Below are 110,000 nucleotides of genomic sequence, written 5' to 3'. Positions count from 1 at the left end.
CCTCCACCGCCGCCGCCACCGCGCCACCGCGCCACCGCGCCACACCGCTGATCTCGACTTATTGTTAGCATCTGAGTCGTCTGCAGATCCACTCTGACGGCCCCAGAATGCAAAGCGCCGACGCCACCGAGTGGTAGCTACGGAAAAATGAGCGTGCCCCCCCATGCCACCTGCTGTGCCCTCCCCATGCCCATCCCCGTGCCCCCCCCCCCATGCCCCCCGCTGTGCCCGCTGACATTGTGCAGGAAGCCCCGGCTGCTCCATCCAGCAGGATAACTGAAAGAGAAGCACAGACATCAGGCCCCGTCCTCCATGATCGGAGTGTGTTATCAGACCCGCCAGCGCACGGGAGCGTGCACGTGTCGTTACGTGCACCTTATCGACGGCGGGCCGACACGTGCGTGGCCGGGAGGCCCGCTGTTAGAGCGGGATGCGGTGACTCTCCCGGCCTGCAGGGACTCACTCCGCCTCCATCTTCACGCCTCTGGAATCTCCACCGGGGACGATCCGGGACGCCGCCGGCCACCGAACGGGCCTCGCCACCAAAACCCGTGTTTTGTAGGCAATTAGAGTGAGATTGGCTGAAGCGGGAGGAAGGCACATCCCCGGTCAGGTTTACAGCGGTTCACCTCCCTTATCTGTTCCTGCTGCTGATCAGAGGAGCAGAGCGCTTTTTATGCTTTTCCTCCAGATGTGTTCCTCTCTGGATCAATCAAATCAAAGCCAGGACATGAGGGCTGCTGGGAAAAACAACAAAAACAACAAAAAATCCGTTTTATAGCAGTAAAGCATGTGGCTGGTCTGAACTGAGGAATCTCTCCCACACCTTGCTGGAAAACGTCGTCTGCGATGGGAGCGGCGGGAGCAGCTGGTCGCCATGAAGCCCTCCAGATGTTGAGCCTGGCGGATCGGGTGACATGCGGCGTGAGGGAGGGACTGGTACCGCGCAGTGTGTTATGGGTCTCTTTATGGGTGCATTAGGCGGCGTGGAGGGGAACGCCGCGGCCGCCGCCGGTCCCGTCGCCGAGCCGCCGCCGGGCTTCACGCTTCGATGAGCCTACCCTTGAGAAGGCGGCGCAGCCTGGAAGACGCCGCCTCACTGCAGCCTCCTGCAGGACATAAATCAGTTCCTCATATCATCATCTCGTCATATTCGATGCATATGCAGCTCTAATCAGTAAATCTGTCAGCTTTCCTCTCTCCGGGTGATATATCAGATTCGGAATACTCTCCCGCAGACGCAGTAAATCTCTGACAGAGCCTGTTTCCTAAAATCCAGCGAGCAGACCAGGATGGAGTTTCTCTGCAGGTTGGGAAGTCTCCGCCTCTCCCTCCACTCCACGGCGGCTTCGCCGGGACGCCGGAGTGACTGTCCCCGGTTCTCCGTCCCCGCTGAGGACTGAGAACACCTCCGTCTGATTAATGGCTGAACACTGTCTAATGAACAGTAATTGAATGGTATAATGCAGCAGGTCCTCTAAAGCCCGGAGGAGCCGTCCTCCTCGGCCCGGCGCTCCGGAGACGCACGGCGGTGACATTGTCTGGAGTTGATTAGAGCTGACCTTGTGTGAGGAGACCGCGGCCTTTCAAACGGCTACCCTTGACTTCAGGGAATAGCAGCACGGAAAAACACACCAGAGACAAATGAAATGGACCGGCACTGCGAGAGAGGAGGACTGGGTCAATGCTCCGCTCAATACCCGATCGATTCTTTATCACAAAATTCTTAGGAAGAGGAAGACGATTGATCAAACATCCCTAGTCCTATTGGCATTTCTAACAATATTAATTAAGAAAAAATGCTTAGCTGACTGGTTGATAAATCAGCCGATATTGTTAAATCAAAACAAATGATAGTTGTAAACACAATGCTGCAGCCGAGAGGACAAACACACCCTTGTCCACATTTCCTGGGAGTGTGTGTCACCTCCGACACAGACGGAGAGCGCCGTCACCAAATCAATCAGCTCCTCAGCAGAGTGCGCTCTGCAGGACGAGCCGGCTCCAGCGGCCAGCCGCCCGGCCGTGATGGATGTGGGGGCTGCAGCCGGCGCTCCCTCGCTCGCCGCCGCTCGCACCGCCTCTTCTCACTCTCGGCGGACGTCTCCACTTGGCGCAGACGCCCAATCTCGTTATTCTTTATTTGGCCCGGACCGCACAGGTCAATACGGCGCACACGCCGCCGCGCTGTCTGTGAACGTATTCACTATTTAAATTCACCGCAATAAATCATGTAAAGCTGCAGCTGAAAATGTAATCATGTAATTGAATTCGGTCATCAATATCTACTGTACACATGCACACATCCAGAGTGCACGGGGCATTCCGGCGGCGGTGAGTCACGGCCGTGCCGTTACTCCTCATTATTATTCACGGCGCTCTGGGTGATGAGGCTGCCGGCGGGCGGACGCAGGCGGTGTGTTCGCTGCGTGGGAGAGGATTCCTCTCCCGGTCCGGGGTGAATCCGTCTCCCCTGGAATGCCTGATGAGGGTTTAGCTTCGTTAGCATGCTAACCGCAGCCTGGCTGAGCGTCTGGCGGGACGGGCTCAGTCTGGACAGGATCATTATTATTATTATTATCATTTCCATTATCTAATGGTCATTTCCTGCGATCCATAGCCCATCTGAATCAGCAGCATCCACGTAGGACTGAACGCGATAAGATATGAATTAGGCTATTGATGAGGTCTTTAGCCGCGGTCGTAACCGGCCCCCACAAGTCAATGATTATCCCAATAAGAATATCTTTATTGCAAAAGTGCAGACGGCAGCAGAAGCATCGCCACACCAAAACATTCCCCCGTGGTGTAATTGCCACTGCTTGAAATTATAGTTTTCATTAAAACAAAATGTTCAAGGTTATTGATTGCTTAAATAAGACTCAATATCTTCTCATTTCAAAGCCCAGTGAAATTGCTTTGAATAGTAATATCAGCCAACTATTGTGTGCATTCATCACCGTTCCACAGCTCCATATCGCTGTCCCTGGAGGATTATTACAGCAAAATAAGTGTATTTAAATGACTGTAATTTCCAGGAAGCAGGGATCCATGCCAAACATCTGTAAACACGGCCGGGCCCTCCTCCATCAGCCGGGACGCTCGCAGTGATCCACAGACCGGCGAGGCGCTAACACACTCCTGTCCCTGCACCGGCACCGGGTCCTGCTCCGGGACACACCGAGCGCACAGGGAAACCATGGAGACAGGAACACACACACACACACACACACACACACACACACACACGAGAGGGAAGTATGCTTCTGGAAACAGGTCTGTGAGACCCTCTCACCCTCTCACAATTATGGAAATGATGATTACCATAATTGCTGCTTGAACCATTTCTGTGTGACCTAATCTAAAAGCAAATGGGAAAATTGGACATAATAATAAAGTTAAAATGAAGTGAAAGGGAAATACCAACAGTATGAAGTTCTAATGGAGCCCTGACTCCTCAGCCTCAACCTGCAAACCTGAACAAACAGCAGAGAATCCCTCCTGGCTCGCGCTGCGCTGTACTGTATTGACTGGGAGAGATGGACACGTTTATGCAGCATTTCTACTGAATAAAAAGAGATGTGGTGACAAGAGTCCATCTGAAGCGGAAGCAGCAGGAGCCTCTGGCGTTCTGCTGTCATGGTTTCCATCCAGACCGAGCCACCCTGATGAACTCCAGGACTCCAGCCTGTTGCTGATGACAGGCTGCAAAATCCTGTAGCGTCGACACGATCCAGCCGTGACCGGAGGAGCTCGGCGCTGATCTACTGTTCTGGGATCGATTCCTGCTTCCTGTCTGATAAGCAGTGAGCTGCAGAGCTGATCAGCCGTCTGCGGCTCCGCTGCCGGATCAATGTGCAGGTCCACCTCCAGCTCCGCGCCCGGCCGCCGTCTACCTGCTTCTGTTTGGCGGATTGAACACGTTGCCTTGGGAGAAAAGTGATTAATCACAATTACCTGATGTGCTGGCAGTCTGCCTCCTTCTCCTGCTCCCTCCATCCCTCGCCGCCGCCGTCCTCTGCTCTCCCTCTCTTCTCCAGCTGCACCACAGATCAATGATGCTGTCAAGACATTTAGATATTTACAAATGTCCCATAGCCCAGCGGGTCACAGAGCCACGGAAAACCACAGAGAGCCACTGAAAACAGCACCGGGACACAGAAAACCATCCATTATGAAAACGTCTTGGAGGGATCCATGTCACTCAGTCAGCATCGACGTTTCGCCGGCAGAATTCCCATCGGCCATGTTGGAGACCTGAGCTCCATTTCCGTTCAAGACGACAGATCTTTCCCTGAGTGGAAGCCTTGGTATGTGGGCATTTACCCATCAGTGCTCTGTGTTTTATTAAACTTCTTCATTCAGTAGAGCTGGAGGCTCTGCTGGTGTCCCGCTGCCGCCATTCTGTTGTTTTCGATGTAACTCGTGTTCGGTCCGAGAGGCTCCTCCAGTCTTTCATCTCAGCCTCAGTCCACCGCTGCTCTGTTCTGCCATCCATCCTCAAAAATCTACCATGCTGGGCTGTTCTTTGAAAATGGCGGCTGTGCATTTCCACAGGTCTCGATAGCCCCGCCCCCAGCCTCTGACATACTTGATGCTTCGCCCCAGCCCAGGAGAGAGTTGATGCTCGCTAAGCAGCAGTTTAGAGGCTGGAGCCAGAAACAGAAAGAAGTGGCGCCGAGTCGGGATCTGGCTCCGAACTAGACCTGGACCCAGCCTGGTGGGAAAGAGGTGACAGTCACACCCCTTTTCCCCCAAACCGGTTCCAGGGCCAAATCAGGGCCAAATCAGGGCCAGCCCCAACTTTGAACCGGTTTTTTGTGTTCGCACCGACTGCAGGCCCAAAACCCTGGCTCCCAAAACCCGGGGCCTTGGAGGCACCACTTCTCTGCTGGGCCAGATCAGCCCCAGACCAGCCCCAGACCAGCCCCAGATCAGCCCCAGACCAGTCCCAGACCAGCCCCAGATCATCCCCAGACCAGCCCCAGATCAGGCCCAGATCAGCCCCAGACCATCCCCAGACCAGCCCCAGACCATCCCCAGACCAGCCCCAGACCATCCCCAGACCAGCCCCAGACCAGCCCCAGACCAGCCCCAGATCAGCCCCAGACCAGCCCCAGACCAGCCCCAGACCAGCCCCAGACCAGCCCCAGATCAGCCCCAGACCAGCCCCAGATCAGGCCTCGGCCACGGATTGGCTACGTCAGGCCCTGGGGGGCGGGGTTACGTCTCCTCCAGCAAAGCACGCAGTCGCCATTTTTTTTATCAGAAAGCTACGGCGGAGCAGCATTTAATTTAGTTTAATTTAGCCAAGAAATGGATTTTGAGAATCAGCGTGGTCTGTGGAGGAGACCCGGGGCTTCCTGGTGCTGTGGTCTGCAGCAGAGTTCAGGAGAACCTTGGCGGAGCGGCGCAGACCCGGTTTGGGTCCAACGGGAGGGAAGCAGCTCCTGATGACTCCGTATCCTGGTGAGTTTCATTCATAAAGCACCGAGCTGTGAGCCTGCTGAGAATATGAAGCTAGAAGTGATTCAAACTCTGAAACACAATGATTTGTGTTGATTCTGTTTTATAGAGTTGTTGGGTCAAAGTTCACCGGAGCGCCGCCGCAGCTCGTCAGCCTCGTTAAGCTCACCGGTACCGGTCAGCAGTTCGCCGGTCTGTCCTGCGGCTGACCGGTACCGTGCTGCAGGACGTCTGGATCGGCATCCTCCCAGACCAGACCAGACCAGACCAGACCAGACCAGACCAGACCAGACCAGACCAGACCAGACCAGACCCGGTGAGATTTGTTTACAGTCCCAACTCTTGACCGCACAGTACAGCAGTTATTGGTTTTCTTATGAATATAGAGAATATTTGTTAACAGCTGTTCTTGTTTCTGTGCTTTGACGGAGCGCGGTTCTGACGGCGGTCCGGTGGAGCATCTGGACCTGCAGCAGCTGGAGCAGCCAGCAGGGGGAGCTAAACATCATGAACAGACTGGACTGCTTCCCTTTGTATTAATATTATTTATCTTTGGTGTTTTTCCGGTGTGGCCTGAATAAAAGCATCTGGAATAACAGATGCATGTTTTGTGTCATATTAGTGTTACCATCGCACCATGCAGGTAAAAATCAGCTACACCTGCACAGTAATGTGATTACATGATCTGACTACATGCGCTACTTAGAGAAAATTAATTCAGTTTTCGAGAGAAGTTTGAGAAATGTGGAAATTTAACCACGTGACAGCAGAGCGTTCAAGAACAAACAGTAGCTCAGTTGGTAGAGCAGGTCGTCTTATAACCGGAAGGCTGGCGGTTTGATCCCCGCTCCTGCAGGCGTAAAACTGTCGTTGTGTCCTTGGGCAAGACACTTCACCCACCTTGCCTAGTATGAAAGTTGTGAGAGTGAATGGTTGGTGGTGGTCGGAGGGGCTGATGGCGCAGATTGGCAGCCTCGCTTCCGTCAGTCTGCCCCCCCCAGGGCAGCTGTGGCTACAGCAGCAGCTTACCACCACCCAGTATGGAGAGAATGAAGAATGCAATGTAAAGCGTCTTTGAGTGTCCTGAAAAGCGCTGTATAAAACCAATGCATTATTATTATTAAACACACCGCGGTGATTTCCTCACTTCAATGTATTTAATGAAACGATGGGAACAGCAGAACAACATTATCCCTCTGTTCTGTAATTAGAACATAGAACCTTCGGTCACACTCTAAACATCAGTCCAGAAAGATTAAAATCCTCCATCAGATCACAGAAGTATTGAAATAAGTCCGTCACACAGAAGTTTAGCACAAACTGCTGCTGCTGCTGCTGGAATGTGTCCAGCGGCAGCGTGACGGTGGAACCAGGAGGACCCAGGAGGACCCAGGAGGACCCAGGAGGACCCAGGAGGAACCAGGAGGATCCAGGAGGAACCAGGAGGAACCAGGAGGACCCAGGAGGAACCAGGAGGACCCAGGAGGACCCAGGAGGACCCAGGAGGAACCAGGAGGACCCAGGAGGACCCAGGAGGACCCAGGAGGAACCAGGAGGACCCAGGAGGACCCAGGAGGAACCAGGAGGACCCAGGAGGACCCAGGAGGAACCAGGAGGACCCAGGAGGACCCAGGAGGAACCAGGAGGATCCAGGAGGACCCAGGAGGAACCAGGAGGAACCAGGAGGACCCAGGAGGACCCAGGAGGAACCAGGAGGACCCAGGAGGACCCAGGAGGACCCAGGAGGAACCAGGAGGACCCAGGAGGACCCAGGAGGAACCAGGAGGACCCAGGAGGACCCAGGAGGAACCAGGAGGACCCAGGAGGACCCAGGAGGAACCAGGAGGATCCAGGAGGACCCAGGAGGAACCAGGAGGAACCAGGAGGACCCAGGAGGACCCAGGAGGAACCAGGTGGAACCAGGAGGACCCAGGAGGAACCAGGAGGAACCAGGAGGACCCAGGAGGACCCAGGAGGACCCAGGCAGCAGGAAATCTGCAGCTCACAGTCCTGAAGATCATCTAGAAAGAGAAACACAGACATCATCATATATTTACTGAATCTGTTTAACCGCCACATGATTGACACTAGCGTACTTGTTAGCAGCTAAGCGAACGGTAACACGTTCACTATAGAGCAATAAAACGTCTGATATTTACCTTCTTTGTCAAATGCCGTCGCTGGTGAGACGAGGGTGGGCGTGGCTAACAGCTGGATGATGCTTTGATAGCTCGCCATAAAAAATTGAGAGCCAGAAACATTTCTGGGAGTCCTCCATCGTTGCTATGGTTAGCATGTGAGCAGCTGTGTCCTCAGTGAAGTACTGACGTTCTGCAATGACGCAGTGACGTAGCTCCACCTCCGCCTCCATGGCTCCCGGGGGGTGGAAAAGCAAAGCCGGTTTTCAGGAGGCCCGGGACTGGAACCCTTGTGGCCCAGGCCCCAGTTTGGCCCGGGAGCCAGTGTGGTTGAAAAGGAGAGCCACAGCTGAAGACCACCAATCAATCAGTCAATCAACCAATCCGTCAGTCACTCAGTGAGTCAGTCAGTCTATCTATCAATCAATGAATCAATGAATCACTCAATGAATCAATCACTCAATCAATAAATCAATCAATACATCAAAACATCAATCCACTAATCCATCAGTCTATCAATCAACACATCATTAAATCAATCAGTCAGTCATTAAGTCAATCAGTAAATCAGTGAGTCAATGAATCTGCCAGTCAGTCAGTCAATCAATCAATTGATCAATTGATCAATCAGTCAATCAGTAAATCCGTCAGTCGATCAACAGTCGGTCAGTGAAGCTCCAGCTCTGGGTGCCGGCTGGCTCAGTTTCTCCTGTTTCAGTATTTTTCTCTAAACTCACTGGTGTGAGATCCAGAGTACTGGGCCACGACGATCAATACTTATTTCATGAAGCTTCATTTCATGTTTTCCATGTTTTTACTGTAATTTAATTTGATTCATTCATTCACTCATTCATTTATTCACATCATCACTGTATTTGTCTTTCCTCTCCTTCTCTCCTCACTCATAAAGTCTCTTCTCGTTTGCTTGTTGATTTATCTTCATTTCCTCCACTGTTCTAAACCCAAAGGCTTCACATTGTGTCCTGGATGGACAAACAACCACACTGAGTGACTGACTGATTGATTGGTTGGTTGATTGATTGATTGATTGATTGATTGATTGATTGATTGATTGATTGATTTTGTATAGGTTTACTGTTCAGGGTTACTGTATTGATAACTGTGTTGGATTACTTTGTTGATTGGGTTACTGTATTGATGCTGCATTGGATTAGCGTATTGACTACTACATAAGATTACTGTTTTGGATTACTTTATTGGTTACTGCATTGGATTGCTGGATTGGATTACTGTATTAGGTTACTGCATTGTTTACTGTATTGAGTTCATGTATTGATTATTGTAATGGATTACTTGATAGGCTGCAGTACAGTATTGATTACTGTAAAGATTACTGTGCTGGATTACTGTATTGATTGTCGTATTGTATTACTGTATTGATTACTGTGTTGGATTACTCTATTGTGCTGCAGAGTAAATCAGAGCCAATCAGAGTTTTCTCACACAGGAATGAAGCAGCGGTGTAACTTGCGGTCAGGTTTCCACAGTGCTTATCAGTACTGTCATTCCACACATTGTATTGGATGTTTTCATTTTCAATACTTCATGCAGTCACAAACAACCACAGGGGCACAGAAAAATCCAAAACAGCTAACAAGGCTGTGTTCACCGTCCATTATTGATAGACTGAGTGTCATCGTTAAACAAGTAGCATTTTTGAGTTTCAGATCTTTTGTCAGTGTTACTAATGATTCATACCATAACTTATCAATAACTTATGAACACATCAAGAGAAACTGGGAGCATTTTGTTTCCTCTATACAGACAACACGGCTTTCTGGATACATATTCAACAAAATGTCCTCATTGAATTCATCTATGATTTAAGGCCCTTTGGCTGGGTGTGAAGTCTTGTTCCGTTTAATATTCACAGAAAACAGTCGTGTTACTTTCAGAGAGCATGTGTTGTTTGGCCTTCAAGTCCAGACTGAGAATCCACAGAAAGCTGCCAAATGCTACCCTTTCTATATTCCCATCACAGACACAACTCACCAGCTCAGTGGAATGTAGAGCGAGGCACTGCTGGACTGAAGTGTGTGTGAAGGCAGCTGCTGTACACACACACGGTCAGTGTTACCACATTCATGCTTACAGACAGAAACAGACCTTCAGGCATCAACAGGCTTCTTGTTATCATGTGATGGGAGAGCTGCTTTTGAAAGAAACCATGACTGCCTCAAGACTCCTGTAGACTCTCACCTCTGCTGGTTTCTAGACTCTCGCCTCTGTCGGTCTCCAGAGTCCTGCGTCTGCTGGTTTCTAGAGTCCTGTTTCTGCTGGTTTCTAGAGTCCTGTTTCTGCTGGTTTCTAGACTCTTACCTTTTCCTCTGTCTCTGGGTGATTGTCATTCATTATAAAGACAGAGTGTAAAATATTGGTGTAATCTGTCCAAGCTCTTTCATTTGAGTTACATGTTTAAAGCTAGGGTTGGCGATCTTGGAAAACTAGCGTTAGCATGTAGCATCTCCCCAAGGCTCCGCCTAGCTAGCTCCGCCCAGCTCTCACCCCATTGGAGGAGCTCCCGTTGGGAGCGGAGACGCGGAGACGTTCGCGGCGCGTGCGGTGCTCGCAGCACTTCCGCGTGCAGTGTGTTCCTGGCGTAACCTGTCCTCAGCGCTTCGTTTCTTCGTTTTTCTTTATTTGCACTACGCCAAGGCACTGAACGGGGAGTGAACCCCCAAACATTCGTCTTCGCCGTTCTGCAACGACGCTCCGTCCTACGTGCACTGAACCAGGGTCAGTGCACGCGTACATGTACGCGCACGGGGCAGGTCGAACGGCGAAGGGATTTGATTGGTTTAAAAAAAGGTGTCCCCTGAAGACTATTGGTTGCTGTTTGTCCCGTTTTACTCCTGCTGTAGATAGCGGATATTTTCCAAACTACTTTAAAAACACGCTATGAATTGCTTCCCATCAGGTCATAAAGATCATTTTAACCAGTATTTAAAAAAATGTATCTCATTCAAATCGCCAACCCTAGCTTTAACAGATGACCTTCACGATGCTGAGGTCCTAATTCATGCCTTTGTTTTATCACCGATAGATTATTGAAATGTCCTCTTATCAAAGGAAAGTCTTCGTGGTCTGCAGATGGTCCAGGATGCAGCGGCTGGTGTTCGGACCAGAGCCAGTCGATACGAGCTCCTCCCTCCAGCGCTGGCCTCTCTGCCCAGACTACCAGACTTTAAGGTGCTGCTGTTCACATACTGAACAGTAAAAGGAAATGCCTCATCGTATCTGACAGATGTGGTGAACCAGGATGTTCCCACTCGGGTTCTGGGTTCTCAGGGTTCTGGTCTTCTGAGGGTCCGAACAGTCAGAAGAAAGACAGTTTCTCTTTCTGTGCACCAACACTGCACTCTAAAAACAAATGTCTAGACTCAACAAAAAAAATCAACGCGACAGTTTGCATTAGTCTTTTTAAGTTATGGCAACCTCATTAGAAATTACATTGAATCAACAAACTATATTACTTTGAGTGAATTCATTTTTTGTCATCAGTCAAAGATCATTTTAAGTACCGCTTACTGAATAAATGCAAGATTTTAAGTTGGTAACTCAAATAAATTGGCTGCCCACTTTTAAGTAGTTAAAATGGACAGTTTCTGTTGAACCTTAATGTTGTGAGTATTTGGGAATAAGATGCTGTCATGGGCACTGTGGATTCTGCACAGGCAGCATCAGGCTATTAATCACCCCAGAGGCATATGGGAACTGTTCTATTGAACTCCATGAGTTTTGGAGTAGTAGCAGGAGCAGATTAAATGCTCAATACTTCTCATTCCAGGTTTGACACGAAAAGTAACTAAACTATTTAGATTAACTGAACAACAAGAACACAACCAAACACAGCTACCAATAACACTATCAACATCAGAACATCGAAATAAATCATGAAATCAATGTTTAAATCTTGAATATCTCATCCCAAACTCCCATGATGCATTGTGGCACTACCATCATCTTTGTTAAATTCTTCAAAGAGCCTGTTTCCTTTATGCTGTGACCAACACTAACCATGCCGATGTGGTGTCTTTACCCTACTAAAAATAAACTTTACTCGCCATGAAATGTTGCTTGTATCGAGGTGTTTCATCCTGCTAACCCGCTGTCCAACTGGTCCAGGCATGGTGTGTGGCGAGAGGGAACTTAAAATTGTGACGTCAACGTTGACAAAATCAAATTATGAAGCCAAGTTTGTGAAGTTATAACAAGTTGAATTTTGTTTTAAACCCATCAACAATGAATTTTCAGTTCAAACTGCAAGCAAAATGAAGTTGATGTAATTAAGAACATAATTTTTTCATAACTTGAAAAAAATAGGTTTGGAACTTAGAAAGTTTATCAAAATCAACTAATTACAATTTTTTACTTGGATCCATGTATTAAATCAAGTGGTGTTAGAAGCTCCTCTGAGTTACTTTTTAGAGTGTGTGGAACAAGATGTCGATTGAAACCAGCTTCTGCTGATGTGTTTGATTTAGAGCTGAAGACCCACGGCTCTGTACACGGCTTCAATTATTTGTCTCATTGATTCTTTTTTCTCCCTTTTTGTTTAAATGCTAAATGTTTAATTATTAATACCTGTGCAGCATCTTGATGGAAAGTGGTCTGGTTCCTTTGGTTCTTCTTCTTTATATGCTCTGCTTCTGGTTTCTGAATCTGTGTCTCTGTTGGTTCCCAAACTTCTGCGTCTGTTGGTTCTGGAGTCGGTACTCTGTTGGTTCTGGAGTCCGGCCCGCTGTGGTGTCTGGACTGCAGATCCTGCAGATCAAGCTCTGACAGAAGCAGAAGAGGACCGTCACAGTTTAAGGTTTCTTTTCTGTGATTCATCATTGACTTTTTGCTTGTATTTAAAAGCTTCAGAAACAAGAGAAACCACGACAGGGAAACTTGTTTCTGTGCTCTTTCCTCTTTTTCTACATTTTCCATTGACCTCAATTTTTCATGAGCTGATATGTTTTGTGGCTCCCCCGTGACTCCTACTGTATTGAATTCATCTGGTTCCAATACATCCCGTGCACAACCTATCAATCACTAAGGGAGCGTGGTAAACTAATCATTTATTGATGAAATGGGGCAGCCATGAATTTCTAACTGCATTTGTCTTATTTATCAAGCCAGATCAAACAATGAAAATCCAAACAAGCTGAAAGGGAAAGGGAGGGAGTCGAACGGAATAACTTATTCTGCAGCAGCAGACAGCAGAAGGTTATTGATGGAGAGCGCAGGAAAAAAGAGGTTTGGGACTGCGGTGGGCGAGCGAGGGAGGGAGGAGGAGAGAGAGCTCAGACTGGTGTTCAGACAGCAGGGTACACATCTGAATTAATGCCAACACAAAAGGCGGTTTTCTCCTCCCAGGCTGGTCTCGCTCTGCAGGAAGCTGCTGAGCTCTGTCTCCGTTACAGACCCAGTGTTTCTCTCAGCTCCTGACTGCAGGATCCCGGGCCGGCTCCGGGGATCCGGCACTGATCTCAGCCTTCCACCGACACACTGCTGCCACTGGGGCTGGAGCTCAGTAACGCGGAGTCTGGGGAATAGCATCGCTGCTTCTTCACTTGTTTGCTTTCTTTAATGCAGTCTGTTGATATCCTTTTGAATTTCTACAGCCGCTCGTGGGCCGAGGGAGAACAATAAAACAACAAAAGAAAAGAGTGAAGTTTGCCTGGAAGACTCAGCCGAGGAGAGTTGAAATAAAGTTCAGGTTCGTTCACCACAGCGTCCACAACCACGAGAATCCAAGACAAGAGAGCAGTGCTGGGCTGCTAATGCAGCTTCAGCTATCTCCTCACCTCACCAGACCTGAACCAGACCTGAACCAGACCTGAACCAGACCTGAACCAGACCTGAACCAGACCTGCACCAGACCTGCACCAGACCTGAACCAGACCTGAACCAGACCTGCACCAGTCCTGAACCAGACCTGCACCAGACCTGAACCAGACCTGCACCAGACCTGAACCAGACCTGAACCAGACCTGCACCAGTCCTGAACCAGACCTGCACCAGTCCTGCACCAGACCTGAACCAGACCTGCACCAGATCTGCACCAGTCCTGCACCAGTCCTGAACCAGACCTGCACCAGACCTGAACCAGTCCTGCACCAGACCTGCACCAGATCTGCACCAGTCCTGCACCAGACCTGCACCAGACCTGAACCAGTCCTGCACCAGACCTGAACCAGACCTGCACCAGTCCTGAACCAGACCTGCACCAGACCTGAACCAGTCCTGCACCAGACCTGCACCAGATCTGCACCAGTCCTGCACCAGACCTGCACCAGACCTGCACCAGACCTGCACCAGTCCTGCACCAGACCTGCACCAGTCCTGCACCAGTCCTGCACCAGTCCTGCACCAGACCTGCACCAGACCTGCACCAGTCCTGCACCAGACCTGCACCAGTCCTGCACCAGTCCTGCACCAGACCTGCACCAGACCTGCACCAGACCTGCACCAGACCTGCACCAGACCTGAACCAGACCTGCACCAGACCTGCACCAGACCTGCACCAGTCCTGCACCAGACCTGCACCAGACCTGCACCAGACCTGCACCAGTCCTGCACCAGACCTGCACCAGACCTGCACCAGACCGCTCAGAGACGACGCCGCTGGTTCCATGCTGGCCCGCCGGTGATGAGATGTAAATAGATGGTATTTAGATGAACGGCTGATTGCGGGCCGTCCCGCTCTGGGAGGCTGGTGAGGAGGGGAGGAGCCGGGGGAGCAGGGTACGACCGGGAGACATGCAGTGGGAACGCCGAGGCCGTCCAGCCTCCCGCTCTGTTTCTGCAGCACCAGGCCCGGTGGGGCCGACCGGAGCGTCCATCAGGAGGACCAGAGGCCCGGAGGGAGTCCTGAGGAGGGGAGGGGCAGCGGCTCGTCTGAGGAGCCGGAGTCAGCAGGAGGACAAGGAGGCGAGACAGCCTGTCCCAAACTGAGAGGGACCAGCCAGCCAGCGAATCAGGAGCCGCCTCCAGCGGTGCCGTTGCATCTCCTCCGGTCCAGTGAGCTGAGCAGCTCTGAGAGCTCCGGCCAGCTGGTCTGGGAGGCTCCATGTGAGGAAAAGCTCTGTATGATTACAAAGTTATCAGAACATGTGTCCTGATGCACACCCTCATTCTTCTCACGCTGCGTTCTCCTCTTCCCTCTTAATCATGTCTCTCTGCTGCGTCTCCCTCCAAAGTTTCTACCTCATCATGTCTGGAAACACCTGACTCAGCAATATGTTCCCTTCCAGAGGGAGCACGGCGCTCTGCGGCGCTCTGCGGCGCTCTGCGGCGCTCTGCAGGTCCAGACCACATGTCCCAGGACGGGACAGACCTCGCTCTGGACAGCCAGCCCTGTTTCAGCAGGACAGAAGCAGGAACAAGGCCACTCATGTTTAAAGGGTCTTTTAAGAGGCATTTCCAGCCAGACTGCTGTTGTTTTGTGAGGTCAAATGGAAATTAATGACGGACATGACCCTATAAACATGTGTGCAGCCGGTAAGCTAGCCAGCTGACAGAGCGGGAGGTGTCTTCCCGCTGAGTGTTCCTTATTAGCTGGTCAGACTGTGTCTACGGATTCATGAGGATCCAGACAGGGGAGGCCAGGGCGGTCTCCGGTGGGCAGCCATAGCTCCGTCTCTGTCTCCACCTCATGGAGCGGAGAGAAAAGACAAAGGCTCTGCGCTCACTGATCCTCTGCATCGCTTTCATCATCTGGTCTCTCCTGCCTGTTAATCTGATAAATCCACCGGCGTTTCAGCCATTTCTGAGGTTTTCCTGATTAATATTCATGTTTTTTGTGAATGAGGAGGCGGTCCACAGCAGCTCCACAGCAGCTCCACTGCAGGCAGAGGGCATTTTTCTCTATCTGTAAAAATTGGCATGTGCCACAGCGTCGTCATCTTTCATGGTTAGGAGAATCAGACGTCAGACACGTTGCTCCTGGGGGGGTCCATCTCAACCTGCTGAGTGGGCTGTTCTCGTCTTCTGCCTGTGATTTGGTGCTGGTCTGCGGCCCACAGCGGCGCCGTCCTCATACGGATTCAAAGCATTTCACTGTCGACTTAATCACAATACAAACAGTCCCGGTTCTGGTTTGATGGGAGATTTTTTTGGGGGGGGGGGGGGGGGGGGGTGCATATGATCTGTCTCTGAGGCTCTCTGCGCCTGATCAGGTGGGCCAGCCGGCCTCTGTGGGGATTACCCATCAAAGTGGAAGGCTGCGGTAACTCCATGCCTCCTGCAGACAGTGATGGATGATGGTGCTGTTTCATAACGAACGGCGCCCCCACAACAAGGCTCACACGTGGGAAATGTTAATTGAAATGCTGCGTGTGCAAAGACAGGCTTTTCAGCTGTGCTGTAGCAGGGTGTTACAGGGAATTTAAGAGGGCAGGAATGTGAGAATTTAGCATATATGGAGCATGTGCATAGCCAAACAGCACTCAGCTCCTCTCCTGTCTTCTGGTTTCAATCGCTGAAATAAGTCATACTGTAAAGTCACTTCAGTGAGTTTTGTAAAGTCAGCAGGAAAAAAATTCAATTTGTCATTTGTGGGATATAAAAAAGACCAAAATCAAGCATGTGCCACATCTTCAAATGTTTTCTAAATGAAAAAAGGAAATCCCTACAGGTTTCTGCAGCGTTCTGGGCTGGTCTCCGTCTGCATGCTTTGCAGACCATCGAGTCAGAATCACACCGCGAGGGACGTCGACAACAAACAGCCGATTCAAACGAGGCCTTTGTGTGCTTCACACCGGGTTCACATGCAGCTCTGAGACCAAACAGGCTCAGACTGAGACCTGGAATTGGACGTGGTGTCAAACTGATTTGAGCGCGAAGCAGCAAATAAATGTGAGTGTGGAGAACAGCAGATGAAAGAGGTCACATGGTCACAAACCGCCAGAGAGGAAGAAGACGAGCAGTTGAGTGTGAAACAGGCACGTCCACCTGTTTCCATCATTAACAACACATTCAGCTGAACTGAACTGTCTCTGCCACCGTCTGTATTTACAGCAGTAAGCGATAAAGTGTGAGAAGCAGGAGCCCAGCTGGATTACTCTACGCCTTGACCGTGATTCCAACCCCGCTCGCCTGCTCTGGAGTCAGCGTCCTCTACCACGGAGCTACCCAGCCACACAGAGCGCTATGGAGAGAGAGAGAGAGAGAGAGAGAGAGAGAGAGAGAGAGAGAGAGAGAGAGAGAGAGAGAGAGAGCGAGAGAGAGAGAGAGAGAGAGAGAGAGAGAGGAGAGAGAGAGAGAGAGAGAGCGAGAGAGAGAGAGAGAGAGAGAGCGCGAGAGAGAGAGAGAGAGAGCGAGAGAGAGAGAGCGAGAGCGAGAGCGAGAGAGAGAGAGAGAGAGAGAGAGAGCAAGAGAGAGAGAGAGAGAGAGCGAGAGCACTTTCAGTGAAGTGCAGCACAAAGTGTTTTACAGGTTAAAAACTAAACCAGCGGTACCCCCCACCCACCCACATCCGCCTACATCCACCCTCTGCCATTGTTTATACGTATCAAAGACAAATGAATGAGGACATAAACATCGTTTTATCCACCAACAGCTGAAAAGGGAGCATTAGCTCGACCAGGTGTCACCAGCGTGGCGCCCAGCTGCCCTGTGGGGCTTGCCCAGTAGCTCTTGAGGGTTTTTTCTAGCAAAAGAAATAGTTTCTCTTTAATATGAAGATTTAAACTCAGTTATTTCTCTTCTTGTGATATAATATTGGCCTAAAAACATGAAATTATGAAATTATGTTATCAAGATTATACAATCAAACAGTTAAACATGAAGTCTGGAATATTTCATTTTAGCTGGTCGCCCCTCAACAACTGAATACTCCCAAAAGGCAGGTGACCCCCGAGCTAGAAGCTTTTTAAGACACGATTCTTCTCTGCAGCCCTCAGGTTCTCCTTCAGGCTCTTCTATCAGCGAGGTTCATCATGCTGGAAAGCACCAGAGGTTCCCCATGGTTCAGAGGATGAAAACAAATTCTGTCAGATAAGAAGACATAAAACCATGAAGACTTTTAAAAGCCATTAAAAGAAGCTTAAAATCGGCCTGAAAAGACTCTGGGAGATGCCATGCCTTCAGGACTGGTGGAATGTGATCCCGCTTCCTGGTCCTCATCGACACCTGAGCAGCCGGAGGATCTGGAGCAGCTGGAGGTTCTGGAGCAGCTGGAGGTTCTGGAGCAGCTGGAGGATCTGGAGCAGCTGGAGGTTCTGGAGCAGCTGGAGGATCTGGAGCAGCTGGAGGTTCTGGAGCAGCTGGAGGTTCTGTGTTTCCCAGTGCTGGTCCCCAGACCTCCCCATCCAGCATGTTTCTAGAGGAGCTGAAAATGTGAGACTGTGTGTGTGTGTGTGTGTGTGTGTGTGTGTGTGTGTGTGTGTGTGTGTGTGTGTGTGTGTGTGTGTGTGTGTGTATGTGTATGTGTGTGTGTGTGTGTGTGTGTGTGTGTGTGTAAAGGTAAGCACACACTCAGGGAGGAAAACTCCACACACTCAGGCAGAACATGCAAACTCCACCGAAGCACCCGGCTGGTATTTGAACCCCTGGTCGTCCCACTGTGAGCTGAGAGAGCAAACCACATCCCCCAGTAGGGGGTGCAGCTCTCTGGCATTCAGTTCTGTCAGAGACACACACCGAAGCACGTGAAGGTCTGCTGCTGCGTACCAGCAGCTCCCTCAGTGGAGAATGACTCTGGACGGAGGACGTCTTCCTCTCAGGCCTGGCTCCGTCTGGTCTGCTGGGCCCCTGCTGGGCCCTGCTGGGCCCCTGCTGGGCCCTGCTGGGCCCCTGCTGGGCCCTGCTGGGCCCCTGCTGGGCCCTGCTGGGCCCTGCTGGGCCCCTGCTGGGCCCTGCTGGGCCCCTGCTGGGCCCTGCTGGGCCCTGCTGGGCCCCTGCTGGGCCCTGCTGGGCCCTGCTGGGCCCTGCTGGGCCCTGCTGGGCCCTGCTGGGCCCCTGCTGGGCCCTGCTGGGCCCTGCTGGGCCCTGCTGGGCCCTGCTGGGCCCCTGCTGGGCCCTGCTGGGCCCCTGCTGGGCCCCTGCTGGGCCCGTCCACACAGCGTCCCACCACGGTAACCAGAGACTGCAGCAACAAAGGCACCTAATTGGTCTCTGCCAGACAACTCCTGGTCAATTAAATGCATAATTCATCCCCGCATTAATTATTCACCCCTTCAGGGAGCGCCGCTGCGCTTTATTAGGGGAAACGCATCATGCATATTCAAATCTCTCTTCTTAGAGGGACGCACCAGGATGCCGGCCTAAAAACAATGGCTGCCAGAACGGAGGGACGGCGCCGATTAATCACACAGATGAAAATGTCAAACTAGTCCAAGGTGTGTAGCATCTTGTTTTTGTCACCCGGTGAACATGAGGCCGTCGCACCGCTGCCACTCTGCCCCGCTTTCTTCACTCTGCTGTGTCGAGACAACACCTCATCTTCACAGAAGGGCCGTGTGACAGCAAACCTGCTGCTGTTCTTTTATCGTCCAATAAAAGTCCACGTCCTGTCATGAACTGTAGGGATGGGTGCCGTTCAGTACCGGTGCTGAACGGAACCAGCTTCTGATGCTTCTGTCTGAGTCTATGTGCTGGCTGCAGAAGAGTCGCTAACGCATGCTAGCATGCTAATGGATGCTAGCATGCTAATGGATGCTAGCGGTATGGAATGCAGGGGTTGTAGCTGTAGATCTGAAGCTGTGGAATCTGAGAATCGTACTTCCACCCACCCTCTGCCATTGTTTATACGCATAAGATTCATGTTGCATTGTGCTTTACCTGTGGGTCATCCCCAGAAAAGTGCATCCAAATACTGTGCTGTGTGTGTGTGTGTGTGTGTGTGTGTGTGTGTGTGTGTGTGTGTGTGTGTGTGTGTGTGTGTGTAATCATGAGTCATCAGTTATCCCTCGAGAGGCCACCCTGAGGACTTTGTGAGTTCTCGTGTGTTTCGACCCTTGTGAGGATGAGCGGTGTTGCTTCCTGTGGTCTGGACTCCTCTGGAGACGTGCAGCTGTAACAAACATAAACCACTAGAGGGCAGGATGGAGGCGGCTGTTTCTGGTCCAACCCGTCAACATGTGGAGCTTCAGACCTCTGACTGTCTGACTGTGGCAGTGAAGAAGACGTCCACACCACATCTGTCTTTGCAGTTTATTGAACAGAAGACATCCCAGAGCAGGCGATGTGGATCTAACAGCTGTCACGCTGTGCTCATCTGTGAATAAAAGCATCCAGCAGGAAGCAGAATCGGTCGCTTGGGGTTTATTTTTCTTTCCAGTCCGCAGAACTTTCTGTCTTGGCTGCTAGCTACAGATAGAGCTCAGAGGACAGTTAGCATCAGCTAGCATAGCATAACAGCTCCTGCTCAGGCAGGTAGAACAAGTCCAGAGTCTGGAGGTCCTGTCGTCATCTGAACCGTGTGAATAAGACGTCTTCCTGCCCCCCCCTCCCCCCCCCGTCAGACGCTGTCCTTGTCGAATTCACAGACGAAGAACATGGTGGGGTGGCACGCCACGTCCGTCCACTCCCCGGAGGACAGCATCTCGGCGCAGTCCTCCTCGTCGTAGGCGTTGTTGGGCTCCCCCCGCCTCCACTTGCTGAAGGTGCTCATGGGGGAGCGGTCCACGTACGTGAAGACGCCCTCGCGGTCCAGGTCGTGGATGCCGATGTAGACCCTGCTGAGGCCGGCCCGGCTGATGTAGGCCGCCACGGCGGCGTTGGCCCCCTCGTCCTTGGGCATGGCCAGGTGCCCCCCCCTGGCCTGGCAGTGGGCCTGGGCGTCGGAGTAGCGCTTCTCTTCCTTCACCAACAGATAGATTCTACTGTCTGTCTCTGTTATGCCAGCAACAGCTGCAGGGGAGGGCAGGGCTGAAAAATGAGCACTTGGATTTCTATAAATCTCACAGCGACATCGACACATTCACAGGGACCGAGTCCAGGACCAGCATTCTACAGGGGCTTTCTGGACGCTGACGTCTTACCGTTCTTGATGAATTTCAGTTCGGAGGACAGCTGAGACACCACGTTGTCCATCTCTCCAATCAGCTTCCTCATCGGGGTGCACTCACAGGGGACTCCTGGGAGGAAGACCTGGACCATCAGCACCCCTCCCCACGAGGTCCGCCACCCCTCTCTGGACCCGCCTCCGCCTGGGGTCAACCTGGTTCAGGTGAGCAGGTCACATGTGGCGAGTCCCAATACTGTTATCCTGAATCCCAGTCCTGTAGACCTCCAGACCTCTATAAAGAACCAGGTCTCTAGACCTCCAGACCTCTATAAAGAACCAGGTCTCTAGACCTCCAGACCTCTATAAGGAACCAGGTCTCTAGACCTCCAGACCTCTATAAGGAACCAGGTCTCTAGACCTCCAGACCTCTATAAGGAACCGGGTCTCTGCAGCACTGGTTCTTTGGTCCCTGGTCTCTCCGGTCTTTCGGACTCACCACAGGTGGTCTGATCAGCTGATCTCAGGTCTTTGCGCCCTACAGCAGGTTCACCAGCCAGACAGTCACTCACCTGGCTCTCCGTTGGGGCCCTGTGGTCCCGGGTCACCCACGTCTCCTTTGACCCCTGACACAGAACCATGAGGACGGATCAGTTAAAGGTCAAAGGTTACAATCAGGGCGGTTCGGTCTGCTGGTGTTCGGACCTTTGATCCCGGCGGGGCCGACCTTCCCGTGCCGTCCCATGATGCCTTTCTGTCCTTTGGGTCCAGCCGGTCCTGAGGACACAGAACTGAGGGTCTCAGAGCCGTCCCCGAGGACGTCTCAGAGCCGTCCCCCGAGGATGTCTCAGAGCCGTCCCCCGAGGACGTCTCAGAGCCGTCCCCCGAGGACGTCTCAGAGCCGTCCCCGAGGACGTCTCAGAGCCGTCCCCGAGGACGTCTCAGAGCCGTGATACACACAGATCTGCGCATGGCAGTGCTCCGAGGAAGGATATACCGGAGCTCAGCGGCTGAGTCTATGGCTGCTACCGCTGTCCTCCTTCCACGGAGCACTGCGCATGCGCAGGCCGTCCCCTGGACCACTGGAAGGAGGATTTTGTCCACTTTCGTCAGTCCGGCTCTGTCTCCTCTTCACCTCCAGCAGTTGAGCTAAGCTAACGATGATGCTAACAGCTGGGATCCAGCCACTGGACGCGCAGACACAAAAAAAGGTATTTATGAGCTTGTCTCACTGTGTAAATGATGGGGACAGGGCGTGGGTCCAAAATCTATGGAGTATTCCTTTAAGCTGCTCATTAACAGACCGGAGTCTTCCTCAGCTGAATGTAAACACTGACGGCTCTGGACGCCGCTAATGATGGAAAAGCTGGTTATCAGCTGAGCTATGTGCTCCCTGCCCCCCAAAGGGGTCAGCCTGGGGGGGGGGGGGGGGGGGGGGGGGGGGGTCTACTCCTCACACTACACTCATTTCAGGTTTTCTACAGGAGAAATCAAAGGCAGATGAAAGGCAGTGAAGGCTTCACCGGTCTGTCCTGCGGGTCCCACTCGTCCCGGCCTGCCCGGCGCTCCCTTCTCTCCCTTCTCTCCGGGTTCTCCTGTGGACACAGCAGGGGACTCGTCTCACTCGGCTCACAGCAGCTGGTTGTCTCACCCGTCCCCTCCCTCCCCGGCGCCGGTACCTTTGAGCCCGGGGACCAGGATCTGAACCGTGCACGTCTCCTCGGTGAGCTGCTGTCCCGACGCCGTCTGTCCCGGCAGGAGACTCACCAGGGCGGACATGAGGACGACGGGGACGATCACTCTCTGTCCTCTCATCCTTCAGCTGCACAGGAGACACAGCCTGAGCGAACCGCTGTCCCCCCCCCGGCCCGGAGAGACGGACGTCCTACCTGCAGTCTGTCCAGACAGAAGCTCGGCGGCGGAGCGGCGAGGGAAGCTCGGCGGCGGCGGAACTCTGGCAGGACAGAGCACGTCCCCCGCAGGACGCCTCTCTTATAAACAGTCCTCAGATAAAGTCCGGACGGGGCCTCACACATCATTAGCTGGGAAGGACATCCGGGGGGGGGGGGAACGGGGGACGAACAGAAAGACTGCAGCAGCTTCAAGACAGGATCTGATCATCACAGCAGAGCTGGAGCCATGGACACGAGTCCACATGGACACGAGTCCACATGTCCACATGTCCACATGTCCACATGTCCACATGTCTCATCACCACCGAGCAGCAGGAGTCTGCCTTCATCTGGGCTGTTCGGTCTGAAAACGTCAGACGTCCTCAGACCGTCTCCGACATCTGGACGATTGACGTCCACAGATCAGAGCATGAAGATCCACTGTGGGAACATCAGAATGCTGTCCTGCTGTCCCCGCTGGACACCAGGACAACTGGAGCCTGGAACCGGTCCACGAAAGAAGAAATGATTTATTTACTCATCATTAAAAGTACAAACATTTCCTAGACCTTCCTAAACGCTCACCGAGCCTCGGAGTCGTCCAGGTTGTTCAGTTTTTACTAGAATATCTGAAGTTAAGAGTTTAGAAATGAACTTTGTCACATTATTTTGGCATATTTCTTTTTATTTTTCTTGTGTTCTCGTTCTGCAGCATCCAGGGAAGTGTTTTACTCCACGACCCTCAGGATCTGCTCTGCTCCCCTTCACATGTAATACTGTATTCCAGCCACATGAGGGCGCCACTGTCCACATAACCATCCAGGAGACGCTCCTCACGTGTCCAGCTCTCTTCAGTTGAATGGAGTTAGAGCGGGAGCTAAAAACACCTGCACATCCGGAATGTTCCCAATAAAACACTTTTCCTCGACCTGTCAGGACCCGCCGGAGTCCAGGGCCGGTCCTGAGAGCAGAGCGGGGCCCGGGCCGTGGAGCCAGAGGTTGAGCCTCCATGGGACATGTCCATACACTGACACAGCCTGCTCTCTAGCCTGCAGACAACATGGCACCAAATTTACATGCTTAACAAATTAGAAGCAAATACAAGAGAAAGCGGGACAAACGGCCAGTTCATGAAGAATAAATAACATTCATGAATTGTAGATACAACAATCATCACCAAACATGTTAAATCAGCACAGTTTGCTCACATTTACATAATTCAATAACAACAAAGTTATATATACTTATTCTACATATATACTTATTTGGTATTATCTTGTGTAGTAATGTTACCTGGAGAATTCTTGGCATTTAAATCGATGTAAGCATTTATATTAGTTATTAGTGACTAATAGTTGACAGTAATAACTGATTTTAATGTAATCATAAAGAGGGTGATTTTGTTTGTGTCGCCCCCTGCAGGTGGACCTGGCCTGGCCCCTACAGGACCGGCTGGGGCTGAAACCCTATGTGCGGCTGTGGCCCACGGACCACATGTTTGACACCCTGTCATATATTGTGAATGTTTATGTTAAATGTTTAGAAATAATAGTCACTTCAATTCTGCTTTATTTATGTAGCACCAAGTATAACGCTGTCATTTCTTTCCACTTTTACAGAATTATAATCAATAACGTTTATGAACATATAAATAAATAATTGTAACTTGTATAATACATGCATAAGTATACCTGCAGATATGACCAAGGCCTTGATGTTTTGTCTCAGATTGTCACCTGTGTGTTTACATGCAGTCAGCATCAGTGATGAGCTCCATGCAGCAGCATCAGATGTCCTCGCTGGATTCACACACCCGGAGGCGGCCTGTGTTTCAGCGGGGGATTGGATGTCTCCTTCAAAAATCCCCCTAAAAGTTTTGGATTACCAGCCTGTCTATTATTCATGGCCCAGAAGGCAGCGCGTGCAGCCTTTTCTCGGCGGCCACTGAAGCAGCAGGTGTCCTCCGCGCGCCTCCAGGTCCAGCTAACTGACGAACACGACTCAGCAGAGACCCGGTGTTCCTACAGAGCCCCGCCGTGCGTAATGCGCAGGACGCACTAAGCTCCTCATTCACCTGACGCTGGCTCTCACGAGCAACACCTCAGCGCACGTCCAGCTGACGTCAGCCGTGCTCACCGGTGCGCGCGCTGAGCGTCGCGGAGGCGTGTTGTGCGTCCTGTCCTGGAAAAGACCGGAGCTGTGCGTCCTGAGGCTGGCACTGTGCGTCCCGGCCTGGGAAGGAAGTTGGAGCTGTGCGTCCTGGAAGAGGCTGTAGCGGTGCGTCCTGTCCCGGAGGAGCTGGGTCGGTGCGTCCCGGGGTTCGGTCTGTGCGTCCCGGCCTGGAGGAGCTGGATCTGTGCGTCCTGAGCCCACCTTTCACCGTCTGAAGGAAACACACCGTGAGTCAGCCAACCTTGACACTTGTACAGCCTCGTTTGGACTCTGCTGGAGATCCCTGCTGGAGGAAGCTGCGGTCTGACTGCGGGGCAGCTGCAGCTGCTTCTTTTTTGTTTTATTTGAGTCTTTTCTTTCTCCTACATTCATTTTATTTTTTATTAAGGATCTCAGAACAAACTTCTTAAAGTTCATCAGAATTCTCGTGGTCCTCTTGTTCGGAGTCTTTTCTGCCAGACAGCCTTGCTTCAGCCTCCCTCCTCCCTCCTCCCTCTCTTCTCTCTTCTCTCTTCTCTCTTCTCCTGCTTCAGCCTCTCCTGAATCCTGCTCCAGCCTTTTTCCATGTTTGTTTGACAGGAAACAAGAAGCAGGAAACAAGCGGCCATGTCCTGTGTGTGTGTGTGTGTGTGTGTGTGTGTGTGTGTGTGTGTGTGTGTGTGATGTTATTGGCCAGGCTCAGATCTGGATTAGGGTCAAACACTAAGAGGATTTCAGGCTGCAGAGTCAAAGTTGCTCCTGAGGGCTGGCTGGCAGCGCGGCAGGGGGGTGTAGTGGTTCGCACTCCGGCCTCACTGTGACGGGGCTGTGGGTTTGAGCCCGGGTGTCTCTGTGTGGAGTTTGCATGTTCCCCCGGGGTGCTGTGGTTTCCTCCAGTGTTTAGGCGGTGGTAAACACAGACTGTGTAATAAAACGGTCGGTTCACCCGCTGGTTCAAGTTGGAGGCCGCCATCTTGGATTTTTTGGAGCCAGAGATGAAAAACGACAGCAAGAGGGCGGGGCTGGACGGTAACGAGGGGCGGGGCTGACTGAGAGTGAGGACTCACTGGTATTGGGTCTCAGATGGAGTTTAAAACAAGTCAACCACCTGAGTAACTGTAGAAAATAACAGTTAGAGGAGAACTTAATCTAAACGTGGACGAGAACAAAGTTCCACTCAATAAGTGTCCTGAAAGGACCAGTCAGTCCCTCTACAGCAGGCCTGCCACGCCCCCTGACCACGGGAACTCTTACGCTCTATTTAAAATTAAATATCGACTGATTTCAGACCGTCTAATCATCCGATCTCTCTTCTGGACAGTGACATATAGAAAACCAGCCCAGAATTGTCTTCCTGGATCTCAAGTTTTTCTGGATCTGAATTCTTTCTGGATCCGAAGCCTTCCTGGGTCTTCCTGGGTCTTCCTGGGTCTTCCTGGGTCTTCCTGGGTCTTCCTGGGTCTTCCTGGATCTGTTTCTCAGGTATGGGTCTATCTGTGGTCCGAGGCGGGACGCCTCCAGTAGGACCAGAGTGGGAACTTTTAAAAAGCGGCGCCGGTGGCTCCCTCTGGCAGACGTCCCCCGATCAGCAGGGATCAGCGGCGGTTTGCGTGCGGCGGCGAGGAGAGCGGCGGTCAGTGCTGAGTCAGCGCACCTGCTGAACTTTAATCCTGCTTCAACCGGTCCATCAGCAGCTTCCATCACATCCGCTCTGACCTTCGACCTCAATCCCCAAAGCCTGTTGGATCCTCCTCGGTAGCCTCAGCACTTTTCCCGTCCGGAGCTGTGTGGCTGTGGGGTCAACCCCGGGCGGCACCACGGTGATCGTTACGGACAGAGGACGGGTTCAAACCGCTGCTCCAGAGACGTGTCCGCCTCTGCTCGGCAGGAAGACACAGGAACAGAGCCGGTTCTCAGGAGAACCCGCGTCAGGAAGACTGTTCTGGTGTTCTGGACTCGGTGACGGGCCTCTGGGGGTCTGGCTGTCACGGCGTGTTCAGTGTGACGCCCTGCTGGAGCTCGGCGTCGGGTCACTTCAGGTGCTGTCGTCCTGGAAGGAGGAGGAAATCCTCTAAAGCAGATCAGCTGACGACTCGGAGCGGGAACCGTCACCCGACCAACCACCGATACTCAATCACTGATACGGCGTCCTCATTCTGCATGCACACACACACACACACACACACACACACACACACACACACACACACACACACACACACACACACGGAGAACAGGTGCCGTCTGTCTGAAGTCACACAAAACATGCAAAATTGTCAGTGCTGCTTTGCATCTCTCTGGTTCTCACGGTGTGTGTGTGTTCCTGTCATCCATGCTCTCCTCTCAGGTGTGTGTGTTCCTGTCATCCATGCTCTCCTCTCAGGTGTGTGTGCCGACTGGAACTGAACATGGACGACGGGAAGCCGGTGTGGGCGCCGCACCCCACGGAGGGCTTCCAGCTGGGAACCATCGCCGACATCGGAGCTGAAACACTCAGCATCGAACCTCTGAACCAGAGGGGCAAGGTGGGACGCACACACACACACAAACACACGCACACACACACACACACACACACACACACACACACACACACACACACACACACACACACACACAGAGAGCCAGAGTGACAGAGTGGTTTGGAGCGTTTCCCTGGCGACGGCGTGAGGGCGAGGCGTGAGGAGGAAACCTGATCAGCCATGAATAAATGAGCAGCAGCAGGTGTGCTGACGGCGCTGCCCGGAGGACGGCGTCTCATTAGAGCCCACGGCTCCACCTGTTCACCTGAGCCCTGTTTACAGCCGGGCCCGGCCCGCCGGGAGGACCCGGCAGGACCCGGCAGGACCCGGCAGGACCCGGCAGGACCCGGAACACCAGGAACACACAGCAGGAACATTTTCCCTCTGTTGGTTCAGAGAACACCACCAGAGGGGTCAGAGGGAGGCTTTTATTGGGGGTTCTGAGGGGTGGTTTTCACAGGGTTCTTTGGGGGCTTTTGGGGGGGTTCTGGTGGGACTCTGAACAGGGCTCTTGGAGGCGGGGGGTTTCTCAGGTTCTGGTGGGGTTACTCTGAGAGGGTGGGGCTCTGAGGGGGTTCTGGTGGGGCTTCACGGGGCTCTGACGGGGTTCTGGTGGGGTTTCATGGGGTGCTCTGAGGGGGTTCCGGTGGGGTTTCATAGGGCTCTCTGAGGGGGTTCCGGTGGGGTTTCATAGGGCTCTCTGAGGGGGTTCTGGTGGGGCTTCATGGGGTGCTCTGAGGGGGTTCTGGTGGGGTTTCATGGGGTGCTCTGAGGGGGTTCTGGTGGGGTTTCATGGGGTGCTCTGAGGGGGTTCTGGTGGGGTTTCATGGGGTGCTCTGAGGGGGTTCTGGTGGGGTTTCATAGGGCTCTCTGAGGGGGTTCTGGTGGGGCTTCATGGGGCTCTCTGAGGGGGTTCTGGTGAGGCTTCATGGGGTGCTCTGAGGGGGTTGCGGTAGGGCTTCATGGGGTGCTCTGAGGGGGTTCCGGTAGGGCTTCATGGGGTGCTCTGAGGGGGTTCCGGTAGGGCTTCATGGGGTGCTCTGAGGGGGTTCTGGTGGGGTTTCATGGGGTGCTCTGAGGGGGTTCTGGTGGGGTTTCATAGGGCTCTCTGAGGGGGTTCTGGTGGGGCTTCATGGGGCTCTCTGAGGGGGTTCTGGTGGGGTTTCATGGGGTGCTCTGAGGGGGTTCCGGTAGGGCTTCATGGGGTGCTCTGAGGGGGTTCCGGTAGGGCTTCATGGGGTGCTCTGAGGGGGTTCTGGTGGGGTTTCATGGGGTGCTCTGCAGCTCACACTCGCAGTTTCAATAGAGCCGATCAAACAATGTGAAACTTGATTAATCCAGACACAAGAAGCCTAAAAACAGAGCCTGGTCTGGATTTGGGTTCAGAGACTGGACAGGGGGGTGTTTGGACCCTGGTTGAGCCCTGAGTGATGATCATCAGAGGCCTTTCAGCAGGACACAAACTGTCCGGTGAAGAAACAAAAGGCTCACGGAGGCGTTCAGTGTTTCCTGCTGCGGAGCTCATTAGTGCCTCGGTCCTGTGAAGTGCCGGTCCAGACCCCCAACCCCCCCACCCCACTACCACCCCCACCCCACCCCCACCCCCCTCCTGTCTCCACCACTTTCATCAGGGAACATTTCTCACACGGCTGTCATTGTGGACGATCAGCAGGTCTTTGTGCCAACATGCTGCTTCAGTCACAGACCGGTTCTGTGCTCCCAGGCGCTCTGGCCTCATAAAGCAGGCTTCAGGGCACGGCGGCAGTTCACACGGTCTGGAATGAAACCTTCTCTATCAGGATTAAAGCTGCTCAGATCTTCTGTTAGATCGTCCTCACTCAGGTGTTCAGATCCTGTTGCTCTCCCACCAAATTATTCATGGTCCTGCCAGGTCTCCCCTTGTTCCCCTCGCCGCCGCCGCCACAGTCCTTTCAGACTTTATTTCCATGAACTCAGACTCAGTGAGGACATCAGGAACTGATTCCTCCTGAAATCTGCAGGCATGATGAATATGTGGTGTCTGTTCGCTCTTCTTCTCTGGTTTATACTGAGAAACTCTGAGTTCTTCTCTTGGCTGAGTGAAAATGAAAATGTTTGGTGGATGTTTAGACCTTCCTCGCCCCGATGAGCCAGGTCTTCCCTGCAGAGGACGACGTCAACAAGCATGTGGATGACAACTGTGAGTTTTCACTGCAATACGTCTACATCCGTTCATTCTGAACACTTTTAATTAAGTAAATTAAAAAAAAGTTGACAATTGGAACAAAACAAGAAGCTTCAGCTGTTTTCTTGATTGAAAACTTGAAAAGTCAGACTTGGTGTCTCCGTGTTCTTCAGGTTCCCTCATGTACTTGAACGAAGCCACTCTTCTCAACAACGTCCGAGTGCGGTACAACAAAGACCACATCTACGTAGGTTCCCTTCGCTCCCTCTGGACACACTCCTGCTGCCGGTTCTGCTTCAGCCCAGCCTCCTGGAGCCTGGACCCCGGTCCGGACCCCTCAGAGACGGCTGGAGGACCTCTGTGTGTGGACTCTCTCCTCCTGTCTCATTTAACATTCGTCCTCTCTGTCGCAGACGTACGTGGCGAACATCCTGATCGCCGTCAACCCTTACTTCGACATCCCCAAGCTGTACGGGCCCGACGCCATCCGCTCGTACCAGGGCCGGTCTCTGGGCACGCTGCCGCCGCACGTCTACGCCATCGGTGAGGACCGCCGGCGCCAGAGGACGCTGGTCCAGCCTCACACAGCTGAGGGACCACAGCGCCTCCGGGACGTCACTGGATTTCTTATGACCGCCGTTCCTGATTCCTGATTTTGTGGAAGACTTAGAAAAATCAGAAAGTTTCAGTGAAAAGCTGTGATCCGGTCGGTGTAGCGTCCCAACATTCCACTTCTGACTGGGAAATCCCAAAACGGGAAAAACAAACAAACTTCCATTATCCCTCTCTCTCCATCTCTCACCTGTATCACTCCATCCTTCATCTGTCTCACTCCATTTTTCACCAATCTCACTCTATCTTTCACCTGTCACTCTCCATCATTCACCCATCTCACTTCATCTTCCACTCATCTTACTCCATCTTTCACCTGTCACACTCCATCTTCCACTCATCTCACTCCATCTTCCACTCATCTCACTCCATCTTTCACCCGTCTCACTTCATCTTCTGCCTGTCTCACTCCATCTCTCACCTATCTCACTCCATCTTTCACCCGTCTCACTTCATATTCTGCCCGTCTCACTCCATTTTTACTTGTCACACTCCATCTTCCACCCGTCTCACTCCATCTTTTACCCGTCTCACTCCATCTTTCACCCATATCACTCCATCTCTCTCCTGGCTCACTCAATCTTTCACCCGTCTCACTCTGTCATTCGCCCGTCTCACCCCATCTTTCACCAGTATCACTCCATTTTTCACCGTCTAACTCCTTTTATCACCGGTCTCACTCCACTTTTCACCGTCTCACTCCCTCTATCACATGTCTCACTCCACCTTTCACCATCTCACTCTGTCATTCACTGGTCTCACTCCATCTTTTACCTGCCGCACTCCATCTTTCACGTGTTTCACTCTGTCATTCACCGGTCTCACTCCATCTTTCACTGTATCACTCCATCTTTCAGCGGACAAAGCCTACAGAGACATGAAGGTGTTGAAGATGAGTCAGTCCATCATCGTTTCTGGTGAATCTGGAGCTGGAAAGACTGAAAACACCAAGTTTGTTCTCAGGTACGAGGTTTCTGCTAAACCAGTCCAGAGGTGTTCAACCTGAGGCTCTAGACCCACATGTGGCTCGTGGCCCTTCAGCTCCGTTAAGCTTTCACTAAATGCTGTGTAAAGAAATATTTCATCTTATATTCATTTAATTTACTTATACAAAGTCATTTTCAGAAGGTAGTTAAGATAGATAGATAAATAGATAGATAAAAACTTTATTAATCTCCCAAGGGAGAAATTCAGGTGTCCAGCTGCACACAAATCATTCACACGCAAGTAATAAATAACAATAGTACAATAAAAATGCTCGTACTGTACTTAGTTTGGCTCAGGCACATCTGTTGAACAGCCTGATTGCTGAGGGGATGAACGACCTCTTGAAGCCTCAGTTCTGCAGCGCAATGACAGCAGCCTGTTACTCCGCTCACTTTTTTGAGCTGCGACTGTGGTGCAGTGGATGTTTGGGGTTCCTCAAGATACTCTGCATTAGAGCCTCATCCTCCTCTCCAAGACTGCCCCAACAGAGTCCACCTTCCTCCCCATCACAGACACACACCTCCTGATCAGTCTGTCCAGCCGACTGCTGTCTCTTTTTGTCATACTGCCACCCCAACAGACAACCCCAAAGAAAACAGCACCTGCAACAACAGACTGGTAGAAAATGTACAGCATGTCACCACACAGGTCAGAGGATTTAAGTCTCCTCAGGAAAAACAGCCTGCTCTGTCCTTTCTTATACAGAACCCGGGCCTGCTCCGACCAGTCCAGTTTGTGGTCAAGGTGCACACCCAAGTATTTATAGGTGTGAACAACCTCAATACTCTCTCCGTCGATGATGACAGGTTGATGAGAGGGCTTCCTGCCAAAGTCAATGATCAACTCCTTCATCTTAGAGGTGTTCAGAATAAGACCGGCTGAATATTAATTTCAAAGAAGGCACAACTCAAATGATTAGACTTAGAAGAAATATCTCACACTGTAATACATCGGGAAAAACCGCTGAAAGAGGTTTTAAAAATCCGATTCACAACGATTTCTACTGAAACAAAGACTAAAAATGGGGTAAAAAAACCACAAAACTGCTTAAAGAAGAGCTGAAATTGTCTGGAAATGCTGAAAAAGAAGGTAGAAACTGATAACTCAGTGACAGAAACAGCTGAAACCTAATGAATGCAGCACAAGAAGAGTTTCGGTACGTTTGTATTTGTACTGTGTGTGTTTGTCATTTGGAGGGTTAGTTGTGTTTTACTTCAGATGAATTTAGATTGGTGGAAAGTCACTAATAAGTTTCCTGAACAGACATCTGTTTCGGATGAAGTTCGTCTCCTTTATGGTGATTTGAGGTTATTCCTGCAGATATCTGACGACGACCTACGGGAGTGGTCAAGACATTGACGAGAGAATCGTAGAAGGTAAGAGGTGGAGTTAAAACCAGGGTGTGCTGTTACTGGACTGATCAACCCTTCATGCTTCTGTTTGCTCTCTTCTTCAAGCAAACCCACTTCTCGAGGCGTTTGGAAATGCGAAAACAGTCCGGAATAACAACAGCAGTCGCTTTGGGAAGTTTGTTGAAATCCACTTCAATGAGAAGGTGAGACCCCGGTGCAGGGCTGGCTGTCTGAGGACCGGAACTGATCTCTGGGTTCTCTGCTGGACTCTCCAGAACGCCGTGGTGGGAGGATTCGTCTCCCACTACCTGCTGGAGAAGTCCAGGATCTGCATGCAGAGCAACGAGGAGAGGAACTACCACATCTTCTACCGGCTCTGCGCCGGAGCGTCCGAGGACCTGAAGAAGACCCTGCACCTGGACTCCCCAGACAGCTTCAGGGTCAGTCCAGGGGGGTCCTCACCTTTCCCCTCAGCCAGGAGCTCCGCTCAGATCTGTCTGCTTCACTTCTCTGTTCCCGAGCTCAGAAGCTTCAAGTCGCTCCACAAAGTAAAGCTGTTAGAGGCACTGTATGTGGCACTTTGAGATTTCTGTTTGAAATGGAAAGTGCATTATACATAAAATGTATTATTATTATTATTATTATTATTATTATTATTATTATTATTATTATTATTATTAGACAAACAGCAGCTGGAGCCGCTGCTCCAGATGTTTACGTCACACTGTTCACCCCGAGTCACCCCAAGTCAGCCAAAGTCACCCCGAGTCACTCCAAGTCACCCCGAGTCACGCCGAGTCACTCCGAGTCACTCCGACTCACTCCGTGTCACTCCGACTCACTCCGATTCAGCTGGAGTCACTCCGAGTCACTCCGAGTCACTCCGAGTCAGCCGGAGTCACTCCGAGTCAGCCGGAGTCACTCCAAGTCAGCCGGAGTCAGCCGGAGTCACTCCAAGTAACTCTGAGTCAGCCGGAGTCACTCGGAGTCACTCTGAGTCACTCCGAGTCACTCCGAGTCACTCCGAGTCACTCCGAGTCAGCCGGAGTCAGCAGACAGCGGGAGCATCCTGAGGAGCGATGGCAGTGTTCCTTCATGACGGAGCTGCTCTCTCTGTTTCAGTACCTGAACCGGGGGTGCACCAGATACTTCGCCAGCAAAGACTCAGACAAACAGATCATGCTGAACCGCAAGAGTCCCGAGGTAACCTTCACCTTCATCATCCTCATCATCCTCAGCTCCACTTGGCTCCCAGTTCAGAGCAGGAAGCAGAAGCGCTCCATCCAGACCACATCCAGTAAAACCAGCAGCGGCAGCTCAGCGCTGCCGCTTTAATCATGGCTGAAACAATTAAAGCAGAGGAGTGGCGCGTCTCTCAGGGACTAATTAATCGTCTTCATTTCGCTTGTTGATTTGTAAGATGGGGGAGAAAAGGGAACATTTGTGGGAAATCAGGTGAAACGGTCGTAAACAAAGAGTGAGACAGGAGCTGGATGTCCTGGACTGAAAAATAATTACAGGCAGATTTCAAGTTGTTCTTCTGACCTGCTTCCTCTTGTCTTGATTATTTTTTAATATGAAAATTTGAATAATGCTGAGGCTGATGTCCTGACCCGTCTGTGACTAACACCGGCTGTCTGTGCTGTTTACAGGACAACAAGGTGACCTTTCATTATTTTCTACTCAGGCCTGTGTGTGTGTGTGTGTGTGTGTGTGTGTGTGTGTGGGGTGTGTGAACAGGAAACATGCATGCTTCCTCTTCCTGTTCTGTTGGCTGCATGCTGCGTGGCTCTGCAGCAGATAGCTTAGTGACCCTGCCTCCTCTCACACATCCTCATCAGGATATTTTGGATGTAAACACTCCTAAAAACAGAACCTGACGGCTGGACAGTGAAAATCTGATCCGTTATCAGGAGAATATTTGGGACAGTGATGAATTAAGTTATTACATGATTGAAGGAGCATTAATAGAAGTAATCTCACTGCAGTAACAGTTTTACTTTCATACATTATTGAAGAATTTTCAGTTTCAGTTGAGAAAAAATTATTTGAAAAGGGAAAGTCGTTCCTTTATTCTTAATCGTTGTAAAGAGGAGATGATGATGAGACGCGGGAGAGTTTGAGGAATGTTTCATTCCGTATCCTTCTTATTTTTACTCTCATAATTCACTCAAATCAGACTTTCATTTTTCATCATCTTTTCGAAAGCTCAGTTCTCTTACTGTTGAGGAGCTTCGAAGTGTGACACACACACACACACACACACACACACACACACACACTGCACGGCGCTGTGTGCTGACACTTCCGCATGACTCTCTGTTCTCCTCTGGCTCTCTGTCAAGTTTCTGCTTTTGCTTTCGTTCTTTATGTTCCTGTGGGACAATGCTGGCTGTCAGACACCATGAGTCTCTGGTCTCTGCTCTCTGATCTGGTCTCTGATCTGGTCTCTGGTCTGGTCTCTGGTCTCTGCTATTTGATCTGGTCTCTGGTTTGGTCTCCGGTCTGGTCTCTGGTCTCTGGTCTGTGGTCTTTGATTTGGTTTCTGGTCTGGTCTCTGGTCTGGTCTCCAGGCTGGTCTTTGGTCTCTGGTCTCTGGTCTCTGATCTGGTTTCTGGTCTGGTCTCTGGTCTGGTCTCTAGCCTGGTCTCTGGTCTCTGGTCTCTGGTCTCTGCTCTGGTTTCTGGTCTGGTCTCTGGTCTCTGGTCCCTGGTCTCTAGTCTGGTCTCTGTTTCTGGCCTTTGGTCTATGGTATGGTCTCCGGTCTGGTCTCTGGTCTGGTCTCTGGTCTGGTCTCTGGTCTGGTCTCTGGTCTCTGGTCTCTGGTCTGGTCTCTGGTCTGGTCTCTGGTCTGGTCTCTGGTCTCTGGTCTGGTCTCTGGTCTGGTCTCTGGTCTGGTCTCTGGTCTCTGGTCTCCAGTCTGGTCTCTGGTCTCGTCTCTGGTCTCTGGTCTCTGGTCTGGTCTCTGGTCTCTGGTCTGGTCTCTATTCTCTAGTCTCTGGTCTGGTCTGATCGGGTCTCCTCTGGTCTCTGGTCTGGTCTCTGGTCCCTGGTCTCCGGTCTGGTCTCTGATCTGATGTCTGGTCTGATCTCTGGTTTCTGGTCTGGTCTCTGGTCTCATCTCTCGGCTGGTCTTTGGTCTCTGGTCTCTGGTCTCTCATCTCTGGTCTGGTCTCTGATCTGATCTCTGGTCTGATCTCTGGTCTCTGGTCTGGTCTCTGGTCTCTGGTATCTGGTCTGGTCTCTGGTCTGTTCTCTGGTCTGGTCTCTGGTCTCTGGTCTGGTCTCTGGTCTGGTCTCTGGTCTCTGGTCTGGTCTCTGGTCTGTTCTCTGGTCTGGTCTCTGGTCTCTGGTCTGTTCTCTGGTCTGGTCTCTGATCTGATCTCTGGTCTGATCTCTGGTCTCTGGTCTGGTCTCTGGTCTCTGGTATCTGGTCTGGTCTCTGGTCTGTTCTCTGGTCTGGTCTCTGGTCTCTGGTCTGGTCTCTGGTCTCTGGTCTGGTCTCTGGTCTGTTCTCTGGTCTGGTCTCTGGTCTCTGGTCTGTTCTCTGGTCTGTTCTCTGGTCTGGTCTCTGGTCTCTGGTCTGTTCTCTGGTCTGTTCTCTGGTCTGGTCTCTGGTCTGGTCTCTGGTCTGATCTCTGGTCTCTGGTCTGGTCTCTGGTCTGGTCTCTGGTCTCTGGTCTGGTCTGATCTGGTCTCCTCTGGTCTCTGATCTGGTCTCTGGTCCCTGGTCTGGTGTGGTCTCTGGTCTCTGGTCTCTGTTCTGGTCTCTGGTCTGGTCTCTGTCCTGGTCTCTGGTCTCTGGTCTGGTGTGGTCTCTGGTCTCTGTTCTGGTCTCTGTCCTGGTCTCTGGTCTCTGGTCTGAGCTGTGATTCGTCCTCTCAGCACGTGAAGACGGGCGCTCTGAAGGACCCCCTGCTGGACGACCAGGGGGACTTCACCAGGATGTGCGGAGCCATGAGGAAGATCGGTCTGGACGACACCGAGAAGCTGGACCTGTTCCGGGTGGTGGCGGGGGTCTTACACCTGGGAAACCTGGACTTTGAGGAGACGGGGAGCTCCTCAGGTGACGGCCGGCCGTGGTTCCTCCACATGGTCTCCAGAAGGGGGCGCTCTGCTGCAGTCCAGCACGGTTCTCCTTCTCCCTGTCCCCCTTCCAGGAGGCTGCATCCTGAAGAACCAGTCGGACCAGACCCTGGCCCACTGCGCCCACCTGCTGGGCCTGGACCAGGACGACCTGCGGGTCAGCCTCACCACCAGAGTCATGCTCACCACAGCAGGGGGCGCCAAAGGCACAGTCATCAAGTAAGAGCCCAGACCTGCAGGTCCCCGTCCCCCCAGCTGCTGCTCTCTGTGAGGGACCAGGTCCTCCGCCGGCCCGGCCAGCCTTCCTCCTCCTCATCCTCACACAGCGAAGCTGAGCGGCGAGCGTAGAGCTGATCACGGCTGTGTTCAGGTTCTGTGTGGAGGGGGGAGCTGGCCCCGCTCCGGCGGTCCTCGGCGCTGGAGGACTGGGCCGGGTTCAGGAGATGAATATTTCAGCAGGGCCAGATGCCGGCCTGGCCTGGAAGAGTTCTCTCCACATCAATAATGCAGGCCGCATGCGAGAGGCAGGGAGCATGGCCGCCGCCGGGGGGGCGGGTGGAGCCGGGGGGGTGGAGCCAGGGGGGGCGGGGGTGGCGCCCGGCTCCTCACCAGGGAGAGCTGACTGTTGGGCGGTCCAGGCGGTTCTGGAAACGCCGCCTCTGTGGGAAACATGGCGAAGATCTCTAACTTCTCATAAGAGGGAGCGTCCGCCGACCGAATTCTCCGCTGGGCTGAACCGGCGGCGGCGGCGGAGCTGCTCCGTGACCCATCGGTCCACTTCTCTCAATATTTAATCACAAGTGGCGTCGGGCGCCATCGGGGCGCCGAGGAGGGCTCAAGGTTCACGCCGTAGGTTTTAATGTTTTCCCTTCAGCTCAGAAACCTCCTGATCAAACCCCAGAGCAGCAGACAGACGGGGGACGGCCTCACTAAAGACCGAGGAGGACTGGGGTTCCTCTCACTGTCCCCCTTCCTGTCCCACAGGGTCCCTCTGAAGGTGGAGCAGGCCAACAACGCCCGCGACGCCCTGGCCAAGGCGGTGTACAGCCGCCTCTTCGACCACGTGGTCAAGCGTGTGAACCAGTGCTTCCCGTTCCAGACGTCCTCCAACTTCATCGGCGTGCTGGACATCGCCGGGTTCGGTAATCCAGATCTGTAGTCCAGTCCGCTTCAGCTCCAGGCTCAGTCCCAGTCCGCTTCAGGACCGTTAGGGTCTCAGTCCGCTTCAGGACCGTTAGGGTCTCAGTCCGCTTCAGGACCGTTAGGGTCTCAGTCCGCTTCAGGACCGTTAGGGTCTCAGTCCGCTTCAGGACCGTTAAGGTCTCAGTCCGCTTCAGGACCGTTAGGGTCTCAGTCCGCTTCAGGACCGTTAGGGTCTCAGTCCGCTTCAGGACCGTTAGGGTCTCAGTCCGCTTCAGGACCGTTAAGGTCTCAGTCCGCTTCAGGACCGTTAGGGTCTCAGTCCGCTTCAGGACCGTTAGGGTCTCAGTCCGCTTCAGGACCGTTAAGGTCTCAGTCCCGCTTCAGGACCGTTAAGGTCTCATTTCCCCGCCACCTTAATCGACCCAGACTCTGCAAGATGCTGTATTTTGGTGCTGGACTGCAGTGTGAGTTGTTTCCTGTGTTCTCTCTCCTTCAGAGTATTTCGAACATAACAGCTTTGAGCAGTTCTGCATCAACTACTGCAACGAGAAGCTGCAGCAGTTCTTCAACGAGCGCATCCTGAAGGAGGTGGGTGACGGAGCCTCGCCTCGCCGTGCCGCCGCCGTGCCACCGCCTCGCCTCGCCGTGCCACCGCCTCGCCTCGCCGTGCCGCCGCCGTGCCACCGCCTCGCCTCGCCGTGCCGCCGCCGTGCCACCGCCTCGCCTCGCCGTGCCGCCGCCGTGCCGCCGCCGGCCCCTCTCTGCTTCTCCTCACCTCTCTCATTAGAATGCTAATTTCTCCAGGGACGTTTTGGGGAGCTTGTTTCCCTCCTGTGATCTCTTAGCGTTATTCTTTTCCAAGGCCTCCAATTAGCGCTTGGCGGCGGCGTTCCCAGCCCGCACCTCATTATCTGAAGTGCATCTTGTCAGTTTGATGTTTTTTGTTTGATTATTGAAGAAATAGATTGTGCCGAGGCCGCTGAGAAAGCTCTAAAAACCCATTTTTTATGTAGTTTATGTATCTCAGAGGGGTTGTTTTGTTTTACCGCCGGTGTGTGTTTTGCAGGAGCAGGAGCTGTATCAGAGGGAGGGGCTGGGCGTGAGCGAGGTGCACTATGTGGACAACCAGGACTGCATCGGTGAGTCGGCCACAGCTTCCCGGCTGCTTCTCAGACGTTCGTAGTTTTCATTAACACGCCACCGATCGACCTTTGTGTAAGCCCCGCCCCCCCGCAGTTACTGCTGCTAGCTGGAGAGTGTGTGAGCAGCAGTCGGACCGTGGAGGCGGAGCGGCGTCCATTATTCAGGTGTGAGGTTAACCGACAGCCGCCAACAACACTTATGACTTGCAGATGAGCGTCCGGGCCGTCCATTAATCCTCCCATCAGCCTCGGCTGCTCCGCCCTGCAGTCTTTCTCTGGTCCGGCGCAATTAGATTATTTTCCAGACACGGCACGGCGCATGAATAATTCAGACTCCCAGCTAAATGAGCATCGCGGTCGACATGTGTGAGGTGAATATTCACATCCGCAAATAATCAGCAGTGAGAATTCCTGACAAACAGCTTAATGGATGCTGTAGCGCTGAGCGGCCTCCTGGCCTCCTGCTTCAGAATGAGGCCCGGGGTCTCAGCGGGGCCCGCCTGCACAGATAAAGGTTCAGTAGAATAAAAGATAAATGGTCTTTGATTAAATGACTTCAAGCTCTCGTTCACGTTCACATATTTCTGTGAATGACAGTTTGAATCCAACTCGAAGCGTCTCTCCTTACAGGAAGAGGCTTTTTATTTGAAATGATAAGAATTTGGATTTGTTTTTTAAACTGTCATGAATGTCACACCTTTGAAATGTGTGTCATGTGTTTAAATCACTAAGAATTTTACTTTCTACATAAGAGTGCTGAAGAAAGGTTTTGACTTTAGGTCAAAGGTCATCAGTGAGTCATAATGCAGTCCTCTTCATTCAGTTTCATTTATCTCAGCAGGTTTTCTGTCATGTTTCTTCATATGTGGCCACCAAATGTAAAATATTGAAGTAACTTTAATGACACGACCTCATGGAGCTCAGGTTCCACTGATGGTCCACATCCCTCAGTTTGAGAAACCAGAATCAATGCCAAACGACAGCATCACCATGCTCTGTGGAGCGAATCCAGCAAGAGCATGGACTCGGCTGAGATGGGTCACATGGTGCACGTAAGGTTACATGGTGCACATGGGGTCACATACATGGGCGCACATTGTGCTGCTGCTGCCGGTTCTCCTGCTGGTGGTTCTCCTGCTGGTGGTTCTCCTGCTGGTGGTTCTCCTGCTGGTGGTTCTCCTGCTGGTGGTTCTCCTGCTGGTGGTTCTCCTGCTGGTGGTTCTCACCACACTGCTCTGTCTCGTCTCCAGACCTGGTGGAGGCCCGGCTGGTGGGCGTTCTGGACATCTTGGATGAGGAGAACCGTCTCCCTCAGCCCAGCGACCAGCACTTCGCTCTGGCGGTTCACAGCAAACACAAGGAGCACTTCAGGCTGACGGTCAGTCGGTTCTCCGCTCGGTTCTCCTCTTTCAGCTCCACCTCGTTCTGTTGGTGGTGGTACCAGCCGGTTCTGATCAGTTTCCCCAAGACATTCTTGATAGAATGTATTTGTTCATGTTTGGATCATTTCAAACCTGCGTGGCTCTGGAGGGACTTTAACCCAGGTTTGACTTCAGTCATGTGACTTCCGGGCCTCGTTTGATTGGTGGAAACACGTCAGTGGACGCAGCTTCTGGCAGAAGATTAAAATAATGTAGTTATTTTGATACAGTCCAGTCAAAAGTCGCTGTAACAAAGTGACATGAAGTCCAGTGAAGCCGAATAAAAGTAGAGAGTTACTCCCAGAGCATGAGGGGGCGTGGCCTAACGCGCCGGGCCGGTCGTTGGTATAAAACCAACTCGGTGTTGTAACCGGTGACGGAAACATTCCACCGGTGTCTGTCCTGCAGCGGCTCTGGAGAGACGATGAATGAACTGTAATCAGCGTCCGGCGGTGAGAGCCGGCGTTCTGCAGCAGACCGGCTTCTTCTCTCTTCCTCCCAGGTTCCCAGGAAGTCCAAGCTGGCGGTTCACCGGAACCTCCGGGACGACGAGGGCTTCATCGTCCGACACTTCGCCGGAGCGGTCTGCTACGAGACGGTCTGTTCCTACATGTCTCTGTCTCACACACACCTGCATCGATCTCCATGGCAACACACACGCCTGGCAACACACACACCTGGAGTCATCTCATGGCAACACACACGTCTGGCAACACACACACACCTGGAGTCATCTCCATGGCAACACACACAGCTGGAGTGTACCTGCTGTATTGATCCTCTTCGTCTGGCCTGGTCCAGTGAGCCACAGGCAGACACAGACTCTGATCTGAAAAGTTGTAGTTCCTTCTGTCATTAAATGATTGATGTCAGTCAACTTTAACTTCCGCTGCTGGCCGGGCTGCTCCAGCCGTCCCAGCATGCTTCAGTACAGCAGCGGCGTCAGCTGGCGCTTCGCTCCAGCAGAACCTCTCCAGACGTGTGCAGCTCCGCTTCCAGCTGCAGCTCAGCCATCACCAGCAGGAAAACACACATCGCTTCACCATGCAGCATGATGTGTGTGTGTGTGTGTGTGTGTGTGTGTGTGTGTGTGTGTGTGTGTGTGTGTGTGCGCGCTCACAGACTCGCTTCGTGGAGAAGAATAACGACGCCCTCCACATGTCCCTGGAGAGCCTGGTGTGTGAGTCTAAAGACAGGTTTGTCCGCGAGCTGTTCGAGACCTCCAGCACGTCCCGGGACTCCAAGCAGAAGGCGGGGAAGCTGAGCTTCATCAGCGTGGGCAACAAGTTCAAGGTCCAAGCCCGCCGCACTGCTCACACACACACACACACACACACACACACACACACACACACACACACACACACACACACACTTCAAACAGGGCTGGAGCTGTGTGGAAGTGTGTGAAGGCTTTCTGTCACGTCCAGTTCCTCTCTTCTGTTATGTTCTGTGGCTTCCTGCTCTTCTTGTGGCGTTTTCCTGCTGATCAGGACGTCGTGTGTGTGTGTGTGTGTGTGTGTGTGTGTGTGTGTGTCATGTCTCCTCACTGTGGTCAGTAATCAGCTGATTTCCTCTTCCTGTTCACAGACGCAGCTGAACCTGCTGCTGGAGAAGCTGCGCAGCACGGTGAGTCCAGCTCCGAGTCCTGCCTCCTCCTGTTCACCGTGCTGAGGTTCCCCCGCCGCTCTGAGCCGTGCTGAGGTTCCCCCACCGCTCTGAGCCGTGCTGAGGTTCCCCCGGCGCCACTCTGAGCCGTGCTGAGGTTCCCCCGGCGCCGCTCTGAGCCGTGCTGAGGTTCCCCCGGCGCCGCTCTGAGCCGTGCTGAGGTTCCCCCGGCGCCGCTCTGAGCCGTGCTGAGGTTCCCCCGGCGCCGCTCTGAGCCGTGCTGAGGTTCCCCCGCCGCTCTGAGCCGTGCTGAGGTTTCCCCGGCGCAGCTCTGAGCCATGCTGAGGTTCCCCCGGCGCCGCTCTGAGCCGTGCTGAGGTTCCCCCGGCGCCGCTCTGAGCCGTGCTGAGGTTCCCCCGCCGCTCTGAGCCGTGCTGAGGTTTCCCCGGCGCCGCTCTGAGCCATGCTGAGGTTCCCCCGCCGCTCTGAGCAGTGCTGAGGTTCCCCCGGCGCCGCTCTGAGCCGAGTGTGAATGTGTGCAGGGCTCCAGCTTCATCCGCTGCGTGAAGCCCAACCTGAAGATGGTCAGCCACCAGTTCGAAGGCGCTCTGATTCTGTCGCAGCTGCAGTGCTCAGGTAGGGGCGGAGCAGCTGACGGAGGTGGGCGGAGCTGAGCTCAGCCACCATGTAGTCAAACAGGACCATCTAACACCTCAGTGTGGAAAGAAAAACCGCTCAACTCACTTTTTATCATGTGGAGTTTGGAATAAAGCGTCCTGTGCTAAAAGCAGGAGGATGAATCCAGTAAAGACAGTTCTTGGTAAATCTGTCCTGGCTGAACCGCTACTCCAGCAGTCTGCTGCCAGCATGTGTGACTGTATGAGATAAAGTAACATAGATGTGATTTTACCGTTGTTTTCACACTCCAGCGTCGTGTTGACTGATTCTGTTCTGACTGATGATGTGCTGCTGTGTTTCGTGTGTGTGTGTGTGTGTGTGTGTGTGTGTGTGGCTCAGGCATGGTGTCGGTGCTGGACCTGATGCAGGGGGGGTTTCCCTCCAGGGCTCCGTTCCATGAGCTCTACAACATGTACCAGCAGTACATGCCTGACAAGCTGACGCGCCTCAGTCCGCGGCTCTTCTGCAAGGTGGGCTGTTTGTGGTTTTTAAATGTCAAGCTGATCTCGTCTCAGACAGAAAACGTTCCCCTGCTCAGTGATTAACAGGCCTGGGGCCTGGCGCTGAGACGGGTTCAAGGCTCTGCTCTCTGCAGGCTCTGTTCAAGGCTCTGGGACTGAACGACATGGACTTCAAGTTTGGACTGACCAGAGTGTTCTTCCGGCCCGGGAAGGTAGAACTTCAGCATCACCAGTCTGCAGCGCTCCGGAGAACACACAGCTCACTTCTTTCCTGTCTGTCCGTCAGTTTGCAGAATTTGACCAGATCATGAAGTCGGACCCGGACCACCTGGCCGAGCTGCTGCAGAAGGTCAACAAGTGGCTGGTGTGCAGCCGCTGGAAGAAGGTCCAGTGGTGCAGCCTGTCGGTCATCAAACGTACGCTAACGTCGCCATATTTCACACACAGGGTCAGGGTTCATCAGTCAGTCAGTGATAACTCAACAGTAGACCTGGCTCAATGACCTCTGCTGTAATCGAAGGCTTTGACAGAATAGGGCGTCAGGCTTTCAGCATCGAGCTGGACGAGTTGTCTTCCAGGAACAGCAGAACTCTCAGTGGCCGGTTATTTAATGTGGAGCTGCACTCTGAAATTACTGCTGAATTTATGGCCGTGATGAAGACGGAGCCCTCTTCTTCTCTTGTCAGGATACTTCTGTAAATAATAGATGATATTGTCTGACACCAGCACTCAATGTGGAAAAATAACTTTCACACAACTTCAAGAAGAACATTTTTCCCCATCTAGAGTCATTTTCAGGATAAAAGACTTCCATCAGGTATGATTGGTATGGTCTTCTTTATATTTATTTGACTTAAAAAAAACACTCAAGTAAAAAAGAGGTCAAGCATCCGAACATCACATTGAAGATATTTGAAAGAGTGAATTTCTTTTAAAGGTCTTACCTGTCCTGTAGACGTTAGCAGGGTTTGGGTTGTAGACGTTAGCAGGGTTTGGGTTGTAGACGTTAGCAGGGTTTGGGTTGTAGACAGTAGCAGGGTTTGGGTTGTAGACGTTAGCAGGGTTTGGGTTGTAGACAGTAGCAGGGTTTGGGTTGTAGACGGTAGCAGGGTTTGGGTTGTAGACAGTAGCAGGGTTTGGGTTGTAGACGTTAGCAGGGTTTGGGTTGTAGACAGTAGCAGGGTTTGGGTTGTAGACGTTAGCAGGGTTTGGGTTGTAGACATTAGCAGGGTTTGGGTTGTAGACATTAGCAGGGTTTGGGTTGTAGACAGTAGCAGGGTTTGGGTTGTAGACAGTAGCAGGGTTTGGGTTGTAGACAGTAGCAGGGTTTGGGTTGTAGACGTTAGCAGGGTTTGTGTTGTAGACAGTAGCAGGGTTTGGGTTGTAGACAGTAGCAGGGTTTGGGTTGTAGACGTTAGCAGGGTTTGTACGGTTGAAGTCTCAGACTCTTCATCAGGTTTTAGTGAATCAGGAAGTGAGAGAACCCAGATGTGGCTCATCCTGTCAGTCTGATCTTCATCCAGCTGCTCCTCTGTCAGGATTAAACCTGGAGACAGACAGTTGTAGAACGGTTGTTGGACTGATAGACTGTTGTAGGACTGTTGTGGCCTGAAACAGACCTGTTGTATTTATCAACACTTGAACTTTCCGGTGAAAGTCGTTACTGATGAGCAGATTTCCTCCCAGGCGCTGTCAGTGGCCTCGGCTCAGTGAGAAGGCTGTTCAGCTCAGTCTGTGCAGGATTTTATGTTTGTGCCGTCGTGTTTCGCCTGGACTGAGTCGAGCACTTCAACATTCATATTCTGTTCCCTGTGAATATCAATAAGAGCCGCCTCGAGCAAAATAGAAAGGTCCTCTAAAAGCAGTTTCTTGAACCATTACAGTTATTGATTTAGTCTACTTCAGAGTGCAGACCAGCTGCAGCCTGTTTGTGTAAAAGCATCAAGCCAAATTACATCAGATCTCTAAAGAGCTCTGCTCTGCCTGACCACACATTCTCTGCATTAGTGGCCTGAGGAGGTTTATGTCTGCATCATTCATTATTTTCTTCCTCTCATTTCCACACTTCACCTTATTATTGCTGTTCTGTGTGTGTGTGTGTGTGTGTATGTGTGTATGTGTGTGAGAGAGAGAGAGAGCGAGAGAGAGAGAGAGAGAGTGTGTGTGTGTGTGTGTGTGTGTGTGTGTGTGTGTGTGTGTGTGTGTGTGTGTGTGTGTGTGTGTGTGTGTGTGTACTGTACTTGTTTGTTTGTTCGTTTTTTTTGCACCACAATCAATAGTTCCTATTATTGCAGTTTATGCATATATTTATTAGCAGTATTAATTCGAACGGCAACTTTTTGGTTAATTATTTGTCTGGCTGAATGCTATTGACACAAGAGCATTTTATATTTAATTGAAATGTTTACCGGGAATAGCTGAGCCCCTTTGTGTAAAAAGCGAGAAGAGGCTTTTCACGCTGCTGGGTGGCTGCTGCAGGGTTTCATCTGCTGACATGTTCTGCTGTTTCTCTCTGGAAGTGAGGAACAAGATGAGCTACAGAGCCTTGGCCTGCGTCAAGATTCAGAAGACCGTGCGCATGTGGCTGTGCAAGAAGAAGCATAAGCCCCGGTGGGTTCAGCCTGCAGCCGCCCGCTCCTTCAGGAATTATCTGTATTGAAGTTCTGAGCAAATCTACGACCACACATCCAAAAACGGTTAAATGAAAACCTGCATAAAGCCTTGTGTGTCCCTAAAGGAGCCAAGCAGACAGAGGTTTGACCACTCATTCTGCTGTGTTCAGTTTCTCTGTGTTTGGAACTGAGCTGGTATATTTATAGCATCATTTGTTTTTCCCTTGTTGTGAAGAATAGTGGGAGATGATTTAGAAACTGGACTAACACTCAGCATAAAAGACATATTTGGACAACAGCAAGAAGGAAATGGGATCAATATGGGAGATGTACTTTGTAAATCAATGTAGTCAGCAAATGCCTTCACATATTTTCTCAGTTAGTGCCTTTTAAAAGCAACTTTCCATACAGCCGGATTGTTTATGAAATATTCATGTGCACTCTTGCATTTTTCCTTCCCGTCACAGAATTGATGGTTTGGTGAAGGTCCGAAACCTGAAGAAGCACATGGAGCGGTTCAACGAGGTGGTGAACGGGCTGAAGGAGGGCAAACAGGAGATGGCCAAGCAAGTCCAGGAGCTGGCGTCCGCCATCGACGCTCTGCTGCTGAGGATCAAGGTGAGGGCCCGGTGGAGGCGGCGTGACGGGGCGAGCACCCCCACACCCTGAGGGGAAGGGTGACCAGGAGCGCTGTGTGAGCATCACTAGTGTGTGAGCCCTGAAGCTCTGTAGCATGTAGCCTGTAGCTCAGCTCAGAGCTATGTAGCGGCTCCTGATTGGACAGATTCGTCTCAGGGTCTGTCTCCTCCTGGAGTTCAAACTGGACCAAGATGGCAGCTGAATGGGAAGCGAGCCGTTGATGGATCCTGTGGACTCGTACCCTCAGCAGGCTGCGTCTTGCTGCCACAGCATCGTTAAATCCATTGTGTTAAAACCGATGCGACCATCGACTCCGCAGTATATCAGCCTCTACGATGTTTTGTTTTAAAAATATCAGTGTACATCCAATAGTGTGCATCAGGAGTCAGAACACTTTGTTTTCAGTCAGACTGCTTTCACACTCCCTTCCTGCGGCTCTAGAGACGCCGCCGCCTTGGTGGAAGCCGACCTTCTCCTCGTGGCTCACGCTGGCCTTTCCTAAGTGCCCTTTTCTCATTCGTTCTCTGGGGATCAATATTTTCAACCACCTCAGGAAAAAAGGGAAGAGCTGGCTGAAGAATCCTCTCATCTTCAATAATTCAATTTGGGCCGGCTGTTTTGCTAAACGATGAAACCTGGTTAGCGAGCTGGCTCCCAGGCCTCCCGTCTTATTGGCCCCTGCAGGCTCAGCCAGTCACCTCTGATGTGCTCCAGCAGCACCCAGATGAATTCCTTTACTTTGAGCCTTTAAACTCACGGTTTTCCAGCAGTAAACTGCTGTGATTGACACTGGAGGACCACGGCCCCCCGTCCCTCCCCTCTTGTTTAATCTGTCGCTCCTCCTCCCCATGGCTCATCTGTTAGCCCCTTAGCACCCCTGCTGGTGACACTTGTGGCGCTCTGAGCGCTCATTAATTGTTGCTGGCGTGACGTCTCTGAATGAATAATGCATGAGCCGCCAGCGCCTGTCGTTCAGGCCGCTGCTGGTCTGCAGCCATTTCTAGATACTTTTACTTGTACAGCAGAACGACATCCTGTGGATGCCACGTCTGCTGCTGAACTGTGATTCTCAGACATTGAGTGGAAAACATAAAAAAATCACAAATGTAGCTCAGTCTACTCACCCTCCACAGGTGGCGATAGTGCCTCAGAGTGTGATGAGCATCATTCCTCAGTGTAGGAGAAGTTTGATTCAACAAGCAAAGTGGGCAGGTTTAAACTCAGATTGATCCAGGTTTAAACTCGGATTGATCCAGGTTTATGGTAAAGGGACACTTGTATAGCGCTTTTTACCCTGCTTGACAGAGCCCAAAGTGCTTCACACTGCAATATCACATCAACCCTTTCACACCATACTGGGTGGTGGTAAGCTACTGCTGTAGCCACAGCTGTCCTGGGGTAGACTGACGGAAGCAAGGCGCCATCGGCCCCTCCGACCACCACCAACCATTCACTCTCACAACTTTCATACGAGGCAAGGTGGGTGAAGTGTCTTGCCCAAGGACACAACGCCAGTTTTACGCCTGCGGGAGCGGGGATCGAACCGCCAACCTTCTGGTCATAAGACGACCCGCTCTACCAACTGAGCTACTGTCGCCCCTTAAACTCACATTGATCCAGGTTTAATCTCAGATTGGAGCAGGTTTAATCTGATCCAGGTATCAGTGCTATCCTGATGTTGAACCTCGACTGTGTCCTGCTGACTGTCGCTGCCCTGCAGGCCTCCGTCATGACCTGGAAGCAGATCGACTCGGAGTACCAGGGGCTGGTGAGACGCTCCGAGCAGCTGCTGTCCAACATGCAGAAGAAGAAGCAGGAGGAGGAAGAGAGCGAGAGGCTCAAACACATCGAGGAGGAGATGGAGAAGGAGAGGAGGAGGAGGGAGAAAGAGGAGCAACGACGCAAGCAGGACGAGGAGGAGAGGAAGCTGTACGTCACCGTGAGGAGAAGACAGAGAAACACCGGCAGATGGTCATCACCCAGAACGTTCTCTTTAACCTCTTAGGAAAGCAGAGATGGAGCTGAAAAGAAAGCAGGAGGAAGAGGACAGAAAAAAGAGGATGGAGGAGGAGAAAGTCATGCAGGTGTGTAACTGAAAATGAGGAAGTTTTGACTCAAGTTTCACTCCACAGAGAGATGCTTTTTAACTAATAACTGCATATCGCTTACATTCTGATCACATGGGTCAACTGGTAGATGGTTTATGGGTTAGTTCTTAGTGGTTTGGTTGGTTGGTTGGTTCTTGTTGGTTGGTTGGTTGGTTGGTTGGTTGGTTCTTGTTGGTTGGTTGGTTGGCTGGTTAGTTGGTTGGTTGGTTGGTTCTTGTTGGTTGGTTGGTTAGTTAGTTGGTTGTTTGTTTGTTTGGTTGGTTGGTTGGTTCTTGTTGATTGGTTGGTTGGTTGGTTGGTTGGTTCTTGTTGATTGGTTGGTTGGTTGGTTGGTTAGTTAGTTGGTTGGTTGTTTGTTTGTTTGGTTGGTTGGTTCTTGTTGATTGGTTGGTTGGTTGCTTGGTTGGTTGGTTCTTGTTGGTTGGTTGGTTATTTAGTTGGTTGGTTGGTTGGTTGGTTGGTTGGTTGGTTGGTTGGTTGGTTGAATGAGGAGCGTCTCCAGCAGCCGGCTGGTGTCTTTCGGTGGATCTCAGTGGAAACCCTGGGAGAGGCTGGCAGCTCAGGGCAGAGTGTGTTCAGGTCTCAGATCCACTCAGCAGCTCTCCTACAGTATGAATAATGCAGTGTTTTCTCACCTGCAGATGGATTCATATTCAAAACGTGTTGTGGACTTATAATTGGTTTTTGGTAGCTGGGTGGAGGGTATACATTATACAGGATGAATGAAAGGCTGATCTTTGTTAATTCTGTCTCTGGGCTCGTTAAGAAAAAGAAACTTCTCTACTTCAGAGGTTTTACATCAAATCCACTGGATAAACAACCTGAGTGTTTTCCTGTCCCTTGTTTTGTCCAGTAAAGCTTTATTAAGTGGATAACAGAGCTAATTGGGCCTGGACACACGGCGGGCTTGAATAAACGGTCTGCCATGTGAGGCAGCAGGATTTTGTCAGTTTATGTAGATTTCACAAACAGCATTTGCATTTCAGTCTGGAGGTGAATTAAAACTGAGACGATGCAAAACTCAAATATGAATCCATTGTTAAAGAAAGACGAATGAAATGGGATTTGTTGTCATGAAATGGGTGAAAGTCGTTCGATCATCTGAACTCGTGTCATTTCTGTACAACATGGAAGTGAAGCAGTGAAGAGGGGGGGGAATTCAGCCTTTTCTGATGTTTGAGGAGATTTCATCTGTTTTAGTTTATATCTGCAGTGAAAAGAGTTCATTCACTCTGTCCCTGTCCCCCCGTCCCACTGTCCCTGTCCCTGTCCCCCGTCCCCCTGTCCCTTTCCCATGTGTCCCTGTCCCACTGTCCCTGTCCCCCTGTCCCTGTCCCTCCCTGTCCCTGTCCCTCCCTGTCCCCGTCCCCTGTCCCGTCCCCTGTCCCGTCCCCTGTCCTGTCCCCCTGTCCCTGTCCCTCCCTGTCCCTCCCTGTCCCCCGTCCCCTGTCCCGTCCCCAGGCGGAGCTGGAGCTGCAGCTGGCGGTGGAGCGGGAGGAGCAGGCCCAGCGAGCGGCCGTCCAGGAGCAGGAGAGGAGAGACCGGGAGTTGGCCATGAGGATCGCTCAGAGTGAAGCCGAGCTCATCACGGAGGACGGACAGATGGACGCCGGCCTGCGCAGGTACGTCCCCGGGACGCCCCCGGCTCCCCCCCACGGTGCCGCCGTGCAGCGCTGACCTCCGCCTCTCTCCCGTTGCTGTCTTCCCATGCAGCCTTGAGGGCTTTTCAGCTCTTCCTGTCTCTGCGTCCTCAGCCGGACTCATGTAAGACCTCAGCCGGTGTCCCAGTGGACACACTAACTCTAGAGCTCACTGACTCATTGACCCTATCGCCGTCTCACCGTCTCGCCGTCAGAACGCCTTCTGTGATCATTCTGGAGATCATTCTGTGTGATCATAAGAGGCGGCACAGCTGCCATTTTCCACCGATCCGCCAATTTCAGCTGATTTGAAGTTTCTAGTTTTCCTGAAACGTCCTCAGAAAAAGCTTCAGACCTGGTCACCTGCACTTTACAGCTGTGATGAAGCATAAATGTTCCTCTTCTGTCTGTCTAACAGGAAATAGATCACGTCTTTTACAGATGGTCAGTAAACAGATCACTGGCTGAGAGTGAACGACTGCGACCAATGAGAATCCTGCTTTCATTTCAGTCTGAGACACTTTGAGCCTCTTTCAGGAGGACTGACGGAACTTCCAGCTGAAATCTTCTCTTCCTGTTGCCATCCCTGATGAAGCCTCAGCTCCGCCCACAGCTGGCCTCCGTCCGCCCGTCCACCCTTCAGCTCCGCCCAGCCTCTTCTCTCTTCCGTCACCAGTACATCCACCAGCCTCGGCCAGAGTGACTGGTGATCTCAATATTGGTAGAGAGCGATGTTAGCGGCGAGGGGAGACGAATGGCCGGCGTGATTGAATCAGCGGCGTGGAATCAGCCCGGAGCTCTGCAGCAGCTCCATCACTTCAAATCACACTCATTTATCTCAGAAATGGCTTTTAAATCACCAGCTACTAACTGAATTAACATGCTGGAATACTGCAGCAGTAACATAGAACCTGCTCCCTATCGCCCCCTGCTGACGAACTCAGGCTCTGAATCGTCCTGTCGGCGTGGATCACACTCCACCAGGAGGGTTCAGCTCAGATAAATGAACTTCCTGAGCTGCTTGCGACTGGGTGGTCCTGCTCAGATGAATGATCAGATCCTCGTCCTCTCGTCTCTGTGGAACCGCAGGGGTCCTCAGGTCCAGGCGACCAAGGCTGCCGCCGGCGTGAAAAAGTACGACCTGAGCAAGTGGAAGTACGCCGAGCTGCGGGACGTCATCAACACCTCCTGCGGTGAGGAGGCCAGTGTGTGTGTGTGTGTGTGTGTGTGTGTGTGTGTGTGTGTGTGTGTGTGTGTGTGTGTGTGTGTGTGTGTGTGTGCCACAGCTGCCTGTGTGTCAGTGCTGCAGAGGAAGCGCTCCTCATTATGGAGGAAGGCTGACTCCTGCTCCTCCTCCTCTCCGGGCCAGCAGATGCCTCTCTGGCTCGCTCACACACTCCGGATAATTGCTGCTGTGCAGGACGGCGCTGCTGTTTGGCCCTCACACACTCCGTGGTGTTCCAGGGACATCTGGCTAATTGGTGAAACACTCTGCCTCCCACGGTGTGGGTGTGTGAGGAGAGGTGTGCTCTGAGACTCCGCGCCGTCCTCCAGAGCGTCTTCAACATGGAGGCTGTCTCCAGCTGTCTGGCCTTCGCTCGTACAGAGACAGTTTGAGTGTGAATCACAACACAGTCTGGACCACAGGGGGGGTCCTCTCAGACCGGTTCCTCCTGGAGGGGTCCTCTCAGGGACTGGTTCCTCCTGGAGGAGTCCTCTCAGGGACCGGTTCCTCCTGGAGGGGTCCTCTCAGACCGGGTCCTCCCGGAGGGGTCCTCTCAGACCGGTTCCTCCTGGAGGAGTCCTCTTAGAGACCGGTTCCTCCCGGAGGGGTCCTCTCAGACAGGTTCCTCCTGGAGGGGTCCTCTCAGAGACCGGTTCCTCCTGGAGGGGTCCTCTCAGAGACCGGTTCCTCCTGGAGGAGTCCTCTTAGAGACCGGTTCCTCCTGGAGGAGTCCTCTTAGAGACCGGCTCCTCCTGGAGGGGTCCTCTCAGACCGGCTCCTCCTGGAGGGGTCCTCTCAGGGACTGGTTCCTCCTGGAGGAGTCCTCTCAGACGGGTTCCTCCTGGAGGGGTCCTCTCAGAGACCGGTTCCTCCTGGAGGAGTCCTCTTAGAGACCGGTTCCTCCTGGAGGGGTCCTCTCAGGGACTGGTTCCTCCTGGAGGAGTCCTCTCAGACCGGCTCCTCCTGGAGGGGTCCTCTCAGGGACCGGGTCCTCCCGGAGGGGTCCTCTCAGACCGGGTCCTCCCGGAGGGGTCCTCTCAGACCGGCTCCTCCTGGAGGGGTCCTCTCAGGGACCGGCTCCTCCTGGAGGGGTCCTCTCAGGGACTGGGTCCTCCCGGAGGGGTCCTCTCAGACCGGTCCCAGTCTGCAGACCTTCACTGGTCTCTGCTGTGTCCAGACATCGAGCTGCTGGCCGCCTGCAGAGAGGAGTTCCACCGCCGTCTGAAGGTCTACCACGCCTGGAAGTCCAAGAACAAGAAGCGCACCGACGACGGCAGCGATCTGAGAGCTCCCAAGTCCATCACCGACTACGGTGAGTGAGGAGGGCCACACTCCTGCTTCACCTCCACACTCACCTGTGAGAGACGGCTCGCTGGCTTCCAAGGTGTTTATCTGTGGCGCTGGCGGGGATTAGCGGGCCGTTCGCTAAGCCCACGCCGCCTTGCCGCTCTCGACCGAGCCTCTCAGTGACGGTGGCCTGTGGCTCCTCTACAGCCGAGCAGAACCCGGCTCCGCCCCCCACCGCCCAGCCGCAGGAAGTCACCATGAACCGCCAGCAGCGCTACTTCCGCATCCCCTTCATCCGGCCCGCCGACCAGTACAAGGACCCCCAGAACAAGAAGAAGGGCTGGTGGTACGCCCACTTCGACGGGCCGTGGATCGCCCGGCAGATGGAGCTGCACCCGGACAAGCGGCCCATCGTGCTGGTGGCAGGTGAGGCCGCCGCCGTCCCGCAGGGCTGCGGCCGTGCTTCCCGTCGGGAGGGCTGACGGGCGGCGGCGTGTCTTCCAGGGAAAGACGACATGGAGATGTGCGAGCTGAGCCTGGAGGAGACGGGTCTGACCAGGAAGCGGGGCGCCGAGATCCTGCCGCGGCAGTTCGAGGAGATCTGGGAGCGCTGCGACGGGATCCAGTACCTGAAGAAGGCCATCGAGAGCAAGCAGGCCCGGCCCACGTACGCCACGGCCATGCTGCAGAGCCTGCTCAAGTGACCCGGGACGCACACACACACACACACACACACACACACACACACACACACACACACACACACACCTACGTCTCCATAACGTCTAGTTTCTTAGCTTCTTTTTTTAACGGTTCCTTGACATCGTGCTGTTTGTTCGTGTTTTAATGTGTGTGTGACTAAAAACATCCGCCATGATGCCTTAAACCAAGACAGAAGCCTTTTCACACCTGAGCCTCCAGCCTTAAAGGTGTGTGAAAGACAGAAAGACCACAGTGAAGTCTTTTAATGGAGCAAAGTCTCACACTTCATCTCAGCTTCTGTTTAACGACGATTATTGTGAATTAGAATGAGACCAATATGGATGTTTTGGGCCAATGCCTCAAAAACTCCAATAACAGACCAGGTTTTAGTGATGGGATAACAGAACGACATGATCAGGTCAGTCAACATGTCAGTCAGTAATGGCGGTGTGCGTCGACGCGTCACATCCAAGATGGCGGTGTCCGGTCAGCGTGGCAGCAGTGATCTGTTCTCCTGGGGTGGGGTGGGTTCTGGTGGTAGTGGGGTGGGTTCTCCTGGGGTGGGGTGGGTTCTGGTGGTGGTGGGGTGGGTTCTCCTGGGGTGGGGTGAGTTCTGGTGGTGGTGGGGTGGGTTCTCCTGGGGTGGGGTGGGTTCTGGTGGTAGTGGGGTGGGTTCTCCTGGGGTGGGGTGGGTTCTGGTGGTGGTGGGGTGGGTTCTCCTGGGGTGGGGTGAGTTCTGGTGGTGGTGGGGTGGGTTCTCCTGGGGTGGGGTGGGTTCTGGTGGTGGTGGGGTGGGTTCTGGTGGTAGTGGGGTGGGTTCTCCTGGGGTGGGGTGGGTTCTGGTGGTGGTGGGGTGGGTTCTGGTGGTAGTGGGGTGGGTTCTCCTAGGTGGGGTGGGTTCTCCTGGGGTGGGGTGGGTTCTGGTGGTAGTGGGGTGGGTTCTCCTGGGGTGGGGTGGGTTCTGGTGGTGGTGGGGTGGGTTCTGGTGGTAGTGGGGTGGGTTCTGGTGGTAGTGGGGTGGGTTCTCCTGGGGTGGGGTGGGTTCTGGTGGTGGTGGGGTGGGTTCTGGTGGTAGTGGGGTGGGTTCTCCTAGGTGGGGTGGGTTCTCCTGGGGTGGGGTGGGTTCTGGTGGTAGTGGGGTGGGTTCTCCTGGGGTGGGGTGGGTTCTCCTGGGGTGGGGTGGGTTCTGGTGGTAGTGGGGTGGGTTCTCCTAGGTGGGGTGGGTTCTCATGGGGTGGGGTGGGTTCTGGTGGTAGTGGGGTGGGTTCTCCTAGGTGGGGTGGGTTCTCCTGGGGTGGGGTGGGTTCTCTGTTTCGGGGAACTCTCTGTATCGTGGAGTGTGTTGGTGTGTGCCGTGTTCCCTGTGTGTTCCTGTCCGTTGGCCTGGTCTGTAGGCCGCCTGCCAGTCGCTTCATCACTGTAGAAAATAAAGGTCTTCCCATCATCCTCTCTGCTCGTTTGTTGCCGCCAGAGTGGAACGGCAGGAGTGAGAATGAGTTAATTCTCCGGCCTGTAAATGGCTCCGGCGCCATGGGGGTAATCGGATTACTTTGTAGATTATTTAAACGGAGGCAGCGAGATGTCGTCACCCAGATGATGGCTGTCAGGTTAATCAGGTTAATGGAGCAGATTAGAGGGGAGGGGAGGGTCCCTCGCCCCGGGGTTCCTTCATTTCAGGGACAAACAATACAAACTACTACCACACACACACACACACACACACACACTCAGGCTAATGAACCTAACCAGATCCCAGTTGGTGGTTTCAGTCGTCTCGTGGCGGCCGACCGCTGAACGCTGTGCTGCAGTGGTCACTGCTCTCCCTCCTCACGCCGGGGTCACCTGTTCGAGTCCAGGTCTGGGAGCCTTTCTTTGCAGAGTTTGCATGTTCTCCCTGGGACTGAGCAGGAGGAGTTCTTCAGCCTTCAGGCTCCCAGAGCACCAAATGGAAATGACAAACTTTTCTCTTTCTGATTTCATCTGTTTTTCACACTGAATTTCAAATGTCGCCTCATCGGCAGGATGAAAACTGATAAATGAGTCAAAGCAGCAGCCAGCCACAGCTTTCAGGAAAAGATGGAGACAAATGTCAAAAAGGAAAAGAAAAAAGAGAAATAAAAGCGCTCTCAGCTTTGGGAACCATACAGCAGGTATAAACATTGAAAGAGACTGAAATAGAAAACATGAATAAAGTGATGGAAGAAAAAGAAAAGCTTCAGGATATATATTGTGTCTGTGACTACATCCTGACTCACAGCATCTTTTTCTGTATTTGTTTCATATCTGAGCTGAAACCGTCTGTTTTGGTTCTAAAAGCGGCAGAACTCTGATTCGAGGACAGACAGAAGGATAAACTCACAAAGGAAACACTTCTCACTCTTGATGAAAAACGTTTTATTGATGTAAACTGTGTAAAAAAGGAGCGGGCCGGCTGAGCTGGTGCGGGTCGGCGTGAAGCGGACGTCCTGAACGGCTCCACCGCTGGAGTGGAGGTCCACAGCTTATACATTCATTCTCTTTTTGGGACACGACAGAGTGGAAGAATGGCATTCGAAGAAAAAACCAGTCTAAAGAAACGGCGGTGGATCAGCTGGGACGGAATAAATGCCTCATTGTGAGGAAAGAACAACCTTTGCCAAGGCTACACAGGAAATGTTCCTACTGTTCAATAAATATCAGCCGGAGCGTCTAAACCCGCCTCAGCACTGACCGCCTAACCGGACTCTTCCTCCACTACCGGGACTCGAACCGCGTCACGCGGCTCCTCAGGGTCATCAGAGAACCGTCACTTCCAAACAGTCGCTGTCCGCCGCCCTCAAGAGACAGCGCGTCCGGTATTCACTGGGCCTCCACGTCTGCGAACACAGAGGACAGGACAGTCCGTCACGTGGGACAGCGTGTCCAGGAATCAGCCAGCACCGTCCGGCCGGTCGGCTGCTGATCAGCTCGGGTTAGAGCGCTGCCTTGCTCACTAACTGATTGGGTCTGTCAGTGGAGAAATCAGCCTCATGCAGGAACAGTTCAATGATTTTTACCTTTGCAGGCGTCAAAGAGCTGAAAAACATCCAGTTTTCATATTATTACACAGAAACATGTTTCTTTTTGTCAGAAACGTGTTATTTTATCACAGGACTTCAGATTCAAACCAGAGAACCAGAGGAAGCGTCTCAGTTCTGCTCACCTGGCTGTGAGGAGCGCCGCGGCGGAAACCTGAGGTCCCTGACTCTAACGGCTCTGATCTGCTGCTGTAGAGCTGTCTGGGGATCTGCAGAAACACAACACACACACACACATCGATCAGCCACACCGATCCACCAGGCCCATCCACACACACACACACACACACACATCGATCAGCCACACCGATCCACCAGGCCCATCCACACACACACACACACACACACACACACACACACACACATCGATCAGCCACACCGATCCACCAGACCCATCCACACACACACACACACACACACATCGATCAGCCACACCGATCCACCAGGCCCATCCACACACACACACACACACACACACACACACACACACACACACACACACACATCGATCAGCCACACCGATCCACCAGACCCATCCACACACACACACACACACACACACACACACACACACACACACACACACACACACACACACACACACACACACACACACACACATCGATCAGCCACACCGATCCACCAGGCCCATCCACACACACACACACACACACACACACACACACACACACACACATCGATCAGCCACACCGATCCACCAGACCCATCCACACACACACACACACACACACACACACACACACACACACACACACACATCGATCAGCCACACCGATCCACCAGACCCATCCACACACACACACACACACACACACACACACACACACACACACACACACACACACACACACACACACATCGATCAGCCACACCGATCCACCAGACCCATCCACACACACACACACACACACACACACACACACACACATCGATCAGCCACACCGATCCACCAGACCCATCCACACACACACACACACACACACACACACACACACACACACACACACACACACACACACACACATCGATCAGCCACACCGATCCACCAGACCCATCCACACACACACACACACACACACACACACACACACACACACACACATCGATCAGCCACACCGATCCACCAGACCCATCCACACACACACACACACACACACACACACACACACACACACACATCGATCAATCACACCGATCCACCAGACCCATCCACACTGAGGCACACACACACACACACACACACACACACACGCACACACACACACACACTACATTCAGTGGGTAACATCTGAGGAAAACGTCTGGAGAACAAGAACATCACAGCCTTCATCCAGAACATGTCAGAACCCACCCAGTCAGAACTCCTCCATTCAGAGCCCACCCAGTCAGAACAGATTAGTGCATCTCAGCAGAGCGCTGGGTAGTTAGTAGGTTACTGAGGTGTTCAGTTAGTTGTTTAATTAGTTGTTCAGTTAGGTGGTTAGTAAGTTGGTTTGTTGTTCAGTTTGTTTCCATTTGTTGTTTAGTTAGTGCATTAGTGAGTGGTTCAGTTAGTGGGATGGTTAGATGTTCAGTTAGCTGTTTTCTTAGTGAAGTTATTCATTCAGTTTGCTGTTTAGTTAGTTGGTTAGTGAGTTGTTTAGTTAGCTGTTTACTTAGTTGTATACGTGCTTACTTAGCTTAGTTGTTCAGTTTGTTGTTTGGTTAGTTGGGTAGTGAATTTGTTGTTTAGTTTGTTGTGTTCGTTCAGTTAGTTGTTCAGTTTATAGTTAGTTGAGGTAAGCTGTTTAGTTATGTATCTTGTTTAGTTAGTTGTTCATTTTATTTTGTAGTTGGTTGATTAATTTATCCCTTCCGTTAGTTGTTTGCTTAATTTAGTTAATTGTTGTTTATTTTTCAGTTAGTTGATTAGTTAGTTGTTCAGTTTGTGGTTTAGTTCATTGGTTGGTTGGTTGGTTAGTTATTGGTCAAGTTGGCTTATTTAGTTGTTTCGTTAGTTTGTTTTTTAGTTTAGTTGTTCAGTTTGTTTAGTTATTTCTTCAGTTTATGGTTTACTTTGTTTATTAACTGTTCAGTTATTGCTTCAGTTTGTTGTTTGGTTAGTTAGTTAGTTAGTTAGTTGTCTGGCTAGTGCCACACAGCACAGAGTACCTCGATACTGAGATGTATGTTTTCAATGGAGGCAAAGTGCTGCTGCTGGGAGCGAGGGGACGGGGACGAGGCGGAGCTGGAGGGACACGGTAAGGTGGACACCTGAGTTAAGGCATCCTCCTCACTCTCAAACACGGGGTTGACCCTCACAGTGTTCTCAAAGGCATAAGGAGCAAGGGTGTGCCTGGGATGAGGAGGAGAGAGCAGAACACGTGAACCCAGCAGGGGGCGGCCTGTGGAGAACCGACGGAGAACCAAGACTTACACCAGAGTCACTGCCTTCTTCGCGGCGACGCATTTCTTGTTGATGAATATCAAAATGCCGAGGACGGCGCAGACCAGGCAGAGACTCCCCACCAGGCAGGTGATGATCAGCGGGGGGTCGACCGGCAGGGACACCAGCTCGTTGCAGCGCTCTCCGTGGTAGTGCCAGTATTTCCCCACCGGACACCTGGGAGAGACCAGAGGACATCAGGACAGACCAGCCGCTGTAATTGGAAGTAAATGACCCGTTGACATGTGAGGGTGACTGCTTTTAACATTTAATGTGTCATTTTCAGACTTTATCTCAGAGTCCCAAAGATCACCTCCCCTGGATGATGTTTTTATTTAAAACATCATCCAGGAGAGGCGATCTTTGTTGGTATTTCCAGCAGAAAGTATTTGGTTCGGACTCAGCAGCTGAGATTCAGAACAGGAAGCATGAGGATGTGATCCAGCTGGAAAAGTATGAGAGCATCTCCGACCAACACACAACAAGTCTCTGCTTGCAACAGTCGTTCCCTCATGTTTGTGGAGAACACTGGATACAGTTCCCTATCAGTGTTGTGTGGTTCCCTGGCTGGTGTTGTGCAGTTCCCTGGCTGGTGCGGTTCCCTGGCTGGTGCGGTTCCCTGGCTGGGGTTGTGCGGTTCCCTGACTGGTGCGGTTCCCTGGCTGGGGTTGTGCAGTTCCCTGGCTGGTGCGGTTCCCTGGCTGGTGCGGTTCCCTTGCTGGTGCGGTTCCCTGGCTGGGGTTGTGCGGTTCCCTGACTGGTGCGGTTCCCTGGCTGGGGTTGTGCGGTTCCCTGACTGGTGCGGTTCCCTGGCTGGGGTTGTGCGGTTCCCTGACTGGTGCGGTTCCCTGGCTGGTGTTGTGCAGTTCCCTGGCTGGTGCGGTTCCCTGGCTGGTGCGGTTCCCTTGCTGGTGCGGTTCCCTGGCTGGGGTTGTGCGGTTCCCTGACTGGTGCGGTTCCCTGGCCGGTGTTGTGCGGTTCCCTACCTGCAGGTGGCTCCATGGCCGGGGATGATCTCGCACAGGCCGCCGTTGAGGCAGTAGTGGGGCTGCAGGCTGCAGGTGCTCTGGCAGGGCGCTCCGTCCACCGTGCTGTATCCCGGGTCGCACAGACACTCGGCCTCCCCGGTCCAGCTGTTCGCCACGCAGCGGGAAAACTCGTTGCAGGCCAGGAACTTACAGGGATCTGCTTGGTCGGCTGGATTCCAGAAGAGGAGGCGAGCAGAAGACAGAGCCGAGCGGCTGATGAGCAGCTCCGTCACTCTGCAGCCCGAGCGGCCGGACTGAAGCGGAGGAATCTCACCTGGCTCCACCTCCAGCGAGCGGCTGTCGATCTCGATGTCCAGCCGTTTGGACGCGGCGTCGCAGAAGTCCTCCAGCACGCAGTGCACCGCCTCCGTCACGTTGTAGGGGACGGGCCTGTCCAGCTTCATCCTGCTGTTCACCACCACGCTCCCGTTCCGGAAGTTGAGGATCTCCAGCTGCCGGAATCCGGTCAGGTTGGTCTCCAGATACGGCAGGAGCTGCGGAGAAGAAGAGGCCGAGCGTTTTCAGTCAGCCGTCTCTTCTTCAGGTGTTTCTCAGAGGTTAGTCATTAGTGGGGGAAAGCACAGACTGCAGCGTTTCTGAAAGTCACTTCCTGTAAGACGACAGCTGAATCCGGGTCACATGAAGGCCTGTCAGATTCCCCTCAGTCCGTCCTGTGGGTTTACTGTCAAACAGCCGCGGACGTGGCTTCATGGCTCATTTTTCTTTATTCAGGTCACATTTCAGTGTGAAAGCTCGGAATAGTTCACAATTAAATTTTGATGCGAGCATGAAATCCTGCCATTACTGCAGCAGACGGGCGGATCGGATCCAGAACCAATCGGGGAGGGTTTATCAGCGGAGGACCAGCTCGCTGCCGTCACGGAGCAGATGAAGAGATCAGGAGCCTCGATCTGCTTTTCAAAATAAATGTGTGGAGTCTGCAGTTTGGGCTCAGCGATCATATGGAGGCGGGTTTTAAATCCGCCGCTTTAACCTGCTTGATGTGAATGTGACTGAGCAGAGAGGAGCAGGGAGGAAGCTCCGTCAGGGTTCACAGCCAGAGGTTTAGACATCAGGCTGATCCGCCGCCAGGCTGACAAAACGTCCTGTATATCAGGCTCTTCCTGTAACGTGCACATGGTTTCACATTAAATCACAGTGCTTCATCACAGCTCCGTGCTGCAGTTCATCCACATGCTGACATTACGATGAGATGAACTTCCCAGCATCCCTCAGTGAGGCAGAGCCCTCCTTCGCTCCAGCTGAAGGTTCTCTTTGTTTCAGAGGTTTTCCCCGAGGCGTCCGGCCTGCGGCTCGGATAACAGGAGCGTTTAGTGGACCTGCAGGAGTAATGGGGCTGCGTCGGTGTTCATCGATCCGAGCCACTCGGCTCGCTCGCCGCCGCCTCGTGTTTGCTGCAAACATGAAGCCACCGCGGCGCGAGGAGGGAGAGATTAGGCTGCCGAGCTGGCCTGGCTGTGGCGCGGGAGATAAGGGGGCTTACGGAGCTCCGCTCTGATCGGGGGCTTCACTTATCGCCGGCAGACAGTGGACCCAGAGCTCCTGGAGCTCCTGGAGCTCCTGGAGACCCGGCTCGGCGTCCGGCCGGCCACCAGTCGTACCGTCACCTCAATCCGCTGCAGATTAACCAATCCGGCCGGATTGCCCGTCACACAACACCAAGTCACTGTGTTCAGATCCTGGAAACACTCCACACAAACACGAAGACCAGAACTGCACCACTGACACACGGCTCACACATGTATCTACTGGTTCTCTCAGAGCAAAAGAAAAGATAAAAGCAGCGTTCGGGTTCCTTTTTCTGAAGAGTAGTGAAGACAGGAGCACGATGCAGCCCTGGAAACTGTTTCTCTGAGTCACTGAGTCCTGCCCACCTCCATGTCCAATTTTATTGGTTGCTTCACAAACCAGTAGGTACAGGAGTAGAAGGAACCGGGGGACTGCAGGCTGCTGCAGGCTGCTGCAGGGGGCTGCAGGCTGCTGCAGGCTGCTGCAGGCTGCTGCAGGCTGCTGCAGGCGGCTGCAGGGGGCTGCAGGGGGCTGCAGGCTACGGCTTCATATATATGGATGTATATATATGAGGAAGAGGGGGAGCACAGGGACACAGACGTGCAACACTACGTCCATTTAAATGGGCTGCATGGCCTGCCGCCGCTGCACGACTGCTCACAGCTCCAGTGGATTCACCGCCGTCTTAGACAAGTCAGAAAAAGGCACTTTAGCGTGTCCCTGCTTTTCTTCCAGAGCCCATTTAAAGGGGGGCCACTCCTAATGGGTTACTGACAACAGATGGCGAACAGTACGGTAAACACTTACCAGTTCAAACGCCTGATCACTTTAGTTTGGCCGGGAAGCTAAATGCATCAATTAGCAAGCACAACTGCAGAAACCACGGTTTGGGCAACCATTAAAGATTGGAGATGGAGTTGTCATTCCTTGATATCACGGCTCTGGGCCTGTCCTCCCTGTGTGTCACACATGATCAATAATCCACGGACAGCGCCGCCCGTCACACCCGCAGCGGGACGTAATGCCGCTCTGTCCTCTGTCCTCACGCTCGCTCGCCTTCCAGCCTTTGCAGCAAACAAACAATCCGGTTTGTGTTGGAAGCGGCTCCAGCGTGAGGCCTTTACCCAACACCGAACACAGAGAGCCTGGAAACAGCACCAGCCACTCAGGTCACGGCCACGGCGCCAAATTCACCCGCAAAACGGGGAATATGTCTCGAAATGTGCCGGCTTGAAGACGTCAAGTCCTCTATTAATTTAAAAAGACTGAAAAAGATCAATGTGTCTCTAAAAATGACAGAAAATCCCCTTAGCAAGGTTCTAAATATGAGCATTTAAACGCACAGCTGTTCCCAGATGGCGGGTTCTTCCTCCTGAGGCAGAAAGAGCCCGTCAGTCACCCAAACACCGGGCCGACACCGCGCTAAGCAGATCCCGACCATTAATAGCACCGTGTGTGTGTGAGTGTGTGAGTGTGTGTGTGTGTGTGTGTGTGTGTGTGTGTGCAGAATTACTTAAAGCTCCTTACAGTCAGTCACAAACCAATGAGCAAGGCAGACCCCGGTCCCATGACCCAGGCCGCATTCCTCAAGGAGTCACTGACCCTTCACCCCCGCATCCAGCCCCGCTTCAGGCGTCCAGCGCCACGGGGGTCGGGGTCAGCACGGCTCAAACAGACTGCTCTGTCTCCCTGGAGAGCAGGGATGAGGGGCAGCTGCTCAGGGAAAACATGAAGACTCTCCCTCTTTTCTCAGCTGTTTCTCGGTATTACCAGAAGATCTAGACAACGAGCTTCTAGAGCCGTTTCCTGACCGACGCTCCTGAAACCATGAAGCTTCGAGGACCAGTAAGAAGTTCTTCTAGCCTAAACCGATTCCGATGGTCCGTCTGAGCAGCGCCGCTCCGCTCGGCACCTCTCCGACCCATTCGCTCGTCCAGAAACGGCACGGAATTCCAACAATCCTTATGTTCTCCCAACACCCGCATTTACGAGTTAAAACCCAGAACTTCAGTTTCAATCAGCGTGCATGTGGAGGCTTCACCGTGAAATGAACTCCGTCAGCTGAAGTAGTTTGATCTCTGTATATCCAGACTGTAGATGTACGGCTGTGTATGTTATTTCAGCAGCTGACCTATGACCTCCAGCCATTTCAAATGTTAACATGACCTTTAATTCCATAAAAGTAGCCCACACATCCCCTGCAGACTAATGTTGCACTAAAAAAATATGAGTTTTTCATGTATTATTGTGTATCATGTCAAAGTTTAGTCTCTGCTGTGGCTGACGACCCAATGAAACATCTGGAAATCACATTTCAACATCTGTTTGAGAGAAAAACTGCTTGTCAGGACACGAGCAGTGGATCAGCAGAGAACGCTGAGGCAGAAGACAGAGACAGACTGGAATCATGAAACCAAACCACAAGTTGGAAGCAGCTGTAGAATAATCTACCTTTAATCCAAGCGTGAAAGCAGGAGTCAAACTACAGCAAGAAGTTTTTCTTTTTTTCTTTTTTCTTTTTTGTTAGAAAGGTTAGATGCATCGGGTGCTTTAGGAATTTGAAAATACTGCATTTGGAAAAGGTTAGTGAGGAAATAGAAAGGTCACGCTCTCTCTGAGGCATTAGAGATGCAAGTTCCAATATGGAAAAGAGAAGAAGTACCGGGATGGAGGCTAACGTAGTCTGTGTCTGCGGCCCAGATTTACTGGAAGCTCCAGGGTTTGGTGGCTTTCTGGACCCAGAGTGCTGTGTCTGAGTGAAACACAATCATTTGACCAGCTGGGACTTTCCACTGTCAGTCCTCTGAAACAGAACATGAGCATCCTGCAGGAGGAGGCAGCCTGACACATCGCACAGAACTTTAAAAAAATACATGACTTATTGAAAAAAATAGATTTCTTTTTAAAGAATGACTGCCACGTTGAGGGTTAAAAAGCAGAGGACATAAGGCTAACTGCATGGAGCAGGACGGAGCTCCAACATGGGCTCTTCAGTCCGACCCTCCATCTGGACTCCACTTTAAAGGTCCCACATTATACAGTTCTATCAAACAGCTTATCCAGAAACATCACAGTATTTCTACAAATCAGCCTCGGCCAGGAATTTCAGCCAGTCAAAAAATCTCTCTAGTGACAAACCTCCACTGTGACATGAGCTGACGGCACCGGAGAGCCGGTGGATTTATCACTGTGACTCCAAGAAGCACTGCCGTTCAGCCAGTCTGAACCAGAACGTGACCCAGAAGATGAAGAGTGCAAACACTGTACCTCAGTATCTTACATCTAATATTTTTCTTTGTTTGGTTCATTGTTCCAGTTCCTCCCCAGCAGCTAACGCTAGCTCCTGCTAACTGTCAGCAGAACTGAGAGGGTTTATATTCTACTGGATTATTAAAGCAGAGCTCCACCTCCAGAGGGAGGGGCTATCTCCAGGGGGAGGGGTTATCTCCAGGGGGAGGGGCTATCTCCAGAGGGAGGGGCTATCTCCAGGGGGAGGGGTTATCTCCAGGGGGAGGGGCTATCTCCAGAGGGAGGGGCTATCTCCAGGGGGAGGGGTTATCTCCAGGGGGAGGGGCTATCTCCAGAGGGAGGGGCTATCTCCAGGGGGAGGGGTTATCTCCAGAGGGAGGGGCTATCTCCAGGGGGAGGGGCTATCTCCAGGGGGAGGGGCTATCTCCAGGGGGAGGGGCTATCTCCAGGGGGAGGAGCTATCTCCCCTCATGATGTCATGAAGGGAGTTTCTCTGAATCTCCTGTTTGAGCTCAGATTCAGTAAACAGAGGATCCAGTGAGGGAGAAGAAGGAGTTTCTTCACTTCTGAAGATTCACAGGTTACTCTTAGATTTTTGCATAATATGGGACCTTTAAGGTATTTTCTCATTTTGCACCCATGTTTCACCTCCAGTCTATGAGAGGAAGTAAGAGAAAGATGCATGGATCAGGATAATATCAAGAGCAAAAGCGTGTGTACCTACCAGCTCCAGGAAGGTATTCTCCAGGGATTTATACTCTGGAGAGCTCTTGTTGAACAGGTCATCAGAAAACATCATGTTAGTGACCCTCAAGCTAAAGAAAACCACCAGCTCTTTGCTGCGCTCCACTGCTGCCATGGCAGGAGTGCTGGCCGGCCTGACGGTCGGCGCAGCCGTGGATTCGTACGGCCGCTCATCCGACTCCGACGCTAATCCACTGCCGCTGTCCTCTCCTGGGGAGTTGGCCTCCTCTGCGTCCGTGCTGTTTTCACATCCTCCTGCCGCCTCCTCAGTGCTGGAATTCTGAGCATGTCGGTCGACGGGGACTGCAGTTCCTCCGCCGTGCCCCTCTCTGGAATCCTCCTGTGGCTCCAGGCCCTGGATGCTGTCCTCCGGCGGGGGCGGGGCTTGGGCAGACCCTGGCGGGACGCCAGCCGGAGCGGCGGTCGGCTCGTCCTCAGGCTGGGAGTCAGAGCGGTCCTCGTCCTGCGGCTCCAGGTCCAGCTCACTGTGGCCATCAGCAGGCTCGGCTTCTGGAAGGGTCAAACAGGACAGACGGAGATGTGTCAGTACCTGAGAGAACCAGTCTGCTTCACAGAACACACACACACACACTAGAGGAAGTTGAGACAGAAATGAAAAATGAGTCATGGCTGAGCCTTTTTTATACCACTTTAAGTTAAATTAAATCTTTAAGTTAAGTTCCTTCTGGTTTTCTCTGTAAAGAACAGGTTGACAAATGTTTGGCCACTCCCTGAGTCTTAGAGGGGAAGACCATTACCACTTAATGGTAAGTACCGCGCTGGAGTCAAGGAGCAATTAACCTAGCTTAGCTTAGCAACAACATGCAGTGAGAAGCAGCTTCCAGCTAATTAGCAGCCTGCAGGGTCGTGACTGAAGGTACACTCGCCAAAGCAGGCCGGAAGGTGACTGTATGGTGTTTTCCCAGAAGGGAAGGTTTCATTTTGTCTCTAACACGGATCATACACCAAACTGACGGAGGTTTCCAAGAGAGTGGTAGGCGATGTTTAGGCTACATACTGGGGCCATGGAGGGTTATTAGGATTCCTCGGTCAAAACAACATTAATACTAACAAAATGCTCCTTTAAATGATGCTGCAGTGAAGGATGACGTTCTAGACAACAACTGCTGGGCTGGTTTAGTACCAGGACCCCCGGAAAAAAAGTAAGATATCACTATGAATTTTAAGGACATAGGTTTAACCTGCAGCACAGCGTTGTTCATGTCAGTCATGAGCCTCCTCAGCTGCTCCTCTGGATGTGGAGGAGCGGCTCTACACCGAGCTCCTCCCTGCTGATGTAGCTCCTCCCCCTGTCCCTAAGGGAGCGCCCAGCCCCCCTATGGAGGAAGCTCAGCAGCTTGTATCCGGATCTTGTCCTTTGGGTCCTGACCCAGAGCTCAGGACCAGAGGTGAGGGTGGGGACATAGATTGACCAGTAAATCCAGAGCTTCGTCTTCCAGCTCAGCTCCTTCTTCACGACGACGGACCGATACGACTGCATCCCTGCAGCCGCTGCACCGATCCGCCTGTCCATACAGGGTCTCTCTGCCGACCCAGAGAGAGGTTTTGGAGGTGCTGATCCTCAATCTGCGCTCAAGTGCAAACCGCCGCAGTGCACCATGACCAGCATCACATGACCAACTACAGACAATATCGCTTCTTCCTCAGTTTTCAACAACACTAGAGAAACTCTGTGAAACAAATAAATTCATTCATCTCCAAACATAAAATATTAAGTGGAAATCAGTTTGGCTTTAGAGAAAACAGAACTACTACTCATGCAATAACGCAGATGGCAGAAGAAACTGCAAAGACGTACGAAAGCGATGAATATTCCAGTGGTATTGATGCTGACCTGCAGAAGGCCTTTGATTCTATAGACCATGAAATATTACTGAGGAAACTGGAGGACTCGGTCTGTGAGGGACACCGCACTCTTGGCTAGAAAGTTATCGACAGCAGTTTGTACAACTCAGAGACACTCAGTCAGGATTCAAGGAGATTTGAGGATTTCCAATTCCATTTCAACGATATTCAAATAGTCCCTTCAGGTTTCTCCCAGAACAAAACAAATTAGTAGCAAAAAGAACAAACGGAAGTACATCTGTGACTTTTTAAATGTCATTAATATTCAGGAGAAATACCTTTAGACCAATGACAGAGCCTTGAGGCACTCCACAGGTAACAGGTGTAAACCGTAGGATGATGCCAACATTGATTTTAAAATGTGCAGCTCGCTCTTGCTTTTCAAAAGGATGCTTTGCAAACCTCCTTTAGAGAGTTATAATTGTGAATGATTTATGTTCTTTTAGTGTTGTCTTTCTTTCTGTTGTCTTTCTTCTATGTGGCAGCTTGAAGACTGCAGATAGAAGAGAAGCTGAGAGTTTAATCAAAGCTTTCTGCTTCTGCCTGATTTATGACTGACTGACTGGTGGGTCCTGTACCTGTGTCTTCATGAATCTGCTCCACCTCCGGCTCTGGGATCTGCTCCACCTCTGATTCTGGGATCTGCTTCACCTCCGGCTCAGGGATCTGCTCCACCTCTGATTCTGGGATCTGCTCCACCTCTGGCTCTGGGATCTGCTCCACCTCTGGCTCTGGGATCTGCTTCACCTCCGGCTCAGGGATCTGCTCCACCTCTGATTCTGGGATCTGCTCCACCTCTGGCTCTGGGATCTGCTCCACCTCTGGCTCTGGGATCTGCTTCACCTCCGGCTCAGGGATCTGCTCCACCTCTGATTCTGGGATCTGCTCCACCTCTGGCTCTGGGATCTGCTCCACCTCTGGCTCTGGGATCTGCTTCACCTCCGGCTCAGGGATCTGCTCCACCTCTGATTCTGGGATCTGCTCCACCTCCGGCTCTGGGATCTGCTCCACCTCTAGTTCTGGGATCTGCTCCACCTCTGATTCTGGGATCTGCTCCACCTCTGGCTCTGGGATCTGCTTCACCTCTGGCTCTGGGATCTGCTCCACCTCTGGCTCTGGGATCTGCTCCACCTCTGATTCTGGGATCTGCTCCACCTCTGATTCTGGGATCTGCTCCACCTCTGGTTCTGGGATCTGTTCCACCTCTGATTCTGGGATCTGCTCCACCTCTGGTTCTGGGATCTGCTCCACCTCTGGCTCTGGGATCTGCTCCACCTCTGATTCTGGGATCTGCTCCACCTCTGGTTCTGGGATCTGCTCCACCTCTGGCTCTGGGATCTGCTCCACCTCCTGCTCACCTCCTCCTATGGACTCCTCCTCCACTCCCTCCCCAGTGGCTTCTGGGAGGACCATGGAGATGAAAGGCAAAGAGGTGGAGGTGTCAGGCTCGATGCTCGATGCTGCCAAAGTGTTTTGGAGGAGAGCCACGGTGGGGAAGAAGCTGTGGGTGGAGGTGACGACGTGGTCCTCAGGTTCCGCTGATTCAGCAGGATTCATGCCGTGCGCCGCCACAGGATAAACCGTGGTGACTGAAACAGAAGAGGCCAAACAGCTGAATCACTCTGAAAGCCTGACTGAAGAAGCATCGGGATGTTTGACTCAGCTGAATGTGAGGTCATGTGACACAATGTGACACATCGTGATGTGTGTCATGACCTGACGGGTCGTATCGTGACGTGACAGGATGTGACAGGACATATCGTGTCGCGATGTGATGGGGCATATTGTGAAGTGACAGGGCGTATCGTGACGTAACAGGGCGTATCGTGACGTGACAGGGCAAATGGTCACGTCACGATATGTGACAGGGCGTATCGTGACGTGACAGGGCGTATCTTGACGTAACAGGGCGTATCGTGACGTGACAGGGCAAATCGTCACGTCACGATACGTGACAGGGCGTATCGTGACGTGACGGAGCATATCATGAAGTGACGGGGCGTATTGTGAAGTGACGGGACGTATCGTGACGTGACGGGGCGTATCATGATGTGACCGGGCGTATCGTGACGTGACGGAGCGTATCGTGAAGTGACGGAGCGTATCGTGACGTGACGGAGCGTATCGTGAAGTGACGGGCGTATTGTGAAGTGACGGAGCATATCGTGAACTGACGGGGCGTATCGTGAAGTGACGGGGCGTATCGTGAACTGACGGAGCGTATCGTGAAGTGACGGGGCGTATCGTGAAGTGACGGAGCGTATCGTGAAGTGACGGAGCGTATCGTGAAGTGACGGAGCGTATCGTGAAGTGACGGAGCGTATCGTGAAGTGACGGGGCGTATCGTGAAGTGACGGGGCGTATTGTGAAGTGACGGAGCGTATCATGACGTGACGGGGCGTATCGTGAAGTGACGGAGCGTATCGTGAAGTGACGGGGCGTATCGTGAAGTGACGGGGCGTATCGTGATGTGACCGAGCGTATCGTGACGTGACGGGGCGTATCGTGAAAAGACGGGGCGTATGGTGACGTGACAGGGCGTATCATGACGTGACAGGGCGTATCATGAAGTGACAGGACGTATCGTGACGTGGCAGGGCGTATCGTGAAGTGACAGGGCGTATTGTGACGTGACAGGGCGTATCGTGAAGTGACAGGGCGTATCGTGAAGTGACAGGGCGTATCGTGACGTGGCAGGGCGTATCATGAAGTGACAGGACGTATCGTGACGTGACAGGGCGTATCGTGAAGTGACAGGGCGTATTGTGACGTGACAGGGCGTATCATGACGTGACGGGGCGTATCGTGAAAAGACAGGGCGTATCGTGACGTGACAGGGCGTATCGTGAAGTGACAGGGCGTATTGTGACGTGACAGGGCGTATCATGACGTGACAGGGCGTATCGTGCCGTCTTGAGACATACTGGGACGTGACATGACCCTCACCGGCCTCAAAGCTGAGCGTCTGGATGTCCAGCGGCAGCGACGGCTCCTGTTTCAGGGCTGTAACGATGATGTTCTTCAGTTTCGGAGCGTTCACATCCTGGTCCGTCTTCTCGTCGGGCTCCTGGAAGCCGTCAGGGTCGTCGTTCAGCTCCGTCTCTCCATTAAAGACCACGGCGTAGCGGACAGACACGTCCTCCGACCTGGTGAGCACACAGCGCATCACAAACCACACACTGCTCGTGGAAAACACAAACAACAAAACTCAGACATCCACTTTCTTGGAGTGAAATGTGAGCTTCTGGGATTTTCTGTGGGGTTGTTTCTGTTTTTCAATTACACTAAACACAGTGTTTAAGATTTGTAAATAACTTCAGAAAAGGTTAACTCAAAACTATAGACAGTGGGTATTTTTCTTACTTCTGAAGCAACCGAGTCAAATGACAGTTTTAAATTCTTCTCACATAGCTCCACACAGAAAAGAGCAGAGAATAAATGAATCGAAGTGAAAGAGTGAAGTTAAATGAGTGATATAAGATGTTGATCGATCACAGGGCTCAGCTCAACAGAATGAAATGAACGGAAGAACAGCAGTCATGGAGTATTATTGCCACAGGAATCAAGGATCTGCCTCTTGTATCATAAATCATATCACTATGAAAATGTATCACACAGTAAAAATAATCACTAATCTTTGATGAAATTTGAATCAAACTCACCGAAAGCCCAGAACACGAATCTCTTTGAAACCTGGAACTTTCTTAAACGTATGAAGCATCTATAAAAAGAAGAAAGGAAGAGTCTTAATAGAATACATTCAGTAGAATTTGTTCTTCATGAGTTCAGGATGAGTGCTCCTTCATCAGTTCATCTGAATGTCCCTGAACCTGCTGTGATCATGATTCATATCTTCACAAACACATGTGGAAGGACAGCAGCTTAGTTTGGACGTGCTCTCGGTACAGAGATTAGGTTAGTTCTAAATTCTCTCCTGGTGGTTTGTCACCATCAAACATCTTTCTTAAGAAGGGTGGTTGGAGTCTCCTTCAATGCCTTCTTAGTCACAGATAATCTATATGATTAGATCTTACTATTCCAGGCTAATCGTTGTTTAGAAGTCTTATCTTAAGTCCTCTGGGTGCAACCGTAAAGCTGTTAAATCAATCAGGGTGAGTGTTACACCCGGTAAAACCACAGGAGTGAAGAGATGAAGGGGGACTCTTGTTTTGAAGGGCAGAAGGCAGAGCAGGGGTTCTTTTGAAAGGTGTGTTTGCAGAAAACTGACTTTTTCTGTCAGCTCCCGGGTGATGTGGTCGTACTGAGGCGCTCCGGGGCCGCTGAGCAGTTTACTGAATTCCGGGTCTACGACGGTGACGCTGAACTCCACAATGTACTCCTCAGAGTTCTCCTTAATCAGGCTGGCATCCTCCTTAATCTGGGGAATAAAAATCCAGCCCTGTTTTCGCTTCAGGCTCTTATGTAAGGCCTAATCTGTGGACCTGGAGCTGTTTTCTCACCACGCCGGCCTCAGAGGGAACCTGGATCGCAGGAGGAGTCCAGATGCCTGAGAAACAGAAACAAGACTTCAGACCAGATCCAGCTCTGCGAGGTGGAATCCAGCGTGCTCACTGAGACAGAACGCTCACATTCCAGGCCTGGCTCCGGCTCCGGGGTCCCGGCTGCCGCCCTGATGGTGAAGAAAAAACACTCCTGTTAGCAATTCAGAGTCTCCTGCAGGATCCTGAGGGGCGTGGAGGGCTGCACACTGTCAGGACATGATGCTGAAGCACACACACACCACACACACACACACACACACACACACACACACACACACCACACACACACACACACACACACACACCACACACACACACACACACACACACACACACACACGCTCAGTCTCGTATTTCTATCCTTGTGGGGACCTTCCATTGACTCCCATTCATGTCTAGCCCCTAACCCTGACCCTTACCCTAACCCTAACCCACACCACAACAAAGCCTAACCCTAAAGAAATGTTTTTGCACTTTTACTTTTTTCAGTAACAACAACATGGTCAAGAAAACACTGTTTCTCCTACTTAGGACCGGAAAAAGGTCCCCACAAGGCACGTCGTTCCACGTTTTGCTATCCTTGTGGGGACATTTGGCCCCAACAAGGATAGAAATACGAGAACACACACACACACACACCCACACCACACACACCACACACACACACACACACACACACACACACACCACACACACACACACACACACACACACACACACAGTGACAGAGCTGCTCTCCACAGCTTTAACGGCGCTGCGTTCAGGACTCGTCTTCACACGAACCGGCAGACATGAGACATGTTGGGTGGTGTTGTTAGTGGGTGGTGTTGTTAGTGGGTGGTGTTGTTAGTGGGTGGTGTTGTTAGTGGGTGGTGTTGTTAGTGGGTGGTGTTGTTACTGGGTGGTGTTGTTAGTGGGTGGTGTTGTTAGTGGGTGGTGTTACTGGGTGGTGTTACTGGGTGGCGTTAGTGGGTGGTGTTACTGGGTGGTGTTACTGGGTGGTGTTACTGGGTGGCGTTAGTGGGTGGTGTTACTGGGTGGTGTTACTGGGTGGCGTTAGTGGGTGGTGTTACTGGGTGGTGTTACTGGGTGGCGTGAGTGGGTGGTGTTACTGGGTGGTGTTAGTGGGTGGTGTTACTGGGTGGCGTTACTGGGTGGTGTTACTGGGTGGTGTTAGTGGGTGGTGTTACTGGGTGGCGTTACTGGGTGGTGTTACTGGGTGGCGTTACTGGGTGGTGTTACTGGGTGGCGTTACTGGGTGGTGTTACTGGGTGGCGTGAGTGGGTGGTGTTACTGGGTGGTGTTAGTGGGTGGTGTTACTGGGTGGCGTTACTGGGTGGTGTTACTGGGTGGTGTTAGTGGGTGGTGTTACTGGGTGGCGTTACTGGGTGGTGTTACTGGGTGGTGTTAGTGGGTGGTGTTACTGGGTGGTGTTACTGGGTGGCGTTAGTGGGTGGTGTTACTGGGTGGTGTTACTGGGTGGTGTTACTGGGTGGCGTTAGTGGGTGGTGTTACTGGGTGGTGTTACTGGGTGGCGTTAGTGGGTGGTGTTACTGGGTGGTGTTACTGGGTGGCGTGAGTGGGTGGTGTTACTGGGTGGTGTTAGTGGGTGGTGTTACTGGGTGGCGTTACTGGGTGGTGTTACTGGGTGGTGTTAGTGGGTGGTGTTACTGGGTGGCGTTACTGGGTGGCGTTACTGGGTGGCGTTACTGGGTGGTGTTAGTGGGTGGTGTTAGTGGGTGGTGTTACTGGGTGGCGTTACTGGGTGGTGTTAGTGGGTGGCGTTAGTGGGTGGTGTTACTGGGTGGTGTCACGGTTATTGGGTGGAGTTACAGTCTGGCTGGTGCTGTCCATACAGAGTTTGCACGTTGCTGCTCTGGTTTGCTCCTTCACAATAAAAGCTGTGACTGTGTGTGTTGAACTGCCATGTGGGCCCGTTCCGATCACATGCTTGATGCCAACACCATGACCGATCAAAAACATTCCACTAAACTACCAAACTACAAACCAGAGAGGAGCTGTGAACGCATCACAGAGTTCAGTCAGTGAATGGATTCATGATCACATCCATCAGAGAGCTCAGTTTCACCCACCCTTCAACTTCTGCTTGTTCTGCAACTCTCTGGAACGAAAAGAGAAAAAATCACTGAGTGAGAGCGAGCAAACACACTCCGCCACAAGGTGTGTGTGTAGCTGTGTGTAGCTGTGTGTGGCTGTGTCCCGGTGTGTGTGGAGCCCCTCCGGCTGCTCTCACTCTGGCCACCATGTCCCGGTGCTCCTGGGCGCTGCTGAAGTTCTGGGCCAGGTCGTCCATGCACAGGTTCTGGTGCTGGCAGCTGTAGACCCAGGACCCGTACTCCTCCGAGCTCGGCACTCTGTCGAAGAAGATCCGGAACGCCTCCCAGATGGCTTCCTGACACACTGGAGACAAAGCCCGTCACCGATGGAACCTCATGAGAACGTCCTCTGGTGTGGCTCCACCTGACCTTGAGCTAAGCCACGCCCCCGAAAGCAAACGCACCAATCGTGTTCGACTACCAACAGCCATGAGCTTCCTGATGTTAGCCACTGTCACTGGTATCTGTCGCTAGCTAGCTAAGCTAGGTGGCTAAGCGCTGGCTAGCTGCTGCTACAGGTTGGGTTCTACACTCACACCGTGTAAACACAGAGTCAGCTGTTAGCAACAGTAACTAAGGGGGCGGGGCTAAGACAGGTCAGTTGTTGCTCTGGGCTGTATTGTTGTACTCTTGCTGAGTTCTCGGGGAGTACAGGCGTCACAGAACAGTTTGATTCTAGTCCAGAAACAGCCGAACGGCGGAGGCTGTTTGTCTCCTGGCAACGAGGCCAGACAGGATGAAGAAATGAAATCATGGAGAATAAAGAGGATTGGTGCTAATCTGCTCTGGATGTGGAAACTTTAATTGTCTCAACACTTCTTATAAGACTCCATAAAACAAAACAAAGGCCCAACATGGAGGAGGTCCAGCTGCTGTCATGGAGTCTGGAGGCTGTTACATAAAACACACTCCTCATTCTGGTGTGTGGGGAATCCATAATCACAACTTCATATCCGTCAAGCCAAGTGAATGAGCCATGTGGCGATCACAGCCTCTGAAATCACCCACAATGCACTTCTGTGTCATGCACTGACTGCGGAGAGTGCCGGTGGAGCGGCGCTCACCTCTCAGCTTGTAGTAGGCCCGGTGGCTCCCGATGACGGTCTGCATCGTCTCCTGAGGACACACCTTGACGCCCGTGTTGAGGAGCGCCGACCTCTTGTCCCGCTGTCTGTCCCGCTCCGCTCTGGCGTTGGTCGCATGTCTGACCGGCCGAGACGCTTCCAGGAAGTGTCTGTACCTCACATCCCTGAGTCCAGCGAGGCCGTGCTCGCTCAGATCTGCAGGAGACAAACTCTTCAGTCTAATCTGCTGCCATGACATCCATCGCCTAATGCTAGCAGCCAGGAGCTTCCTGAAGCTAGCCACCTAGCTTAGCTGATGTTAGCCTCTGTCCCTAGTGTCAACATCACTAAGACAATTAAAAAAAAAACAATCATAAACAGTATGATTACAGTTCTTCTAATGACGGTTTAAAGAGGACAGCGTTTTCTTCCTCCTCTGAACGAGGCTTTTAAACGACAGACGAACAGTAGCTTGTTAGCATTTAGCTGATGCAGTCCAGGATGTCTCAGGCTTTTACAGGACCTGTGTGAGGCAGGTGTGTGTAGTGTACTGCTGTGTTTACCAACCCTCAATAAAAAGACTATCTTGTGCAGAAGTCTGATAATGAAAGTGTTGTGGAGCGGAGGCGTCTAAATCCTGAACCAAACCGACTACCGGCGAGTTTAAGAGGCTCTTTATGGTGAACAGGCTTCATGTTGACGGTCTGGGTTTCACCTCATCCCCTCTTCTCCCTCTGGACCCTCAGAAGTATGAACCAACGCCCCTCTAATGCTGACGGACCGAGTCTGTGGAGGTCTGCAACACGCCATGGTACGGTCACTGACGGAACCAGCAGCAGAAACCGAGAAACCGGAACAATTCACCCAAACATCCTGAACCTGCAGTCCTGGAGGACTGCCTGCATTAATCAGCTGTTTCTGGTAAGAAATACATGAAGCCACAGAAACTACTGCCATTTGATTTTAAAACGCTATATGTTTACAGTATATCCACAGTAAATATATTACAGCTGCAGGAAGGTGAAAAAACAAAGTCATGATCGACTCGACAACAAATCACTGGACTGACATAACCCTGGGACCTGGCAGGATGTGGAGAGTAACCTGCTGTGAACCTGAAGGTTTAACTCCTGGAGCAGCGGTGGACGGGATGGACACACACACACACACACACACACACACACACACACACACACACACACACACACACACACACAGTAAAAGAGATTCAACAGAAAAATCCTGAATCCAACAGTTTCCCTCACAGCTCTGTGGCGCTCCGCTGAATAAATCTGTCTCTCTCTGGAGTTTCTCCTCCTTTAAAAGACTTTCCAGTTCAGTTGGAGCTGATGGGACCTGTCCTCTGTCCCCTGCCCTCTGTCCCCTGTCCCCTGTCCCCCTGTCCTCTGTCCAGGCCGTCCTGGTTGCATCACTGCCGCTGCTCAGTGCTCAGTGGCCAACAGTGAAAAGGTAAGTTTGTCCTGGACGTCGTCCAGGTGTGAATGAGGAGAGAGGCACGCATGTGGATTAGTGAATTAGGAAGTGCCTGTCCAGTAAACCTGAGGAGATTAAAGAGCGCCGCGGCGCTGGACAGAAACAGGAGGGCGGGTTCACATGGGTCCTGTCAGAGACTCCCAGACAGCGGAACCCGCAGGGCGCTTTACGAACCAGCTGAGCTCCAAACTGCGTAAAGCTCAGTCACACTGCGGGGCGTTTAATAATTCTGTATTATTGCAAAAGCCTGAGAGGCAGTCGATGCTCTGCAGCACAGGCCCCCGCTGAAACCCAGCAAAGCCGTGTGAGAAGAAAGACTCGCTTTGTGATGCCAGGTGGCAAACCTCAGGAGACTCCCTAAGACAATAAGCCAGGATTTATGATGACTGGAGGTCATCGGACCCAAATAACAACCTGAGAACGGCAAACTGAGTCAAGGAGCGTTCAGACAATCGCGACGGCGACACACGCCGCTTTCTGCCTCACAGCCAGGTCTGGTTCATCTAATCCTTACAAGTCTGGATGTGAAGCTACTGACTGGAGTTTCTGCTGGCTGTATTGATTTCTGCTGGTCAGATATAAAATACAGCCTGTCAGCTGCACGACATGCAACGTGCTCACAGCTTCCTCAGCCCGCCGCTTTGGTTTTTTCTTCATTTATTTAAAGAGGCACCATGTTGGACACGGGCCGATGTACCAACACTTCAAACCAAAATACTGACGATACTGATATTCACCAGTCGACGTCTCACAATCACATGACGGATTTTTAAAGGGGCTGTATCATGCAAAATTCACTTTTTGTATGTTTTAACCTTGTTATATAGTTATGTTCTCACCAAAAACACCCCAAAGCGTTTTTTCCTTGGTGCCTGTGTGTTTGAGCTTTCCTGGTGTTTGTGCTGCTCAGAGAGGCAGCCCCTCCCACACCGGGAAAACGCTCTGTTTCCCACGTTCACGTCACACGGAGAAGATGGCTCCCCTGAGCCCCCCTCCCGCAGGCCCTCGGCAATCAGCGTTGCTGCTTTTTTCTAACTCTGATTACGGAGATAAACTTTGACCATCGTCTGAAAGCAACAGTCAAGCAAGAGCAAGAGTCTGAAGGGTCTGAAGGGTCTGGAGGGTCTGGAGGGTCTGAAGGGTCTGGAGGGTCTGGAGGGTCTGAAGGGTCTGAAGGGTCTGGAGGGTCTGAAGGGTCTGGAGGGTCTGAAGGGTCTGAAGGGTCTGAAGGGTCTGGAGGGTCTGAAGGGTCTGAAGGGTCTGGAGGGTCTGAAGGGTCTGGAGGGTCTGAAGGGTCTGAAGGGTCTGAAGGGTCTGGAGGGTCTGAAGGGTCTGGAGGGTCTGAAGGGTCTGAAGGGTCTGAAGGGTCTGGAGGGTCTGAAGGGTCTGGAGGGTCTGAAGGGTCTGAAGGGTCTGGAGGGTCTGAAGGGTCTGCGCTTGGTGAGTTTCTAACAGGAAAAGATGTTTTTGCGTGTCTTTGCGTGTAGAGAAGCTAGAGCTAAAGCGCTAAAGCTAGCCAGCTATTTGTTTTGAAGCGCTGATTGGTTGAAGTTCGCTGTCAGTCAAAGTCCACAGGGGGAGTGGCGGGATTTCAGTGAAACGGAGCGTTTTCTCTTCCCGGTTTCAGAATTAGCCCCAGAAAATATTTTATTTCAAACAAAATTACTTTTCCTTAGCACCAAAAATAAACTATTACCATGTTAATGCCAAAAATAGGGTTTGGACTAGCTAAAAAAGCATGATACAGGTCCTTTAATACGATGGAGTAGCAGGACAGAGCAGACAGACCCCGAGACCAGTCTGTCCAATCAGGAGCAGCTACGTAGCTCTGAGCCGAGCTACATGCTACATGCTACATGCTACATGCTAAAGAGCTTCAGGCCTCACACACTACTGATGCTACATGCTACATGCTAACCATGATTAAAGTCTAGCGGATCCCCTCATTAACGGCGGGCTGCAGTGCGTGTCCCTCACAGCCTGCTGGGCTTGGAAATTGATTTTTTGAAGTAGAACATGTTGAACTGAACTGGAGGTAGAAGCAGTACATTTATTGCTTTAGGGGGACATAAGACATGAACAGTGACGCCAGTAACGCGTTATTTAGTAACGCATTACTGGACAATTACCCTGTTTTTCATTAACGACTAATCTAACGCGCTACTTTCTCCAACCCAGCAATCAGATTAAAGTTACTCATCAATATCACAGTGTGTTGCTTTATTTTGTAATTTTCACTTTTTAAAAGATGAAGGCTGGGTCTTTCGCTTTTTGCGTGTCAGGAAGTGACGTAATGCATGCGGCGCCAAGTCACGTTTTCACCGTGTGCCTCCGCGAGGCTTCCGTACAAATCAACAATGGCGGAGGAAGAGAAGAGTGCGCTTTCCAGCTGGAAATACAGCCACTATTTTCAGTCTGTGTCAGCAAACGATAGCAATATTAAGGTTCTTTATTCGCTCTGTGCTGGCAGCAAAGTGTTATCCTGCTACAGAAACACAACATCTAATTTGAAGAAGCATTTACAGTCGCAGCACGCCACCGTCAAACTTCAGGAAAAGCTTTCTCCAGGTGGTGCTTCGCAGAGAACTGGGACTAATGCAGGAGATCCCCCACCCAAACAACAGAAGTTGGACTTCATCAAAAAAAAACAGGAAGTGAGAGCGAGTTAAAAAAGCTGGTTGGACACTACGTTGTCGAGGAAATGCTGCCCTTGAATACCGTTGACCATTGTAAACAAGATTCCCACTCGCGCCAACGAGGAGCTGCCACACAGGACATCTTTCTCTGATTATCTGGACAAGGAGTATGCAGAGATGGAGAGAAATCTGAAGTCCACATTGAATGAGGTCGACTTTGTCTCAACTACCATGGATATTTGGACCGCTAGCAACAGGAGCTATCTGGGAACGACTCTCCGCTGGATCAGCAACGCCACACTGGAGCGCAACAAGGCTGCTTTAGCGTGCAGGAGGATCCGCAGTAGACACACATACGACGTTGTTGCTGCAGAAATCGAAAACATTCACTCATCATATGGACTCCTCACTGTGGTTGCCACAGTGACGGACAACGGATCCAACTTTGTCAAGGCGTTTAAAGTTTATCAGCCTGCTGTCACAGAGTCAGATGATAAACGTCAGAAAAGGAGTCCACTTCCTGGAAGAGGACGTCACTCTTTGGGACATGTCAGAAATGCTCACAGAGGCATCCGAGGATGGAAGTGATGGCCGCCTCTGTCTTCCTCCTCACCGTAGATGTGCGTCACACACCCTCAACGTTATTTCCACAAGTGATGTGGAAAAATGTTTAACAACAAATGCAGAATGCAGGGGTGTGTACAGGAGCAGCAGAGCTAAATGCACAGCTCTGTGGACTGAAGCTGGCAGATCTACTGTTGCAGCAGAAACAGTGGAGGAAGTCACTAAAAGAAAGCTCCTGGTACCAACATCCACAAGGTGGGACTCCTTTTTTGAAGCTGTCAAGAGAATCACAGATATTCCCATGAGTGAACTGAATACTTTGTGCGCCAAGCTAGGAGTTAAGGGCTTCAAAGACAAAGAATACCAGTTCCTGCATGAATACTGCACCGCCATGAGGCCTCTGTCTTCAGCCCTGGACATTTTGCAAGGTGACTGTCCATATGGGACTTTACTGCCAACACTTGAAGTTCTGCTGCAGAAGACCCTGCAGTGAAAGATCCCTCTCCACAGTGACAGCAGTCCTTCCTGAAGCCATAGTACAGGTGTGTTTCATCTTTACCCAAGTTAAATATATTGTATCATATTATCCATGAACATGGACTAGAATATTCATCATCATTATAAAAGAAGATCAGATTTAAATACAAATGTCAGTTGGTAACCTCAAACATAATGAAGTCCATAGTCCTGGTTCCACATTATACATGATGAGGTAATTGTTGGCATTGGCAAAAACACATTGATTATATTTTTCAGGCTATCCAGACCCGTTTTGCCAGTGCGCTGGATGACAAAGATGCTCTTCTCGCAGCTGCAAGTTGTCCAAAATTCAAACTTCGATGGGTGAGAGATGCAGATAGGAAAGAGCGAATAAAAGCTCTTCTGATAGCAGAGCTTCTCCTGAGACACAGAGCCCAGACCGTCTGCCCACTGCATCTGCTAGTCCAGGTGAGATGGACTTTTTCACTTTTGAGGCAGAGCCAGAAGAGTGCTACTCTGCCGAACAGGAGGTCCTGGACGACCTGAGCTCTGTCCCCTCTGACCCTGACACCCTGCATCAGTTTCCAAGTGTGAAGAATATGTCTTTAAATATAACACTCCCACCCCGTCCAGCTCCTGTGGAGCGGCTCTTCAGTCTGGGAGGTTTGGTGCTCACGCCTAAAAGAAATCGGCTTTCTGACAAAAAGTTTGAAAAACTTTTGTTAATGAGGTCCAACCGCTGGTTTACTGGCCCCGCGCCACAGTTCCCAGCATAAGTTAACATTACGAGGTAGGAGTAGGCAGCGTGAATGAAGACATAAGAGCTTTCAAGAACCTTTTTCTGCTCTAATGCTGTGAACAAAGTACGCTGAAGGTTTCCACTATTACATTCTGAAACGTTGTGAATTCTAAATGGCACATTTTGCCAAAACTGCCATAACAGTGTTAACTGCTGCAAATGTTGAGTGAAAATGACTCTTTATTTCTATTTTATTTCTATTTTATTTCTTTTTTAAAGTATTTATGTTAATTGAATTGAAGAAAGTCTTTTTTTATCACAATGTTAACTGTTAGAAATGTTGAGTCAAAATGATTCTCTTTTATATTTTATTTATTTTAAGTATTATGTTCAGTGAATTTAAGAAAGTGTTTGTTTTTATTAGTGTTAACTGTTACATATATTGAGTCAAAAAGACTGTCTTTATTTAGATTTTAATTTTTTCAAAGTATGTTAAGTGAGTTTAAGAAAGTATTTTATTTACATTTTTCCTGAGATGTGCTTTTATTTTCAACTGAAAACGTCAAGAGACACATTGTTGAAGTTAGTGAAAAATGCACCTTCATTAAAGAGAATATTGGCAAAACTGGTTGTCATCTATGTTGAGGCAGTGTTGAGATGGCACAGGAAGCCAGTAGTAAGTAACTAGATTACTTTTTAATTGACTAATCAGCAATCAGTAGTCGGATTACTTTTTCAAAGTAACTGTGGTAACACTGGACATGAAGTCTCTCGTGTGTCCTCTGCACCTCAGACACTGGAGGAAAACCTCAGCAGGATTCTCTGGGGCTGAGACGTCACTGCGGAGCCGGAGGCTGGTTTCCCCTCAGAACCAGCACAGAGAGTCAGAGAGGAAGTCTGTCTCTGAAACAAACGCTGAGGAGTACTGCTCTCCTGTGATTAAATACAATACAAATCAGCGTGAAATGATCTCAGACATGACAGAACATTGCAATTATTTGCATTCATTCATAAAGAAAATGGTGCGATTGAGAAATGAACGCCTTCACTGGCAGCAGATTAAAGATTAAAGTGTGTTTTGTGTTGTTTTCAGGCGCTGTGTTTGTTCCTTGAGGCAGAAACCCGACACGCTGCACCGGGCTGGTGGACTGGACTCTGTTCCGTCGGCGGTAAACACGGCGGCTTTGTGAGCGCTCTGTCGACTCCCGGAGTCGTGTTCAGGTGTGTGTGTGACGCAGAGGCGCGGTCGTGGCGTGACTCGGCGAGCACCGGTCGCTCGCCGCTACTGAAGTGAAAAGAAGCCGAGGACGGCTGGGAAGAGAACCGGATCGGAGTGGGCCCTGACCCCGGACCCTGGACCCCGGAGGGCGGGGCCAGCCGGGGCCACCTCAGGCCGGGTTTGGTGAAGAGTCACGCCACAGTGCTGGCAGGGCATGATGGGAACGGGACGGCTGGAAGCCCGACTGGCACATGCACGAACACGAGAGTGTGTGTAGCGGCGGGGAGCGGCGGGGAGCGGCGGGGAGCGGCGGAGCGGCCTCACAGCAGAACTACCAGCCAGAAAAGATTAGCGTCCCGCAGCTCCCGGAACAGAACGGCTTTGTTTTGGAGGGTAATGAGCCGGCCGGCACGCCGCACACCGCCGACACTCTGATCAGCGGACGAGCCGAGCCGTGTCCCACAGCCAGCGTCCCTCAGGGTCACAGCCTGTCTCGGGACCCGGACCGGCACAGGCCTCCGGAGGACCGGCTCTGCTCAGGAGCTTCCCCAGAGAGCAAAGTCGCCGTGACCTTGTTGACCTTGGAAGCTCCTTCAGCTTTCTGTTTCTCCGGAGGAAAAACCTTTCCACGCAATTCAAGAAAAACTCGCTCTCCAGAAATGACAGAAAAGTGTCCACAAGAGGAAAATGCTCTGCTGCGGACCTTACCTTTGATTCGACTTGCTTGGAGGGTGAACAGACACAAAGTGAGGAACAGTCCTGACTTCAAAAGCATGATGGGTAATTTATCTGTTCCTCTGGCGCGGAGTTGTCATTTGTAAAGACACGGCTGTAAACAATCCAGAATCTCTTTATCTCAAGTCCATTAGCGGAGTGTGCCGGGTCCTGCTCGGGTGTCGCTGAGCCGTCAGCCTCAGAGGGGGGACGGAGTCCGGCTGCTCCCTGGACCCGGGTCCCGCAGGTCCTGGAGGTCCTGGCGGTCCTGGAAGCTGCTGCTCCTCCTCACATGCAGGGTGGATGAGCGGAGGGGGCGGAGGGCAGGAGCGGCCCCGAGTCCGAGTCTCCGTCCACACCGTCAGTGTGACAACAGTGACCAGGTTAAGAGAGCAGTCTAATCTCTTTACCTTCTTCTTGCTGCTGGTAATCCGCGGGGCCCACGTGGCCGCCGGGACTCATCCTGTTAGTCCCCTTCTGGACCCTCAGCTGTCGCGTCACACAACCTGGACGTCTGCCAGCCAGCCGGGACCCCAGAACCACTTGGTCCCTGACACCGAGCCTCTTTGTGCGCCGTCAGCCTGGTTTCCTGTCCCGGCCTGGAGGTCGAGTGCGGTCAGGGTCTCGGCGCAAACCGTGAGACCAGGAAACTCAAACTGTCCGACATGGAGGAGGGGTGTCCGTGTCCACGTCTCCTGTCTGAATGAACTGCTGAATGAGTGAATCTGATGAACGTCCACCCCCGTCCAGACGGCCGGACTCTGCAGGCAGGAGGAGTGTTGGTCCGGTCTGGACTGCCGTGGCCTCTGCTGGTCTGGAGCGTGGTGGGGGGACGGCCCTCCTGCTCAGTCTCCTCCCTCCTGGTTTTCCTGTGGAGAGGATTAGCTGCCCCTGTTTTCTGCTGTAAATAAGCTCTTTGGACATATTGGTAATCCATCCTGCTGATTTCCTCCCAACAGTCTGGAGTAACGATGTCTGCTTCTGACAGCGTCCATTCAGGACGGAACACGGTGGGGGTCCTGAGGGGGTGGGAGGACTGGACTCTGGACCCCCTACCATGAGACCTGAGGACTGGACTCTGGACCCCCTACCATGAGACCTGAGGACTGGACTGGATCTGGAATGTCAGCTGCTCGGTGTTCTGCAGTCCTTCCACACACAGATGACAGAGTGTGTCCTCTGAGTGTTTCCAGGTTGGCAGGAGGTGTGAAGGTCCTGACAGGTGTTGACGGAGCCGCGGCTCGGCCAGAGGGTGAGAACTCACACCCCGCTGAGACGAGTGTGAACGAGGTCCCCAGCTCACTCTGACTCACACCAACATGGCCGTCAACGGAACCTGCTGGCTTCTCTGTGGAGCTATCCAACCTGAACAGGATCCATGACCCGGACCCTGCAGGGTTACAGCCAGGGGTCACTTCCCAGGGGTCACACAAGAAAGGACACACAGCAGCTCTGCAGCAAACTGAGGACCTGATGTTGAACCAGAGCAGCATCCGTGTCATTAGAGCAGAAACCGTCTGATGCAGCAGAGTGAAACGCCCGGTTCTGGTTCTGGTTCTGGTTCTGGTTCCTGAGCCCCTCGGATTTTTCCTCCCAGAGGAACCAGCCTCAGCCTGAGTCCAGCAGGATGTCACTCAGACACGTTTGACCTTCTCGCCGGCCGCTGCCTGGGATCGCTGTCTGATTAGAGGGGTCACGTTGAATTATGCGACCCGGGGAAAGTGGTGGCGGCCATCTGTCAGACGGGGTTATTTCATTAGGGTGGAGCTGCTGGCGGAGCTTGCGGGCGGAGCGTGACACGGCGAGCGCCCTTTCTGCCCGGACAGCCGTCACTCTGCGACGTGCCGCCGGAATCGCTCTGACACGTTTACGTTCTCTCTCCGTTTGGCTTTAACGCTCCTAACAAGCTCCTTTTTTTAACCAAACACTTCATTTGATCCAGTTTAATCCGGTTCAGGGTCTCTGTCCCGATCTGCTTCAGCTGTATTTATCCAGCACCGAGAGAAAGCATGAGCGTGTGCCCCACCAGAAAGGTAGAAGCTGTCTTATTTCATCTCCAGCTCGGCGCATGTGGAAAATGCATCATAAAATGTTCTAATTCTGACTTTAATCCAGCAGACACGTCTCCAGGAGGGCCAGATTGGAGCAGATTATCTCAGAATGTTTGACAGGCGGAGTCTCTAACTGAACGTGAGGAGCTGGCGTTCGGGTAATAACCCCTGCCTTGAAACGCTCTCAGTCTGTAAGCTTTCAGACCTTCTCCAGTGGATTTAACCGATCTTCGCGGAGCTTCTTCCTCTCACCGGTGTCTCTGGGAACGCAGACTCTGAGGAAATGTGTGTGCTGTGTTTTAATCCCCACATTGCTCTGACCCACAGTAATCTGATTCCTTCGCGGTGGGCTCCCCTCCCTGGCGAGGCGGAGCTTGGTGTCCACTCCGTGCGTCGGAGCGCCTCCGGCTGCCGGGCTAATCTTAGCGCCGTGTTCGTGGTAACACCCCTGTTTGGGAAAATCCACTCTGGGCTGATTATCAGCGTGATCCACTGGAGGAGACCTGCAGCAGGGCGCCAGCATCAACCCGCTGACCTGCTCCTCCGGGACTCCCATCGCCACCCCGGCGGCGTGCAACCTGCGGCTCCCGGCCCACATCTGGCCCCCTGGAGCTGGCACGAAACAATGCACAGTTTATCTGCTTTTCGTTTTATTTACTCACCAGAGTCATTTTCAAAATGTTAAAGTCACTAGAATTTCTAAAAGATCAAATAAAGTTTAGAAAGTGACTTTAAAAAAGCAAAGCTGCTTATCAAAAGATAAACTGTTCTTCCTGCTGTGACCAAAAGACTGGAGAACTCCTCCATGTAAACTGTGTGTTCTGTGTTTTGGTTCATTTCATCTTTTCTGACTTTCTATTAGTCACTGTTAAAACTTGAGATTAATATTTAAAACTGCTCATTTAGTCTTATGTGATATTCAACTTTCTATTTAACCAGCATGGAGCATCGCTTCAAGGAATTTCCCTCGGGGAATACTTCAGTAGTTCTATTCTATTCTTTTCTAAAAATGCCAAAAAAAAGATGCTGAAAAAGGAGAATGAAACTGCTGGAATACTAGAAGCAACACAAGATAAGTTTATTCCACCATTCGTTCACAAGGAAATTTAAAGTGCTTCACAAAGAGAAAGAAGCACATAAAATTACATTAAAATCATATCGACAAAACAGGGCATCATGAAAAAGAGCGATGAAAAGAAAAAAGAGTTGAAAGAGGTGAACTTTGGGTGTAAAGGCAGCAGAATGACTTCAGACTGAAGCTGCAGGGTTTCGAAGAACACTCGGTGAACGCTGAAGATCGCCTGTACTCAGGTATAAACACACCTGAAGCAGCAGACCCGAGGGAGGCTTCTCAGACAGAAATCGTTCTGTATTGACTTGACCGGTTGGAGAAGTGAAAACTGCAGAGAACTGCTGAATGTGAAATGTGACGGACGGCTCACCTGTCCGGCTTCCACGGATCAGGAGGGATTATACCCGTTTATGAAGCATGTTGAGGAGCTGCTCACTCCTCTTCATTCAGCCCCTCTGGCCTCCGATGCTCAGATTCCACAAACATGTGAGAGAATCACGTGCTGGACAGGTCCACATGTCCTCCGTCCCGGCGATACTCTGATTACAGTGTGTGGTTCGATCCTGCAGGTCCTCAGGCTGGAGCAGCTCCCTTCTGAGGAGCCCATGCAGGTCTGTGCCGTCCACTTGCTGTGGGAACACTGGAGCTCCAGATGTGGTGCACTGGGACCAGTGCCGCTCCAGATGTGGTGCACTGGGACCAGTGCCGCTCCAGATGTGGTGCACTGGGACCAGTGCCGCTCCAGATGTGGTGCACTGGGACCAGTGCCGCTCCAGATGTGGTGCACTGGGACCAGTGCCGCTCCAGATGTGGTGCACTGGGACCAGTGCCGCTCCAGATGTGGTGCTCGGGTCCATGCAGCTCCTGCTGATCCACCGGAGCTCAGCTTCCCTCCACAGTGTCTCTGACAGCCATAATTCATTCTTCATTTATTGAAACAGTTCAAGATTATTTAAAATCCCACCCCGTGAGTCACTGGGAAAGAATAAAGCTCCACTGTGCATAAAATATACTTTTAAATGACATTCATTCAATTCTCTTCATGTTCTTCCTGAATTACCTTCTTAACATTCAGCGATACCTCTTGAAGGAAGGCCCTGTGTTGAATGTGGAGCGACGCATTAACCACCTCACATCTCATTCACAGACGGCTTTACTTTCACCCCTCAAACCATTAATTCATCCATCCAGTGAATTAAGTTCCAGTATAATCAGTTTGACCTCTCGGGTGTGCTGATCACAGAATGCATGATTTCCAGACTGTGAGGGTTTTAGAAGAACAACTGGCTCATTAGGAAGGTTCAACAGCTCCAGGTAGATGAAACAGACTCTGATTCGCTCTGCATCCTGAGAGGCCATCCTCAAGTTCTCACAAAGTCCAACTCCTCCTGCAGGGAGAGCAGAACAGGAGTCAACAATCCAGGGGGTCTACAAACCAAAGGCTCTATGAACCAAAGGGTCTACGAACCAAAGGGTCTACGAACCAAAGGCTCTATGAACCAAAGGGTCTACGAACCAAAGGGTCTACGAACCAAAGGGTCTACGAACCACAGGAGTCTATGAACTAAAGGGTCTACGAACCAAAGGGTCTACGAACCAAAGGAGTCTATGAACCAAAGGGGTCAGCAAAGGACATGGCCCCCTATGTGCAGCTGTCCAGTGGTCATCCTGATCCTGATCCAGGAAACCAGGTGTGAGTCCAGACCCGTGCTGCTCAGCTGGTCTCTCTGGAGCTTGGACTAGGTGGTGTCAGTGGAAAGTCTCCACCTCTGAGTCAAACCGGTTCTGAGTGTCCTGAGTCTGGATCTGGAGGGGATCAGGTCTGACCTACCCTCTGCCTCTCAGATGAGGGCACTCCAGGTTTTGACTGGATAATAATAATGATAATAATAATAATAATAATAATAATAATAATAATAATAAAAATAATAAAACTAGACCCTCCAGAAAAACGCGATTATGCGATCGCATGAATTCACGCATAAATCACCCTTTTGCCGCTGATCATGCAGGGGCCACATATTTTCCAAAAGGGCGCATAATTCCCGCAATAATCTCACATTTACCGCAAAAAAAAAAAAAGAGAAATGGACTCTATGCACAACTCAACCACTTCCTGAACTTCAGGAGGCTCCTTGTTTCCTGTCTTTCATGATAGGACGAGCTGATTAATGCAGGTGTGTCTGACCATCACTGTTGTGGTGACAGAGGTCAGGACACCTGGATTAATCAGCTCGTCCTATCATGAAAGACAGGAAACAAGGAGCCTCCTGAAGTTCAGGAAGTGGTTGAGTTGTGCATAGAGTCCATGGTCTGCTTGAAGCGCCGTGATGTTCAATGAACGAGTCGTTCGTTTGAACACGTTCTTTTAGGTGAATGATGAGAGCCGGTTCACAGCTGTCTGAGAGCCGTTCCTTTGTGCAAACTGCCCACGCTTCCTTCACGTGTCTCCTGAGTGTCTCCTGAGTGTCTCCTGAGTGTCTCCTGAGTGTCTCCTGAGTCCAGCTGTCTCCGCTGCCTTCATGTGAATGACGGAGTTTCAGTTTTCTGCCGCTCGCTCCAGTCACCTGAACGCAGCAGCTAGCTAGCGGAGGAGAAGTGTCCAGAACCCGGAGCGGAGCCGGTGTTTTGGAGAACTGATTCCCTATTAACTGGCGACTGGGTTTCTTTCACGTCCCTTGTTGCTGATAGATGTTAAAAACCAGACAAAAAGCCGTTCAGACCTTTAATGAGTCTGATTTCAACATCTACTGCTACTAGCAGCAGCAGGAAGTGCTAAAGGAAGTCAGTCACCAGGTAACAAGGAAACCAGTTCATTTGAAACAGCGTATGGATGTCTTTCTCACACACACACACACACAATTGTTAAAACCTGTGATAAAGTGTGTGTGTGTGTGTGTGTGTGTGTGTGTGTGTGTGTGTGTGTGTGTGTGTGTGTTCCATTGATGAGCATTGGTGAGTAACAATTTAAGATAAATAACGAACTAATATAAAATCAATGTGATTTAGTGGTGTGTGTGTGTGTGTGTGTGTGTGTGTGTGTGCGAGAGAGAGAGAGTGTGGGTAACCTACATATCTGGCATCTTTTCGCATATTTCACAGCAGACTTCACAACTGTCCACAATTTTACTGCATAAAATGGCATAAAACCCCACATATTCATTTGCATAATCAAGCATTTTAGCTCGCATAATCTGGGATTTAAGTACGCATAATCAAGAATTTTTGCTCGCATTTTTCTGGAGGGTCTAAAAAACAACAACAATAATAATAATAATAATAATAATAATAATAATAATAATATGAGCATAAACTAAACCAAAGCGAGTCCCTGTCAGTCAAAGTTTGGTAGTTTTATAGATTTCAAAGTTCTGCAGCTGGACTGAGATTTGACAGGAAAATCTGGCTCAGAAAAGGTCAGTTTGTTTCCCATCCCAGAGTCTGTGGCGGCTAAATGAAGGTCCCACTTCCTGCTCGGAGCGCTGCCCTTTCAGGAACGCCACGGCGCAGAGTGGAGCGCTGCTGGAGGATGTTTAAGGTTAATACGAGCTCATTCCAGGTAAACAATGCCTAATTCTGCCTCTAAATACCAGCCCTGTCTGAAAGTGTCTGGCCGGAGCAGAAAGTGGAGTTTGAAGGCTGGTCTGAGGAGGAAGCAGCTGATCAGACTGACAGGAAGCTGGAGGGTCTGGAGCCCAGGGCAGAACGGAGAGGCTGGTGCAGCTCGTGTCACAGGCTTCATGCTAATGGCTTCAGTGACATTTTCTGTTGTTATTGGCTGTGAAAATGGAAACCTCTAAACACGCTGGTGGAGTTTCCATCTCCACACACCTTCTCATGCCTAATACCAAAAGGTTAATAGCAATATGTAAATGGAAGCAGAAGTGAGGGAAGCGCTCATTTAAACAGAAATGCAGCTGCTGGTGTTTTAATCCAGCAGAACGATGAAAACCAGTGAAAAAGGATTACTTTTATTAAGAGAATCAAAATATCAACATTTATGAGCAGACAGATTTGTTCTTCCTCTTCTTCTTGTGTGTGAGCAGACGTGGCTGGAGGAGAGTCGAGTCGCTTTACCACATGACGCCTGGTGGTCATGTGACCTCACTTCTAATGAAATATATCGTATAATGACGAACACAGACCAGGCTGAACGTGGTTTAAGAAATAAAAACTGTTAAATGTCAAAATGCCATTCTCACTGGCTGTACATAAAGATGGGCGGAGCTAATGGAAATGTGATTGGTCCAGCCTGTCACATGACCACATGACGTGGACAGAGGAGGAGCTGTGATTGGCTGATTCAAAATCATTTCAAATCAAATCAGCAGATGACTGGTGTGAAAACGGGAGCCTGCTGAAGAAGAACCTGGTGACAGAGACCAGAACCTGTTCTGGAACCATCATCGCCCCCTGCTGGAACTTCCCCAGAATTACTGGTCGACTCACCAACGCTGTCGGCTGCGATCAGCTTCGTCTTCGTCTTCCAGTCTGCACAGAGCAAACTAGCGACTAAAGAGCGGGGCGAAGAGCGCCGCGAGGTGCTCCACAGGCTCGCGGGGCGCGCTCAGGCGGCTGGCTCTGGAGAACACGGAGAGGGAATCATGCCGTACAGACTTCTCCGAGCCAGAGGAGTCGCGGCAGCTCAGCAGATCCCCGCCAGCTTCGGCCCAGTCTGTGAAGGAGGCGGGAACGGCAGCGAAGTCGGCGCTGGTCTCGTCGGTAGCGGAAGTCGGTGAGACGGCGCCCATAAACACCGCTCGCCGCTTGAATTCCTCGAGCGGGAGAGCGAGGCAGGCAGAGCAGGAAGCCCGCTGGCGCTGATGTTGCCAGCCCAGGCAGGTTAAGCACCGCTCGTGGTGGTCTTGCTTGAGGAGCAGAGTGCCGCAGCCGCGGCAGGTGTAAGGCCCGACGCCGGATGGCGACAGTTCTCGGGCTGGCTTGTAAATGGTCTTCTATTGATTCTTGAGTCTTGCGTCTTGAGGAGCTTCTAAGATCAGTGTCGAGGCTGAGAAAGAAGAAGGATGTTGTGCGCACTCGAGCTGCTTATGTTCCCTTGGTTAGGGGCAGGGCAGTGTGCCAGCGCACGAGCGGGATTGGGGCACAAGCTTTTTTGTTCTCAGCGTCTGGCTGGCGCCAGGGAGAGTGGGAATAGCGAAGCCCGTAGGTGGGCTAAGCACCACACGAAGTAGAACTTCCTTTTCTTCTGCGATTTAACAAGAAGGTCGACACCAGTCTCCAGGCTTCAAACAGCAGTGTGCTCAATGTCCTGGAAAAGATTTGCACAATCTCTGATGCTATCTCGTGAGATTTAAAGATGCTTTATTGTGTATTTGAACATAAGTTGACGGCCCAGCCAGTTTCTCTTCTTGTTTCCGGGCTGTATGCTCAGTTAATATTACTCGCACTGATAACTTATTTTACAGTCACACCTGAGAGTAAAATAAATCTGATTAAAGTCTTTCAAAATCAAAGAGATATATCTCAAAATGTATAACTATTCCGAATTCCATACACCACAAAGTATATTTCCATAAGTCACAATGCACAACGTAAAATGCAACACAAATGCCTCTTTTTTTAGTTTTACTGCAGGATTCACAAATATGTCGGTTAATAAGGTGTGATAACTCAGAACCTTCCCAGGTCGATGACGTTAGGGACGTAAAACGAGCAGCAGGACTTCCGCATCCGGCCATGGTAGCGTAAGCAGTGTCAGCCTCACGCTCCGCAAAAAACTCTGCAAATTTCGATTTTAGACAAGGCAATCGCCAAGGATTGGAATTAAGAACATCGCCTTAACCTCAGACAACAAAACACGCCGCTCTTTGGGCATCGAAAATGTCACGAAAGAAAGATAACGCGAAACTAGCGAGTGGAAAGACGGGACTCGCCGAAGCTTCGGAGTCAATTGACGCCAGCCCCCCGAGAGAGAAGCGTGGCGTAGGCAGCCAAGAGGTGCTGGACGCAATCGCTAATTTGCGCACTGAGCTAACTGAGATGAAAACGGATATATGCAACACTCTCCGAGGAGAAATTTCAGCATTGAGAGCTGAAAATGATGCATCCATCGCCGCTCTGGAAAGACAGCTTGTCACCCAGCACGAGAAACTGAAGCACATTGCGGACTCAACTACTACCACTTCCAACTCCATGGCTGAGCTAGAAGGTAAAGTCAAGCTTCTTACAAGCCAAGTTGATCAGCTAACGGAGAAGTGTGTGGATTTAGAGGGACGCTCTAAGAGAATGAATATCCAAATTGCTGGAGTAAAAGAAGGGACAAGACACGTCATAGCCAGGATCCACCAGAGCCGCACTCTGGACGAGATATTGCGGAAGATTACATCCAAAAGGAACCTGACGTTTGGTGGAGACCGCATTCAGATATTCCGAGATCTCCCTCAGGCTGTGGTGAAACGCCGTGCTGCTTTTACCCCCGCCAGAAACCTGCTGCGCGATAAACCCGGAGTGAGATTTGGTTTGCTATACCCCGCCAAGCTCAGAGTGACCCACAACGACACAGAGAGGGTGTTTACGGATCCCAATGCTGCTCATCGCTACGCGCTGGAACATTTTGGACGCTAAACTGAAAAGGGGCATGATGCTGAGTGAATAGCCCTAGTGAAAGATCTATCAACATCGTGTTGTAATTGCCAACTGCTTGGACATCGTTAAGGTACTGTACATATTGTGTTATTAATGCTCTTGGCAATTTAAACTCCATGGACATAATCGGATTCCAAGTTCTTGCTTTGTCTTCTATTTCGAGTGCATCTGCGGGGCAACTCTTATTATTAGGAAGTTAGAGATGAAACATTGTACTTTTTTTAGCTTTCCCTTACATGGGAAGCCATGTTCACTTGTTCAGTTTTTTCTATGTTTTGCTTTGGCTGAGGTTATGGGAAGGGAGGGTGACTGCACAAACGTATTGATGACAAGTAATCTCCGGCAATGTCCACATCAACTCAGTCAAATTCAAGTTTAAATGCCAGAAAGGGAAATGTGACCTTTTGTACCTGGAATGTTAAAGGGGTGAATGAGCCAATTAAAAGGGGAAAGGTACTATCACATCTAAAAAACATTAAAGCAGATGTCCTCTTTTTACAAGAGACACACTTAAAAAATGACGCTCACAATAAACTCAGATGTAGATGGATTAACCAAATCTATCACTCTACATTTTCAACTAAAGCCAGAGGGGTGGCAGTGCTGATTAAAAATGGAGTGCCCTTTAGACAAACATCAACACTAGCAGACAAGAATGGGAGATATGTTTTGGTTACTGGAGAACTACATGGTAGCCCAATTATTTTACTAAACATATACGGTCCTAACTTTGATGATTCTGAATTCTATAGGAAAGTCCTCAGTTTAGCTAATGTAGTCACAGGAGGGGACTTTAATTTAGTCTTAGACCCGTACCTAGATAAATCCCTCTGTAAGAAAACAACGTATTGTAAATCAAGCAACTTCATCAAAACTTATTTGAAAAATTCTAACATGTGTGATGTATGGCGGACTCTAAATCCTACAGGGAGAGAATATTCTTTTCACTCACAGGTGCATAATGTGTACACAAGAATTGATTATTTTATGGTAGATGGGAAAATGCTTCCTAATGTATGTGGTGCCAAATACCATAATATAATTATATCTGACCATTGTCCAGTTACATTTTCAATTCAGACCTGCAACCTAACAATATCGGAGAGAAACTGGAGATTTGACACTCATCTGTTAAATAATACTAAATTTCAACAGTACTTAAATTCCCAAACAACCTTATTTTTTGTTACAAATGATCAGAGTAATATTTCGCCGGGTTTGCTGTGGGAGACCTATAAAGCATATATAAGAGGGTGTGTAATATCATTTCAATCTTCACAAAGGAAACAAAATAAAGCTGAACAAACAAAACTAGAGAAGCAAATAGAAGAGCTAGAGGCAGAAAATGCAAAATTACCCTCAAATAATAAATATAATAGTATATGTGCTTTAAAATACAAACTCAATCAAATTTTATCTAATAATGTGAATAGAGCTTTTGCTTACATGAAACAAAAATACTTTGAGTTTGGAGATAAACCACAGACGCTTTTAGCAAGACAATTAAAAAAACTGGAGAGTGATAGGGCAATTTACAAAATTAGATCTACTGATGGGACAATTTTGACATCACACAAAGAAATAAATAATAAATTTAAACATTTTTATGAATCACTGTATACATCCTGTTCAACTGCTAACCATGAAGAGATGCAAATGTTCCTAGACAAATGTGATTTGCCAAATTTGAATATAGAAGACCGTAAAATACTAAATGCTAAGATTACTAGTGAAGAAATTAATAAAGCTATTGGCTCATTAAAAAATGGAAAGAGTCCAGGCCCAGATGGGTTTGGTAACCAATTCTATAAATTCCTGAAAGGTAAGCTGACATCATACCTATTAAAAATGTATAATCAAGCATGTGAGGACAAGAATTTACCCCCAACACTCAATGAAGCAGTCATCACCGTACTTCCTAAAAAAGGCAAAGACTTGGAACAGGTAGTTTCTTACCGCCCAATTTTTTTATTAAATTCTGATCAAAAGATTCTAGCTAAAATATTAACCATAAGGCTCAGCACTGTGATGAGTAAGCTAGTACACTCAGATCAAACAGAGTTTGTCCTGGATAGGAGCTCTCTGAATAACTTAAGGCGTCTGTTTAATATTATTTATTCACCTAATATTCCACAGGATTTTGCAATACTCAGCTTGGATGCAGAAAAGGCATTCGACCAAGTTGAATGGCCATACCTTTTTGCAGTTCTAGAGAAGTTCCAGTTGGGCGAAGACTTCATTTCTTGGATAAAATTATTGTATAAAAACCCCACAGCCAGAATCCTCACAAATAAAAATATGTCAACACAGTTTAAGCTTGGTAGAGGCACAAGGCAGGGGTGTGTACTTAGGCCCTTGTTGTTCTCACTGGCGTTAGAACCTTTAGCAGAGACCATTCGAAAGAGCCCTGTTATACATGGGTACAACACAGTATACACGGCGAATAAAATCTCACTTTATGCTGATGACATCTTACTGTATGTATCGCAACCTCAAACATCTATTCCAGCTATTCTCTCTGTTATTGATGACTTTGGTACTTTTGCAGGATATAAGATTAATTGGGGAAAAAGCGAAATAATGCCTGTAAAATTGGGAAATTCAGACTGGCTCGCAAGTCATCCCTTTAAAGTGACCGTTGAAAAGTTTACATATTTGGGAATTACAATAACAAAATATACCTCTCTTCTAAAAGTAAACTTCGATCTACTGTTAGAGAAGCTTAAAAAAAATATTCAGTTTTGGAAGACGCTCCCAATTTCGTTAGTAGGTCGAATAAACACAATAAAGATGGTATTTCTCCCACAATACTTATATCTGCTTCAAAATTTACCAATTTATCTAACAAAGTCTTTCTTCAAAAAGTTAGATGCCATTATTTTACCATTCATATGGAACTGCAAGTCCCATAGAATCAAAAAGGAACATCTTACCAAGCATAAATCACTGGGAGGACTGTCACTACCTAACTTTATGTATTACTATTGGGCTACAAATATAAAAAACATCTCAATTTTACTTGATGAATCAGCATTGCTTCCCAAAGGACTGCAAATGGAGCGGGACGACTGCCTTCCCTACTCCATCGGGGCCATTTTGTTATCACCTACGCCTATAGCCAGTGTGCTTTATAACAATAACCCCATAATTCACAGTAATATTAGGATTTTCAAACAAATTATAAATCATTTCAAACTCAAACCACTTTCTTTAAACATACCCATCTCATCAAATCCCTCTTTTCACCCTTCTTGTGTAGATGGGGCTTTTAACTGATGGAGAGAATCAGGCTTATACTTTGTGAAAGACTTGTATCTGAACAACACCTTTATGACATTTCAACAGATACAAGAGAGGTTTGGGTTACCAAGCTCTCATTTTTTCCGATATCTTCAAATTCGAAATTATGTCCGTTCCCACTTGCCACAATTTCAGAGAATTGAAACTGACTTCATGGACAAATGTCTGAGTGAATGTTCTGGTTCAGAACAGAACATCTCGTATTTTTACAATTCATTACAAGAGACAAGCAACCCATCTACTGCGCATATAAAAACAGAATGGGAAAAGGAGCTTGGTTACCCCTTACCTGATGATATCTGGCAGCAGGCTTTACGTAAAATAGGTGCCACCTCCATAAACGCCCGTCATTGCTTAATCCAGTATAAAATTCTACATAGATTACATTACTCAGGGCAGAAAATTCATAAGGTTTACCCAGACAGCTCTCCTATGTGTGAAAAATGTCTAGTAGAACGAGGCACCTTATTACTCAGTTATGTACTTTGCCCTAAACTCCAGAGTTTTTGGACGGAGATTTTTAACTTCTTGTCCAAAGTTCTGAAAATAAAACTGGTGCCAAATACTACTCTAATTGTTTTTGGAGTATTTAAGGAAATTGAAAATTTAGATTCTGCCCAACGTTGTCTAATTACACATGCTATAATTATTGCAAAGAAACTTATCCTTCAATTCTGGAAAAGCAAAGATACCCCTTCTCTAAACACGTGGGTCACAGAGCTTACTGCCACTCTTCATTTAGAAAAAATAAGATATACTATGCATGATAATTTGATTGATTTTGAAAAAATTTGGCAACCACTGATCTCCTATCTTGGAGACATGTGAACGTGCAGTCAACTCGGGGGGGGGGGGGGGTGTTTGTTCTGTTTTTTGTCTACCCTCAGCCTTTCTTTGTTTTCTTATGTGCAAAAAAAAAAAAAAAACTAAGCACAGCACAATGTTACATTACTAAGAATGCATTGACCTTGAATGTTAGCTCTGAGGACAACTTCATTGCATTTTTTATTTAATCTGTTGACAGTGATAGAATCTGTACATCTGACTGTGCTTTCAGTAAAAATATTTGAAACAAAACGAGCGGCAGGTTTTAGCTGTGACATGAGAAAGCCCTGCTGTGAAAGTGGCACTGCTATGGCTTCATTTGGACTTAACACAAAGCAGAGCGCGAGCAAGCGAGAGAGAGTGAGTACCCATGAACACACAGCCTGGGGTCAAACTGAGTCTCATTAGGGGCACAATGGGAGGAGGTAGTACAGGCACAAGGCCCTGTGGAAGAGTGCATTTTAATGAAAGCCCAAATGCTGTGGGGTCCATGTGGTCCAGGGTGACAAGCTGTGGACTCATTAGACTGTTGAAACAGCACAGTGTGTAGCGGGGAGTGTGCAGTGTGTTTCCAGCGTGTGTTCGGGTGTATCGACAGAGCGGTGACTCTCAGAGTCGTGACCCTGACCTGAGTTTGGCATCAGCACGACTCTGAACGCCTCACTGGAGACATTTGAAGAAACGGCGTAGCATTAGCACGTCTGGAGCTGCTGCTGCTCTGATCATGAGGAGTTTCTGTCCTCTGCAGACAGTTCAGCCACTCAGAGGCTGATTCACTGAGATAAACACGTTTAAGAAACCGGTCATGATTTAATTCCATATAAATATTCACTAAATAGGTTCAATACGTACAGTTGTTGCTTTGTTGTTTCTTTTTTCCATGTATTTCCATGGAGATGGACCGTGGAGCCGCAGAGACCCCCTGCTGGTTCTCAGCCGCCGGCCCGCCGGGAAACGGTCCAGGAGGAACCGCCGGTCCGGAGGCTCCTGGAGAGCGAGGGGCCCCTGGTGAACACGTTTAGGCAGAGCAGCTGCTGGTGAAATGTGGTGGTTGTGGTCACACCGGCCCAGCAGGGGGCGGAGCTCCTCCCAGCTGAGTCCTGAGCTGGACGAGGACAGCCTGGCAGGAGACGGGACGCTGAAAGACCTTCTGCTGTCAGTGGAGCACACCGAGTCTCGTTCCCTCCCGACTCTGAAAAACCTGTTGAGACACTTTGACATGTGGCGGCCATCTTGGATTCCACCCAGAATAGTCACTTTTTTACAAAACTGACTTCAAAACCCGAAAAGATTTGAATTCAGCCCCCTAGATTAGATGGTCCAAGTCCAACAGAGGAAGGCGGGGCCACACTCCCCCTCCTGCTCCGCTGATAGACCAGACTTTAAAGCTGCATTAAGGAGTTTGCACATTTTATGCGAAACACCGACCCCTGCAGGCCTTGGGTGTAACTGCAGCTTAGTAAAACGCTCGTGCCTGTGGCTTGTGTCCATGTGCACGGAAGAGGGGAACTCCTTCCTCGCTCTTTCAGCAGCGCTGCAGTAGCCTTTAGTTTCTTCTGCCTGGTGGGTCTGTGTGGAGCTGTGGCCGTGCTGGAAGCCGGTCTTTTCTTACTCTCTGGAAGCTCCATCCTCAGTACTGTTGGGTTGCTGCTCGTTAAGCATCTGGCGGAGTAATGGCGGACAAAACGAAACCTAACTAAATCAGACCAGCCGGAGGCGCATTACGTCACAGCCTCTCAAATTCTCCCCCAAAAAATTCTGGTGCCGGACCGGTGTCGTACCGAAAAATGACGCCCCCGACGGGAACGCACATCCACGTGTTTCTGTACGTCTCCACTGCTTGCATACGCTGTGCGGATGTTTCATAAAGTATTCTTTATGAATATTTCTAAGAGTAAATTTTTAGAAATTACACACAGAAATCATCATATCAACAGACATCCCTCAGTTACGTCCCCTCATGAGGGATGACACTGACCAAAATCACTGCACATGCAGAGCCTGATCTCTGCTTTCAGTCCTGCAAATTCTGTGAATATCACCCTGGCCTCCCTTAAAGTGGTCAGTGTCACTCCCCACATCATTCAGCTGCCGAAAAGTGACTGCGCCCTGTAACTGAGGAATGTCTGTTGATATACGGTAATGATTTCTGTGTGTAATTTGTAGAAACATACTCTTAGAAATATTCATAAAGAATACTTTATGAAACATTCGCACATGGTATGCGAGCAGAGGAGAAATACAGAAACACGTGGATGTGCGTTCCCGTCGGGGAAGTCATTTTTCGGCAGGCAGTCACTTTTCGGCACTGCAACTTTCAAGTGACAGTTTAGCCTGTTAGAGGTTCTGGTAATGAATATGTCAGGGCACATTGTACACATCATTAAAAATGTGGAACATATTTATGATGGAAAATAAGTATTTTTAAGGTTGTAGAACTCCTTAATGCACCTTTAAGGTTCTGGCGACGTCTGTCTCCTGCGCCGCTCCGACTGACAAGTCAGACTGAGTTATAATAATAATAATAATACATTTTATTTGTATAGTGCTTTTCAAGACACTCGAAGTCGCTTCACAATACAACAAGATAAATAAAACACAGCAGCATAAAATCAACAGAAGAAAAAAAAACATCAAACATCAGAAGCAGTGCTGAACAGGTGGAGTTGTGGTCATTTTTGCAGAGCGGGCATGAAAACAAAGGGCAATCTCTTCTGTTTTTTTCTTTTTTTTTAGCTGTGATATAAAATGTGCAACCTAAAGATGAAGGTTAAAATGCAATTTGCATTATTGATCAGTAATATTGATCGTGAGTCACATAATGCGGCCAAAACCTTCAAATGAAAAATGCATTTTAGTTTGATTTTTGGTCCATCTTGGCTTCCTTACTCCCTCGGTGCTGCGCTGGAAGAACAGTAGGTTCTGTATATGTTATATACATTATATATTTTTTCTTTTTTTATTCAATATTATTGTACATGTGTCTGTCCTAAATGTATATCTATTAATGTATGTCTGTTATTTGTCTTATTATCAATCTGTCTTGATTTAAATGTAAATGATATTTAATTTATATCTGCTAGTGTATATCTGTTTTTATTTAATTATATCTTTCTTACATTTATATGTAAATTATATCTAGTTCATATCTGTTAGTCTATATCTGTTATCTAATTATATCTGTCTTAAATTTATATTTAAATTACGGTTTGTCATTTAGTTTGTACCTGTTATTTAATTATATCTATCCTAAATTTGTAGTTAGTTTTTCTATGTATGGTTGGGAATTGTAAATTCTCACACTTCACATTTCTTTTCTATTTATATTTCTTTTCTCTGTGCTGCTTAACTTTTTTTTTTTTTTTTTGCAATTCAAATTGTATTGAGTTTTCATTTTTATGACAAATAAACAGAAAAAAAGGGTTTTGGAGGAAAAAGAAAAAAAGAAGAAAAAAGAAGAAAAAAAGAAAAAAAGGAGCAGGTCAGCAGGCGATCAAACACATCTCCACATAGCACACACACACCATGAAGGCATTCCATGATCCCGGGTACAGCGGGCATGCAGCACATCTCCATCAGACCAGGACTATCTTTACACCTCCTGGCTCTCCATATCCAACACAAATCTTCCAGAACTGTCCCATTGCTCATCCGTCACCTCAGCCTGACCGCCCAACCTCCCAACATCCTCTCGCATGCCGGTGCCTCCATCACCTGAGCTCTCCACACGTTCAACGCAGCGGCCTGGGGATCCTTCCAACACCTCACAATTATCCACATGTCACCAGGCCGTTTTCAAAATTCTAAAGGTATTTTTATTTATGTGGGGTACCAGTGTTGTGTCCCCGAGGAGACACAATCTTGGTGATCTTGGTTCAGCCAGTTACTAAAACAATTTAAAACAGATTCCCACAATGGGAGAATCTCTGAACATTCCCATACTGCATGGATAAATGTGCCACTTTCTCTTTCACATTTCCAGCATAAATCATTGTTGAGTAAGCCCATTCTATTAAGTCTTGAAGGGGTAAAGTAATATCTATTAATTATTTTATACTGAATAAATTTGCCTCTGGCCTCTCTTATGTATTCCTCAGTGTTGGAGATAATCCCCTCCATGTTTTTTCATCAATTTTACACGACAGATCTTTTTCCCATATCTTCTTAAGATTGTTACAGCCCTTACTATTTGTCCAAGGACACATCTCATACCGTTTTGATGCTTTGTGATGTATGTTAGGTAGCTGCATGCAGCACTCAATTGTATTTGTATCCGGATTAGCAGGAACAGACTCTTTGAGACAATGTCTAATTTGAAGGTACTTCCAAAATTGGTCTCTGCCTTCTAAATGAAAATTTTCTCTGAGTCCGTTAAATGAAAGAAAGCTACCATTTTCAAACAGATCCTCTATTATTCTGATACCTTTTCTCAACCATTGAGCCCAGTAGATAGTCTGCCTGTCTATTTTTATCTTTGGATTCCACCAGATAGGTGCATATTTTTGAGCATACTGAGAAATTTTACATCTCTTATGCACCTCCTGCCAAACCATTTTCGAATCTTTTCAAGCTCGGGTAGACGATGTTGTCCAACAGCACTTCTTGTCATCCTGAGTGAAATGCTCCTCCCCCCTGGGAGGAGTCAATACATTATGAGGACGGAAAAAGGTGCGGAAAAAATCTGACCACTGTAGCGGCCACAGGACAGTAAAAACTCCAACCAATCGTAAGGCGCGGACCGCTCTTCAGGAACCAATCAAATCCCTTCGCCGTTCTACCAGCCCCCTACATTTCAGTGGCGTGCACTGGCCCTGGTTCAGAGCGCGTTGCCAAGGCGCTCTCGGCTGGTGTGAAAAATAGAAGGAAGCGGAGCGGCGCTGCGCTGCTGTGCGCGTTGTGTGCGGCAGTCAGAAAGGTTCATAACATTGGAGGCCATCACAAACTTCCTCGTCCAGTGCGTTCGCTCCCAACGGGAGCTCCTCCAATGGGGTGGGAGCTGGGCGGAGCCTTGGGGAGATGCTACATTCATGCTACATGCTAGTTTTCCAAGCTCGCCGACCCGAGCTTTAAGATAGAGTTGATCATCTCGTTTTTCTCATTTTTAACCATTTGCCCGAGAACTTCGATAGGTTTAAACGGCGAGGTGAGTTCTGGCTCTAGAAGAACCCAGTCTAGATCAGCATCAGCTTCCTCCCAGTGGTGTGTAAGTTTGGATAACTCAAAAGCCACACTATAATGTTTGATGTCCGGTAATGATAACCCCCCGTTCTTCCATTCACGTAATTTATCGATACAGATCCGAGGTTTTTTCCCGTCCCAGAGAAATTCTTTAATTATTTTGTCAAATCTCATTAGAAGTTGCTTTGGAATGCATATGGGATTCATCCCTGTGAAATAATTTATTTGAGGCGCTACCACCATTTTTATCGTATTAACCTTACCCCATAGTGACAAGTGTAATTTTTTCCAATTATCCAAACTTACTTTGATTTTATCTAGTACTTTTTCCATATTACTTGTCATAATTACTTTTATATCTGGTGTAATTCTATCCCTAAATATTTCATCCCTGTTGGTGACCATTTAAATTTAAATGTGGATAGTTGATCATGTTACATCTGATTTATGCCAATTGATACTATAACCAGAGATCTTAGATAATGATTGAATCATTTCTCATAAAACTGGCAGAGAGGTGGCTGGATCTCGGCTCAGGATCAAAATGTCATCTGCATAAAGAAGTAATTTATGTTCCCTGCCACCTCCCCTAACTCCCTTCATTCTTGATGCAGTCCTGATCCTTGTAGCTAACGGTTCTAAGAAAAGAGTAAACAATAAAGGACTTAAACTACACCCTTGTCGAGTCGACCTAGTTACACTAAACATTAGTAAAGACCGCTGCCGTTGGATTTGAATATAAAACTTTGATCCATCAGCAGAAATTTTTACCAAATCCAAATTTTGAAAGAGTTATGAATGTGCTGCTTAACATTGCAATTTCACCCGTGGGTCAAATAAAGGACTTTCAATTCAATTCAGTTTAATTCAACATACCTCCACTGAGCAGGGAGTCTGATGGAAGCAGTTCCTCCACTGATTATCCGCCTTATTCTGAAAGAGCCATTTCACCCGCCAAAATAACAGTTTGGCCCAAAATGACTTCACCTCATTTCTTCAGTAAGAGCCAGTAAACCCAGTACCACTGGAATCTGAGACGGGCCTGGTTCTGCCTGCTGGGGAACTCTGCAGCCCTGGAAGCACATGTGACCCAGAGGCTTCTGGGAAGAGCTCTGTGCTGCTGGGGGTGCAACGCCAGGTTTACACCTGCACGGCTTTTTGCCACGATGTTGTCGTGGCAAGGCGGGCCAATCTGGAGTCATGAACCGGCAGGCTCCCGCACCGTTCACGACTAGTTCACGAATGCGCCCGTCAGCGTCACGAACTGGCACGACGCATTCACGCACAGTTTGCACATAGTTTACGTGCTTCCCGCATTGGCACGACGTGGTTGTGCATTTCGGCACGCCATATATAAAGGGGGCTTCCCCAGCCCCGGGTCATTTCTGGATTTGCTGTGGTGCCGTGTGCCGTGCCACGACTGGCAGCATCCTCCCGCATCGTCCCGACAAGTTACGAGGAGCTCACGAACAGCTGGCGCATAGTTCTCGGCTTGTTCGCGATATTTTGTCATGACCAAAATTTTGACATTTCAAAATTCTCGTCCCGACATGGCACGCAGTCACGACGGGTTTACGCACACGTCACGCCACTTTACGAGTGGTGTGCGACTCGATTCGCGCCAATGCGTGCCACAGTGGAATCCTGGCTTAACGCAGTGACGTGGAAGAGTGGCCCCAGGCCCCCCTCAGCTGCAGCCCACTCCCCAGGCCAGAGAACCCCTCCACCCCCCCGCAGGCCAGAACCCCACCACCCCAAACCCCCCCCACCCCCCCCTGCAGGCCAGAACCCCACCACCCCAAACCCCCCCCCCCTGCAGGCCAGAACCACACCACCCCAAACCCCCCCACCCCCTCCTGCAGGCCAGAACCCCACCACCCCAACCCCCCCCCCACCCCCCCCCCGCAGGCCAGAACCCCCCCCCCCCAACCCCCCCCCCCCACCCCCCCCTGCAGGCCAGTACCCCACCACCCCAACCCCCCCCCCCTGCAGGCCAGAACCCCACCACCCCAACCCCCCCCCCCCCCCTGCAGGCCAGAACCCCACCACCCCAACCCCCCCCCCCCCCTGCAGGCCAGAACCCCACCACCCCAACCCCCCCCCCCCCCCCCCCCCCCCGCAGGCCAGAACCTCACCACAGGCCGCTGAGGCGGGGGTCGAGTGGACCCACAGTCAGGTTAGAGACCAGGTCAGAGGTCAGAGGTCAAAATGACAGGGAGAACTAACACCCTGTTTGTGTTCAAGCATGTTTTAGTGAGTGAACACCTGAATTGACATCCAGTGGTGATCCATTCAGATGTTCTGTCTTTATTTTCTCCTCCAAGCTGGAGGAACGGAGACAAGAGGAGCAGATGAAGAAAACAGCGTCTTTAGCTTTAATCTGAAGGAAAACCTCCCGAACCCCCTGCTCTTACCGTCACCATGGCGTTTACTTTAATCAGAGCAATTTTAGCCTTTAAGCTGAAAGAAAACTAGAAATTCATATTGAGAGAAGAAGAGTATTTCTGGAGTGATGGATGGATTGATGATGGATGGATGATGGATGGATTCCTCTGGGATGTTCTTGTCAGAGCAGCCAGTCACAGCTGATCTTGTGAAAGTGAGCAGAACGGTTCCAGCAGGAACCGGGTGTTCTCTGACCAGGAAGAAACCTTTCTTCTTCTTCTTCTCTTCATTTTATTTTATTTTATTAGAAAGCCGTTTTCAGAAAGACATTTAGCTCCTGGCAAAAAGGGGGATTTAAAAAAGGCAGAAACGGAACGACTGAAACAGGGAAAAAGCTAAAACCAGAAGAGATGTAGAACAGAAATGTCGAAGTGGCTTTAAAAAAACCAAATGAGCAGGGTTTCTGCAGCTGAGTCTGGATGGTGGAGAGAGTTCCAGCGTCTCTCTGACCTCTGCCCTCCACTGAGTAACTCCAGACGGTAAACATTCAGAGTCAGACGGTCGCCTGCTGCACGGCTCCGGTCTCTCCTTTACAGTTTGGAAGGAAATGAGAGAAACACCAGGAAGTCGGCAAACATGACCGCTTCGAAAATAAAACCAAGGCTTCAGAGGGTGAGCGAGGCAGAAGCACGCTTCCGTGACGGTCCTCTGCTCTGGATTTACGGCTCCACTCAGGACGTTGCATAACTGACGCAATTACTGGACTTTATAGGCTCCAATAAAGACTCAGCGTCTGCCTGGATTCCAGCTGTTTGATGGGCTTCGTTAATGATTGGACAGTTCCGGATGTTGACTGACTGATGAGACGGCGAAGTGTGTTTCCACCAGGCTTTCCTATAAAACACATCAGAATCCATTCAAATCTAATGAAACACGCTTTAAACGCTTTTCCCAGAATGCAACGGTAAATGATTAAACTGCCGGTTATTTGGGATTCATTCTGCCGTCTGAACGGCTCCAGGTCTTCCTCTGATATTTCACCAAACGTTCAGTTACGTTCTGAAACACTGGAAGCAGATGATTTCAGAATATTCTCATGGATTTCATTTAAAAAATGTTTCTGCAAATCATGTTTTAAATAGAGGATCAAATCTGAGACGAAAACGTTTAAATGTTTTTTTGTTTTTTTTTGTGCATAACTGTCTGACAAATCAGTGAAGTATGTACAGACTGAGTGTGGATGAGGTGAACTCATTATTTCCTCAGAACGCTCAGAGAACCGGAACCCAGATGTCTGGAGAACCTCAGTCATGTGATCAGTAGCAGCAGTAACGAAAAGGGGGCGGGGCTTAGCCAAAGGTCACGTGACACACTTGGAGTCTGGAGAGGAGTGCAGTAGCCCAAAGCCTTTATTGCACAGAACCAGGAGCAGGTGGAGGGTTCTCCCCGCGGACAGCGTGAACCATGAACACACACACTGACCGCAGCAAACACACAACCCCCTGAAGTGATGAAGCTCAGCTCTGATCAGCTCTGAGCCAACACCAGTCACTGTTCTCCTCTGAGTCCCTGTTCTCCTCCAGGACTGGTTCTGAAGACAGCAGCAGCATAAAACACACAATTATCTCAACACACACACACACACACACACACACACGATTCATGTCTTTCTGACGCGAACAGGCTCAGGTTATCAGCACGTGCAGCAGCTGCAGAGGAAGTCTTCAGTCGGGGAGCGGGTCCAGATGTGTCCAGCTGTGGGTCTGATGAGCGGAAACAGGCTGATCAGTCAGGAGCAGTCCGCTCCTCCTCATCAGGTCTTCTGGTTTCCTCTGGCTCCATAAATCCCGGAAACACCCTGAACCCGCCTCCAGCTGCGCAGCGCGTGAGAACATCTGGCCCCCGGAGTCCCGCCAGTCCCGCCAGTTCAGGACGCGCGGCACCGGAAGCGCAGCAGCTTGTGGAAAGCCTTCTTGAAGTCCTCGTTGGACATGGTGTAGATGATGGGGTTGATGAGGGAGTTCAGGTAGCCCAGCCACGTGAAGAAGTCGAACAGCTCCGCGTGGAAGCAGGTCTCGCACGTGGCCACCACCAGCGTGTAGATGAAGAAGGGCAGCCAGCACACGATGTACGCGCCCAGGATGATGCCCAGCGTCTTGGTGGCTTTCCTCTCCCTGGCCGCGGAGATGCGCTTCTTCTCCAGCAGCGCGTCCGACACCGTCACCTTCACCTGGTCGCTGCTGGAGGAGGCGGTGTCGCTGGACGGCGGGTCGAGCCTGCCGGACGCCGCGGAGCCGGGGGAGCCGCCGACCAGGTGCGCCGAGGTCAGCCGCTTCCCCGCCTTCTTCTGGGGAGACTGCTTGAGGATCCGCTTCCGCGCCTCCACGTAGATCCGGCCGTACAGCGCGAGCAGCAGCAGGGTGGGGATGTAGAACGCGCCGAAGGTGGAGTAGATGGTGTAGAAGATGTGGTCCGTGTTGACGCTGCAGCTGGTCAGCTCCTCCGCCTTGGCCTGCCTCCAGAAGAGCGGCGGCAGGGAGATGGACACGGCGATGACCCAGGCCGTGGCCACCATGCCCGCCGCGCGCCCCGGCGTGCGCTTCTTGGAGTACTCCACCGCGTCCGTGATGGCCCAGTAGCGGTCCAGCGCGATGACGCACAGGTGCAGGATGGACGCCGTGCAGCACGTGATGTCCGAGGACAGCCACACGTCGCACACCACCTGGCCCAGCGTCCAGCTGTGCAGCACCGTGTACAGCACGCACACGGGCATGACCAGGATGGACACGAGCAGGTCGGTCACGGCCAGCGACGCGACCAGGAAGTTGGCCGGGGTCTGCAGCTTCCGGGACTGGGAGATGGTGGCGATCACGAAGGCGTTGGACAGCGTGGTGGCGAGCGTGATGAGGGACAGGACGGCGGCCAGGCTGAGCTGGAAGGCGAGGCTCTCTGCGCTCCCGTCCACGCGCGCGCTGGCGTTGCTGCTGTTCGCCATCTCCGCGGCCGGCAGCTCCATCACTCAGTCCCCGCGGCACGCGCCCGTCCCTCTCTCATGGTGCGTCCGCGGCACGTCCCGGGAAAGGCAGGCTCACTCCGTCACTCCATCACTCCATCACTCCTTCACCCCGTCACTCCGTCACTCTCTCACTCTGCGCTCATATTCCTCTCTGATCGGGAGAATTCATCCCTCCGTCCGAATCAGAGCAACTTTTTCCGTCGTTTAGCCATAAAAGAAGAACTTGCTTGGTGGTTTTACGCACAGAAAGCGCAGCTGCTGCGTTACTGCCGAACAGCTGATCCCGAAGCTCCAACATCTGGAAGAAGTGGCTGACTGATGCTCCGCGTGCAGGACAGATGTTCTCCTGAGCGGCGGATGAACGAGAGCAAACAGCAAGTCTGGGTTTTATACACACTCTGACATCAACCAGCCACCGATCACACCCCGATTCCTCCCTCCCTCTCTCTCTCTCTCTCTCTCTCTCTCTCTCTCGCCTCTCCTCCTCCTCCTCTTCCTCTTCCTCCTCCCCCCTCCTCGTCTTCCTCTTCCTCCTCTCCTCCTCCTCTTCCTCCTCTTCCTCCCCCTCTCCTCCTCCTCCTCTTCCTCTTCCTCCTCCCCCCTCCTCGTCTTCCTCTTCCTCCTCTCCTCCTCCTCTTCCTCCTCTTCCTCCCCCTCTCCTCCTCCTCCTCCTCCATAAGGTTTTTTTTTACATCTGTTTTAAAATAAAAGAACAGAACAGCTGTTTGAGGTTTGTCCTGTGTTTATCTATGAACTGATTCACATGGTGAGCTCCTGTTGAGCTCCTGTTGAGGTCATTGTTCTGTGAAGGTGTGAGGTTCCGTCAGAACCGAGGTGAGGAGGAACCACACAGACCGGAACCCATCAGAACCAGCAGGTCGTGAAGAACCAGACTCTGAACCTGATGAAGGCTTCGGTCTGGCTCTTCCAGGGTTAGAACGTCTTCTTAGTCTGGAACAGAAGAGAACATCTGAACCGGTCATAAAAGTGTGCACGGAGGTTCTGTTCTGCCGAGGACACAACGTACATTCAGCCGCCATCTTGGTCCAGTTGGACCTCCAGGAGCAGATGGACGTGTTTGTCCAATCAGGACGAGGCAGGACAGGTGAGGACAGACCAAACAGGAGGAGAAACTCTGCCCCCCCAGTTTCAACCATCCGTCCTGGACAGATTACCAGGAGCCTGGGGGGCCGCGGCCTGCTGGGTTAGAACCAGAAGTCAGAGTGAATGCCACCGATGTGATGATCACCGTTTGAGAACGTGATGTTAGTAGGAACCTCATGGGAATGAAAACCCTGACTCTAAAGGTTCACGGAGGAAGGCTTCATTCCAGGGTCCGACCGAGGTCACCGTCAAGAGTCGAGATTCTTCATCTCCATGTTCAACACAGAGTGGACAGTGCAATGAAATGCCTTAGATCGTAGAGCCGTGACTCGCTGAGAGGAAGTACGAAAAACAGGGTAGAGCAAAAGTACAAGAGACATGAAGTAAAGGATATGAGAGCATACGGCAGATAAAGCAGGTCTGCTCCTCCAGGCGCCGGCGGTGGGCAGTCCTCAGTGTACACGAGGGGGCGGACAGGGGAACGGCTGAAAACCGGTGGGGGGGGGACGCATAGGTGGAGAAAACGTAACGGAGCAACACAAAAACAGAAGCCACAGATCAGCGGCGCTGATCCAACATGTCCAACAGCATATGATCTTTAACCACACTGCTAAAAAGCACAAACAGTAACAAAACAAATGATAAAATATCAGCTGGAGTTTCCTCTTTTTGAATTTTGAACAGCGCAACACTTCATATTGACCTGACCAAGCCAGCGGAGTTTGCTGTTGTTTTTTTAAGCACATAATACACTGAAAACTTTATTTTTTTAATGGAATACTGGACTTTGCTGAGGTGGCGGGATCCCTGGCGTGAGGGTGCCCGCCGCCTCCACGCCCGCCCCTTGAACGCCGGTCCGGCGGTGGCCCGAGACCGGCTAGCAGGGGAGAGCAGTGAAAGCTGAGCTGGAGTCCATGAAGAGCATCCTCTCAGCTGTTCTCCCTCCAGGTGGCTGAGGGAGGGGGGGCTGCTGGGGCAACGGCTCGGTCTGCAGACCTCTCTGCTCTGTACGCAGACTGCAGAGGGTCCCGGGGGGTCAGGGGGGTCAGGAGGGAGCCAGTGTCTGATAATGATTCGCTTCATGATGTGAGAGCTCCGGGCCGGCAGTCGTTAGGACCGGACGCCGCGGGGGTCTTTGGGATGGAGGTCCTGAAGGTGGACCGGCTCAGAGACAGGATGGAGACGTCAGAAAAACCCCGGCGAGTCGGTCAGCACACGCTCCCAGCTCCCGGCCGGGGGTCAGATGTGAGACTGGAGAACCTGCAGTGTCCCCCGTCTGTCAGGACGCTGTCCTGCTGGTTCTTGCTGTTGTCCCACTGGAGCTGTGTCTCTCCCGCCTGCAGCCTGATCCAGAACTCACCCCGGAGCCCTGTGTTCCTCCTCACGGATCTCCCAGACGGGTTCTCCAGAGCGCCCCCCTCTGGATCAGTCAGGTGACGTGGAGGCTGCTCCGTCAGCTGGAGGAGGAGCCCCCCCCCCCCCCCCCCCCCCCCTCCTCCTCCTGCCACTGCCGATGTGTGAAAGCTGCTGCTGGCGCCGAGCGCCGACTGTGGAGGCTGTCAACCTTCCTAACACCTCCGAGGGGCGCCGGTTCAATTCCTGCCTCCAACGAGGCTGCAGACGAAAAGCAGAGTGAGCGTCACGGGAACTTCATGTTCTCAGAGGGAGGCTGGGACGTTGTCCCTCAGCAGAAATGTCTCCACTTTGCTGAATTTCTGCTGAACTGACAGTAAAAGCTCCCATCCAGCAGACTCTCCGTCCTGAAGGATGACCAGCCAGACGTCCAACCCAGCAGAGCTTTCAGGAAGCAGAGGGACATGTCCACAGCATGTCCACATCGTGTCCACATCATGTCCATAGCATGTCCACAGCATTTCCACTACAGTGATGTGTTGCAGCAGATTTTCTGATCAGATAAAAACTCCAAATCATGCAGAGAAACATTTCACGGACCAGTTCTAGACAAACACACATGTTCACTACAGTCCTGAGGAGTGTGTGTGTGTGTGTGTGTGTGTGTGTGT

At 50.9% G+C, this 110,000-nt stretch overlaps 4 protein-coding genes across 7 annotated transcripts; 1 reads left to right on the top strand and 3 right to left on the bottom strand.

Annotated features, from left to right (window-relative positions):
• Positions 1-19,796: 19,796 nt before the first annotated feature.
• colec11 (collectin sub-family member 11) lies at positions 19,797-25,076 on the bottom strand. Of its 4 annotated transcripts, none has more exons than XM_030116902.1 (8): positions 23,037-25,076; positions 22,449-22,951; positions 22,239-22,381; positions 22,083-22,154; positions 21,265-21,336; positions 21,132-21,185; positions 20,597-20,692; positions 19,797-20,483 (listed from the first exon to the last, which is right to left on the bottom strand). In XM_030116902.1, exons 3-8 carry the CDS (start codon positions 22,372-22,374, stop codon positions 20,074-20,076), a joined length of 840 nt encoding a protein of 279 aa, XP_029972762.1. In that variant the 5' UTR covers positions 22,375-22,381; positions 22,449-22,951; positions 23,037-25,076; the 3' UTR covers positions 19,797-20,073. The 4 variants fall into 4 exon arrangements, with proteins under 4 accessions (XP_029972762.1, XP_029972761.1, XP_029972763.1 ...); XM_030116901.1 differs by having other exon boundaries at positions 22,449-23,500; positions 24,143-25,076; XM_030116903.1 differs by having other exon boundaries at positions 22,449-23,500; positions 24,188-25,076.
• On the top strand, positions 24,685-53,505 carry LOC115406718 (unconventional myosin-VI-like). The gene is made up of 33 exons (XM_030116919.1): positions 24,685-24,850; positions 26,986-27,127; positions 29,234-29,303; positions 29,462-29,535; positions 29,702-29,831; positions 30,758-30,863; positions 32,208-32,263; positions 32,345-32,442; positions 32,515-32,679; positions 33,362-33,442; positions 33,892-33,900; positions 36,125-36,305; positions 36,400-36,544; positions 37,310-37,467; positions 37,965-38,056; positions 38,535-38,607; positions 39,861-39,988; positions 40,534-40,629; positions 41,154-41,324; positions 41,622-41,660; positions 42,182-42,275; positions 42,657-42,787; positions 42,913-42,990; positions 43,065-43,194; positions 45,298-45,388; positions 45,858-46,008; positions 47,750-47,958; positions 48,035-48,113; positions 49,599-49,759; positions 50,867-50,970; positions 52,180-52,314; positions 52,497-52,715; positions 52,794-53,505. Exons 2-33 carry the CDS (start codon positions 27,011-27,013, stop codon positions 52,991-52,993), a joined length of 3,771 nt encoding a protein of 1,256 aa, XP_029972779.1. The 5' UTR covers positions 24,685-24,850; positions 26,986-27,010; the 3' UTR covers positions 52,994-53,505.
• Positions 53,506-55,765: 2,260 nt separating this feature from the next.
• On the bottom strand, positions 55,766-82,500 carry impg1b (interphotoreceptor matrix proteoglycan 1b). Its single transcript, XM_030117430.1, has 18 exons — positions 82,434-82,500; positions 74,594-74,809; positions 73,667-73,833; positions 73,478-73,534; positions 71,139-71,288; positions 70,573-70,631; positions 69,857-70,056; positions 68,269-68,499; positions 65,025-65,554; positions 63,601-63,803; positions 62,395-62,423; positions 62,108-62,196; positions 59,796-60,015; positions 59,480-59,690; positions 58,485-58,670; positions 58,220-58,403; positions 56,173-56,256; positions 55,766-55,846 (listed from the first exon to the last, which is right to left on the bottom strand). The coding sequence occupies exons 1-18, from the start codon at positions 82,498-82,500 to the stop codon at positions 55,766-55,768; spliced, it is 2,964 nt and encodes a 987-aa protein (XP_029973290.1).
• Positions 82,501-105,783: 23,283 nt separating this feature from the next.
• On the bottom strand, positions 105,784-106,851 carry LOC115407071 (5-hydroxytryptamine receptor 1B-like). The gene has a single exon (XM_030117429.1). The coding sequence runs from the start codon at positions 106,849-106,851 to the stop codon at positions 105,784-105,786; it is 1,068 nt and encodes a 355-aa protein (XP_029973289.1).
• Positions 106,852-110,000: the final 3,149 nt, after the last annotated feature.

Source organism: Salarias fasciatus, chromosome 19 (assembly GCF_902148845.1).
Source record: "Salarias fasciatus chromosome 19, fSalaFa1.1, whole genome shotgun sequence".
Taxonomy (NCBI): domain Eukaryota; kingdom Metazoa; phylum Chordata; class Actinopteri; order Blenniiformes; family Blenniidae; genus Salarias; species Salarias fasciatus.
This window is presented reverse-complemented; position numbering and strand designations above follow the sequence as displayed.

What these genes read in the sequence shown, in the direction of transcription:
- LOC115406718 (XM_030116919.1), top strand. Translation starts at nt 27,011, where the DNA reads ATGGACGACGGGAAGCCGGTGTGGGCGCCGCACCCCACGGAGGGCTTC. An exon ending in GGACAACCAGGACTGCATCG is followed by an intron (nt 38,608 to 39,860) that starts GTGAGTCGGCCA and finishes TCTCGTCTCCAG; the next exon opens with ACCTGGTGGAGGCCCGGCTG. An exon ending in GAGCGGTCTGCTACGAGACG is followed by an intron (nt 40,630 to 41,153) that starts GTCTGTTCCTAC and finishes GCGCGCTCACAG; the next exon opens with ACTCGCTTCGTGGAGAAGAA.
- colec11 (XM_030116902.1), bottom strand. Translation starts at nt 22,374, where the DNA reads ATGAGAGGACAGAGAGTGATCGTCCCCGTCGTCCTCATGTCCGCCCTG. An exon ending in CCTGGTCCCCGGGCTCAAAG is followed by an intron (nt 22,155 to 22,238) that starts GTACCGGCGCCG and finishes CTGTGTCCACAG; the next exon opens with GAGAACCCGGAGAGAAGGGA. An exon ending in GGGCCCCAACGGAGAGCCAG is followed by an intron (nt 20,693 to 21,131) that starts GTGAGTGACTGT and finishes TCTTCCTCCCAG; the next exon opens with GAGTCCCCTGTGAGTGCACC.
- LOC115407071 (XM_030117429.1), bottom strand. Translation starts at nt 106,851, where the DNA reads ATGGCGAACAGCAGCAACGCCAGCGCGCGCGTGGACGGGAGCGCAGAG.
- impg1b (XM_030117430.1), bottom strand. Translation starts at nt 82,500, where the DNA reads ATGCTTTTGAAGTCAGGACTGTTCCTCACTTTGTGTCTGTTCACCCTC. An exon ending in CCAAGCAAGTCGAATCAAAG is followed by an intron (nt 74,810 to 82,433) that starts GTAAGGTCCGCA and finishes TGTCTCCTGCAG; the next exon opens with ATCTGAGCGAGCACGGCCTC. An exon ending in GACGCTCAGCTTTGAGGCCG is followed by an intron (nt 68,500 to 69,856) that starts GTGAGGGTCATG and finishes CTTCTGTTTCAG; the next exon opens with TCACCACGGTTTATCCTGTG.